Here is a 144,179-nt window from a genome sequence, read left to right as displayed (position 1 = left end):
AGGAAAACAAAGGGAAAGACAGTGATTTCACAGACATACATATATATCCTTAACTAATTTACAGCTTATTTACTAATGCACCCATCCTGTGAATTTGTAGCTACTGTGGCCAAGAATGTGTTTTTTCCCAGCATTTTCTTAGCTGTAATTCCTGCAAAGGGGGGTGTTAGACTAGATGACCCCTCGTGTCCCTTCCAGCTCTATAGTTCTATGATTCCTGTGTTTTACTACAGTAGGGCATCACAGAGAGAGACTATTTCCAAATAAAACAGCCATTAAGTTGTCAACCTTCACTTGGTCTATGTCTGCTCATTTTATCGTTTGGACCATTTCCCGTAGCCTTAGAACCCCGTCTCCCAAAAATGTAGTATGAACACTGACAACTGGGAAACACTGGCCTGCGAGCGCTCCAGTTGGAGAACAGCCTTTACCAAAGGTATCATGGGCTTTGAAGACACTCGAACTCAGGACGCAAGGGAGATACGTGCTAAGAGGAAGGCACGCTTGGCAAATCCACACCGTGATCAACTCCCGCCCGGAAACTAATGTCCCCACTGTGGAAGGACGTGTGGATCCAGAATTGGCCTCCACAGTCCCTTACGGACTCATCGTTAAAACCGTGTTTATGGAAGACAATCTTTTTTTAAAAAAATAAAAATTATTGAATGGTTTTATGTTACAAAAAAACAATACAGCCATACTACCACCAAATATAATTAAGAAATAAAAATTACATACATCGATATTTAGTTTGTTATTTGTTATTTACTGTCTTATTTCCTCCCAAACATTGCATACAACAACACACATATGTGCAGACACCCACACACCCACACCCGCACAGAAAATGATAATAATGAAAGTAAATTTCCCCCCCTTTTATATGGAAGACAATCTTACTCAGCTACGAGGGATCACCAAAGAAAAAAGAAGATTTTCATGCATTTTTAATTTAAAAAAACCAAAATCGAATTGCAGGTTAGAGTGAAAGGTGACAGAACAGACTTACCGAGTGAGCAAAAGTGCCATTGGACAGGAAACGGACGGCTTCATCCATGCCTCGTTTTCCAAGGTGCTCCTCCAAGTTCTACCAATTGTGTCTTTCCTCCAGGGAGTTGAGACGAAGCCCAATGGCCTGCAGGAGAGCCATATGATTCAAGCTGACCTTCTCCTGACACCTCAGCTTGGCTAGGACCACACATCTCACTTGCAAAAGGCAGCACATTGGTGCCAGGAGCAATCAGGGAAGATGCATGCGAGTGGATTATTTTTTAAAAAATATATCACCACTGCAGGTCGCTGACAGTTATGATTATACATTTCATCATTAGGCCATCACAGGTCTGCAGAGATTTCTTAGCCATGTAGATTGGAAAACCGAGAGATGTAATTTCAGGGCATGTTGACACCATCCATTTAAACCAGGCTAGCTCTGAATCAAATCCTAGGATGATGATGATGATGATGATGATGATGATTAATAATAATAATAATAATAATAATAATAATAAATTTATACCCTGCCCATCTGGCTGGGTTTCCCAGCCACTCTGGGCAGCTCCCAACAGAATATTAAAAACGCGATAAAACATATAACATTAAAAACTTCCCTAAACAGGGCTGCCTTCAGACGTCTTCTAAAAGTCAGGTAGTTGTTTATTTCCTCGACATCTGATGGGAGGACGTTCCACAGGGCGGGCGCCACCACCGAGAAGGACCTCTGCCTGGTTCCATGTAACCTCACTTCTCGTAGGGAGGGAACCGCCAGAAGGCCCTCAGAGCTGGACCTCAGAGGCTGAACGATGGGGGTGGAGACCCAAGAGAGCTTAGGTTGCAGCAAAAAGTCTCTGGATTAAACTCAGAATGTTATGTCTGAGTCAGGGACCTCACCCCAACACCATCATTTCAGAAATAGGCTGGGGGAAAACAAGGTTATGCTCATATGCCCCCGTTTTAATATGTCCAGGTTGGTGGCTCTTCACTGCCTCCTGCTGGAGAAAATTGCATATTTTATCTATGTGCTTCCTTTTAATGGCATCTACGTTGGAAACCACCACTGCTTACTGTGGGAGAGATTGCCATGGTTCACTAGAGCAAGACGGTTTGAGCACATTACACCGATCCTGGTCCGACTGCACTGGCTACCAGTTAGTTTCCAGGCCCAATTCAAAGTGCTGGTTTTGATCTACAAAGCCTTAAATGGCTCAGGACCGCAATGCCTCAAGGACTACCTCTTCCCATATGAACCTACCCAGACCCTGAGATCATCTTCTGAGGCCCTCCTTCATGTGCCACCTCCTCGAGAGGTCTGGAGGGTGGCAACAAGGGAACGGGGCCTTCTCTGCAGTGGCTCCCCATTTGCAGAATGCTCTCCCCAGGGACGTTCGCCTGGTGCGTTCATTACATACCTTTAGGCGCCAGGCAAAAGCATCCCTTTTTGACCAGGCCTTTGGTTGAGCTTATTGACATCCAATACCCTTTTAGAAAGTGGCTTTTTTTGGAGGGGCAGGTGTTTATTGAGTTACTTCTTTTTGGTTTGATTTTATATTTTGTGGTCCTGTTGTGAACCACCCTGAGACCTCCTGGTATAGGGCAGTGTATAAGTTGAATAAACAAGAGCAACAACAACAACAATGCACTGCATGGATAAATACTTCTTTTGCAGTGGCGTGTGGTGAAATTTTTCATAGGAGCACAGTTAGGGCCAGATGCGCCAGCTTGTGAAGGTGATTGGTGGGGGAAGGTGTGTCCCAACGCTGCGTGTGAGCATCCAGAGCTTTGGTAAGGTGGTGCCAGGCATTAATACTTTAACACTTTTGAATTATGGTGCTGGAGGAGACACTTGAGAGTCCCATGGACTGCAAGAAGATCAAACCTCTCCATTCTGAAGGAAATCAGCCCTGAGTGCTCACTGGAAGGACAGATCCTGAAGCTGACGCTCCAATACTTTGGCCACCTCCTGAGAAGAGAAGACTCCGTGGAAAAGACCCTGATGTTGGGAAAGATGGAGGGCACAAGGAGAAGGGGACAACAGAGGACGAGATGGTGGGACAGTGTTCTCGAAGCTACCAGCATGAGTTTGACCAAACTGCGGGAAGCAGTGGAAGACAGGAGGGCCTGGCGTGCTCTGGTCCAGCGGGTCACAAAGAGGTGGACATGACTAAATGACTAAACAACAACAACTCTAATTTACCAGGGGCATTTAGAAGACTAGCCTAGTGCCCCTCGTCCACTGACTTCACGACATTGGAGCAAACCTTTGAGGAATAAGGAATGGTGGTGGGGTCTGTGTGTGTGATCATTGGTTTGAAAATTGCAGGGCTGTTCCAAGAACGCTTGCTTGCTTGTTTACATACATTGGTACCTCTGGTTGCGAACGGGATCCGTTCCAGAGCCCCATTCACAACCTGAACGGAACGTACCCCGTGTCTGCACATCTGCACATGCGTGGGCCGTGAGTCACTGCTTCTGCGCATGTGTGTGACATCATTTTGCATGTCTGCGCATGTGCGTGCGGCAAAACCCATAAGTAACCCTTTCCGGTACAGTGGTACCTCGGGTTACATACGCTTCAGGTTACATATGCTTCAGGTTACAAACTCCGCTAACCCAGAAAAAGTGCTTCAGGTTAAGAACTTTATTTCAGGATAAGAACAGAAATCGTGCTCCAGCGGCACAGCGGCAGCAGGAGGCCCCACTAGCTAAAGTGGTGCTTCAGGTTAAGAACTATTTCAGGTTAAGAATGGACCTCCGGAACAAATTAAGTACTTAACCCGAGGTATTACTGTACTTCCGGGTCACCGTGGGATGCAACCTGAAAAGACGTAACCCGCAGCGTTCACAACATGAGGTATGACTGTATCAGCATTTCCAAAGGACTGGATATTTAAAATCTCTAAGTGGTGTACAAGAATACAAGGAGTAAAACAGAGATGAAAACAGGACCCTGGTTGTAGTAACCTCTGGGGCTTCCCTCCTCCGCTTCCAGGCTAGATATGATTCCACGCTATGAGCTAACACCACGTCAGTATAACCTCTCTGGTTTCAAGAGTCTTAGCGGGAGAATAAATTTCATCCTCTCCCCCACCGTAAGAGTAACCAGAGCAGGGCTCCCAATACATCACGGCACCCTGATGTCTTGACCCCTCAACTCTCTTCCACGCTGAATGGATTTGTCCTCGCGGCAGAAACATTCGCTACGTTCCAAAATCCCGGAGCGCAAAAGGCAGGTCAGTTTTTTGTGCTAGCTGCACATGTTCAGTTTCAGCTGAGCCCAGCTAACAATGGATTAGTTAATTAAGTTATGCGAGAGCAGGATCTCACCCCACCTCATCCTCCCCCAAATGCCCCAGGATCGGCCACTTTCAAATTCTACCATCTGCATTGTTTCAAACACAGAAGAAAGTCCAGGTTAGGGATTCAAAGACTTTGAAGTCCTGTTATTGCCTTCCAAGACGCATTGGCCACGGGATTCAATATGTTGTGAATCTCGGTTTTGCATGTTTCTAGTCCAGTGTGTGCATTGTGCCTCTAGCTAGAAAAAGCGTCTCACTTTTTTTGCAATAATATTTTATTCTTTTTTGTTATTCATTTGTTACTCAACAATTATATTCCAGTTTGACAAAACTAGTGACTTCCCACTCACCCAAATGTTTATAACTCAAATTACATACAATTGTGTTTTAATTTGTGTTTTAATTTCACCCTCTCTAACACTTTGATATATCCTGCTGTTTTCTTACACTTTAAAGCCCACTGTGAACTTTGCATATGGGAAATAACTTTTTCATATAGACTAGACAGGGTTTTCAGCCTTTTTTAAAAGATTCTAAATTTGTACAGTGGTACGTTGGGTTACAGATGCTTCAAGTCAGATAGTCCTTTATTTCCTTGACATTGGATGGGAGGGCGTTCCACAGGGCGGGTGCCACCACCGAGAAGGCCCTCTGCCTGGTTCCCTGTAACTTCGCTTCTCGCAGGGAGGGAACTGCCAGAAGGCCCTCGGAGCTGGACCTCAGTATCTGGGCAAAACAATGGGCTGGAGGGAAACCCAGCCAGATAGGTGGGGTATTATTATTATTATTATTATTATTATTATTATTATTATTATTATATTACATTGGCCAAACCAGTTTCCAAAATATATACCATATCTAGGCAAGAAAGAGGCATTACCAGAGTTCAAGCCAGGAAGAAACATACAAGGAGGCTGCAAAGCAGGGCATAAGGAGATCAGGTCATGGCTTGGGAAGGTTCCCGGGGGCCAAATAAAGAGTCACAGAGGGCCACATCTGGCCTGATATGCCCTGTCCCTGATTTAGGACATCCAAGTTCCACATTAACCTAGGAAGCTGCCTTCAACGTGTCTCCTCTGCCCCCTTTCTTTAAATATCTAGGTCCGTTTCAAAGTGAATCAAACAATCGCCATTTCTGCAGCAAACCCCGTGACCTACAAAGCCGCCCCCCTGAGCTTTGTGCCATTTCGTCCCCTCCTCTCCCCCATAACCACCTCCAGCCCTTCCGAGCGAGCGCGGAAATTCTGGCAGCAAAACCCATCCGTCAAATTGGCAACATGGAGAGGAAACGACCCCTGACCCCAGCTTAAAATGAGCCTAGATGAGTCTCCGAAGGAGGAGGGGGGGGGGACCCAGCAGGCTGCGCAAACCCTGCTCCCCCCCCCCAAATCTTCCTAGCCACCCCCACCCCACCCCATCCCGCTGGCCCAAAAATGTAATGAATAAAAAGCCAACAGTTGGTTGCCATTACTGGTGATTAGGATAAGCTGTTTTAAAATATGAAGTGGGGGAATTTATCTCTATTTCCTAGGACAGACCAGATGAAGACAGCACAGCCCGATCTCGGTTTTCAATCATTTTTCTTTGTCAGATATTCATCTTGCTTGGCTAAAGACCCCAACTTAGACCCAGGGCTGGTGCAGTCTTAGGAGGAGGCATTGATTGGTTATCTGCTGTGGTTAAGATGGCGCAGGATGTCATAGAATCATACAATTGTCCAGTTGAAAGGGGATGCAAGGGTCATCTAGCCCAACCCCATGCAATGCTTGAACCCATGACCCTGCGATTAGGAGTCACATGCTCTATTCCCTGAACAGCAATTTGCTGGGGTGGGAGGGGGGGGAGTGCTGGATTTACGTATAAGCTAAACAAGCTATAGTTTAGGGCTCTACTCTCCTGGGGGCCCCAAAAAATTTTAAAGGAAAAAAAACCCTGGATGTACATTTCCAAAATATAAGATAAAAAACAAATAAAATAAAACCTACATACAGCGACAGTGTTTTGTGTTGTGTAGGCTGCTGTGATATAAGTCATGGGCCCCGCCTGCTAGCCTGCTCCCTAAAATATCACTGGTTTGCTCCTTCCTATATATCTGGCTGGGTCTTCCCAGCCACTCTGGGCGGCTTCCAACAAAATATTAAAATACAATAATTCATCAAATATTAAAAGCTTCCCTAAACAGGGCTGCCTCCAGATGCCTTCTAAAAGTCAGATAGTCCTTTATTTCCTTGACATCTGGTGGGAGGGCATTCCGCAGGGTGGGCACCACCACCAAGAAGGCCCTCTGCCTGGTTCCCTGTAACCTCACTTATTGCAGTGAGGGAACCGCCAGAAGGCCATCGGAGCTGGACCTCAGTGTCTGGGCTGGATGATGGGGGTGGAGATGCTCCTTCAGGTCTACTGGGCAGAGACAGTTTAGGGCTTTCAAGGCCAGCATCAACACTGTTGCAGCAATTGGGGACCACTCCTCCTCCATCAATCTATGTACCTTTTCCTGATGGGCTGCCCCCACATAGCCAGAGACTGCATCTGCGTGGAAGCGGCCATAATTCTCACCTGGTTCTGGGAGACAGTGGTGTGGGATGTGTAAGCAGCCAGCCCTTCCTTTGCCTGGCTAGCCTCTTCCTCCATCTCTGAAGCTCCCCCTGCCTCTAATTCTTGCCTTCAGGCTGATAAAAAGGTAAAGGGACCCCTGACCTTTAGGTCCATTCATGAACGACTCTTGGGTTCCAGCGCTCATCTCGCTTTACTGGCCGAGGGAGCCGGCGTACATGTGGCCAGCATTACTAAGCCGCTTCTGGCGAACCAGAGCAGCGCATGGAAACACCGTTTACCTTCCCGCCAGAGTGGTACCTATTTATCTACTTGCACTTTGACGTGCTTTCGAACTGCTAGGTTGGCATGAGCTGGGACTGAGCAACAGGAGCTCACCCCGTCGCGGGGATTTGAACCGCCGACCTTCTGATCGGCAATTCCTAGGCTCTGTGGTTTAACCCACAGTGCCACCCATGTACAAGCCCCCCAAAACTACTGCCCCCTCTCCCGAGTTAAATCCTGGCCCCCTTTACCCCAGTATACCCTCATCAGCTTCCCGCAAGTCAATGGCATTTTGTAATTTATTTTGAGTCGCCTCTCACGAGAGGGGAAAAGTGCCTAATAAATTAACATAACAAATGCTAATAAGAGCAATTAATCTCGTTGGAAACCATTTAAAGTTACGTTACTGTCTGCTCAACTCATCTCTTCGAATGCTGGAGGGGTAATCAAATTTCTCTGGCTCGGGTCGTAAATCATTAGAAAAAATTAATTACACATGCTTGTTTATTTATTTAAACATTTGCATAAATATCAGGTGCCTGAGGTTTCTTTAAAAATATATATATATTCATTTTGATTTTGATTCTCCTTGGAGGGCATCACAGCGGGGTCCATAATTCAACATTACCCGCATGCAATATGGTTTAAACCAGACACTGAAATATGGGTTTGCTCCTGCGTCTATTCAAGTCAATGGAATATTTGCTCAGGGCCTGAAGGAAATAGACGAAAGTTCCAAATATTAACTTGCCTTTTCCTCCCGGGGAATCTCTTTCTGATTCTTAAAACAACAAACAATGCGCAAACCGGTGCAGAGAGCGATGGGATGAGGGAATACAGCATGCCAGAACTCCGCCATAAATTTCAGGAGTTCATAAAGTAAGGCAGTGAAGGAGAGAGAAAGAGGAGACTTCGAAAGAGAATGATCCCCTCTCTTTCTTCATGGCCATCTGGTGATCTGTTTTTGTCCTGGTCGTGGCTTGGCAGAAATATCCCACCCGGGACAAGGAAGGTCACGACCAGACAAGAAGGAAATATAATTTCTTCCTTCCCTGAAGTCCAAAGTGGGGGACAGTTGAAAGGTAAACTCATCCGCCGGTGAGCTACTGCTATTTCCCCGCTAGCCAAGGAAAGCATGTCATGAACATAAAGAGACCTTACCAAAGCTTATGGCTTCAACAGAATGCAGATCTTCCTTCCCTCTGACACATAAGAAGAGCCTGCTGGATTGGGACCATGGCCAATCCCAACCAGATGCCTTTGGGAAACCCGCAAGTGAGATTTGAGCACAAGAGAACTCACAAGAAAGCCAGTGTGGTGTAGTGGTTAAGAGCAGTGGACTCGTAATCTGGTGAACTGGGTTCGCTTCCCCGCTCCTCCACATGCAGCTGCTGGGTGACCTTGGGCCAGTCACACTTCTCTGAAGTTTCTCAGCCCCACTCACCTCACAGAGTGTTTGTTGTGGGGGAGGAAGGGAAAGGAGGATGTTAGCCGCATTGAGACCCCTAAGGGTAGTGATAAAGCGGGATATCAAATCCAAACTCCTCCTCTTCCTCCTCCTCCTCCCTCCTCCTTGCTCTTCTTCTTCTGTGGTTTCCAGAGACTGGGATTCAGAAGCACAGTTCTGGGAATGATCCTCATGCACCCGACACCTGTGCACAGAAGGGATTTTGACAGATGGGCAGGACAACCCACCTGTCAATCAGTGGCAGAGCTTCAAGCTCCTGCGGGGGAGGGTGGTGGTGAAGAGCAGGAGGGGCGTGGCTGACACCTGTCCTGGGTGTGTGGCAGATATCCCAGGGGCGTGGCATGCTGCCCGCAGGGGCGTGGAACACGTCCTGAGGTTGTGGTGCACCACCTGTGGGGACCTAGCACTCAGCGCAGGGTGGGGGGCAGCTGTGATGGCACCCCACCGGGATCGTGCTGCCAGGGCGGCACGCTTGCCCCGCACCTCTGTTCCTCTGCCAGTGCTGTCAATTCGTGCCCTGCCCATTTTCTGCAGCTGGTCCACTGAGCCAATAAAGTTCATCACCCCCCTACCCAAACCAGTGCTTTGAAATTGCAATAAAGAAGATTCTGGCTCAACACCAGGAGGAACCTTCTGAAGGCAAGATCTGTTTGACAGTAGAACTGTCTCCCTTGGAAGATAGTGAACTCCCCTTCCTTGGAGGTTTTTAAGTAGTGGCTGGATGCTTTAGCTGTGATTCCTGGGCAGGATCCCTTCCAACTCTGTTTCTACAATTCTAGGAGACAGATGAGAGAGAGGGAAAGATCAGTTTTCACCGTCGTCAAGACCATGGAAGTACCTTGTTCTCAGCCTCTCTTGGGCTGAGCACACCTGATTTACAACAGCAATCCCGCAGGCTGATGGACCTCAAGATCTGGCAGCCTCAGGAAATCTATGCAGACACGCTGCAAATAATGTCGAGCCCATGTTCGTAGAGCAGAACTGATGCTCAGATTTATTAGCCAATCAATTTCTTGGAAAGAGAAGCGGAGGAAAGGAATGGTGCGGGAGGAGGGGTTTAGAGAGAAAGAATGACAATGAGTTATTTGAAAATATTTCATGAAGACAAGCTGGCCCAGAAGTGTCTGGCGGATAGCTAGGAGAGGGTTGGTTTTTGTTTTGGGTTTTTTTTTGGGGGGGGGGGAGTTTGCACTGAATTGGCAGTTGCAGTCCCAGGTGGTTGGATATACCCGCTTGCGGAATGAATAACAGGCCAACCATCCAACTATGAGTCAGGTTTCGCTCGCAAGAGCAAAAGTTGGAAGTTCTCCAAAGACTTATTGTGGAGAAGCTGGGCGTCTTCTAAAGGCCCCAGGCTATGTTCATCACCATGCATGGGGTGAAGGACTCTGTATTTAACAGAGATAATTGGAATTAAAGAGGCAATTAGTCCACTTCATTGACTAATTACATCACAGCGCTGTCAGGCAAAGAAGGTCCAGAGTGAAGAATTAACTCTTTATTTTCAAAAGTACACTTACAAGTTAGGAAAAGGCATGTCCACCAGTCCTATGTTTCTCAACTGTTGTTGTTGTTTAGTCGTTTATTCGTGTCCGACTCCTCATGACCCCATGGACCAGAGCACGGCAGGCACTCCTGTCCTCCACCACCTCCCACAGTTTGGTCAAACTCATGCTGGTAGCTTCGAAAACACTGCCCAACCATCTCGTTCTCTGTCATCCCCTTCTCCTTGTGCCCTCCATCTTTCCCAACATCAGGGTCTTTTCCAGGGAGTCTTCTCTTCTCATGAGGTGGCCAAAGTATTGGAGTCTCAGCTTCAGGATCTGTTCTTCCAGTGAGCACTCAGGGCTGATTTCCTTCAGAATGGATAGGTTTGATCTTCTTGCAGTCCATGGGATTCTCAAGAGTCTCCTCAGCCTTCTTTATGGTCCAGCTCTCAATTCCATGTTTCTCAACTAGGTAGAAGTAAAAGGTAAGGTAAAGGACCCCAATGGCCTAATCCAGTAGGGCTGTTATATGCCATGCCAGAAGTTACAAGGTTGAGCAAGGACCTAAGCCAAGGTCACCCTGGTTCAAACCCTAAACACCGCACTGGCTCTCCAATTAGTATTATCTCCCGCTTGGACTATCGCAATGTGCTCTATGTGGGGCTACCTTTGAAGGTGACCCAGAAACTACAACTAATCCAGAATGTGGCAGCTAGACTGGTGACTGGGAGTGGCTGCTGAGACCACATAACACCGGTCCTGAAAGACCTACATTGGCTCCACATACGTTTCCCGAGTACAATTCAAAGTGTTGGTGCTGACCTTGAAAGCCCTAAATCACCTCTGCCCTGTATACCTGAAGGAGCTTCTCCATCACCATTGTTAAGCCCAGACACTGTGGGTTGTTGTGGAGATTAGCTGAGGTGGGGCAGAACCATGTATGTCACCTTGAGCTCCTTGGAGAAACAGGTGGGATATGAATGCAATCAATAAGGGAATGCATAAATGAATAGGGCCATGGAATCATCACCTGCACCAGAAAAAAGCCCCTTTTGGTGGACTGATGGTTGTTGTGAGATTCTGCAACAAGCCCTAAACGGCCTCAGCCTGAAGGAGCGTCTCCACCCCCATCGTTCAGCCCGGACACTGAGGTCCAGCTCCAAGGGCCTTCTGGCGGTTACCTCACTGCGAGAAATGAGGTTACAGGGAACCAGGCAGGGGGCCTTCTAGGTGGTGGTGGCCTCCCTGTGGAACGCCCTCCCATCAGATGTCAAGGAAATAAACAACTATCTGATTTATAGAAGACATCCGAAGGCAGCCCTGTTTAGGGAAGCTTTTAATATTTGATTATTGTATTTTAATATTTTAATTATTGTATTTTAATATTTTAATTCTTGTATTTTAATATTTTGCTTTAAGCCGCCCAGAGTGGCTGGGGAAACCCAGCCAGATGGGCTGGGTATAAATAAATTATTATTATTATTATTATTATTATTATTATTATTATTATTATTATTGCTTTGGCACACATCAGCACCTTTATATGCTGAATGGGCAAGTATATGTTGCGCCCAGTTCTGGGCAGGGGCTGTTGAGAGTCTTCCGCCAGCCTTATCCTCTTATTCACCCCAAGAGCATATAAACAAATCAAGAAGTTGACAGGAGTTCGGGAAGGTTGCTCTCCCAGGATAACGGATGCTGTAAACAAGCGCCTTCGTGGTGGCTTAATCCCCTCTAGCACCAGCTATGTTAATCTACTCAGGGGTTTGATAAATGGCTCCGCTGCTGAAAGTAACACAAGACACGTGAGATCCCGAGCTGTGGAAATGTTCGCAGCTCTCCTGGCTGTGGAAATGGGATTGCTGCAAAAGATTAGGAGCTCTCGCAGCAGGAGGAAATTGTTGTTGTTCTTCTTGTTGTTGTTTCCTACCTGCCCTCCAGAAGACAGGAGTGCCTGGCGTGCTCTGGTCCATGGGGTCACAAAGAGTCGGACACGACTAAACGATTAAACAACAACCTGCCCTTCACCATAAGGTAGTAAAGGTAAAGGGACCCCTGACCATTAGGTCCAGTCGTGGCCGACACTGGGGTTGCGGCACTCATCTCGCTTTATTGGCCGAGGGAGCCGGCATACAGCTTCCGGGTCATGTGGCCAGCATGACTACTCCTCCTCCATCAATTTATGTACCTTTTCCTGTTGGGCTGCCCCCACATAGCCAGAGACTGCATCTGCGTGGAAGCAGCCATAATTCTCTCCTGGTTCTGGGAGACAGTGGTGTGGGATGTGTAAGCAGCCAGCCCTTCCTTTGCCTGGCTAGCCTCTTCCTCCATCTCTGAAGCTCCCCCTGCCTCTAATTCTTGCCTTCAAGCTGATAAAAAGGTAAAGGGACCCCTGACCTTTAGGTCCATTCACGAACGACTCTGGGGTTGTGGTGCTCATCTCGCTTTATTGGCCGAGGGAGCCGGCATACAGCTTCCGGGTCATGTGGAAGCATGACTAAGCCACTTCTGGCTAACCAGAGCAGCGCACGGAAACGCCGTTTACCTTCCCGCCAGAGCGGTACCTATTTATCTACTTGCACTTTGATGTGCTTTCGAACTGCTAGGTTGGCAGGAGCAAAGACCGAGGAAAGGGAGCTCACCCCGTCACAGGGATTCGAACCACCGACCTTCTGATTGGCAAGTCCTAGGCTCTGTGGTTTAACCCACAGCGCCACCCGTGTCCCTTCACCATAAGGTACCAAAGCAGATTTGGATTGGCATTTTGCTGTCTCAAGAGACAATGGAGTCTGCCTCCGGGGGTGAAGTCAAAGCATTGCGTTTGCAACACTGGAGTGACCTTGCTGGGGTGCAAGACTAGGCAGTACGTATGGAGGTCCTGTTTAGCCCAGACAACAAGACTCCCCTCTCAGACTCATTGATGTGGCCCAAAAGAAAGCAGAGCAAGATGTTTGGCACCAGCTTGGCTGCAGGAGTTGCCTGAACAAAAAGGTGCCATACAACGGTCTTAAGGACTTCACTCTGGATTTGCGTAGGGTTGACTTCTGAGCCTTTTCTTCTCCCGAAGAAGTCCCACAAGGCAGTGGAGGTTTACGATCAGAGTTTTCCTTCTCCTAGATTAGGGTTGCCAGACGTCCCCGGTTTCTGGGGACAGTCCCCGGATTTGCAAATATGTCCCCGGACAAATTCCGTCCCCAGAATGTCCCCAGATTTGTAAATCTGTCTCCGGGAAATGTGGCAGCGGCAGTCTCAGCAGCCCGGAGCCAGCCCGGTAGCGCAGTTGGCTCTGGCTGGCTTCAGGAGCTGCTCGCTGCTGCCACTGCTGCCGAAGGGGAACCGGGGACGTCCGGTGGTACAGATCTCCTGCCCTCTTCTCTCTCTTTTTTGACAGACAGGGGGAGGCTTGGGAGGCTCAGGCAGGCAGGCGTTGACCGATTTTTAAAAAAACTCTGCACATTTATGTTTCACAGGGTGTGAAAGAAGGTCTTTGCACCTTTATACAATATGCATGTGTGCTTGGGCCCAGGGTTTTTGCCTCACCATCCCCACTACTGACTCTCTGTGGCTACTTTAAAAAAGTAGTGTCCCTGGATTCATTGAAGAAAAAAAGTGGTAACCATATCCTAGATGGACAAGCCCCATCTGCCCCTCACATCTCTCTACAGCGGGTGCAGTGTTAAGTTGTGGGTAAACATATTAGACAACACAGCGATTCTTCAGACAGCTCTTGTTTATTCACAGGCCAGAACAGAACTGAACTGAAGGGTTATATAGATTATAGAGCTCAACTACAAAGCAACAGTAACAACTTTCTGTAACTATCCAATCACTGAACATCACTTTCAATTCCTTATTTGCATATGCGGACCTGAGTGAAAACTATCTACAGTATCCCCCTGCTGGCCCAGGGTGAGAACTTCAGTACATAACATGCAGAAACTGCCTTCTTGACCAATGAACCCACTATTGGTCTCGTCTGCTCAATCTGCCAGAGCCTGTCTTCACATACAGAGGAAGTCCCTAACTCACCAAGGGTGTGAGACCCATCGGGTACCTTCACCTGGTGTGATGGCCTGGGATTTGGATTTGGATGCTGAACCTGAGGAATCCCAGCTTGCACAGGATTCCCCGCCTCCAGAGGCAGCTGAGCCGGGGCTGGGGCTTGAGCCTGAAGGGTCCTCACCTGTGCTGGATCCTCAGGTGCAGGCACCAACTGAGTCTGCTCTGGCTCCGGAGGTGATGGAGGACCCATTGCCTGCAGGTGCTCCTCTCCCAGCCCTGTCAGGGGAAGCTGAGGTTGCCTCTGGGTCCGGGAACCCTCCAGCCTCTCCTGAGCTGCAGAGGCTCAGGGCAGAGAGGCGGAGGGAACTAAGTTCCCGCAGGAGGAGTGCTTGCCTCCAGGCCAGGAGAGGCGAGTCACCTGAGGATCGGGGCCGCCCTGTGCCTCGGGGAAGATAAAAGCCAGCCAGCCTCAGTCCCAAGTGGCAGGTGCAACTTCATGGGTTGTTAGTTCCTGCCTGAACCCTGTCCTGCTATCCTGCCTGAGCTCCTGGCCTCACCTGACTCCCTGCCCTGCATCCAGCTTCAACTTCTTCGAACTACCTCTATACTGTACCTTTGACCTTGGACTGGACTGGGACCTCACCTCTTGGTTAGCCCACAGGACCAGCACACCTGGTTTAGCCAGCCAGTTGAAGCCATTCCTGGGATTGTGGCTGCTGTCACACACTGACAGCTTCTAGGAGCCGCAGGTAAGAGCTGAGTGCATGTTGGGCACCAAAGCTGGACAAAGCTGGAACATGATGCATCTCCCACCAGGAGCTCTTCTGGCATTTTTTTAATGCTCTACTTTTCGGGATGCAGGTGGTGCTGCGGGTTAAACCACAGAGCCTAGGACTTGCTGATCAGAAGGTCAGCGGTTCGAATCCCTGCGATGGGGTGAGCTCCCGTTGCTCGGTCCCTGCTCCTGCCAACCTAGCAGTTTGAAAGCACGTCAAAGTGCAAGTAGATAAATAGGTACCACTCCAGTGGGAAGGTAAACAGCATTTCCGTGCGCTGCTCTGGTTCGCCAGAAGCAGCTTAGTCATGCTGGCCACATGACCTGGAAGCTGTACGCCGGCTCCCTCAGCCAGTAAAGAGAGACGAGTGCCGCAACCCCAGAGTCGGTCACAACTGGACCTAACGGTCAAGGGTCCCTTTCCCTTTACAATGCTCTACTTTGCTTGCCATTTGTCCTCGTGAACTTGTTGCATATTGTGTAGGCCTCCTCTCCCCCACCCCCTATTGTCTCCTCCTTCCACCTCTATTCTTTTTTTGGCAAATCATTTTTCCCAGCCTTTTTTTTTTAAAAAAAGAAAAGATAGATTAAAAATAAAATAAACCCAGCTTCATGCCAGGCATCTTAAAACCATTTGGAAACTCACATCCTCTTCTGCAATCCATTATCTGAAATTCCCATGTGCTCTCCATCATCGGAGACGGCCAGATTGATAATGCGGTATTCAGCGGGAGGCCCCAGATGGGGCGAGAGATTAGAAATAGGATTACAGCATTCCTAATGTCCAGCCGTTTCCCGCTTTCGTTGCTAACCTGGTGAGGGTCAGGGAGACCTGCTAGCAGAGAGAGCGTAGATTGAGAAGACAGATAAAAATCACACTTAGTCCCGATGTTAAAGAGGTTCATATCCAATCACACATAGATGAACTATGGAACTCATTGACACTGGAGCCAGTGGTGGCCACCAACCTGGGTGGCTTGAAAAGAGAACTGGGCAAATTTATGGAGGAAAGGACTATTGATGGCTACCAGGCATTATGGCTCTGCTCAGCTTCCATGGCTGGACTCAGCAATATTTATGGAGACCAGCTGCTGGTAAATTCAAGAGGGGAGAGTAGCTCTTGTGCTCAAATGGGTTTCCCATAGGGGCACCTGAGTCCTGAATGCTGGACTAGAAGGGCCATTGGCCTGATCCAGCAGCCTCTTCTGGTGTTCTTACATCATCCTATGTCTCTATCAAGGTAAAGGTAAAGGGACCCCTGACCATTAGGTCCAGACGTGGCTGACTCTGGGGTTGCGGCACTCATCTCGCTTTACTGGCCGAGGGAGCCGGCGTACAGCTTCCAGGTCATGTGGCCAGCATGACTAAGCCACTTCTGGCGAACCAGAGCAGCACACAGAAATGCCGTTTACCTTCCCGCCGGAGTGGTACCTATTTATCTACTTGCACTTTGATGTGCTTTCAAACTGCTAGGTTGGCAGGAGCAGGGACCGAGCAATGGGAGCTCACCCCATTGCAGGAATTCGAACCACTGACCTTCTGATCGGCAAGTCCTAGGCTCTGTGGTTTAACCCACAGCACCACCCACTTCCCTCTTCTGTCTCTATCAAAGAAGGCCCTAATTCTGCATATACCACAATTCATTGAGTGGTTAGGAGACCCCCCCTTCCCCTCACAGAGTAAAACCCCTTTGAAGAGAGGTTGACTGTTAAGCCACGCTGGGGATTGTAGCACTGTGAGGGGAACTGCAGGTTTCCTGACAACTCTCAGCACCCTTGGCAAACTACAGCTCCCATAAGTCACTGGGGGAAGACATAGCCATTTAAAGAGGTATCATAACACTTAAGAGACGCGGATGGCTCTGTGGTCTAAACCACCAAGACTCTTGGGCTTGCCGATCGGAAGGCTAGCGGTCTGAATCCCCGTGACGGGGTGAGCTCCTATTGCTCTGTCCTAACTGCTGCCAACCTAGCAGTTCGAAAGCACACCAGCACAAGTAGATAAATAGGTACCGCTGTGGCAGGAAGGTAAACGGTGTTTCTGTGCGCTCTGGCACTGGTCACGGTCCTCTGTGGGCCAGTAGCGGTTTCGTCATGCTGGCCACCCGACCTGGAAAGGTGTCTGAAAGCGAGATGAGCACTGCAACCCCATAGTCTCCTTGGACTGGACATAACCGTCCAGGTGTCCTTTGCCTTTACCTTTTTTTACCATAACACTTTAAACGTATGGTGCAAATGTGACCATTGCTCTACATTGTGTCATTTCCCGTAGAATGCTGAGGTGGTTCCATGGACTTGAGATGGCAGGTAGGTGGGGGAATCCCATGTGGAGCAGTTCTCTGTTAAGTAAAAGCTTCGTGCCAGAAAACGGACACACACTGCAAGGAATGGTATGTTAGGTTCAGGTTTTGTTTTCATTAGAGAGAGATGTGAAAAACGACATGGTGAACATTTAAAAATGGTAACCCCTCTCTGTCCCCCATGACTGCAGTGGTGAAGTCCACTCTACCACCCTAGGATTCTACTACCTCATTTGTCCATTGCATTGGGGGGGGGGGGAGTCCTTGGCTCAGAATCTAGATTTGCCCCATTTCCCCCCACCTAGTGGCTGCGATCCTAGCCTTCCAGGTTAGTGCTCTTGCCTGTTGGACGGCCAAACCCTCTCCACAATCAGGCCGCCCTTGGCTACCATGACAATGGAGCCAACAAACATTCGGCCCCGAAACTGGCACGGAACTTAGGAAGCGAAAGAAACCTGAAACCTGGCCTGGAATCCATAAGTCGTAAACACCCCCTTATGCAGGTCGGCAGGGAGAACACGTGGGACCCCCGGCTGCGGTTCCTGCTCACTGTCTCGACTCTGACAGCTGGGAAATTGATGCGCCCGACATGAGGCAACCTTGGCCGCTGCCCGTTCCCCAAAGTGAATTATCAAAAGCCCAGATAAGTTCTCAAAAAAAGGCTGCTCTCTCATATGCATCCGTTTAGGATCAGTGCTCTGGCAGCAAGGCAGGTAAACTTGAAAACCCAGAAAGTGGATGCCACGTTCCTGCACAATCTCAAGGGAGCTCAATTTCATCCTTCCAAGAGAGCCAGCATCCTTTGGCATGAATGGCCACTGGCCCCATCACCTCCTGGCAAATAGAAGGGGAAGAAATGGAGGCAGGGAGAGATTTTACTTTCTTGGGCTCCATGATCACTGCAGATGGTGACAGCAGTCACGAAATTAAAAGACGCCTGCTTCTTGGGAGAAAACCAATGACAAACCTAGACAGCATCTTAAAAAGCAGAGACATCATCTTGCCAACAAAGGTCCGTATAGTTAAAACTATGGTTTTCCCAGTAGTGATGTATGGAAGTGAGAGCTGGACCATAAAGAAGGCTGATCATCGAAGAATGGATGCTTTTGAATTCTGGTGCTGGAGGAGACTCTTGAGAGTCCCATGAACTGCAAGAAGATCAAACCGATCCACTGGAAGGACAGATCCTGAATCTGAGGCTCCAATACTTTGGCCACCTCATGAGAAGAGAAGACTCCCTGGAAAAGACCCTCATGCTGGGAAAGATGGAGGGCACAAGGAGAAGGGGACGACAGAGGACGAGATGGTGGGACAGTGTTCTCGAAGCTACCAGCATGAGTTTGAACAAACTGCGGGAGGCAGTGGAAGACAGGAGTGCCTGGCGTGCTCTGGTCCATGGGGTCACGAAGAGTCGGACACGACTAAATGACTAAACAACATTTATACCCCGCCCATCTGGCTGAGTTTCCCCAGCCACTCTGGGTGGCTCCCAATCAAGTGTTAAAAACAATACAGCATTAAATATTAAAAACTTCCCTAAACAGGGCTGCCGTCAGATGTCTTTTAAAAACAGGATAGCTGCTTATTTCCTTGACATCTGATGGGAGGGCGTTCCACAGGGCTGGCGCCACCACCAAGAAGGCCCTTTGTCTGGTTCCCTGTAACTTCACTCCTTGTAATGAGGGAACTGCCAGAAGTCCCTCAGAGTTGGACCTCAGTGTGTGGGCAGAACGATGGGAGTGGAGATGCTCCTTCAGGTCTACTGGGCCGAAGCTGTTTAGGGCTTTCAAGGTCAGCACCAACACCTTGAATTGTGCTCAGAAACGTACTGGGGGCCAATGCAGATCACTCAGGACCGGTGTTATATGGTCTTGGGGGCCACTCCCTGTCACCAGTCTAGCTGCCGCAATCTGGATTAATTGCAGTTTCCGGGTCACCTTCAAAGGTAGAGCACATTGCAGTAGTCCAAGCGAGAGATAACTAGAGCATGCACCACTCTGGCGGGACAGTCCGTGGGCTTTCATCATTTTATTTTCTATAGCTGAAATTCTCTTAATAAAATATTATTTTTTTTAAAAAAGCAGAGGTTGGATGGCCATCTGTCACGGGTGCTTTAGTTTAGATTCCTGGATTAGCCGATCCTTGGGGTCCCTTATAACTCTCCAATTCCATGATTCTGTGGCCTGCGACTCCCATCTGCTGCAGCAAGAATGGCCAATGGCTAAAGATGATAAGAGCTACAGTTCAGTGACATGGACAGCCATGGATTCCCCATGCCTGTTGTATACAGGGAAGTTTCCAATCAGAGCTGCAGCACATTGAGCTCTTGAACTCAGGACCTGCTTGCAGGCATCCCAGTAATGCATCGGTTGTCCACTGTGAGAACAGGATTCTTGGACAGATGGCTTAATCCTGCAGGGCAGTTCTTATGCATTTCCATTTAAACAACGACTTCTGCTGAGAACTCCCTTGAGCTGCAGAACTCCAGGTTGTCGATTCCTTTGCAACCGCAGATCTGCAGAGCTGCAGTCGGTCGGATGGGAAACGATTTCTTCCCCAGACAAAGCCAATTTAAATGTATATGAATTGGCAATTTGCAGGAGGATGAGAAATTGCTAAGGCATGGGAACTGGGTCTTTAGGGAGAGAGGAATCTCGGCTAAATGGGTTCCATCCCTACCACTGTAAGCAAAAAAAATGAAGCCCCCCCTCTTTTTTGCATTTAAGTGCCCTGTTAAGTCACCGGCTTGACAGATACTAATCGTTTTAATAACTGATGACCCCTTACGCAGCTGTCTGAGCTATGCCTGAGCTTCAACATGTCACAGGTTTCCTAGGGCCCTTGATCTAAGATCCGCTCATTGGGAAAGTCTTTCTGACAGACTAAATATTAGCAGATCTTTCTTGCACCAGCAATGAGTCTCATTCCAGGCTCTGATACACTGCTGTCCTGTTGGCACAATCTCCTGATCGCCGCCCCAGCTGAAGAGAAGTCGCTGCATTTGGAAATTATTTGGAATTGATGAGTATCCGTGTGTGTGTGTGGTCAAAATGGAGAAGGATGTAAAATTAAGTTTGGATGCGTTGTTGAGGAACCACGTCTGACTGATGGGCCCATTCTTTAGCTCCCCATCCCCCTGCGGGCTGCCCACCTGTCAATCACCAGACATCACAATTACATCTCTTCTGGAGGAAGAGAGGGGAACCTGTCCTGTTGTATATCAGGGGGCATTGTGTGGAGAAAGTCTCCTCCTTTAAATTCCTGGGAGTTTACCTTAGCGAGGACCTCACTTGGAAAATTAACATAACTCAGGTGGTCAGGAAGGCCCAACAGACTCCATTTCCTCAGGGTCTTGTGAAAGAATACAGTGGTACCTCGGGTTAAGTACTTAATTCGTTCTGGAGGTCCGTTCTTAACCTGAATCACCACTTTAGCTAATGGGGCCTCCCACTGCCACCGCGTTGCCGGAGCATGATTTCTGTTCTTATCCCGAAGCAAAGTTCTTAACCCGAAGTACTATTTCTGGGTGAGCTGAGTCTGGGTGAGCTGAAGCGGCTGTAACCTGAAGCGTATGTAACCTGAGGTACCACTGTAATGTTAAACAACAACTGATGAACTCCTTTTACCGGTCCACAATAGAAAGTGTCCTTTCATATTGTATAACAGTGTGGTATGCTGGTTTGGCAGCTGTGGACAGAAAGTCTCTACTGAGGGTGGTGAATACAGCACATGATATCATGGACTGTCCCCTGAGCCCGCTAGATGACAACGCAAGGGATTGTTGTCTTAGGAGAGCGAGAAAAATTCTCAGGGATGATTCACAACCCAGCCAGCACCTCTTTAATTTTCTACCCTCGGGCAGGAGATATAAACGTATAATCAGCTGTGCCAACAGGCTAAAAAATAGCTTCTGTCCGTGGGATGTTAGGCTGTTGAACGGAAAATAACATAGTGAAATTGACTTGCGAGGTGGAGTTATTCGATAAGAGATTGAGTGTTTTTTTGGTGGGGAGAGGCTCGTATAATTTCATTGTACACAGGTTGTACAATGACAATAGAGGTATTATTATTATTATTATTATTATTATTATTATTATTATTATTATTATTATTAGGTGACCCTTTTTCATGGGCACAGTTTGAAATCAGCTCTGTGGGCAAATGACCAGCCTGCAAAGCAGCTTTCTGAGCACTGCAGAAGACCCAAAAACTCTGTCTCCAAGTGAATTGTAGGTGGCGGGAGGTCGATCACTGGGAGTTCTTGAACCTAAAAATAAGACATAAGAACATAAGAAGAGCCTGATGGATCAGGTCAATGGCCAATCTAGTCCAGCATCAGATGTCAAGGAAATAACCAACTATCTGGCTTTTAGAAGACATCCGAAGGCAGTCCTGTTTAGGGAAGCTTTTAATATTTGATGAATTATTGTATTTTAATCTTTAGTTGGGAGCCACCCAGAGTGGCTGGGGAACCCCGACCAGATGGGTGGGGTATATATTATTATTATTATTATTATTATTATTATTATTATTATTATTGCTTTGGCACACATCAGCACCTTTATATGCTGAATGGGCAAGTATATGTTGTGCCAAGTTCTGGGCAGGGGCTGTTGAGAGTCTTCCGCCAGCCTTATCCTCTTATTCACCCCAAGAGCATATAAACAAATCAAGAAGTTGACAGGAGTTTGGGAAGGTTGCTCTCCCAGGATAACGGATGCTGTAAACAAGCGCCTTCGTGGTGGCTTAATCCCCTCTAGCACTAGCTATGTTAATCTACTCAGGGGTTGATGATATTATTATTATTATTATTATTATTATTATTATTATTATTATTATCAGATTTAGTTTCCAGTTTCCCACAGGCATCTGCCTGGCCACTGTGACAACAGGATGCTGGACAAAGTAGGCCTTTGGCCTGATCCAGCAAGCTGTTTGTATGTTCTTACGTTCTGATGCTGAATTCTGAGCTTGGATATCTGCAGTCAGGCATAAGTTTGGCTTGACAAAGAGCAGAGTCCTACATCCGACAGCTCCTTTAATGAGCATCCTTGTGACACGAATCAGCACAAACAGGCGCACACATGCACACCCCACTCTTGCGCAAGTCTGTGGAGGTGAAGGGGCATGATACAAGTATTTCTCCAGACTCTGGGGCTCTCAGGTGTGCATCTGTGGCCAAGAATGGGATGCAGCTGCCGCTTCCGGGATTTCATGACCGACAAGTGGTCTGTTGACATCAAAGCAGCTTCTGGGAACAGGTGGTGATGAACCACAATTGTGCATTGTTGGGAGCACAACTGCGGCCGTAACCACTTTCTCTCCCACTCATGAGATACCTGTTTTATTTAGTTTAAGGATTTGAAATCTACAGCAGCAGCAAGCCAGCCGGTGCAAGAACCAATATCATATAATGGAAGTATTGTAATTATCATCATCAGATTTATAATGATTATTATTTAGCCTGGGGAAGAGAAGGCTGAGAGAAGGTATGACAGCCATCTTCAAATATCTAAAGGGCTGTGACATGGAAGACAGTGCAAGTTTGTTTTCTCCTGCTCTGGAGGGTAGGACTCGAACCAGTGACTTCAAGGGACAAGAAAGAAGATTTCGACTAAAGATCAGGAATAAATTTCTTCCTTTTTTTGAAATTTATTCACTTTTCTTAAACACACATTACATACAAAAAAGAAAAAACAAAGGAAAAAACCACACAAACTAATCTTACATTGGATATTTCTAGATTTAAGATAGTTATTACAGTTATTACAGTATACATCTCTTTTTTTGAATATTTTATTAGTTGAATATAACAACAACATATAATCAAATACAAGCAATCAAATGCACTTCTCCCCTAACCCCCACCCCCCAAAAAACAGCCCCAAATACGTCCATGTAACTACGTTAGTAATATAATCAAATAAAAAATTATTTCTACAGTTGCTGGTTTACAAAATATTATTACAGTATACATAATCAAATTATCAAACCTCTAGAATAAATTTGTATTAAATAAAAGAAACAAAGAGAGAGAGAGGAAAAGAAAAAGGGGGGAAAGAAAAAGAAAAACACATGACAAATTTTTTTTGAAAATTTACAAGACTAAAGATACCTATTGAACAAAAAGCATTATTTAGTTAATTCGAACCAGGAAGAACTTTCTGACAGTTAGAACTGTTTGACAGTGGAATGGACTCCCTCAGCAGGTGGCGAACTCTCCTTCCTTGGAGGTTTTTAAGCAGAGGTTGGGTGGCCATCTGCTATGGATGCTTTGGTTGAGATTCCTGCATTGTGGGGTGGTTGGACTAGATGACCCTAGGTGTCCCTTCCAACTCCACAGTTCTATGACGCTATGATTTTGTGAAAAATCTCTAAGCGGTGTACTGTACAATAAAAAGAACAGACAATATCATTCAAACAATACAGGAGGCGGTCCTTAAGATAGCCTGATCCCAACCAGCGGATTCTTCCCACTCATGAGGAACATCCAAGAAATTCCAAGGAGGACAAAGGAAAAGGAAGAAAGAATTTTGCAAAAAGAGAGAGAGAGAGAGAGAGAGAGAGAGAGAGAGAGAGAGAGAGGGAGGGAGGGGGGGAGAGAGAGAGAGAGAGAGAGAGAGAGAGAGAGAGAGAGAGAGAGAGAGATTTGCATCTTTCCAGTTAAAATTACAGTAGTCACGAAATTAAAAGACGCCTTCTTCTTGGGAGAAAAGCGATGACAAACCTAGACAGCATCTTAAAAAGCAGAGACATCACCTTGCCGACAAAGGTCCGTATAGTCAAAGCTATGGTTTTCCCAGTAGTGTTGTATGGAAGTGAGAGCTGGACCATCAAGAAGGCTGATCGCCGAAGAATGGATGCTTTTGAATTATGGTGCTGGAGGAGACTCTTGAGAGTCCCATGGACTGCAAGAAGATCAAACCTCTCCATTCTGAAGGAAATGAGCCCTGAGTGCTCACTGGAAGGACAGATCCTGAAGCTGAGGCTCCAAGACTTTGGCCACCGCATGAGAAGAGAAGACTCCCTGGAAAAGACCCTGATGTTGGGGAAGATGGAGGGCACAAGGAGAAGGGGATGACAGAGGACAAGATGGTGGGACAGTGTTCTTGAAGCTACCAGCATGAGTTTGAACAAAGTGCGAGAGGCAGTGGAAGACAGGGGTGCCTGGCGTGCTCTGGTCCAGGGGGTCACGAAGAGTAGGACAGGACTAAACGACTAAACAACAAAAACAACATAATGTTATTTGAGCATATAAATGGCTCCTTTCCCACCCTTTATTGACTTGTGTACATTACACATCATCTGCTGCTTGGGCCTGGTAACCTCAATGGATGCAACGCCTTCTACATTGGACTGAACATCTCACTGCACACAGCTCATCCCCGTCCTTCTGCGCTGTTTTGATTTGGTCACAAACCGCACTACATCTTTTTCTAATATTATCCCGACGGAGGCCTTTGTTCCCGGAGCCGGGCCATAATATTGCAAATATTTAGTCTCCAGCTCTTGCCAGGTATAGCTTTATTAGTTTTGCTGCATGCGTCGGATCATGGTTTGGATTATTACACAATCAATTCCTGAACAATAAGACATTCCCATCCACTATTGAGTGTTTCCATATTTCCACCGTCCCCTGCAAATTCCTGAGTCCAATAGCAGAAAAATAAAATAATAATTAGCCGTGGCTCTTTGGCCTGCAGACGTCACCTCCCTGGTGGAAGAATGCCCCCGTAGCATCTGGGATCCAATCTTCCAAGCCAAAATTCAATAATTCGTTGGTTACCTTTGACAATATTTCTTTACGGCCGTTTCCTTCAACACCCGTCAATATTTGCATTCTAAAGATGGCCAGGCCCTGGCTTCCAGGTTTTGCATCTTGGACGCATGCCCTGGGCCTAACGGGAAAGCCAGCCTTAAGACTGCAAGACCAAATAATTCCCTTCGCTTGTGCAAGGATTTCCCTTCTGGTTACTTGGCTGGGTTTGTGACTTCTGGACCGCCCGGATCTTTCATTAAAAATGCCTCTTCTCTTACGAAAGGTTGAAGTTGTGCTGGGTAAGTTGGAAGGAACCTCCTGAGAAGAACCACACAAGTGAAAACCCAGCCATTTGTACTTAAGAAACAAGGAGAGGCGTAGCAAAACAAAGGAAAATATGATCCATCTTACAAGAGGGTTGAGAAACTCAGCTGAGGTCACTGTGTGGAACCAGAATGTGGCAGATAGACTGGAGACTGGGAGCGGCCGCCGAGACCGTATAACACCGGTCCTGAAAGACCTACATTAGCTCCCAGTACGTTTCCGAGCACAATTCAAAGTCTTGGTGGTGACCTTGAAAGCCCTAAATGGCCTTGGTTCAGTAGACCTGAAGGAGCGTCTCCACCCCCATCATTCTGCCCACACACCAAGGTCCAGCTCCAAGGGCCTTCTGGCAGTTCCCTCCGTGTGAGAAGCAAAGCTACAGGGAACCAGGGCCTTCTCGGTAGTGGTGCCCGCCCTGTGGAATGCCCTTCCACCAGATGTCAAGGAGATACACAACTATCTGACTTTTAGAATACATCTGAAGGCAGCCCTGTTTAGGGAAGTTTTTAATGTTTGATGTTTTATCATGTTTTTAATATTGTGTTGGTAGCCACCCAGAGTGGCTTGGGAAACCCAGCCAAATGGACGGATATATAAGCTAGCAAGCAAGCAAGCAAGAAAACAACAAACAAACAAATTTCTTCTTCTTCTTCTTCTTCTTCTTCTTCTTCTTCTTCTTCTTCTTCTTCTTCTTCTTCTTCTTCTTCTTCTCTTCCTCCTCCTCCTCGTCTTCTTCCTCCTCCTCCCTGAGACTCTAAAATTAGGAATTGGGATTGTGGAGTTGTGCTGCTATGGGGTGATGCCTCTTAATTTAGGGGAGGAGTTAGTGGGAAGAGGTGGAGCCTAGAGGATAGGCATCTTGTAGTCACTACAAGAATAGACAATATCAAGCCAGATCAGAGACGGGGAGCCTAAGGCCTCCCTGGCCTCTCAACTCTTGCTTGAGAGTCTGTCTGGCCTGTCTACCTTGCTGGGGTTCTGTTTGCCATTGTTTGACTCTGGCGTTAAGTGGCCTTTAGTGCAGTGTTTCCCAACCTTGTGCCTCCAGCTGTTTTTGGACTACAATTCCCATCATCCCTTGCCACTGGTCTTGCTAGTCAGGGATGATGGGAGTTGTAGTTCGAAAACAGCTGGAGGCACAAGGTTGGGAAACACTGCAGTTTAGTGAGCCCAGATTGTAAAATCCCCTTTGAGCCTTGCAAACAGCTGTTAAGATGTGTTCCTGAAGAGATTGACTGTCCCATCTGGAAATGCCTGTGGCTTCTTAATGGCGGCAAGGCAGGTTTTGGCCAAACTGAAATTGAACAGCAACTGGGAAATCCCTCTGGATCTGCCAAACTAGGTGCGAAATCTGCCACGCTCGTAGTTTGCCCGTCGTGTTTGGATTCTGTCAGCCAGGAGGTTGCATGCTCAGAATTAAGTACCAGGGTGCCTCTGAGCACATTGTGGAGTTGCAATAAGTTATGGTCAGAACCGGAAGCATAAGTCCTTTCACACAAAAACCTGCTCCTGTTATTTCCTCCAAACAACCAAATTTAAGAAGGGGGAAGATATTTAGTTAGCATTGTTGCTGGACAGCTGGGAATCTGAAACTCTTCATCATCTATTGCCAGTCACCCAGTGATGACACTGGGAGATCCCATCTGCCTTCAGCTCATGCTCAGTGTGTAGATAATGAAATCCCAGATGGTGGTGAGGTCAGATTCTTGCATTCACAACACTGAAGTGACATCCCTGAGGGTGCAAGCCTGGGCACTTTGCCTGGAGGTCCTGTGCTGCCCATGTTGGAAATTCAAGCCCTTCTCATGAGAAGCTGGCAGCAGTCCCAGGCTCCCGGCTTGATTCCCTGTTGACCTCCCTGACTGCATTCCCCAGCAGACGCAGGCAAGGTCTCGATCGGCGATTCTTCTCAAACGTGAGAAGAACACACCCCTCTTTCCTGCCTCCCCCCAGGCAGGGGAAAGAGGTAGACAGAAACGTATTTACATGCTTTTATTTCTGTCTTTGCAGCGTTACAAAAAACATGACTGCTCTCTTCAAATTCCAGCAGTGTTGTTACAAGAACTTCCTGTACATCCTGTACAGCTCGTATTACACTCTGAGGTAATTCCGGTGCTGCGCACTGTGAAATGACTGCCCCTCTGTTCCCACAGCAGTCCCAACATTCCCATCATGTTTACACTTCAAGCTAGGACTTTGCAGCTGCATTGCTTCATTATCGTAACAGCCCATATGATAAAACCCTCCTCTTGGCCTCACCGATGTGGTCCAAAGGAAAGCAGAGCAAGACGTTTGGCACCAGCTTGCCTGCAGGAATTGCTGGAAGGAGGCGTACAAGGGACCATCCAATCATCTTAGGGGTCCCACCTAAGATTTGTATGGGGTTTACTCCTTGGCCTTTTCTTCTCCTGAAGATGTCCCACAAGGTAAGTACTGTAAGTAGACAACTATAGGATTATTCTCCATGAATTTGTCTAATCTTCTTTTACACTCACCCCAGTTGGTGGTCATCACTATATCTTGCAGGAGTTCATTCCATAATTTAAGTAGGCCCTCAGCAGCAAAGATCTTTTGTTTCTCATGAATATGCCAGAGTTCATCCTGCACTCGAGTAGGACCCTGGTAGAGACACATGCCCGACTGGCATGTTCCCTCCCTCCTGGTCGATCGTTCAGGAGCTTCAAAAGCTTTCTTCAGCCAAACATCACAGCGACCGATGCCAACAAACATCGGAACACTTAGGGATCCACAGAGTTGTGCATCATGTGTGTGACAGACCTCAGGAACTCAGCATTTTGGCTAATCTACTTTATTTACATATAGACACACACGGAGCACTGCAACATGGCTCCCTCCCTCTCTAGCATCAGACAGCAAAGAGAAAAAGAACAAAGGACAATCGCCCCACTTCACGGAACACAGTAACGCAAACATCCTGTCTCTGTTACTTCCCACTTTGTGGAGTCAAAACATACACCATCATGTGATAAGACAACAATCCCATGACTGCAATCATGGAGCAGGAATTCTAACAGTCTATGAGTTGTCGTGTCAAGTTCTCCTCTCCATCTATTTTCTTCATACCAGGCATTGACTCTTAACCTCCGCCCTCCCTAAAATCTACTCTGCAGAAAGAAGAGAAACGGGAGTGGTGAGGGTGCAAAAAAAAAGTGCAAGAGTGTTGCACTTCCTTGTTCCTCTACCGCTGTTTTGGCAATTGGATCTCCAAAAAAGCACTTGGAGAATTTAAATGTGTGGCCCCAAGGAAAGCAGAGCAAGATGTTTTGCACCAGCTGGGATGCAGGAGTTGACAGAAGGCGGCGTACAAGGTGCCATCCAACCACCCGAATTTGTGTATGTTAGGATATAGTTCTATTACACCTTAAGAACAGGCATGTGGAGTTGTCGTATGTCACGTCTGTTTACTTCCAGCACAGTCTGCTGGGAACTTCCGTTGTATATAGCTTTTGCCTATGCTGGGAAGCAGACATGTTTTTCCTTTGTCCTGCTGCTGAATAAATGCTTGTAAATATACTTACAATGTCTCTGTCCTCCACTTCCGTTGTGAAAAGTTATTCATTCTGCTGATAAGAGTATGCTCAGCTTCTGAAGGCTTCTGAGGCTTGAGTCGCAGTTTTGATGCTTTTCCGAGAACCAGAGTTCGCCCATCTGCCTATTGCCCCCGTCTCCCCAGACACATCCCAACATATGATCGTTACTCCTTTTCTTCTCCCGAAGTTGTCCCACTGGGCACCGCAGGTTTAGGACCAGAGTTTTCCATCTCCAAGATGGACTCCCTTCCCAGGTTGATGAGCCCTATCTGCTTCTTCACACAGTGCAAAGTTAAGCTATGGAACTCACTCCCACGGTGATGGCCACCAATTCAGATGGCTTTAAAAGCAGATTAGACAAATTAATGGAGAAGAGGGCTCTTGCTGGCTACTTATTGACTATGTTCAACCTCAACTGCTGGAGGCATTATGCCTCTGAATCCCAGCTGCTGGGAATCATGGGAGTGTGACCCTTGCGGTAAGATCCTGCTTGCAAGCTTGTCAGAAGAGACATCCGGTTGGTCCCTGTGAGAACAGGATGCTGGACTCAATGGACCACTGGCCTGACAGAGCCATTCTTATCTTCTTATCAGCTGGACTCCGTCACTCACTGGCAACCAGTAGCACATGGTCCCATAAGATGTAAAAATGTAAAGGTAAAGGACCCCTGTATGGTTAAGTCCAGTCAAAGGGGACTATAGGGCTGTGGCACTCATCTCGCTTTCAGGCCAAGGAGCCGGCGTTTGTCTGCAGACAACTTTCCGGGTCATGTGCCCAGCAGGACTAAACCACTTCTGGTGCAACAGAACACCGTGATGGAAACCAGAGTGCACAAAAATGCCATTTATCTTCCCGCCACAGCAGTAAAGGCAAAGGGACCCCTGACCATTAGGTCCAGTCGTGGCCGACTCTGGGGTTGCGGCGCTCATCTTGCTTTATTGGCCAAGGGAGCTGGCGTACAGCTTCCTGGTCATGTGGCCAGCATGACAAAGCCCCTTCTGGCGAACCAGAGCAGTGCACAGAAACGCCGTTTACCTTCCCGCCAGAGCGATACCTATTTATCTACTTGCACTGGCTTGCTTTCGAACTGCTAGGTTGGCAGGAGCAGGGACAGAGCAACGGGAGCTCACCCCGTTGGGCAGATTTGAACCACCAACCTTCTGATCGCCAAGCCCAAGTGGCTCAGTGGTTTAGACCACAGCACCACCCACATCCCTTTTAAGATGACTACAGCAGTGATCTATCTGCCCAACCCAGTGAGCAGAAGCAGGATTGTACCCTTACCGATGCTTATGGGTTGTTAAAGGCTGTTTCCAAAGGAAGCCCCGTGTAGAATGCATTGCATTAATCATTGCTAGCTCCGATGTGGTTCAAGGAGAAGAGCAGATTTCTCCATAAAATATCCCTTCCAAGCCTGACAAGACATCACATCCTAAGGCGAAGTTACACTAAGCAGACGCAGCCCATTAAGGAGGGGAACCCGAATATGCACTTACTCCTGTCAGGGCAAATCCTAGTTGAAAACCTTGGTCCTTTAAGAAATAGCCGTGAGAAGATGTTTGCTCTTTAGCTCTATTACGCTAATCTATTCCCTTGTCAGTCCCAGCGACGCAGGGATGATAAATATGGGATCTCCTCAGCTCAGACTCCTGGCGTGTTGCCTATCGTGGGCTGAGGAGCTGCGTAGCAATCTCATCACGAAAGCCACCTGCTTCCGAATGTCATCGCAGCAGAGCTGCACTGGCAGCGGAGGAGCTCACTAGCTCATCTTTCTGTTCAAGCTTTCTGGCTTGGAAAAAGGAGCACGTCTAGGATTGGGGGGATCTCCTTGCTAAGGGACATAGGAGCCAAGTCTTAGGGGCCCAGGTCCCTTCAGTCCCCTCCATAAAATATTTGAGGGGGCTAGGATGGAAGGTGAAGAGATGTGTGGGTGTGGTTTTTGAATGTAGACAACTGCTCAAGGGGATGAGGCACACTCGTTGCTCCACCCACTTTTCCCTTTGGCTCCACCCACTACTGGCCTGTGGCCCCTGGAAAATTGCCTGCAAGGGAATGTGGCCCTGGCTCTCATTCTCCAGTCCTGTCCTGTAGCTTTTGCTGGCCTGGATGTTTAAGAGAAATACTTGCTGCACACAGAGAAGAAGCATGTCAGGGAGAAGGCTTCTTATTCCTCTTCTGTGAAAATTCACTTATCCCCATGTAGAGAATCATGCCCAAACCTTGCTATACGCTCTGCAGATTCACTTATCCAAACAGCTGGCTTCTTTGTTTATTTGTGCTCCGCTGATCTGTGGCAGCCATTTGCGGAGAGAGTGGGTAGCGAGATCAAATCTAGACATTTTGCCCTTAGTCTCTCTCTTTTGCTGATTGGCTGAAGACATTTCGGGAAGAACCCATGGAGAGAGGGAGGAGAGAGATCGGACAAATCCCACATTAGAAATATTTCCATACGAAATGATGGAAATCGTGGACTCGTTATGCGAACACTCATCTGACGAAACGTTTCCAGGGAATGCATTGTGTTTGGTAAGTAGGACTTGCACACAAAAGTACAAGATCTCAGACTATCGAAAGACTGGAAGGAAATGTAAGATACCAGTGAAGGCGCCCGGTGGGTGCCACAACATAAGAGCCCTCTCTTTTTCCATCATTCTTTGAGTCTTCCTCAGAGGGGGGAACCTGGAGAAGGGTCTCAGGTGTTCTAAGACAGCCTTTCTCAACCTGTGGGTCCCCAGATGTTGTTGAAGTACAACTCCCATCACCCCTAGTTAGCAAGGGATGATGGGAGTTGTAGTCCAACAACATCTGGGGACCCACAGGTTGAAAACTGCTGATCTAAGAGTTCCAGGAGATCTTGGGAGTCCTGAGATGTAAAGGGCTTTAAAGATCAAAACCAGCATTTTGACTTGGAAGCCTAGAGGCAGCCAGTGTAGCTGGAACAATACTGGTGTTATAAGATCTGTTCGCCTCCAACCTGTCAACAGTCAGCCAGCCACATTCTGCACTAATAGAAGCTTCCAAGCCGTGTTCAAAGGGAACCCCATGTAAAGAGCATTGCAATGGCCCGGTCTTGAGGTTACCAGGGCATACATCTGTGTAACCCAATTTTCCATCTGACCTGCTCATTTTCTGTTGCACAAAACAAGATCCTCTGTCTGAAAACATGGATTATAAATATGATTTAATAATATCATGCATTTGTATTTTAAAAGTCATTTATGTTTTTAAAATCATTGCATACACTTACTAGGTATCCTTGGTTACGAATACGTTCTCAAGCAGCCAGCCAAATTACGTGACCTGAAAGCAATGCATAAGCTTGAAGGTTGCCTTGGAATTTTGCTTTCCTATAGTTAATGGGCTCCAGTTTTTCAATAAATGTGTTTGGTGCACATCCTTCAGTAGTTATTGAATTATATAGCAAGTTTTGTCAACTTGCTATATTCCCACATTTTTCTATACCATTGCGTCAGCTGGTTTGTCCATTTTCCATTTTCTTGCTAGGACTACTCTACTTCTCTCCCTTCAACTCATCACTTTGCGGTTGGCTGCTGAAAGTGTTCCCTTTGCCTGAATGTTGTGCTGAATCATGGATTTTTAAGAGGTGACTTCTTCTTCTTCTTTTGAAAAGTTTTTGTTGTTAAAATAATTCATTAATACACATATATTACAAACATACAAACATACATTTCATACAATCCTTAAAAGTGTTCAAACATACCTACACTCAATCCCACAGATAATTCCTTTTCCCATCACCATCCACCACCCCTCACCCCACCTTTGTGTTAGACTTCCAATCTACTCAATTGCAATTTCTATCCACTTCTGTTACTTTCTTTCACATACCTTTAACCTAATTTCATACTTCTTTTTCTATTACCCTTTGTTATCCATCTTATTTAGTATTTCAGTATTTGAAACGGAACTTGTTTATTCTAATAGGAGTTCTGATTTTTCGATATGGTTTTGCAAGTATCTTTTAAACACCTTCCAGTCCCTGTCTGCCTTCTCTTTTGAGATCCTTCCAATTTCTCCCATTGTTTTGGATATATTGTAGTATTCCAATAATTTGGCAAGCCACTCTCTAATAGAAGAGGTGACTTCTATTCCCACCTCCTGCCAATGTAGTTGGCAAAAAAAATGAGAGGCACAAATACAAGATGGGTGACACCTGGCTTGAGAGCAGTACATGTGAAAAGGATCTAGGAGTCTTGGTTGACCACAAACTTGACATGAGCCAACAGTGTGACGCGGCAGCTAAAAAAGCCAATGCAATTCTGGGCTGCATCAATAGGAGTATAGCATCTAAATCAAGGGAAGTAATAGTGCCACTGTATTCTGCTCTGGTCAGACCTCACCTGGAGTACTGTGTCCAGTTCTGGGCACCACAGTTCAAGAAGGACACTGACAAACTGGAATGTGTCCAGATGAGGGCAACCAAAATGGTCAAAGGCCTGGAAACAATGCCTTATGAGGAACGGCTAAGGGAGCTGGGCATGTTTAGCCTGGAGAAGAGAAGGTTAAGGGGTGATATGATAGCCATGTTCAAATATATAAAAGGATGTCACATAGAGGAGGGAGAAAGGTTGTTTTCTGCTGCTCCAGAGAAGCGGACACGGAGCAATGGTTCCAAACTACAAGAAAGAAGATTCCACCTAAACATTAGGAAGAACTTCCTGACAGTAAGAGCTGTTCGACAGTGGAATTTGCTGCCAAGGAGTGTGGTGGAGTCTCCTTCTTTGGAGGTCTTTAAGCAGAGGCTTGACAACCTTATGTCAGGAGTGCTCTGATGGTGTTTCCTGCTTGGCAGGGGCTTGGACTCGAGGGCCCTTGTGGTCTCTTCCAACTCTATGATTCTAGGATTCTAGTACCTCTACTGTTATTGCACCCTTGATAGGTCACGGGGAGAAGAATCATAGTTTCCAGGATCCTCCAGCTGTCCAGAGGAGGCTGTGAAATCTCTAGATCAGTGTCTGAATGCAGTGGTGAACTGGACGAGAGCCAATGAACTGTGTCTGAATCCTAGGAAGATGGAGAATCTTTGGGCGTGTGGTTCCCATGTTAGGAAAACTGGCGGGTTACCTGTTCTGGATGGGGCTGCAGTGTCTCTGAAGGAGCAAGTGCATATTTTGGAAGTATTCCTGGATACATCTTTGTCACTAGAGGCCCAGATGTCCTCTGTGGGGGGCTGTCAGGGACTGGCTGGATGCAGAGGACCTCCAAGAGGAGGAAGAGGGAACCCCCCAGAGGAGGAAGGCTCGGAGCTAGGGGATTGGTGGTGGGACTATACAAAAAAACACACCCTGTACATAAATAGTCTCTTAATCCTCTCCAGGTTGTTGTTGTTGTTTGTTGTTTAGTCGTTTAGTCGTGTCCGACTCTTTGTGACCCCATGGACCAGAGAACGCCAGGCACTCCTGTCTTCCACTGCCTCCCGCAGTTTGGTCAGACTCATGTTTGTAGCTTCGAGAACACTATCCAACCATCTCGTCCTCTGTCCTCCCCTTCTCCTTGCGCCCTCCATCTTTCCCAACATCAGGGTCTTTTCCAGGGAGTCTTCTCTTCTCATGAGGTGGCCAAAGTATTGGATCCCTTCATAGATCACTGCCTTGCCATGGCGAAGGGGCTTGAATAACTCAGAGAAGCTATGAGCTATGCCGTGCAGGGCCACCCAAGATGGACAGGTCATAGTGGAGAGTTTTGACCAAACGTAATCCACCTGGAGCAGGAACCGGCAAGCCACTCCAGTATCCCTGCCAAGAAAACTCCATGGACAAAGGCCTCTCCAGGTTAAAGGGACTCAACTCCTTCAGCCTTTCCTTGGAGAGCTTGCCCCCAGGTCCTTCACCATCCATGCTACATTCCAGTTTTGTCAATAGCCTTGTTAAAGCATGGTGCTCAGAACGGAACAAAGGACTCCAGGTGAGGTCTGAGCAAAGCAGAAGAGAGCAGAACCATTTGCTTCTTGTCATCTGGCCACTGTAACTTCTGAGGATGCAACCTCGAGTTGCACTGACCTCTTCAGATGCTGCGTCGCTTTGCCAAATCACGCTTAGCCTGCAGTCTACCAACCCCCCCGAGATCCTTTTCACAGCTGTCAAGCCATCTTGCATTTGTGCGTCTGACTTAATGCAGAACTTTCTCTTTATCTCTGTTGAAATGCATTCATTTCTTCCTTGGTTTTTTGGCCCAGTTCTCCATCCTGTCAAGATAAACTTAGATCTTGTTTCTGTCTCTGAAGGTATTAACCACCCCTCCCCAGTTGGGTGTCATTTGCAAATCTTTCCTCTGCTTCATTGTCCAAGTCATTTATAAAGATGTTAAGCAAGACTGCACCCCAACTGTCACGCCTGTCCCACTGACGAGGCAAGGCTGTTGATGAGACCTCTTTGGGGTGCAAGTCCACCCACCACTTGCCAATCCACCGCCGAAGAGTATTATCATCTTGCAAACATTTTTTCCAGCTTGCCAAGAAGAATATCATGGGGGAACCTTGTCAGATGCCTTCAAGATGAATTCAAGATGTTCAATGTCCACATATAGAGGAGAGCCAGAGCTTACTGCAGAGATGAAAGGGAGACAACAACATGCTTTAGAATGGAGAACTCCAGATGCAAAGTCGTGAGAGATATGCTTCTGCCCATTCAATCATACGGTTGCTGGCAGACACTGTGACAGCCATCCTTGAGGATCAGAGATATGTGCTTTAAAAAGAGGGGCATTCCTTACTTTTGAGGTGGACTTGGAGCAAGATAGGCTGACCACTCCCCTGAAAAAAAGATGGCCTGGCCTGATATCTCAGGTTGGTCACTGAGGTAATCTACAGGAGTATCATCTGTTGTCCTCTGAGTTGGTGAGACTCATTTGGCATCAATGCAAAATAGAACTTTTCATTTCATTCCGGCCCTCTGGAATGCTCTGCCAACAGAAATCCCACAGGTGCCTTCTGTTTCAATCGTTCAACATCTGCAGAAAACATTTGCCCTCTGCCAGGCACTTAAGGATATATCTTTCAATAACAATAATAATATTATAATAATTTATTATTTATACCCCGCCCATCTGGCCAGGTTTCCCCAGCCACTCTGGGCGGCTCCCAATAGAATATTAAAAACATGATAAAACGTCAAACGTTAAAAACTTCCCTGAACAGGGCTGCCTTCAGGTGTCTTCTAAAAGTCAATTAGTTGCCTATTTCCTTGACATCTGATGGGAAGGAGTTCCACAGGGCAGGTGCCACTACCGAGAAGGCCCTCTGCCTGGTTCCCTGCAACCTCACTTTTTGCAATGAGGGAACTGCCAGAAGGCCCTCGAAGCTGGATAGGGGTGGAGATGCTCCTTCATGTCTACTAGGGCCGAGGCCGTTCAGGGCTTTCAAGGTCAGCACCAACACCTTGAATTGTGCTCAGAAACTTACTGGGAGCCAGTGGAGGTCTTTCAGGACTGGTGTTATGTGGTCTCGGTGGCCACTCCCATAACAATTAGCTGTTGGCCAGGACCAGCCCTAGACATCTTGGTACCTGAGGCAAACCAGAAAATGCAGCCTCCTCCCCACCAGGGAAGAAGGAGGGAGTGAACATCTATATCGGGGTCAAGGGTGGGAGAAGAAGAAGAAGAAGAAGAAGAAGAAGAAGAAGAAGAAGAAGAAGAAGAAGAAGAAGAAGAAGAAGAAGAGTTTGGATTTGATATCCTGCTTTATCACTACCCTAAGGAGTCTCAAAGCGGCTAACATTCTCCTTTCCCTTCCTCCCCCACAACAAACACTCTGTGAGGTGAGTGGGGCTGAGAGACTTCAGAGAAGTGTGACCGGCCCAAGGTCACCCAGCAGCTGCATGTGGAGGAGCGGAGACGCGAACCTGGTTCCCCAGATTACGAGTCTACCGCTCTTAACCACTACACCACACTGGCTGCTGTAGAGGTAGCTTCAGGCGTGCTGCTGCTGCTGAGAAGATGGTAGTTCCAACATCCAAGAAGCGTGCCACAGCTTTCACTGCCACCATGGTGGCAGCAGCAGCAGCAGATAATGCATTCCTTTGAGGCTGGATCTGCTGCCCCTCATGGATTTTGCCACCTGAGGTGATAGTCTCACTGCAGTTGACCTGTGATTTTGCCTTTTTTTTGGTATCTATTATATCGTTGTGGGATGGGGGTGGTCAGTCTAGAAGATGCCATGAGTCTCTTCCAATTCTTGAGGTCCCGTACCTAGTGAGGGTTGGAATCTAGCAGAGTTTGCTGAACTAGTCAGGCAAGTTTCTTTGTGAGATAATGACCTTAGCTGGCCTCTCAAGTGTCCTCATCAGCATCCCAAAAGAATGAGCTCCATTGCAAGATCTGCAACTAAGAGATGGTGCCCTCCAGGATAATGGGCGGACCTTTCCTGTGGTTGAGTCTCCTTCTTTGGAGGTCTTTAAGCAGAGGCTTGACAACCATATGTCAGGAGTGCTCTGATGGTGTTTCCTGCTTGGCAGGGGGTTGGACTTGATGGCCCTTGTGGTCTCTTCCAACTCTATGATTCTATGATTCTATGATTCCTCACTCGCCTCCTCTCTCTAACACCTCCAACGGGTTTTCTGCTCACTGGCCAGCATAGAACTCACTCCTACGGGAGGCAGTGATTGTCACCAAAGCCACTTCCACCCTTCGGAGGAGGTGGAGTTGCGGGCTTCAAGCACACGATTGGGGGGATTCCCAGCCGCATCACCTCCTGGCCAACCAATCGGCTGGCTCTGGGGGTGTGGCCTGCCTTATTTGAAGCAGGACACAGCCGGGGATCAGGGGACGCAGGTGGCGCTGTGGGTTAAAGCCTCAGCGCCTAGGACTTGCCGATCGAAAGGTCGGTGGTTCGAATCCCTGCGGCGGGGTGCGCTCCCGCTGCTCGGTCCCAGCGCCTGCCAACCTAGCAGTTCGAAAGCACCTCCGGGTGCAAGTAGATAAATAGGGACCGCTTACCGGCGGGAAGGTAAACGGCGTTTCCGTGTGCGGCTCTGGCTCGCCAGAGCAGCGATGTCACGCTGGCCACGTGACCCGGAAGTGTCTCTGGACAGCGCTGGCCCCTGGCCTCTTGAGTGAGATGGGCGCACAACCCCAGAGTCTGTCAAGACTGGCCCGTACGGGCAGGGGTACCTTTACCTTTACCTTACAGCCGGGGATCTCCCTCTTGGCTGCTTACCAGCTGTGGCCTGGTAGGAATTTTTCCACTTGGCAAATTGGCACCAGCCACTTGGTTTTCACCTACCTCGTAGCAAATCGTCACAACTTTCTTGGTATTGGCGGTTAGGCATTGGTATTGTTCTGTAGATGGAAGAAGGGAGGTTACGCCATCACCTGCCCTTCATATTGAAGGGTAGTCTTGTAAACGATTCTGGGAGACGTGGCCCTGTCCGAAGCCTAAGGTGGTGAGGGCCTAAGGCACCCCCCCCCCCGAGGGGTGACCCTGGGGGAGTTCCTAGTTAATGTGCATCAGCAGGACTCCCCCTACCGGTGGTTAACCCTTCCCGGACTTCTAGCAGTCAGATATAGTCAGCCAGGGCCAATGCCTAAGCCAATACTGCTCATCACCTGTAACCAATAAAAGTTGTGGCCTTATTTAGCCCATTAACCTTAATAATTGTGTCATGTGTCTTTATATCCAGTTGTGTCATGTGTCTTTAGTTTGAACCCGGTTCACCAGATTACGAGGCTACCACTGTTAACCACTACACCACACTAATGGAGGAGCAGGCTAGCAATTCTTCTGAAGACCATTTGCTGGAAACCACAGGGGGGGGGGGAGAGTTGCTCGTGTGCTCAGATACTGCTTGCTAGTTTACCACAGGTACTGTATCTGCTTGGCCATTGTGGTAACAGGAGGCTGGACTTAGAGGGGCCACCGGCTGATCCAGCAGCCTCTTCTTTTCTTATGTTCTTAATTGATACCCGAGGAAGTGGCCTCCATCCACCCCCCCAAAGCTCTCTGATATTGTGCAATTTGTCTGGGTGTCAGTTCTGGGTGAGAGCCAGTGTGGTGTAGTGGTTAAGAGCGGTAGTCTCGTATTCTGGGGAACCGGGTTCACGTCTCTGCTCCTCCACATGCAGCTGCTGGGTGATCTTGGGCCAGTCACACTTCTCTGAAGTCTCCCAGCCCCACTCACCTCACAGAGTGTTTGTTGTGGGGGAGGAAGGGAAAGGAAAATGTTAGCCGCTTTGAGACTCCTTAAAGGGAGTGGAAGGCGGGATATCAAATCCAAACTCTTCTTCTTCTTCTTCTGCAAAAAATTTTGCTCCTGGTTCACAATCCACAACCCTGAGCCGCATTCTCCAGTTCTTCCTTTTCCCCGAGGACTCAGCAAGGACACGCAACTGAAGAAGGCAGGAAATAAACTGTGTGAAGTAGCCTGTGGAGGATGGAAGACTTGAGAGGGAAGACGGAAGGGGTGCGTCGAGAGATAAAGGGATGTACGAGAGATTAAAACCTTTTCTGGTTTCTGTTCTTTCAGCTGACAGTCAGGAAGCTGGAGATCTCACAGCCTTCTGGAAGATTATCCCATGGGAAGCAGCTGGAGACTCCACCGCTTTGAATGTTTCGGAGACAGCCCATCTTGGCTTAAGGGTGGAAGAGAATTACCTCACAAGGTGGGATGGAGACAGAAACGCTCTGTTTTCACGCATTTCAAGGTCCCTCCAGATGGTCTCCCACCCCCAGGCGACTGATGGGATGACTAGTTACAAAAACAAGTTCTCAGCTGTGATGGCAGGAGCAACGGTACTGCAGGCACACCACTGTTGTGTGAACCACATCCTCGCCAACGACACCAGGCTATTGCAGTGCACTAGGGACGCCGGTGGCGCTGTGGGTTAAACCACAGAGCCTAGGGCTTTCTGATCAGAAGGTCGGTGGTTCGAATCCCCGCGACGGGGTGAGCTCCCGTTGCTCGGTCCCTGCCCCTGCCAACCTAGCAGTTCGAAAGCACCTCAAAGTGCAAATAGATAAATAGGTACCACTCCGGTGGGAAGGTAAACGGCGTTTCCGTGCGCTGCTCTGGTTCGCCAGAAGCAATTTAGTCATGCTGGCTGCATGACCTGGAAGCTGTATCCCGGCTCACTCGGCCAATAAAGCGAGATAAGCGCTGCAACCCCAGAGTCCTCCGCTACTGGACCTAATGGTCAGGGCTCCCTTTACCTTTTACAGTGGTGCCTCGCAAGACGAAAAGAATCCGTTCTGCAATTCTCTTCGTATAACGGTTTTTTCGTCTTGCGAAGCAAGCCCATTGACAGCTTAGCGGATTAGCGCTATTAGTGGTCTAGCAGCTTTTAGCGATCAGCTGTTAAGCGGCTTATCAGCGGATCAGCTGTTAAGCGGCTTAGCTCCTTAGGAAAAGGGGGGGGGAGCGGGGGAAAACCGCAGGGACTCACAAAATTTTTTCGACTTGCGAAGCAACCCCATAGGGAAATTCGTTTTGCGAAGCACCTCCAAAACGGAAAACCCTTTCGCCTAGCGGGTTTTCCGTCTTGCGAGGCGTTCGTCTTGCGGGGCACCACTGTACTGCAACGCACTGGGTTGGGCTAAATTCCGAACAGAATCAGGCTGATTCAGGGAGATGGTGGAGACAGCCTCAGATCGCTCTGGGCTGGGGTGCACCAACCGAAGCAATCTGGGGCTTTTGGAAAGCAGGAGAGGCAAGCAGCCTCTGCAAAGAGCAGCATGAGGCTCTTTGCAAAAGGGCTTTTAAACAGCCCTGCACTTTGCTTTGGCTACATGCCAGGAACAGTCAACTGAAGACACCTAAAGGCAGTCCTGTTTAGGGAAGCTTTTAATGTTTGACAGACTATTGTATTTTAATCTTTTGTTGGAAGCCACCCAGAGTGGCTGGGGAAACCCAGCCAGTTGGATGGGGTATAAATAATAAATTATTATTATTATTATTATTATTATTATTATTATTATTATTATTTCTCCGCTGGCTGCATTGGTCTCTTTCTATGACATGTTTTACTTATCACATCTATATCCCACCTTTCCCTCAAAGGAGATAAAGGTGACATACATGGTTTTGTTCCTCCTCAGCTAATCCACACAACAACCCTGTGAGGCTGAAGTAAGTAAGTAAATTTTTATTTATACCCCGCCCTCCCTGTCGAAGACTGGGCTCAGGGACATAGCTGTCAACTTTTCCCTTTTTTAAAGGGAAATTCCCTTATTCCGAATAGGATTCATCACAAGAAAAGGGAGAAGTTGACAGCTATGCTCAGGGTGGCTAACATCAGATGTCAAATACATTAAAAAACAGAATCAAACAATTGATTAAAATACAGCTTTAAAATTAGAATCAGGATAAAATTAAATGACTACCCATGAGAGGCCGTAACAGGCCCAAATGAGCTTCATGGCGGAGTGGGGATTCAAACCCTGGTCTCCCAGGTCCTAGTCTGATACTCTAACCACTATACCACACTGGCTCTCAGGTTCCCTGCTGGATTGAATCCTCCACTCAGCAGGTCAGCAGCTCACTGAGGGGAATGCACTAGCAAAAGAGACCCCTGGAGTGAGCAAAGGGTTCAGTCCTGCTCAGTGTGGCTTGTGTGCATGTTCCCCTGCTGAGAAGAAGCACCTCCAGCCAAATAGCACCATGGGGCTGTTTAAGCCTTGTTGAAATAAACCCTGGTCCAACTTCCGCGCTGCAAAGGAGGTGGTGTTGTGGGCTTCACGCCCCTCCCGTGCGATTGAGGGAATCCCCAGCTGCGTCACCTCCTGGTCAGCCAATCGGCTGGCTTGGGGGCGTGGCCTGCCCTATTTAACGCAGGCGCGGCCGGGGATCTCCCTCTTTTACCACCTACAGCTGCTCCTGTTTCCCACCTTCCCATCCTATTTTCGTCCTTGCTATGAACCTCAGTTGGTCGCCGTTGAGGGGCCTGATAGGAATTTTTTCCACTTGGCAAATTGGCACCAGCCACTTGGTTTTCCCCTACCTTTTAGCAAATCGTCACAACTTTCTTGGTATTGGCGGTTAGGCATTGGTATTGGCCTGATGGAAGAGGGGAGGTAGCGCCATCACCTGCCCTGCATATTGAAGGGTAGTCCGGTAAAGGATTCCGGGGGGTGTGGCCCTGTCCAAAGCCTGGGGAGGTGAGGGCCTAAGGCATGCCCCCTAGTGGTGACCCCGGGGGGAGTTCCTAGTTGATGTGCATCAGCAGGTCTCCCCCTACTGGTGGTTAACCCTTCCCGGACTTCAAGCGGACAGGCTGAAGTCGGATATAGTCAGTTAGGACCAATGCCTAAGCCAATACCGCTCATCACCTGTAACCAATAAAGTTGTGGCCTTATTTAGCCCATTGTTGTTGTTGTTTAGTCATTTATTCATGTCCGACTCTTCGTGACCCCATGGACCAGAGAACGCCAGGTACTCCTGTCTTCCACTGCCTCCCACAGTTTGGTCAAACTCATGCTGGTAGCTTTGAGAACACTGTCCCACCATCTCGTCCTCTGTCATCCCCTTTTCCTTGTGCCCTCCATCTTTCCCAACATCAGGGTCTTTCCCAGGGAGGCTTCTCTTCTCATGAGGTTGCCAAAGTCTTGGAGCCTCAGCTTCAGGATCTGTCCTTCCAGTGAGCACTCAGGGCTGATTTCCTTCAGAATGGATCGGTTTGATCTTCTTGCAGTCCATGGGACTCTCAAGAGTCTCCTCCAGCACCAGAATTCAAAAGCATCAATTCTTCGGCGATCAGCCTTCTTTATGGTCCAGTTCTCACTTCCATACATAACTGCTGGGAAAAACATAGCTTTAATTATACGGACCTTTGTTGGCAAGGTGATGTCTCTGCTTTTTAAGATGCTGTCTAGGTTTGTCATCGCTTTTCTCCCAAGATGCAGGCATCTTTTAATTTTGTGACTGCTGTCACCATCCGCAGTGATCATGGAGCCCAAGAAATTAAAATCTCTCAGTGCCTCCATTTCTTCCCCTTCTATTTGCCAGGAGGTGATGGGCCCAGTGGCCATGATCTTTGTTTTTTTGATGTTGAGCGTCAGGCCATATTTTGCGCTCTCCTCTTTCACCCTCATTAGCCCATTAATCTTAATAATTGTGTCATGTGTCTTTATTTCCACTGGGGGAGGGGGCGGGAACTCGGCACACTATACAGGAATTGCAACTAAAGAATCCCTGACAGATCGCCATCCAACCTCAAACTCCACCTCCTTGGTGTGACTTACTTGCTCCTGTCCCATTTGCAGGGAAAAATGGAATCGCAGGCAGCCAGCATTATTATTATTATTTATTATTATTATTAAAGATAATCTTTATTGATTTTATGATTACCGTATTTTTTGCTCTATAAGACTCACTTTTTCCCTCCTAAAAAGTAAGGGGAAACGTGTGTGCGTCTTATGGGGCGAATCCAGACTGTGCAGCTATCCCAGAAGCCAGAACAGCAAGAGGGATTGCTGCTTTCACTGCGCAGCGATCCCTCTTGCTGTTCTGGCTTCTGAGATTCAGAATAATTTTTTTCTTGTTTTCCCCCTCCAAAAACTAGGTGCGTCTTGTGGTCTGGTGCGTCTTATAGAGCGAAAAATACGGTACATACTATACATATACACATTACTTTACATTTACATTTACTCCTAAGAGTTGACTTCCTCCTTCCTTCTTCTGGCTTTTTTATGTCGTCTCTAAGTTTTTCACATTGTCTTTATCGATTTTGTATATTGTTGTTCTTTGTTCAACTTTATCCATACAGTGTCTATTTGCATATAGTGTTGCAGGAACCCACGCCCCCAATCATTCAATTTGTACAAACACGACACATACACACACTCACACACGACATATGCAACGTTTCTGTTATAAATTCATAGTAAATCAACCATACATCGGATTTACACCGTTCCACTTTTATTTTGCTCCATGAAGGAAGGACTATCAAAGGGAGATAGTTTGATACAGGACGGCCATAATCCCTTAACCGTACCAACACGTACTCAGGAGCCCTGCCCACTTGGCATGGCAACCTTGATGGTCTTCTGTCTGGGACCATCAAGGACACAACGGACTTGCATATGAGAGTGGATTCAACACTGACTTGAACAAAGGACAATGATCAGATCTTCCCTCTGGGGGCAGGAAACTGCCAACTCCCCTTTGTCCTCTGGAAATGACTCATGGGGAGGAAAGAGGAGGAACCAGCCAGGTGACAAGATACTCAGCTTACTTCCACAACCCCTCCCTCAACCCCTCCTTTTTGTGATGTGTCAATGATGTAGTCATGATGTAGTTGTGATGTAGTTCTGGGGGTGTAGCTTGGGGAATTAGTCGCTAATAAAAGTTGGGGTCTTCTTTTGTTCAGGACTTCCATCTTGCTTCATCTTGTTGTTGGTGGGAGTCCTGGTTGGACTCCCACCCACCCACGCCAGTGTGGTGTAGTGGTTAAGAGCGATAGTCTCGTAATCTGGGGAACCGGATTCGCTTCCCCGATCCTCCACATGCAGCTGCTGGGTGACCTTGGGCCAGTCACACTTCTCTGAAGTCTCTCAGCCCCACTCACCTCACAGAGTGTTTGTTGTGGGGGAGGAAGGGAAAGGAGAATGTTAGCCGCTTTGAGACTCCTTAAAGGGAGTGAAAGGCGGGATATCAAATCCAAACTACTCCTCCTCCTCCTCTTCTTCTTCTTCTTCTTCTTCTTCTTCTTCTTCTTGGTGTCTTTGTCTTTTTGTCCAAGGAAGCCCTCGGATTCCTCCGTTAACAATAGACACTGTATTATTATTATTAATCAAACTTATATTACATCCTTCATCCGCAGGGCAGTTTACAGTAATTTTGCTCCAGGCAAAAATCCCCTTCTCGTGCTGTTTGCAACATTTGGGGAAGCTATCCTCTGTCCCTGGCCATCCTTGCACGTTCCGTACAGAAGAGGTTGGGGAGGCCGTGTCCCAGGGAGCGGTGCATGCAACCTGCGAGAAGGAGAGAGGGCAGGTTTCTCTTCCCCGGCACACCAGCCACATGGCTTCCACAGCAAGACACTTGGAGTGGTTCTGCCTTCAGGGGTCTGTTTTCTAGCAGGAAACAAGGCAGATCCCTCCGGGACCCGTTTATCACTTTCCTGACAAAGCCATTGTTAATTGCATTCAGATTGCAGTTTTCCTCGCCCAAACCCTCTTCTCTCTCTCTTTCCCCCCAAACTCCCAAATGTGTAGCTTCATGGGAAACAATGTCTGTTGCGTTGTGTGTGTGTGTGTGTGTGTGTGTGTGTGTGTGTAAAGGCACTTTCCTCTTTTGCCTGTGCAACAACACACACACACACACCCAGAATAAAACCCCACAAAGGGGCAGCTGGGAGTTTTCTCAAACGGACATCATTATTACCACAGATGAGGCGAGGCATCCAAAGGATATTAGACAGCCTGGAAAGAGGCCAAAACACAAGGAAGGGGGCTTTTTCTTCCTTTTTCTCCCCCCTCCTTTTTCTTTCTCCTTCTGTGATGGAACTCCTATTTGGGGACTTCCCTGGCTTTTTTCTGGCCCACATAGGACCAGTCTGGAGAGTTGGCCTTGGTGAAAATTTGACATTTTCATCCCCCCCAAAAGTTTTTGATTCGAGTTCCGACTGAAATGAGGCTGCATTTTAATGTTGTATTTTAATCTTGTTAAGTTGTGGGTGAACATATCAGACGACACAGCAATTCTTCAGACAGCTCTTGTTTATTCACAGGCCAGAACAGAACTGAACTGAAGGGTTCAGCCAGCCTGCTTATATAGAGCTCCACTACAATGCAACTGTAACAACTTTCTGTAACTATCCAATCACTGAACGGTCACTTTCAATCCCTTATTTGCATATGTGGATGTGTGTGAAAACTACAGTATCCCCCTGCTGGCCCAGGGTGAGAACTTCAGTGCATAACAAATCTTGTTTTTAAGTTGTATTTCAATCAATTGTTTATATATTACCTGGTGTTAGCCGCCCTGAGCTCAGTCTTGGATGGGGAGGGTGGGGTATAAATAAAATTTAATAATAATAATTTTTCTCAGCCCAACGGCCACATAACTTTCTAGGCAATCTTCAGGGGGCGGGGCCACATCCCATGGCTGGGCGGAGCCCGAAGCAAAAGTGGGTGGAGCAATGAGTGAAGTTCACCTACTCAAACCATCTCTCCCTCGTCTTCATCCATGCAGGCATGAAGGATTATCCGAGTTCAGGGGTACATTCTAGAGGGGCGAAAAGAGGAGATTGAAAAGCAGGGCCAGGATGGGGTTTAACCTGGGGGAGTCCCAGGGGCCAGATAAAGAGGGCTGAAGGGCCGCATGCAAGCCCCCAGGGCCAAGGTGCCCCATTGCTGCTGTAGCAGGTCATGCAAGATGGTCCATATCAGCAAACAGTTCTAAGAGCTGAAAAGGGAAGTGACAAAGGAATGGAAGAACAGCCTGCTAGATCAGGCCAATGGTCTAATAATAATAATAATATTTTATTTATATCCCCCCTCCCCAGCCAAAGCTGGGCTCAGAGCGGCTAACAACAATAAAAGTAACACAGCATTCTAAAATCAATTCGTTCTAAAATCAATTCAAAATCAAATGAATGGCAACCATTGGGCTAGAGTTCTGTGAGGATTACAGAAGGAGGGGGTCAGGCTGTGCCCTGGTCAAAGGCCTGGTGGAACAGCTCCGTCTTGCAGGCCCTGCAGAAAGATGTCAAGTCCCGCAGGGCCCTAGTCTCTTGTGACAGAGCGTTCCACCAGATCGGGGCCACAGCCGAAAAAACCCAGACTCTGGTTGAGGCCAGCCTAACCTCCCTGTGGCCTGGGACCTTCAAGATGTTTTTGTTTGAAGACCATAAGGTCCTCCGTGGGACATACCCGGAGAGGCGGTTCCGTAGGTATGAGGGTCCTAGGCCATATAGGGCCTTAAAGGTTAAAACCAGCACCTTAAACCTGATCCTGTACTCCACCGGGAGCCAGTGCAGCTAGTATAGCACCGGGTGAATATGATCTTGCAGTGAGGACCCCGTAAGGAGTCTCGCCACAGCATTCTGCACCCGCAGATGTTTCTGGGTCAGTCTCAAGGGCAGCCCCACGTAGAGCGAGTTACAATAATAAAGCCTGGAGGTGACCGTCGTGTGGATCACAGTGATTAGGTCAGTGCGAGAGAGGTAAGGAGCCAACTTACCTGTCTGGTCCATCATCCTGCTCACACAGTGGCCAACCAGATACTCCAAAGCAGGCCCATGAACAGGATCCAAGAACACGCTCCCCTCCTATGGTTTCGAGCAAATGGTATTTGGTAGACTTATCGCCTCCTGCTGTGGAGGCGGAGAATAGCCATCATGGCTAAAAGCCATCTCTAGTCTTCTCCATGCATTTGCCCAACCTTCTTTTAAAGCCATCCAAGGTGGTGGCCCTCACTGCCTCCTGTGGCAGTGAGTTCCATAGTTTAACCTTGCACTGCGTGAAGAAGGACTTTCTTTTGAAACAGCTTCCTATGTCCTTCTGTTGATGTCCTTCATATACAGGCTAGAAGAGAACCTCAATGAAGGGCTCTCTAGTGCACCCACCAATATACTGTGGTACCTCGGGTTACAGACGCTTCAGGTTACAGACTCCGCTAACCCACAAGTTAGCGGGTTAAGAACTTTGCTTCAGGATGAGAACAGAAATCGCCCTGCGGCGGCGCAGTGGCAGTGGGAGGCCCCATTAGCTAAAGTGATAGCTCAGGTTATGAAGAGTTTCAGGTTAAGAATGGACCTCCACAATGAATTAAGAATTAACCTAATACCATTGTATTAGGTTCCTATGTGGTTGGGACCTGAAAGACATACTGGACAACAGTGTTCCAATGTGCAACAGGAGGTTGAGAGCAGCCATTTAAATTCCCCACAATGCCTTGGGGAGAAGCTACTTCGTGGATGTGGTAGGAAATTGGCATGGGGACTGTGAGACCTAGATGTTGGGCATTTCTTGGTGGTCGGGAAATTCAAGCCAGCATCCATGGTGGGTTTCGCCACTGCCCTGGGACTCCCAGTATCTACCAGAGAGTGCTTTTCTATGGGACTGGCAGAAATGACCGGCAGAATCCGAGACCAGGGAAAAGAGTCGGCGGAAGAAGATTGGAAGAAATTCAAAGATTATCTTCAGAAATATTGCAAAATTAAGGAATGCTAGAATGATGTTGGATAGAAGTTAAGCGGTTTCCAGCTGTAATGTTTTAAGAGATATGAAAAATAAGATTTTGAAATAAGCAAAATTAATGGTGAGAACTAATAATTTGCTGAGTTAATAATTTGAACTGGAATATAAGGAAGGGAGGTATGAGGAGGTCTGGAAAATAAGTTAAAAGAAAATAAGTAAATGGAAATTTTATGTGTTTTTATTTTTTCTGTTTTTGTACTTTATGTATTTTTGTTGTTTTTTCTTTTTGTTTTACGATATATTTCTTCTGGAAAAGTTTAATAAATATTTATTTTTTAAAAAATACCAGAGTGCTTTTCACTGGTGCAGGTGATGATCATGTGACCCTGCATTCCGTTTATATTCAGTCTCTCCCCCCCCCCCCCGTTTTATTCTCACAACAACCCTGTGAGGTAGGTTAGGCTGAGAGGCAGTGACGGGCCCCAAGGTCACCCAGTGAGCTTCATAACTGAGTGGGGATTCGAACCCTGGCCTCCCAGCTCCTAGCCTGGCACTCTAGCCACTATGCCACACTGCCCCAATGGCATCTGAGACGCAAGTTGTCAGCGTCTGCCTAGGAAAAGCATTGCTTCAGGCTAATAAGCATTCTCAAGATTTGTGTGCAATTCCAGCCTTTATTTCATACCATTGTTAAGCTTGCTTATAATATATATATATATATATATAATATAATATTTATATATAAAGTAGAATAGGGGAAGGGGAAAGCATCGGATATATTTTCATAAATATTTCTGTATGTTCCGCATACAAAACAAAATATGTACATCTGTGAAAGATAGTGGTTCTGTGCTGGGATTAATCCTGGGAGGAACGTGCAGCCTGTCCCAGTGTTTTCAGCGAGGTCTGCCAATAAGGGACAACGTCAGTGTCTGGAATTCATGCATATCCATCTGTGGGGGTCTCAAGACTCTTCGTCGGTAGCTAGCACACACACACAAACATGCACCCCCCCCCCCAGAACCAACTGCAGTGAGACTCAGGGTACCAGTGATAATTCTTTACAGTGGTGCCCCGCAAGACGAATGCCTCACAAGACGGAAAACCCGCTAGACGAAAGCGTTTTCCGTTTTGGAGGTGCTTCACAAAACGGATTTCCTATGGGCTTGCTTCGCAAGACGAAAATGTCTTGCGAGTTCCTGCGGGTTTTTTCCCCTTCCCCCCTTTCCCCCAAGCCGTTAAGCCACTTAACAGCTGATCCGCTAAGCCGCTTATCAGCTGATCCACTAAGGCTAAGCCGCTAATAGCGCTAATCCGCTAAGCTGCTAATGGGCTTGCTTTGGAAGATGAAAAAACCGCAAGACGAAGAGACTCGCGGAACGAATTCTTTTCATCTTGTGACCGACTCTGGGGTTGCGGCGCTCATCTCGCTTAACAGGCAGAGAGAGCCGGTGTACAGCTTCCAGGTCATGTGGCCAGCATGACGAAGCCGCTTCTGGCGAACCAGAGCAGCGCACGGAAATGCCGTTTACCTTCCCGCTGGAATGGTACCTATTTATCTACTTGCACTTTGACGTGCTTTCTAGCTGCTAGGTTGGCAGGAGCTGGGACAGAGCAACGGGAGCTCACCCCGTCGTGGGGATTCGAACCGCAGACCTTCTGATCAGCAAGTCCTAGGCTCTGTGGTTTAACCCATAGCACCACCCGTGTCCCTGAGACTAATAGATAGTCAGGGATGAATATTCTTCGCGGTTTCCTGCCAAATTCCCAAGCTATACCCTTCCCCTTCCCAAACTCTTCCTTCCCCTCTCTCGCATGAAGCAGCCACGAGAAACCAGCTCCCACCATGTAAGGTTTAAAATCCAAAGCCATCCTTGTAAATCTGAAGAAACCATAAGTAAAGAACCGTTTTTTCCTTTACCAACGAGACTTCTCTGTGTTTTATGAACTTTTTTAAGCCATGCAAGTGATGTGTGAATGAGACAGATTGAGGGACTGGCTAGATCCAGCTTCCAAGCTTCGAACTCGGCTATACAGTGGTACCGCAGGAGTCGAACAGAATCCATTCCGGAAGTCTGTCCGACTCCCGAAACAGTCCGAGCAGCCAATCGGAAGCTGGGGAAGTCGCGTCGGACGTTTGGGTTCCAAAGAACTTTCGCAAACCAGAACACTCACTTCCGGGTTTGTGGCATCCGTGAGCCAAAACGTTCAACTCCCAAGGCGTTCGGCTTCCAAGGTACGACTGTACAGTGGTACCTCGGGTTACATACACTTCAGGTTACATACGCTTCAGGTTACAGACTCCGCTAACCCAGAAATAGTGCTTCAGGTTAAGAACTTTGCTTCAGGATAAGAACAGAAATCGTGCTCCGGCGGCGCGACGGCAGCAGGAGACCCCATTAGCTAAGGTGGCGCTTCAGGCTAAGAACTGTTTCAGGTTAAGAACGGACCTCCAGAACGAATTAAGTACTTAACCTGAGATACCACTGTATAACTATATATATATATTTTAAAAAACAACCACCACAAAATCTGCCATGTGGTTTTCCTCAACGCATCACTTGCCGTGGTTATTTTAGGTCTCATCTGTGCTACACACTTACAGCAGTGCCATGCCACGATTCCCTGCTTAGGAATAATAACAGCTTAACTTTGGGTACCAATCCAAGATTATGCACATTCCCAGCCATATCTTGCCACCATGAGTGGGACGCATGAGATTGTCCTTTGCCGCCGAAGCTCTCTTTCAAGGTGGATCGATGCAAGGATCAGTAGCTGGCAGGTCTGGGGCCAGGGCATAAGGAAGAGCCCTACTGGATTGGCAAGAAATCTCAGCATCCTGATCCCGGGAGTGGTCCACCGGGTGCATCCCAGAATCCCACAAAGACAACAGTTGCCATCCCTGACCCTGTATTCCCAGCAACTGGTATTTCGAGAAAGACTGCTCTTCAACCTGGAGGCTCCACTGACTTTTCACGGCTGACAGGGGTGAAGCCAGGCCTGGCGTCGGCACCCAGCATGCTCAGGCAATTGCCAGGGCAACCCCAAAGTGCCCATTGGTGCTGATGTTGGTTGCTGGCATCGTTTTCTTTTGTTTGGTTTTCTTTTGCACGACAAGCGTGCCGTGATGCCAAGGTGGCAGCTGCTCGCCCCTTTCAGGACTTAGAAGCATTCTAGAGAAAAGAAGGCAGCGTGCAGCTACAGCCTCAAGGGGGCGCTCTGCTTTGCAGTGTGCCCGCTGTCCTCAGAAAAATATCAAAGCCCAAGAGTCTCTTCCCCACTGCCACCTCATAAGCTTCCTTGGGGAGACCCCCAGTTTGCAATGGGGATCCCCCAGAGGACACCCTGTCCAGGGCTCCCAGAAACCTGATGCCAACTCTGGGGGGAGGCTACCCACCAACTGCCCAGCCCCAAATCTAAAGCTGGGGGAGGTAGTGGTTGCTGCAAGTGTAGGACTTTGAGCACTTCCAGATGGCCTGCTTATTGAGCATGCATCTTGATTTGCCTGCAGGGAGGTTAGGCAACCAGCAAGAGCTCTTCCCCATCACTTTCCTTCCAGCAACAGTCCCCAAGACTGCTAATTTGGTTCCAATTGTGCAACCTGTCTTTGCTGGTCTGCAAGTGAATCCTACCCACAAAACTAAGACAGCCTGGAGGTGCCCCAAGTCTCTCCCGTGTTGTTCTTGATGTTTGTGCCCTCCCCCCCTGCCAATTCAGATGCATGGCTTACCGCCTCCTTCTGGACATGCTCTGCAAGCGCAGGAGCCTCTGAGCAAGGTATACAAGAGAGAACTGAAGAGAAAGTGAGAAACATTGTGAAATTCACAACAGCGAGAGCTCACTTTTGAGGAACGGGGCTCGATCCTTGCCTACTCCTTTCTGCAGCGACCATGTGTCAAAAGCAGGGTTTCCCAAACTTGGGTCTCCAGCTGTTTTTGGACTACAACTCCCATCATCCCTAGTAGCAGGACCAGCGGTCAGGGATGATGGGAGTTGTAGTCCAAAAACAGCTGAAGACCCAAGTTTCCTGGTCAAAAGCAATCGCTCACACGAGGCACAGTCACTCAACCCTAGAAGGATGGGGAAAACAGGGGCAAAATACTGTGGGGATCTTTGACGGCACTCCCATCCAAAAAAAGAATGATGTTGTGAAAAGGGAACCAGTAGAGAGAGAGGGAGAGAGGGAGAGCCTCTGCAGTAAAACACTGTAGAATTTCCTTTGTCCGCTATCAAATGTCATGTTACATTACAACAGAGAAACAAAGGCTCTCCTGTATTGACTTCCATGTGTTTTCATCCCATTCCTGGCAACCCGCTTCCCATTCCCCCAGCCCACAGCACACACAGAAGGCACTCAGCGGCCACGTATTGAACAATAACAAGGAGGCCGGTTGTCCACTATATAAGAACCGAGTTTGGTCTTTGTGGTTGTTTTGGCAAGGCAGATCCAAGCGCCAACACCTGTTTGCCAGCTTAAGCCACGCCGTCCTCCACGGATTGCGAAAGATGCTTCCCCAAAGGTGACAATTTATGAAACGTCTGGTCATTCCAGCGTTGCGATGGCTTTCCAACAGTCTTGTGGGTTTCTTGTTTTAAAAAGCAAGGCAAACATCGTCCAGGGTTCGGAAAGCTTTTCTCCTGTCCGAAAAGCGCCGGGGAGGAGGGTGGGGGATGTGGCACAGATGTCTCAAGTCTGTGGGCCCAGAGGGGAGCCGAGTGCCGCAAGAAGGGGGCCTCACTTGCAAACGTATCTCTCGACAGTCCTCTCGCACTTTTTGCAGGTGACGTAGCAGCACCAGTGGTACTTGCAGTGGCAGCGCTCCACCACTTTGTCCATGTAGGGGTTGTAGCCGCGGCCGCAGCACATAAGGTCACAGCTGTCGCTGCCGTTGGAGGTCTTGTTGCATTGCCTGCAAGACAGAAAACGTCATGAGCTGGGGATGCCAAAGGCTGGAGGGTGGGGAAGGATGCCTGAGGAACTCAGCTGCGAAGCCCATCAAGCTCCTTGTGGGACTGGGAGCTGGAAGGGAACCAATATATCATCAGCTTGGAAGCGGCCAAAAGCATCTCCGCCTGGGAAGACTTTTCCCTTTCGGGGAAAGGGCTGAAGCTCAGCCGTAGAGCATCTGTTTCGCATGCAGAAGAGCCCAAGTCCAATCCTCGCCATCTCTCCATGGAGGGCTGGGAATATCCCCTGATTGGAACCTCGGACAGCCTCTTCCAAGAAGGACCAATAGTCCAATTTAGCTGAAAGGGACGTCCTACGTTTCTATCCTCAAACGCAATGCATGGTCTCCCCCTGACATTGCAGGAAGAGGAGACAGGACACAAACAGAGACACGTCTGCTGAAATTGCAGCATTTGCACAAGTTACAGCATCCCACTTTTCCGGGCACTGAATTTGGATCAGGACACTCTTGTTGTGGGTGCTCACGCCTCCAAACTGGAAGGGGCTGATGCACACCTTCCAACATTTCTCTAATGAAAATAGGGACATGCAATCCATACCCTCTAACATTTCTCTGATGAAAATAGGGACACCCTATTCCGTATCCTCCAACATTTCTCTGATGAAAATAGGGACACCCTATTCCATACCCTCCCACGTTTCTCTGATGAAAATAGGGACACCCTATTCCGTACCCTCAACATTTCTCTAATGAAAATAGGGACATTCTGTTCCATACCCCCTAACATTTCTCTGATGAAAATAGGGACATCCTATTCCATACCCTCCAACGTTTCTCTGATGAAAATAGGGACATCCTATTCCATATCCTCCAACAGTTCTCTGATGAAAATAGGGACATTCTGTTCCATGACCTCTAACATTTCTCTGATGAAAATAGGGGCACCCTATTCCATACCCTCCAACATTTCTCTAATGAAAATAGGGACATGCAATCCATACCCTCTAACATTTCTCTGATGAAAATAGGGACATTCTATTCCATACCCTCCCACGTTTCTCTGATGAAAATAGGGACATCCTATTCCGTACCCTCCAACGTTTCTCTGATGCAAATAGGGACATCCTATTCCATATCCTCCAACATTTCTCTAATGAAAATAGGGACATCCTATTCCATATCCTCCAACATTTCTCTGATGAAAATAGGGACATTCTGTTCCATGACCTCTAACATTTCTCTGATGAAAATAGGGGCACCCTATTCCATACCCTCCAACATTTCTCTAATGAAAATAGGGACATGAAATTCATACCTTCTAACATTTCTCTGATGAAAACAGGAACATCCTAAGGAAAAGCAGGACATTCCTGGATCAAATCAGAAACTGGGACAGCTAATATAAATCTAGGGCTGCCCCTGCAAAATAGGGACACTTGGAGGGTCTGCTGATGGAATCACCAGAACAAGGATACTGCTTTGAAAGGAAGGGGGAGGCAGTTTTCACTGTGTTCCTATAATCTTTCAGGGGACATGTGAAGAGGGGTGAAAACACTTGTCTCCTTTGAACTGCCACATTAAAGGAAGCCATCCCAGCAGGGCAATCCTTGCAACGCAGCTGCGGGAGTTGTTTTTCTTTCTGCTCAAAGGAGTGATGTTCTTTTCTTAATACTGGGGTGGAGGGAATCCCCCCTCAAAACGCTGCCTTTTGTTGTGACCACACGAATATAAGAATGTGCTTTATGCCAGATCAGACTCTTCGTCTATTGAGCTCAGTGCTGTCTACTCCAGGGGTGAGAAATGTAATTCCCCGCCCAATTTTGGGGGACAGCTCACATGAGCCCCACACAGCTTTGTCTAGGATCAGGGATGATGGGGTTTTTAGTTAGTGACGGGCACATTCTGTCAGTTTTCCGTTTATCTCAGCTTCTTACTTTGCCGGCCTTAAGTTCAGTTCTTCACACTGCCAAATCAGTTCCCCCCCTTTTCTTAAAAAGGTCCTCATGCAAATTCATCAGCATTCCTGTGTGTATTTCTCCTCATACACACAATTTTTGTTTGCAAAGCAATTTCCCCTAATGCAAAGCTGCAGCAGCCTCATATCTGGTGTTGCTTGGGGATTCTAATAAACTCCAAAATCAGTGCGGTTCTGAAAGGTTCTGCCCGCCATGTTGATTCAAAATGGCACCTAACTGTATTCAAACATAGACAAAAACCTGCTCCCTGACCTCAGGAACCACCATGCAACATTTGGTGACGATAATGTGGTGTTAGATTGTCCTTTAAATGTGAACCCAATCAGAATTCTCTACAAAAAATGGGTATCGGCTACTCCTGGTCTAGTCTCATCTGGCTGGGTTTCCCCAGCCACTCGGGGTGGCTTTCAACAGAACATTAGAAACAGAATAAAACTTCAAATATTAAAAAGTTCCCTAAACATGGTTCCCTTCAGATGTCTTCTAAAAGTCGGATACAGTGGTACCTCAGGTTAAGAACTTAATTTGTTCTGGAGGTCCGGTCTTAACCTGAAACTGTTCTTAACCTGAGGTACCACTTTAGCTAATGGGGCCTTCAGCTGCTGCCATGCAATTTCTGTTCTCATCCTGAAGCAAAGTTCTTAACCCGAGGTACTATTTCTGGGTTAGCGGAGTCTGTAACCTGAAGCGTATGTAACCCAAGGTACCACTGTATTTCCTTGACATCTGATGGGAGGGCGTTCTATAGGGAGGGTGCCACCATTGAGAAGGCCCTCTGCCTGGTTCCCTGTAACCTCATTTCTCACAGAGAGGGAACTGCCAGAAGGCCCTCGGAGCTGGACCTCTGAGTATGAGCAGAATGATGGGGGTGGAGACGCTCCTTCAGGTATACTAGGCCGAAGCAAAGAATTTTTTGGCAAGCCCTAAATCTCATTCCTCCAGCAACCCCCCCCCCCAAATACCACACAAAGGCCATGCATCGCCCCCTCTTAACCGTGGTCCAAACTTCACAGCAGCGCCATTCTGGGCTCAGTTTCTGGTTGCAGCTGCACAGTGCCAACTGCCAATAAACACAAGGTCCAATGGATGTGGAAAAGCTGTGATTTCTCTCTCTCTCTCTCTCTCTTTACAAATGGCTTCAACGTCTCTTCCAAAACAGCCTGGCGTGCTCCGTCGCTTTGGACGCGGCCGTAATTCAACATGAGATCTGGTTGGCGAGAAGCAGGGGAGGGAAAGCGAGTTGGTGGTGGAGCTGAGGACTGCTGGACCCTACGCCGTGGACCATCGGTTAATGGATGGAAATGAATCCGAAGAGATTTATATGAAATTCCTCATGAGGTAATGCTTATGAGAAGTTATGGGATTAATGAAGTGCTGAGATCTCATTCTCGGCCTGTCCTTTTATTTATTTCTGACTCAGCCTGGCCTCCTGTTTGTTATTTCAGATTTGAGTTCCTATCCAGGTTTAACTCTCCCTCCCCTTTCCTGGCTCTCTTAAGCCGGCCGTTCTCATCACCCACTTCTTTTTTCTTCCAGGGGTATGGGGTGGGCTAAGGGGGGTGGGGAGAAGAGATGCGTGCAAATATTTACAGATCTCTGGAAGGCTCGGCGTGGCTCGTTCGTTGTAGAACGTCCCCCCGAGAGCCAAAAACCCACAATTTGCGGCCACATGCTGCATGTTTGTCTAGTGCTGGACCGAAGGCGTCACTCGAAAGACACCCCTGCGAGCCAGGATGGCCGCCGACAGCAAACCTCAGCGCAATCCCTCCTACACAAATTAGCCGAGAAGACAAATATTTGGAGCAAAGGTTCACAAGCTAAAAACAGGCATGGAGGAGGAGCTGGAGGGTTTGGGAGGAACTCTCGTGACTGTAAACCCCCTGGATTGCCAGAAAATCATCAGCAGGGAAGGGTGTGATTTGTAGGAGAGAAGCGTGGGGTGAAAGGTGTGAGAGGATTAGACAAATTCATGGAGGTCATCACAACTATGTTCTTCTTCCACTGCTAGAGGCCCTATGCCTCTGAATAGCAGTTGTTCAGGAACACAAGTGTTCTTGAGCTCAGGTCCTACTTGAAGGCATCAGGTTGGCCAACAGGATGCTAGACTAGTTGGCCTGATCCAACAGACTCATCTTCTGTTCTTCTCATGTTTAGACTAGGACCACGGCCCTGAATCTGCAGATGTTAAGACACACAGCATCTTAAAAAGCAGAGACATCACCTTGCCGACAAAGGTCCGTATAGTTAAAGCTCTGGTTTTCCCAGTAGTGATGTATGGAAGTGAGAGGTGGACCATAAAGAAGGCTGATCGCCAAAGAATGGATGCTTTTGAATTATGGTGCTGGAGGAGACTCTTGAGAGTCCCATGGACTGCAAGAAGATCAACCTGATCCATTCTTAGGGAAATCAGCCCTGAGAGCTCACTGAAAGGACAGATCCTGAAGCTGAGGCTCCAAGACTTTGGCCACCTCATGAGAAGAGAAGACTCCCTGGAAAAGACCCTGATGCTGGAAAAGATGGAGGGCACAAGGAGAAGGGGACGACAGAGGACGAGATGGTTGGACAGTGTTTTCGAAGCTACCAGCATGAGTTTGACCAAACTGCGGGAAGCAGTGGAAGACAGGAGTGCCTGTCGTGCTCTGGTCCAGGGGGTCACAAAGAGTAGGACACGACTAAATGACTAAACAACAACAACAACACACCACACTCCTTCTGCCATTGCCCTCATGCCCTACATTGATGGGCTTCCCAGAAAAGACATCTCTTCTGCAGTAGAAAACAGCATGGTGGACCTTTAGCCTGGCTGGCAGATGCAATCTTCTGATATCTGTGCTCCAGATAAGAATCCGTCTCTCCCTTCACCACCCTGCAAACTCTTCTGCTTTGTTCAGAACTTGTTTCCTCCCCCTTTCCTTTCTTGTCTTCGACTTATCTGGGCAGCAAAGATCACATCATGCCAAAGAACAAAGGAACGTAGATGAATACCGTGTGCTGAATTCAACTATTTTCCCATTTACGCCAGTGTAGTTTATTCTGATTGGCAGGGGCATCCCAATGGCTGTTTGAAAAGAACTCCCAAGCATCCGCTACCAGAGATTCCTGCTTTTTTTTAGATTACCTGCTCTGGGATCCCACAGCTAATTCTCCCCTGGTCTCCCCGCTGGCCCAAATAGGACTAATTTAGCCAGCTAACTCTGGTGATCATCTAATGTTTATTGGATGGATTTTTCCCTTAAATTGATTTTTGAATTTATTGTTATTCCCATTTTATACTGTATTTTATGCTGTTTTTTGTTGCATCAATTAAGTGTTTTAAATTTGTCGTTAGCCGCCCTGAGCCCGGTTTTCTGAATTGGGAAGAAGAAGAGTTTGGATTTGATATCCCGCTTTATCACTACCCGAAGGAGTCTCAAAGTGGTTAACATTCTCCTTTCCCTTCCTCCCCCACAACAAACACTCTGTGAGGTGAGTGGGGCTGAGAGACTTCAACGAAGTGTGACTGACCCAAGGTCTCCCAGCAGCTGCATGTGGAGGAGCGGAGACACGAACCCGGTTCCCCAGATAACGAGTTCACCGCTCTTAACCACTATACCACACCACATAATAATTTTTTATTATTATTATTATTATTATTATTATTATTATTATTATTATTAGTCTGCAAATATCACACAACCAATTAATGTTTCTACAGTTTGCCTTCTGTTAAAATGCACGGCCTGTAGCATATAAGGAGATGAATGAAGCAGGTTTTAGTGGAAGCAAAACTGTAGCAGAACAGAAAGTGCAGATTGCAATGAACATACAGTGGTGCCCCGCAAAACGAATGCCTCGCAAGACGGAAAACTTGCTAGACGAAAGAGTTTTCCGTTTTGGAGGTGCTTCGCAAAACGAATTTCCTATGGGCTTGCTTCGCGAGACGAAAATGTCTTGCGAGTTCCTGTGGGTTTTTTTCCCTCCCCCCCCCTTTTTCTAAGCCGCTAAGCCGCTTATCTGCTAAGCCGCTAAGCCGCTAAAAGCCGCTAATAGTGCTAATAGCGCTAATCCGCTAATCCGTCAATGGGCTTGCCTCGCAAGACGAAAAAACCGCTAGACGAAGAGACTCGCAGAACGGATTCTTTTCATCTTGCGAGGCACCACTGTAGGGCAATATGAAAATCACGACCTCCTTACATCCCTGGCCTTGGCGCTTCCCCATAGCTGTTCCACAAACCAAACCAGAGCTCACTAATCTAAAAGGGATGGGGGAAAGTTAAGCATTTGACTTTCCAAGTATAATTGCTCATTTCATAGAGAATTGAATCAACTGATTTATTTATTTATTTTTTGGAAACCTAAGTTGTTTCAGAGATATTCCTGCTTTGTCTGTCACTCTTTCCCCTATTCTCCATTTCCCTTTCCATTAACTGCTTCCTAGTCTGGTATCATTTACCGTTTATTTCAAAACTGTTGGTGAGTGTTTTAGGAAGAAGGTGGGAGGCTGGTGTTAGGAAACTCGAAGGGCCTCATTTAAAAGATAAGGTTAAACAGGGTTTTCCTTACAAGGAAGTTCCATCCCCAAAGCTGAACAGAAACCATCTTTTCTCCCCGGTTCAGCACATGCTTGTTACTGGAGCTCATAAATTGGCGGAGCTGTTTTGCAAACCGGTTCCTGTCAAGATTTATCTTCCTCTCCAGGTTGGATTTCTTTTGCTTAGCAAAACCACAGCAGAGATAATCATGAGGGAAAATCTATCTACGCAATAGCGCTGGCCCATTGGAAACGCAATTCTCAAGATGCAGAGTTGCGCACCAATTCTGTGCAGTTTAAAGCTATTGGTTGCAGAGAGCCAGTGTGGTGTAGTGCTTAAGAGCGATAGTCTCGTAATCCGGGGAACTGGGTTCGCTTCCCCGCTCCTCCACATGCAGCTGCTGGGTGACCTTGGGCCAGTCACACTTCTCTGAAGTCTCTCAGCCCCACTCACCTCACAGAGTGTTTGTTGTGGGGGAGGAAGGGAAAGGAGAATGTTAGCCACTTTGAGACTCCTTAAAGGGAGTGAAAGCCGGGATATCAAATCCAAAGTCCTCTTCTTCTTCTTCCCATCTAGGCCTTGTGCAACTTGGCCGTTTGCGGAATCTGGGAGGGTTCTGGGAGAATCCAAGAGGGCAGGGCGCATTAGCAGGAACGCCAACTCCAGATTCAAGCTACGAATGCTCCCTAAAGCTTGGGTGTGTTTAGATTTCAGGACTTTGGTTCAGGACCGTTTCCAGTTTCAACATTTTTGTTGTTGTTGAAAAAGAGGAAGGAAAGAAAGAGCCTAAACAAAAACAGGCTTTCTTTTTCCAACATGGCCCCAGGATAACTAAGAACGAGTCCCAGGTTTCCACTTAAAGCTTTCTAAGCACCACCGTGCCCTAATTTGGGTGGGTGGGGTGAGTGTTTTGCATAGACCAGTTCCAGCAATTTGACTCCCCCCAGGCATTCACCCGAAGGGGAAGGATGCTAATTGGGGGATGATCGTTAGGTCAAAATGGAAACATCCTCTTCAGTTAACCAATGCATCCACCTGCTGGCGTGAAATTGTTCCCTGCGGCGCATGATGCAACTGTATGCATAATGTCATAGACAATGGAACATACTCCCTAATTATCCCCATCATCCTGTTAAGTGATCAAAACACAATTGACGGGACGCGAGAGAAGTTTCCCACCTTCGCTTTTGCTTCTTTTTCCACACGTTCATCTTCTCCCACCTGCGAGTCCCTCCTTCTTTCCAGTTGCCCCTTACAAGACCATTGGGGGAAACAATGGATTCAGCAGAGATTTTGGGTTTCTAAATCACATGAAGGTACCAAGTCAGAGCATTGTTTCAGATTGCCTTACCTTGCTTTGCCGGCAACTCTCTTTTGGAACACAGGTGCAAGGGACTGACCTTGGAACTTGTAGCACGCAAGGTGGGTTATTTATTTGCTATTTATTACAGCGTGATCACAGGGACGGGGGTGGCGCAGTGGGTTAAACCACAGAGCCTAGGACTTGCTGATCAGAAGGTTGGTGGTTCGAATCCCCGTGACGGGGTGAGCTCCCGTTGTTCGGTCCCTGCTCCTGCCAACCTAGCAGTTCAAAAGCATGTCAAAGTGCAAGTAGATAAATAGGTACCACTCTGGCGGGAAGGTAAACGGCGTTTCCATGCACTGCTCTGGTTCACCAGAAGTGGCTTAGTCCTGCTGGCCACATGATCCAGAAGCTGTACGCCGGCTCCCTCGGCCAATAAAGTGAGATGAGCGCCACAACCCCAGAGTCAGTCACGACTGGATCTAATGGTCAGGGGTCCCTTTACCTTTTCTTTTACAGCATGATCACATCTGATGCACGTTCAGCTCATGCAGTTTCAGCGACATGCGGTTGACGCCTGCCAAACTGCGGGAGGCAGTGGAAGACAGGAGTGCCTGGGTATGCTGAGTAAAATCCCACAAGTTAGCTCAGCTGATTAGAGCGTGGTGCTAATAACTTCCAGGTCATGGGTTTTATCCTCATATAGGCCACCTACATAGTCCTGCATCGCAGGGGACTAGACGATTCTCAGGGGCAGGCCTGGATTTAGGTTTGATGAGGCTCTAAGCTACTGAAGGTAATGGGGCCCTTTATATGTCCAGCTATCCTTTGTCAACAACAAATTGTCACTGTTTTTTGTGTTGAATATATGCTACATGGTGAGAGCTGGACCATAAAGAAGGCTGATCGCCGAAGAATGGATGCTTTTGAATTCTAGTGCTGGAGGAGACTCTTGAGAGTCCCATGGACTGCAAGAAGATCAAACCTATCCATTCTTAAGGAAATCAGCACTGAGTGCTCACTGGAAGGACAGATCTTGAAGCTGAGGCTCCAATACTTTGGCCACCTCATGAGAAGAGAAGACTCCCTGGAAAAGACCCTGATGTTGGGAAAGATGGAGGGCACAAGGAGAAGGGGACGAAAGAGAACGAGATGGTTGGACAGTGTTCTCGAAGCTACCAGCATGAGTTTGACCAAACTGCGGGAGGTGGTGGAGGACAGGAGTGCCTGGCGTGCTCTGGTCCAAGGGGTCACGAAGAGTCGGACATGACTAAACGACTAAACAACAACAATTTATGGACCTAATAGGTATCTAAAGCCATTTGCACATGTTGCCATGCAACCCGTCCATGCAGAATGTAGACACCCTATATAAAGAAATGAGCAAAACAATGATATTTTAGGGAGCAGGCTAGCAGTTGAGGCCCATGACTTACATCATAGGAGCCTGCACAACACAAAGTACTGTTGCTGTATGTAGGTTTTATTTCATTTGTTTTTTATCTTATATTTTGGAAATGTACATCTAGTTTTCCCCCTTTAAATTTTGGGGGGCCCAAGAGAGTGGGGCCCTAAGCTATACCTTGTTTAGCTTATACGTAAATCTGGCACTGCTCAAGGACCTTCAATCTAAACAATTCCTATGATTCTATGAAATTCAAGTAAGGCAGAGAGCTTGTTGGACTTCCTGAGGCTTCACTCCGCACTCTTCCCCATTCTTAGTAATGCTTTATTTTACTTCATAAATTTATTTCGAATTACATGGAGGGCACCAGAATCTTTGCACCACTTGAGGCCTCTCAAGGCCTTAATTCAGCCCTGGGCAGGGAGCTTAGATGATGATGCTTATTTGTTCTGATGTGTTTGGAGGGACACTAGATCCCACACGCCCCAATGCATTTCCACCGCACTTTTTTCTGCTGGGGGGACCAGGTTTGTTGCACAAGACCACCCTATAAAATACAACAGGGCAATTTATCCAGATGTGATGGAATCCCACCCGAAAACAGCGATAGTCTGGAAGCCCTACACTTCTATACGGGACAGACTACAGGCGCTTATTTGTTGAGCTTTGCTTCCAGAAGTACAAAGCCACCAATTCTGTAAACCGCAAACAGCTGGGAACACCAGAGATTGGATATGTGGGTTCCTATTTCTATGAGTGAGTGAGGGAAGCTTAAATATGCTAGTAAAAGCATTGGACAGATAGCTTATCAGCTCTTCCTGTGCATGTTAAGCATCTGAGCTGCTCCAGACAATAAGGTCTGCATTATGCATTCCTGGAAAGTCCATCCCAGATATGGAACTCATAACATGGTTCTGGAGAAAACAAAGTTATCTTTTTTTGCCTCCATACATTTTTGTTTCTTTTCTAAAGGGGCTTTTAATAAAGGGAGAGCAGCAATGATAGAATCAACTACTACTGGCTACTTGCAATATTACTGTAATGGTTCTAGGGGTTGCTCGTGCGTAAATCGCCACACCTGGCTGGGTTACCTGGGTGAACTCTTTCTGTCCGGGCAGCCACTCACCCGTGGCTGTCTCAATCGCTGGCAGAATCCATCAGTGGGCGTTTCTTGAGCTTCTTCCAGCAAAGAAGCTCTTTGACGCCTAGTCTCCGCCTAATCTCCCTGCACAGAAGCCTTCTGCGCAGGGAGGGTGTGGGCAGCGGAGGACCCGTGCTCTCCCCGCTGGTCTCCGGCGAGGAGTCATGGAGCCACCTCGCCAATTCCCCCATCTGCCCCCCTTCTCCACTGGTGCTACGCTGATTTCCTTCCCCAGAAGATGGGCTGCTTCTCTCCCTCCCGGGACGCTCTCCGGAATCCCTCTGGAGCCCTCCCTCTCCCTCTGGCTCCGATGGCAGTTCCCTGACAATTACAAAGCATATAACTAGATGCATGCAAGCAGTGGGTTGCCTTGTTCTGCACAGATAGCTGCCTTAAACTAAGTCAGACCATTGGTCCATTTGACTCAGTATTGGCCACACAGGCTGGCAGCAGCTTTCCAGGATTTCAGGCAAGGGACACCCCAAGCCACATCTGAGGACTGAACTGGGCACCTCCTGTGTACAAAGCATATATTCCACCGCTAAGCTACAGCAAACATTCTCTTGGATGTGTGTTATGTAGAGATCTCAGTTTGGGCAATCAACTTCCAACCTCCAGGGGTTTCCTGGTTATAAAAGGGGAAGTCATAGAGAAATTCAGAGAAGTTTTCAAATCGGAAGACAGGTGAACTAATGCCAGTGTACTGGAAGAAGCAAAGACTACCTGTGTTGAAGCAATGATACTTTAACATCAACTTTGCTGGACTGGTCATGTTGTGCGGATGCCTGATGATCGTCTTCTAAAGCAACTACTCTATTCCGAACTTAAAATTTGAAAGCGGAATGCTGGTGGTCAACAAAAGAGGTTTAAAGACCGTCTCAAGGCAAATCTAAAAAATGTAGTATAAACACCGACAGCTGGACAACACTGGCCTGCGAACGCTCCAGTTGGAGAACAGCCTTTACCAAAGGTGTCATGGGCTTTGAAGACACTTGAATTCAGGACGCAAGGGGTAAACGTGCTAAGAGGAAGGAACGCTTGGCAAATCCACACTGTGATGAACTCCCACCCAGAAACCAATGTCCCCAGTGTGGAAGGATGTGTGGATCCAGAACTCGCCTCCACAGTCACTTACGGACTCATAGTTAAAACCATGTTCATGGAAGACAATCTTACTTGGCTATGAGGGATTGCGGAAGAAGAAGAAGAAGAAGAAGAAGAAGAAGAAGAAGAAGAAGAAGAAGAAGAGCTCAGAAGCCTCCAGATGACTGTAGCAACTGCTGTCAGGATTTAGAGCTATAGGTGGCCCACCCTTTCAGCATCACAACTCCTGTTTGCAGTGTGTTTGGTTTTGCACGACAGTAAAGGAATTAATCTGCTGGTGTGAATGAGTAACTCCCATTCTGATGCCACTACAGTCACCCAGAGCCTTTTGAATGTGTGGCGGCTGGCTCAAAGTCGAATGTGTGAACTGGTGGGCAGTTTATGAGCTTCTTGTGTACTGCTCCACTTGTGTTCTTGTAGGTTTCATACAAGCAGGAATTGTGGACAATGTTAATCAGAAATCATTTCATGCATAGTGCTGGACGCACAGCTCCAAGTTCCATTAAATATGGCAGCGCTTCCCTATAATTAGGACAGAGATGGAGAAACTCAGGCTCAATGCGGCCCTTCAATCTCTCTGTCTGGCCCTCAAGACTCTCCCCAAGCCACATCCTCTCATGCCTCTACTTTGATTCCTTCCTAAGTAAGTTTGCCTGGTTTGTTGAACGCTGTTTGCTTATCTGGCTGGAGGGCAGGGAGATCAATCTTATTGTACAGAGGTAAAATTTACATTCATGGCTCCGCCCACTTTTGCCACTGGCACATGGCTCCCAGAAGGCAATGCGGCTCTCACATTAAGAAAAGTTCTTCACCCCTGGCTTAGGTAAAAAGGGTAAAAGGTAAAGGACCCCGCATGGTTAAGTCCAGTCAATGGTGACTATGGGGTTGCGGCGCTCATCTCGCTCTCAGGCCGAGGGAGCCAGCGTTTGTTCACAGGCAGCTTTCCGGGTCATGTGGCCAGCAGAACTAAACCGCTTCTGGTGCAACGGGACACCGTGACGGAAACCAGAGTGCACGGAAATGCCATTTACCTTCCTGCCGGAGTGGTACCTATTTATCTACTTGCACTGGTGTGCTTTCGAACTGCTAGGTTGGCAGGAGCTGCGACAGAGCAATGGGAGCTCACTCTGTCATGGGGATTCGAACCGCCGACCTTCTGATCTGCAAGCCCAAGAGGCTCAATGGTTTAGACCACAGCGCCACCCACCTCGCTGGCTTAACCCTTTCCGCACTCACTGCTTCTCCCAGGCAGTTACTTCCCCTGGATCCTTTTCTCTGAGATGGAGCAACATGCTTGGGAATCCAGGAACAGGGAAAGGAGGCTGCAGGTAGCAGCATCCTCCAGCAGTTGATATGGTGGTAGACTACCCCTGAGCCTGGAGGTTCCATTGGACCACGACTAATAGGCATTGATAGACTTCTGTTGCGCAACCCACAGCCCAGATACACCTAAGAGAATCCAATTCATAGCAGCACCGCCTGAAGTCCCTTCTTGAGTACATAAATTCATTAATAACTCCAGTTGATCCACTAATGTTCTCAGAGGAGGGGGAAGCGGGAAGGAGGGGAAAGAGAAGCTGGTCCTGGCGACATCGCCTTTCCGACACCTCTGGTTTGCTGATCCCTGCTCCAACTTGAAAGGGAAAGTGTCGTTTCTTCTTCCTCTGCCAGTCCAGAGCGAGCGAGTGTGAACGGACGAAATGGGAACGCGTTATTGCTGGGGGAGGCCGGTGGGCAGGCAGAAGGATGCACACCTTCTGAGAAAGCGCTTTCGGCCCAACGGATCGGTTTTAAAAGGCAGCAAGTGGTGGGATCTTCCAAACGTGGAAGCTCAAACAGCGTATAATATTATAGATGCCTCCGGGGCCTTATAAAGCTATTTGGAAGAGGTCCATATGAACATTACACTTCTTTATGTGTGGGAAGTGTGAACTATATTTTATATATTTTCACACACCCACACACACAGAGATTCCATAACGCCTTTGGCTCCTGCATGAAAAGTCTCTGCTCCCTTATATGACCATAGGAAACTGCCTGAAATGGAGCGAGACTTTTGGTCCATTGAGCTCAGGCTTGCCTACACTGACTGGCAGAGGCTCTCCGGGGTTTCAGACTGGGGACATTCCAAGCCTGGAGATGCCAGTGGAGACTGATCCGGAGACCTTCTACATGCAGCGCAGATGCTCTCGCACTGAGCTACAGCCCCAGTTTGTCAGGACTAGAGTCTGGCATAGGTCATCACCTGGTACACAGGTTGAGACCCTCCCTGTCCGAAGACTGTCTTGCCAGAGTGGTGCATGCTCTGGTTATCTCCTGCTTGGACTACTGCAATGCACTCTACGTGGGGCTACCTTTGAAGGTGACGCAGAAACTACAACTAATCCAGAATGCGGCAGGTAGACTGGTGACTGGGAGCGGCCGCTGAGACCACATAAAGCTGGTCTTGAAAGACCTACATTGACTCCCAGTACGTTTCTGAGCACAATTCAAAGTGTTGGTGCTGACCTTGAAAGCCCTAAATGGCCTCATCCCAGTAGAACTGAAGGAGCATCTCCATCCCCATCATTCAGCCTGGACACTGAGGTCCAGCTCTGAGGGCCTTCTGGCGATTCCCTCACTGTGAGAAGTGAGGTTGCAGGAAACCAGGCAGAGGGCCTTCTTGGTGGTGTCACCCTCCCTCCCATCAGATGTCAAGGAAATAAACAACTATCTGACTTTTAGAAGACATCTGAAGGCAGCCCTATTTAGGGAAATTTCTAATGTTTGATGTTTTATCGTGTTTTTCATATTCTGTTCGTAGCTGCCCAGAGTGGCTGGGGAAACCCAGTCAGGTGGACGGGGTATAAATAATAAATTATCATCATCATCAACAGAACAGTAACTCCCAAAAAATTAAAGGAATATGTCGAGCAAAGATTTTCAGAGCAAAGAGCAGCCGCTGTTTAACTGAGAACAGCAATATTGCCTGGCTGACTGAAGGCAAGACGGCAAGAACGAGGAGGGAAGGAAGGGGGAAAAGCAGATGATTATTAAAAATGTGGTTGTGTCCAACTGGACAATTCTGAAAGGCAGAAATTCAATGCTTTGAGTGGGAATTCAACCAGGATACGGCTTTAAAAACAAATAAACGTGTGCCGAGGGATCTTGGATAACCTCACTGTACAAATCCAAAGCACTTTGGATGTCAACGGTGTTGGGTCATCTCCAGGCCAGTTGGAGGGCTGATTTTTGGGTTCTCCAATCCCCAAACACAAGCCCTTTTGTTTTGCCATGGACACGGGTCATTTGTCTGACAATGGATCTTCCAGATGGAAAAGAGGATACCAAGACAAGACTGTACAGCTGAGGAATGAGGGCAGTAACATGGAGATGGTGGAAACAGCCTTAGATAGAATCAGATCCTTGGCTTGTCTAGCTTAGCATAGGTCTATCTAGATACAGTTCCCAGGAATCTTTGGGGGAAGCCATGACTGTAAAAGTGGTATAGCAGTGCTTTAAACTGTAAGGTGTGGCCTCGGTCTCGGCCACAGAGCCTGATTCAGCATGGAAAAATAGGAAATCACCTTACACAATGTCATACTATTTATTCAACTAGCCAAGCATGGTCTACTCTGACTGGCAGTGGCTCCTGGGATCTCAGGTATCATGGCCTTGAGCTCAGAGGAGGAGGAAACAGAGCCTGAAGCAGTGTTACCTGTTCCACACCTTACCAATAGCTCAGGTAGCATGGCAAGTGGGAGATCACAATGTCGAAGAAGTGACTGCATGTAGGCCAGAAGGTTGGTTCTTAAGAGCCCTAATATTTCGGGTAATGGGGTGGAGCCTAGGAAGCAGAGTCTCATAAGGACCTCAGCTGACCTCCAGCCTTGGTCAGAGCAACGTGGCTCACTGGGAACTATCCGTGGTACTGAAACTACTGGGCAGCAGGTGCTGAAACCTGTGGGTACCCGGTGCACAACTTTGGACTGATCCAGCTTCTGTTCTTCTGGACGCACATACAGACCAGACACTCAACACCCACACGGTTGGACAGGCAGGTGCCCACGCTCACTCACATCTGTTCAGATCCCCCACACTTCTGCCAATCAGCAGAGAAGTGAGAGGGGGTTCTCCCCATCACAGTGCTGCAATTGGATAGGGAAAGCAGGAGAAGGGAAGACCTCTTCATACTTTTAAAAGCCATTTCATGAAAGTCTTGTCAAACAGAAAGGAGCCCTCCTTCCCTGAGCTCCAAGACTTTCTTCCAAAGGCACAACGGAAGAAAGGGTCCTTTCTAGCAGTAAGAAGTGGTTCCTTGCTTGAGGACCTATAGCTGTTTTGGACACCCAAGCATACCCCAAACCACTAACAAGAACCCCATGGATGAAGAACAAGCAGAAAATATGTTACTATTGTTATTTTAAGAAGACTAAAACTTTTTTTAAAGAAACACTTGGGGACTGGATGCCACCTGCAGACTGCTGATTCTAAGGATGTGCAATACATTTCCGAATGAGTCAGACTCCATTGAGTCCCGGCTCCGAAGCCCAATGGATTTGCAAAACACAGACCCTTGAATCAACTACTGGCCTGCAGGGTTTTCTGGGCACTGACACCAAGTCTTGTTTCCTGAGTATTTACCGCAGAAAGAAGATTTTAACGACTTAGGCTTAGTGGCGGTGATTTGGAGGGAACTACTAAGTTAACCACAGAGCCTAGGACTTGCCGATCAGAAGGTCGGCGGTTCGAATCCCTGCGACGGGCTGAGCTCCCGTTGCTCAGTCCCTGCTCCTGCCCACCTAGCAGTTCGAAAGCACGTCAAAGTGCGAGTAGATAAATAAATAAATAGGTAGCGCTCCGGCAGGAAGGTAAACAGCGTTTCCGTGCGCTGCTCTGGTTCGCCAGAAGCGGCTTAGTCATGCTGGCCACATGACCCGGAAGCTGTACGCCGGCTCCCTCGGCCAATAAAGTGAGATGAGCGCCGCAGCCCCAGAGTGGGCCACGACTGGACCTAATGGTCAGGGGTACCCTTTACCCTTTACTAAGCGAGAGGAGGATGAAGAAGAGGTTCCACCTGGAGAGCATTTACCTGTCCTGAGTCCCGTGCGATCCCACTTTCTCGTTCTTCATGCAGAAATCAGGCGAGCTTTGCAAATAAACCAGCTCCGTCTCCTTTACCGGGCGGATGTCAAGATCCTTGGGGACTAGATGCTTGCGGGTGCCCATAGGCCGATGCACCACCTTTGTAGCTGAAAGGTATTTGTTTTTTAAATCCAGGGCAATGTCTCTCAGTTCCTGAAGGCCCCTCCAGCAGGTCTTGATTGAGCAGGAACCAGATACTCCGTGGCATTTGCATTTCATCTCCAGAGAAGCTTTCAGGGCCTGTAGAAAGAGCAGCACAGGGATTTTGAAGTGACTTTTCCCTCCCTTTTGCTCAAATGCTCACCATCATCCCCCAACTGTCGCCGCCCCTCCCAGGGAAACGCTGAAAGGAGTAAGTGCCCTCACTGTGTTACAATCAAGGCTGTGTGTCTTGGGCACGTGAATGAAGCTCATTTGTATATACTGTATTTTTTGCTCTATAAGACTCACTTTTTCCCTCCTAAAAAGTAAGGGGAAGTGTGTGTGTGCGTCTTATGGAGCGAATGCAGGCTGCGCAGCTATCCCAGAAGCCAGAACAGCAAGAGGGATCGCTGCTTTAGCTGCGCAGCGATCCCTCTTGCTGTTCTGACTTCTGGGATTCAGAATTTTTTTTCTTGTTTTCCTCCTCCAAAAACTAGGTCCGTCTTATGGTCCGCTGCGTCTTATAGAGCGAAAAATACGGGGATTTGCATAGGTCTGGGGAAGCATTTCAATTCCGCCCTTGTTTATCTCTCTTTGCCCCTGGACTCCACCTCCCTGCCCCGCTCCACCCTCTGCCGTCTTGGCCCACTGCCACAATTTAGATTGTAAGCTCACAGGGGCAAGGACCCACCATGTTTTGCTTACGCTACTCTGTTACACCATGAAACAATTCACCCTGCTTTTGCTCATCGTGGAAAGGAATACACAGAAATGCATCTCTGAGTTGTGGTGGAAGATGTGGCTCAAACAAACCCCTTTACAACTGGAGTTATTTCTTTCTTTTTTAATAATAATAATAATAATAAAAACAGAAATGGAATTCAGAGGCATGTAAAGGTAAACTCTGGATGGTTTAATCCAGTCAAAGGCAACTATGGGTTTGTGGCGCTCATTTATTTGTCCACAGACAGCTTTCCGGGTCATGTGGCCAGCATGACTAAACTGCTTCTGGTGCAACAGAACACCGTGATGGAAACCAGAGCACACGGAAATTCCATTTTCCTTCTCGCTGCAGCGGTACCTATTTATCTACTTGCACTGGCGTGCTTTCAAACTGCTGGGTTGGCAGAAGCTGGGACAGGGCACCACCGAGATTCGAACCGCCAACCTTCTGATTGGCAAGCCGAAGAGGCTCAGTGGTTTAGACCACAGCGCCACCCGCGTCCCACTCAACCAATGGGCAAAATCCCTGGAAAGTTTGGTTGCAGTTTTGAATGGGCTTCTGCACTTTTAGAATTCATGTGCAGAAATCTTCTACTTTTAGATTCACTTCTCCACCTGTTTTTGTCCATGCAGCTGCCTCTGAAAGTGAGCAGCCAACCACACCAGCTGGTTGCAGGAGGATAGTTGGCTTAGCAAGCAAGCAAGTGCTACACAGCCTCCGTTTGCAAGCCTAAACATCTCCATTCAGGAGTAAAAGTCCTATTGATTTGGGTTAGGGTAGGCAAACTCAGCCAGGCATTTGTGCTTGCTGAGCAAGGACAGTGGGAGCCAATCCAAAACAGAAAGCTTAGTGGAAACTGGAAAAAAGAATAAATGACAAGCCATAACATGGATATGCAAGGCAATATCTGAAACATTAATGGGCACAGAGCAGAGAATGGATGGACTCTCCCAGAAACGCCAAAGGGTTAGAGTTTGGATTTGATATCCCGCTTTATCACTACCCGAAGGAGTCTCAAAGCGGCTAACAACCTCCTTTCCCTTCCTCCCCCACAACAAACACTCTGTGAGGTGAGTGGGGCTGAGAGACTTCAGAGAAGTGTGACTGGCCCAAGGTCACCCAGCAGCTGCATGTGGAGGAGCAGAGACGCGAACCCGGTTCCCCAGATTACGTCACTACAGCTCTTAACCACTACACCACACTGCCTCTCACCACACTGGTTGGGACTCAATGAGACCATCAAGCTGACTAGCACTGGCTCTCCGGGGTCTCAAACAGGGGTCTTTACCAGACCTACCTGAAGATGGCAAGGATTGAACCTGATGCCTCAACCACAGGCGTGCAGGGTAAAGATTTGGGGAAAGGGCCTTCTCGGTGGAAGCCAGAGAACTCGCCAATATCTCCCTCCAGGAACTCTGCCATGAGTGACCGCAGGAGAAAACATACTGGTGCAATGAGTCTCCTGCCCAGTTTCCCACAGTCTGCCAGCTGAGGAGTGCACCTCCATTCGCTTCTCGGCAGGGTGATGGCCCAGCCAAAAGCTCTCCCTTTGTACACAGGTTCAGCCCAATTGCTGGTTGAATCTGTACCAACCCTTTTGTTAACCCCGGACGGCGATTGCATAATGAGAACATCTCTTTTCGGAATTGGTTACCTGTCTCCCTACTTCACTGTTGTGCAGATGCATCAGCTTATTGGCTTGTGATCCTGATTTTTTCATCTTCATGGGAGCATCTGAAAATTTGGACCCCATGACAAGACCATAGTTGAGGTTGTCAGCACATCCTCCCCAGCGATACCCAGGTCCAGGTGTCTCACCTGGGATGGGACCACAGGAGCAGCCAGGGAGGTCCCCGGTGGTGCAGGCTCTGGCGATGGTGTGGCTGATGGCTGCGGCGGAGAGGGCGTACACAAAGGCCGACTCCCTCGTGCCTGTGGAGACAGAAAGGTCGATAGGAATACATTTCCACTGGATTTTCAGTCGGGTAGAAAACAAACGGGGGAGGGAAACATGGTTCAATGAATAGGAAATCTCGGAAGCTCTCGTGATAATCAGGCTGTCAACCTCTGAAGGTCGCTGCTTCTCATCTAGCAAGTACTACTAGGTGCCAAAAACACCTGCCAGGAACCACCCAAATCTGTAAAATGTCCAATATTAAATAAAATACCCAATACAATCAGACCTTGGGTTGAATGTGCTTCAGGTTGAGCACTTTCGGGTTGTGCTCCGAGGCAAGCTGGAAGTAACGGAGTGTGTTACTTCCGGGTTTCGCTGCTCGCGCATGCGCAGACGCTCAAAATGATGCCACATGCATGTGCGGAAGTGGCAAAACGCGACCCATGTATGCACGGACGTGCCGTTGTGTCTTACGTTCTATTCAGGATGTGAAGAGGGCTCTGGAATGGATCCCGTTCGCATCCCGAGGTACAGAAATCACAGATATCACGGGATGCCAAATGCAGGCACTGAATATTCACTCAAAATAGAGCCAGAATACTCACATATTCTTATTTTCTATATTATTATTATTATTATTATTATTATTATACCGCCCTATACCTGCAAGTCTCAAGGCCATTTTGGGAACTCATTGCAGCTCGATAGCAAACTATACGCAATCAAGGTATAGTTGAAGGGACCTTGAGGATCATCTAGTTCAACTCCTTGCAATGCAGGAATATGCAGCTGTCCCTCATGGAAATCCAACCTGTAACCTTGGCGTTATCAGCACTAAGCTCTGACCAGCAGAGCTATTCATCTAACTAAGAGATGAGAGAACCAGCCCTATCATTAGGCAGAGTGAGGTCATTGCCTCAGGTGGCAGACACAGGAGGGCAGGCCCCTCCAAACTGTTCCTCCACCTGTGCCCCCTGGCGATTCCCCTCTGCTGGAGGGCATAAAGAAGCGTGCCGCGGGCCTGTTAAATGGAGTAAAGGGGACCCCTGGCCCTTAGGTCCAGTCGTGGCCAACTCTGGGGTTGCGGCGCTCATCTCGCTTTATTGGCCGAGGGAGCCGGCGTACAGCTTCCGGGTCATGTGGCCAGCATGACTAAGCTGCTTCTGGCGAACCAGAGCAGCGCACGGAAACACCGTTTACCTTCCTGCCAGAGTGGTACCTATTTATCTAATTGCACTTTGACGTGCTTTCGAACTGCTAGGTTGGCAGGAGCAGGGACTGAGCAACGGGAGCTCACCCCGTCACGGGGATTCGAAACGCCAACCTTCTGATCAGCAAGTCCTAGGCTCTGTGGTTTAACTCATAGCGGCACCTTACCTCTCTCCAAATCCAGGAGGTAGTTGGGCGCCAGCTCGATGGAGGAGCAATTCCACCGCATGTCGGAGAATGTTTTGCGGCATGTCTTGATCACCTCCCGCGCAGCCTGGATGATGGTTTGCATCAGCTCCAGGTTGCTCCGACACAGCTGGACTTGCGAAACCACCAGCCCTTCCAGCTGCTTGCAGTGCTGCGTCTGGTTCAGGGCTAGAACCGAGGGAGTCTTGAACAAAGCTCTGGGAAGGCGAAGAAAGAAACACACCCGGCCGTCACCATTAGCAATTTTGGCAATCCTCAAAGGTCTCAGAGAAGGAGACTTGGCGCTCCTAGAACCCTGACAGGCGTCCCCATTCGATCCGGCTTTAATGAATTTTATAACCAAACACACAGCATCTCGCGGTTGACGGAAACCAGTTCCCAGCTTGCAGCACACTTCCCCGTTCGAACATCCCTATCTGAAAACATCCTAAGTAGTTTGCGCAGTCGTACGGCTGGACTGAAGAGAACCATCTCTTTTTTTAAAAAAATGATATTTATTAAAGTTTCCATTTATACACATAAACACACACAAACATACAAACATACACAAACAAAAAACAGGTATAATTTCAGTCCTTTTTTTCTTAAACCTTATTTCCCCGACCTCCTCACACCTCCCCCTTCTGTATTATAATTTCATTATTATCCGCTCAACAAGTTCTTATCTTATTTCTCAACCTTAACTTAATAGTTTGATTAAATCATGCTGTTATTTTCCTTTTCTTCTTTCTTTCGTTCCTCAATTTATTTTTAGAACCTTATATCTATTTAATTTAAAAAACCCAATTTTAACTTAATCTTAAACCTTTTTCCTAAAGTCGACCCAAATTTCCCTTCCACGATTTTCCCACATTCCATAAAAATTGCAAAAGATAAACATATAAACAAGATCTAAACAGATTGAAGTGAACCATCTCATTCTGTGTCTGTTCTCAGAAGCAGCTCCCCATTGCCAGAGATCTCACGTCCCCACTGGGCACAGATCTTTGATTGATTTGCCGTCAATGTCCTTGAGTCTCATGCCCACTATTTAATCTTATCAACAGAGGTGATCCCCATGACTTTCCCAACGATGTTGTGATGCTAAGGTAAAGGTGAAGAACCCCTGGACAGTTAAGTCCCATTCGACTATGGGGTGCAGCACTCATCTCGCTTTTCAGGCTGAGGGAGCTGGCCCTCGTATCTATGGGACCGCCTCTCCTGGTCTGCCCCACAGAGGTCCTTAAGGTCTATGAATAACCATAGTTTAGAGGTCCCAGGCCCTAAGGAAGTCAGACTATCCTCCACCAAGGCTAGGGCCTTCTCAGTGATGGCTCCAACCTGGTGGAATGCTCTGTCCCATGAGACTGGGGCCCTCCAGGATTTAACTCCCTTCCATCAGGCCTGTAAGACAGAGCTATTCCACCTGACCTTTAATTTGAATTCAGCCTGATCTTTTATTTCCCTTCCCTTCCCTCCCTCTCCCCTTTTATGAAGATCACCCGCTCTGAGACCCCACAGCTAATTCTCCCCTGGCATCCTCGCTGGCCCAAGTAGGACCAATTCAGCCAGCTAGCACTGGGGATTATCTAATTGATTTTTTATTTTTGAATTTTATTGTTATTCATGTTTTTATACTGTATTTTATGCTGCCTTTATAATTAAGTGTTTTAAATTTGTTGTTAGCTGCCCTGAGCCCAGTTTTTGAACCGGGAAGGGCGGGGTATAAATAAAATTTTATTTATTTATTATTATTATTATTATTATTATTATTATTATTATTTGTCCACAGATAGCTTTCTGGGTCATGTGGCCAGCAGGACTAAACTGCTTCTGGCACACGTGACACTGTGACAAGTGCCAGAGTGCATGGAAACAGCATTTACCTTCCCACCACAGCGGTACCTATTTATCTACTTGCACTAGTGTGCTTTTGAGCTGCTAGGTTGGCAGGAGCTGGGACAGAGCAACGGGAGCCCACTCTGTCACACTGATTTGAATGGCTGGCTTTCCGATCGGCAAGCCCAAGAGGCTCAGTGGTTTAGACCACAGCGCTACCAACATCTCCACATTGTGACACTATGCCCGATGATATGGGATGGTCTTACAGATGCTTATACGTTACAGGTAACTACTGGTGTCAGCCCAAGAAATTTTGCTGCCTGAGGCAAGGTATAGTGATTATATATAGTGGCCTTCGGAGATCAGGGTTCAAATCCCCACTTGGCCCTGAGGTTCTCTGGGTGACATAGGGCCGGTCATCACCACTCAGCCTAACAACCTCATAGGGCTGTTGTGAGTATTAGCTGATGTGGGGCAGAACCATGAATGTCACCTTGAGCGCTTTGGAGAAACAGGTGGGATAGAAATGTAGTCAATAAGGAAATGCATAAATGAACAGGGCCATGGAATCATCACCTGCACCAGCAAAAAGCCCCTTTTGGTGGAATGATGGTTGTTCTGAGATTCCACAACAAGCCCTAAACAGCTGCAGCGGTGGAGGAAGATTGGAAGAAATTTAAAGTATATCTTAAGGATTGTTATAAAATTGAGGAGTGCTAAAATGTCAAGGGGAAGGAAGATGCAGAATTACAGCTGAAACTATTTGATGACTTAAGGTGGAATTGAGAAAGATAATAAGTTTTAACTTAATTGGTAAAAAGGGTTGCTGAAAAATTGTAAAACAAGGATGCAAGAAGGGTGAGGTACGGGGAAGTCCGAGAAAGGAGGGTTAAGAAAATGAGGTTAAGAAATGATATTTTGTGTATCTGTTTGATCTTATCGATGGTTATATGATGTTGCTGTTTTATTTTAAAAATTGGAAAATCAATAAAAATTATTTTTAAAAAAATAAACAGCTGCAGCCCCGTATACCTGAAGGAGCGTCTCCACCCCCATCGTTCAGCCCGGACACTGAGGTCCAGCTCTGAAGGCCTTCTGGTGGTTCCCTCCCTGTGAGAAATGAGGTTAAAGGGAACCAGGCAGAGGGCCTTCTCAGTAGTGGCACCTGCCCTGTGGAAAACCCCCCCATCGGATTTCAAGGAAATAAGCAGCTATCTGACTTTTAGAAGATATCTGAAGGCAGCCCTGTTTAGGGAAGTTTTTAATGACTGATGTTTGAATGTGTTGGAAGCTGCCCAGAGTGGCTGGGGAAACCCAGTCAGATGGGCAGGGTATAAGTAATAAATTGTTGTTGTTGTTGTTGTTGTTTGAACCCTGGATTTCCTGGCACCAGACTTCACTGCTAACCCACACAGCTGTCGGGAGATTCAGTCATTCTCTCATAAGGTACAGGTAAAGGGACCCCTGACCATTAGGTCCAGTCGTGACTGACTCTGGGGTTGCGGCACTCATCTCGCTTTATTGGCTGAGGGAGCCGGCGTACAGCTTCCGGGTCATGTGGCCAGCATGACTAAGCCACTTCTGGTGAACCAGAGCAGCACACGTAAATGGCGTTTACCTTCCCGCCAGAGCACTTTGACGTGCTTTCAAACTGCTAGGTTGGCAGGAGCAGGGACTGAGCAACGGGAGCTCACCCTGTCATGGGGATTTGAACCGCCGACCTTCTGATCAGCAAGTCCTAGGCTCTGTGGTTTAACCCACAGCGCCACCCGCGTCCCTCATTCACTCACACATTACTCTTAAAAGCTGCACTGCTTTTGAGTGAAAGTGGAGGCACGATGCCTAGACAATAATAAGAAAATGGGAAGGGTTGCTAGAGAGACAGGTAAAAACTCCCTTCGTGGAGCACAAAAGGCCCACAGTTGACCATGTTGCGGCCGAGAAGACGGTGTTTTGTCTCCATGTTGCAGCTGGAAATCTGAGGGGTAAAAGGAAGGGAAGCAGACATTTTGGAAAGAATTGTATCCCAGCCACCCAGCCAGGTCAGGCTGAAACACAAAGAGCTACTTCCCATGCAGCTTTTATCATCTAGCTGGCACGGCCGTAAAGCGTTCTCCTTTTGCTCATAAAAAGTCTTTAACGGCTCACAGCTGGAGAATGACCCTCTCGGCCGTTCAGTGACGGCCATGGCTCAAAAGGAAGGTCCACCTCTGGCTGCGCTAACATGACACTTGCGCCTCGCCTCGGTTTCTCCGTGTGCCATCTTGAGACCCTGAGGTGAATATCCTTTGGTCGCTAATGGACACGTTTTATGGGTGTGATTTATTCCCTGCCACCGGCAAATGGCTACTTCGCCAACTCTCTTAAAGACCTGGATTAGAGGCGGGCTTGGAACCAGATGCTTTGATCAGGGGAACCCTTATCCGGAGCCGTCTCTGAGGAGTTTGAACCCGTGCCATGTGAGGCTTTTACCTCAGCAAGGGGCTTAGCCATTAGTCACCCCCCGCCCCTTCAAAGCCTTCTCCGGCTCTGAACTTTGAAAGTTTGGTTTGGCGAATGGGGCAGCGGAGACTGCCAGATCTGACTGAAAAGCAAGGGGAAAGGAAATGCGCATGTAAGGAAGGGGAAGGGGACTTTGATGCCCACAAAGCTGCTGACAGGATGTAGCCTGGGCCTATATTTTCATGCTTTTTTTTGTTTTTAAACTGTTTTAACTGTTTAGCTGTTTCTAATTTATCTGTAATCCTCCTTGAGTCCCTGTCAGGAGGGGAGCCAGGATAACAACAAGAAGAAGCAGTATTTTTAATACCGCTTTTCAATACTAATTTTACAGAGCCGTTTACAGCATAAGAACATGATAATGTGACTATTTAAGCCAATAAAAGAAAACGACAGGAAGGGCTGATTAAAAATTAGGTTCAGTCAGGTAGACGTTTATCAGAAAGCTGCCTCAAAAGCTAGACAAATCGGGTCCTCCCTTAAAGAGGGCATGTGTTGCGGTGAGACCTGGCAACCTAACCCTGTGTTGTGGGTGGGTACGTTTGGATAGCCACAACACCCGATTAGTAGGTCCCTCGAAGCTGGGTACAATCAGGCCAATGGGACGCAGTCCAGACGGTTCGAGGGACCTATTTATGCCTATGGACGTGACCCAGAGCTTCCTCTTTCGGCGCGTGCATTCAGAACACCCGCCCACCTCTCCCTACTTTTAGGGCTTCGCGCTTGACCTTGCTATGCTGTCGTGTGTCATCTGTCGTTGGGACAGGGGCACGGCTGGAATTTCCCCCACTCGGCTGATTGGCTATTGCCATTTGGATTTCGCCTGCCACGTAGCAAATCATCACAACTTGTAAGGTTCAGGGGATAGGGATGGGAGAGTGCTCTCACCATCCCTATGTGAAGGGTATTCCATTAAAGAAATCCAGGGACTCGATGGTTTGGTCAAGCCCTGAGAGGGGGTTGTGCCCATGCCTGAGTCCAGGGGGGCATTTGGGTGGCGGAGATAGCCTGTTCCTGGCTTTCCGCTTATCCAGGTGTTCACCCTTGGCTGACCTATGCTGGTGCCCTGGGTCAGCGCTACCTGCAACAGTGCAGGGAGCTAGTCGAACCAGAGCCTATGCAACCAATCACTTTCTGTAATCAATAAAGTTGTGGCCTAAATTCTGCCAAAAACCAAAATTTGAGTCTTGTCTGAATTTATTTAAGGGGGAGGTTTAAAGGTCTAAACACACAAAACTTATCCATTTTCATCAGCTTTTGGTATGGGCTGAGGAGTGAACCTCGGGGGGAGGGAGAGAGGTTCCACATTTGGGGCGTGAGTGCTGAGAAGTGGGTCAGGGTCACCAATGGGGCACTCGTGGGCTTGCATGCATCTGTAGAGACCTGGGTTGATGTCAGCAGTGTCCCGTCTGAGACTAGACTTTATTTCACCCGGGTCAAAGACTCAGTTTGGCAAACACACCCCAATGCACATTTGCGTACACACACCCACACCCACACAGACTGGGAACTTCAATGGCGCCCCTCTGGAGGCTTGTCCTGGGGGGGTGGTGTGGCTAGCCTCCACATAGCTATGGACCTGCCCTCTCCCCCTTCCGAAATTAACGTAAGAACATAAGAGGAACCTGCTGATTCAGGCCATTGGCCCATCTAATCCAGAATCCTGTTCTCACAGTGGCCAACCAGATGCCCCAATAGGAAACCCTCAAGCAGAACTTGAACCCAAGATCCCTCTCCCCTTCTGTGTTTATCCAGACCCTCCAAGTGTCCCTATTTTCCAGGGACGTCGCTGATTTAGAGAAGCCGTCCCGGTTTCTGATTTGATCCCCTAATGTCCCACTTTTCCTTAAGATGTCCCTATTTTCATTGGAAAAATGTTGGAGGGTGTGGACTTAACCGACCCCCGAGCCACCTGTGTGGGATGTGAAACACAAGAGCAGTCAAGTAAAACATTCCTAGAGTGAACATGTTTACACATGGGGAGGAATGTTTGTCCAGCCAGCAGGTAAACTTCCTGTTTCCTTCTTGGCAGGGACAGACTTCCTCTGCATGTGACTAGAGGTGGGCTTGGCCTCACCTGTGCAGCTAATGACAAAAGCACAGGGTAGGGCAGCCATCTCTCTATCTATGACTACTTTCATCGAAGAAGCAACATCTGCATAGCCAAAGATGCTCTCTTCCAGCCAAGAGAGGACAAAGGGACTGTCTCCTTATGAGATAGTGTCCAGATGTATGTTACTTTTCTAAGCTAAGTCTGTCTTCTGGGATCCGATTGTGAACAGAATGTGAGTGAGTAAACTCTTTTTATACTTTTATAGAAGACTGTGTCGTGTCTTATCTTTTATGAGGGAAAAAGGGGGAAATACCAGACAGTTATTATAGAGCCTTTGGTGAGCCTGAGCAAACGCATCCGCTGCAAGTTTAAAAAGGGGAATGTTACTCTGCTAAATTGTGAACTTGTTAACACAAGTTGGAAAGGCTATAATCAATATATCCTCTCCTGCATCCCTGAACATTCCCACAATCTGAAGGCAATCCTGTATAGGAAAGGTTTTCTTTTAATGTTTTATTATTGTTTTATATATGTTGGGAGTTGCTGGGGCAACCCAGTGAGGTGTATGGGGTATAAACGGTAAAATATCATTATGGAATGTGACTTCCCTATTTTCATTGGAGAAATGTTGGAGGGTATGGGTTTCCGGCTGTTCTGACCCAAAAAAAATCAGCTCAGGTGTGTGTGTGGGTAGAAGAAAGGGCAGATCATTCAATCAGGTAGGCAGAAATGTTCTAGCTCTGTGTTGAATTCCTCCCTAAATTGTGTGTTTGTTTGCCACATGGACAAATGTACGATAGACCATGTCCTGGTCTGGAGAAAGAAAAAACATTTGTGCAGAACAGCATACTACAAATGGTGGCATTTAACACTCTCAAACATTCTGTGAAAAGAGCTTATAAACTGGCAACTGTTTTCATCAGCGAAACGCGTTAAAGAGCACTTGGTTATAACTTTTGTGCGTTAAAACTTTAATAGGACGGTGAATTCCGGTAGAGTAAGGGAGGATTTGTGAGATGACGGGAAGAGAGACATCTCAAAATGTGGAATCAAAGAGAGGAATTTGGTTAACTCTTAGGCGGGGCTGTTTCTCATAGAGCCAGTCACACTCTAAAGAGCCGACCGTGACGGATAAATATAGTTTCTGATCGTCTTTCACGTTTGAACCTCTTGCATTAAAGCTTCGTAATTGGAAACATCTCTGTGGGTGAATCAGGAGAGAGGCAGAAAAATTACGAGTGTTCTGGCTGGCATTTCTTAGAACACAACACGGCGTTTGGTGGAACTCAACACAGAAACGGCCAATCTGCCTTATGCCTTGGCACTGCAGCCTGGATATTGTTTTCAACTTCTCCCGCCTCTGAAGTACCCGGTTCTGTTTTCAAGTTGTGCTGACACATTAGGAAACCCTCCACTGTTATATTTCTGGGATATTAAGTTTGTGCAGATATGGGGCCAGAGAATCAAAATGGAGAGGTGGGAACTGAACATATCAAGGGCAGAATTTCCTTATAGTGGCCAGGTTGTTCTGATGCTCGATATCTTTTAGACGTTGACCAATTAGACTGTTTGCTTTAGTGGGGCGCATAGTGAGTAGGTGTTGTGGGGACAGGCCACAAGAGTGAAGTTTTTGATAAGATGGTTTTAAGCCAGGCACTTTTATGGGAGTCTTGAAGTACTAGGGATAGTAAACCGGGGGGGATCTGAGTTTATTTCTGGTTTTGTGCATCATCATGGCTAGCAGTCTCAGTGGCTGTGTCTTGACTCCCAGTGTCTGGGGTGTATGTCTTTGAACATCAGTTGGTGGGAATCAAATATGGGGAGAAAGCCGTTGCACTCAGATCCTGTTTGTAGGAGGAGTTTGGATTTGATATCCCGCTTTATCACTACCCAAAGGAGTCCCAAAGTGGCTAACATTCTCCTTTCCCTTCCTCCCCCACAACAAACACTCTGTGGTGAGTGAGGCTGAGAGACTTCAAAGAAGTGTGACTAGTCCAAGGTCACCCAGCAGCTGCAGGTGGAGGAGCGGAGCCGCGAACCCGGTTCCCCAGATTACGAGTCTATCGCTCTTAATCACTACACCACACTGGCTCTCTGTTTGTAGGCTTAAGAACAAAAGAAGAGCCCGCTGGATCAGGCCAATGGTCAATCTAGTCCAGAATCCTGTTCTCACAGTAGCCAACCAGGTACAAAGCAGGTATTACACTGCTAAGTTACAGCAACCATTATCTTGGATATGTGTTATGTAGAGATCTCAGTTTGGGCAATCAACTTCCAACCTCCAGGGGTTTCCTGGTTATAAAAGGGGAAGTCATAGAGAAATTCAGAGAAGTTTTCAAATCGGAAGAGAAGCAAACTAATACCAGTGTACTGGAAGAAGCAAAGCTCACCCATGTTGAAGCAATGATTTGCACGCAAAGCAGATGTTCTGCCACTGAGCTATTGCCCTTCCCTGACCTGGGCTTGTGGGCTTGTACCGAGGGCCGGATTTAGCTTTCTTGAGGCCCTAAGCCACTGAAGGTAATGGGGCCCTTTATATGTCCAGCTGTCCCTTGACAACAACAAATTGCCACTGTTTTTTGTGTTGAATAAATGCTAGATGATAATTTATGGACCTACCGTATTTTTCGCTCTATAGGACACACTTTTTCCCCTCCAAAAACTAAGGGGAAATGTGTGTGTGAATGCAGGCTCCTTGGCTTCAGCGATAGCAGCGCGAAGCCTCCGCCCACGCTCCGGAGGCTTCGTGTTGCTTTCACTGAAGCCCCTGGAGCGCAGCGTGAACTCCCACTGCGCTCCGGGGGCTTCAGGCAGCTATCCGCAAGTCTTCGGACAGCAGTAGGAGTTCCCGCTGAGCTCCGAAGGCTTGCGGATAGCCGCCTGAAGAGCAAGAGGGGTCAGTGCACACCGATCCCTCTTGCTCTCCAGGCTTCGCTTCGCTGGAGAGGCGCTGCACAGTTTTCCCTCTCTGCACAGCGCCCCTTCAGTGAAGGGGGAGGAGAAATGGAAGGGGCTCCATTTCTCCTACCACTTCGCTGGAGGGGCACTGAGCAGAGAGGGGGAGAATTCCCCCCCCCCCCGTTCTTCCCCTCCTATGGTCCGGTGCGTCCCATAGAGCGAAAAATACAGTAATAGGTATATCAAGCCCTTTGCACATAACAGTCCATGCAGAATCTAGGCACCCTATATATAGAAAGGAGCAAACCAGTGATGTTTTAGGGAGCAGGCTAGCAGGCGGGGCCCATGACTTACATCACAGGAGCCTACACAACACAAAACACTGTTGCTGTATGTAGGTTTTATTTTATTTGTTTTTTATCTTATATTTTGAAAATGTACATCCAGTTTTTCCCCTCTATTTTTTTTAGGGGCCCCCAAGAGAGTAGGGCCCTAAGCTACAGCTTGTTTAGCTTATACGTAAATCCATCACTGCTTGTACCCTCCTATTAGGTGAAATTTCCTGAGCTACAGTTCTCCCTGCCTGAGATCTTGAACAGAGCTGTTTTTTTTCCCTCCTCTTTCTAAAAAAAAAAAGTTATTACCACTCTTCAGCCCTTCCCCTGATAATATAAACAAGCGTCAAATCCGATTTATACCGAGTTGATGAGGCTTTCAAATAGTGTTAGGGATACTGTCAGAAAAGCGTAAGCCTGATTGCCACAGACTCCCAGTCCAGGCGCATATTGCGGGGTTTGTCGGCTTACGTAATTAGCTTGGGCAGGCTGAACACATTCACTCAGAAGCAGGAATAAGGTATAGCAGGTAACATGGTACAAGAAGACCCTCTCCAGCTCTTTGAGTCTCTAATCCTCTGGAGAGAATTTTCCTGACTCTAGAAAACTTGAGGCTCCGGTTGCATAAATAAGCGCTGAACTACATACTATGGAATAGTGCCACTGTATTCTGCTCTGGTCAGACCTCACCTGGAGTACTGTGTCCAGTTCTGGGCACCACAACTCAAGAAGGACACTGACAAACTGGAACGGGTCCAGAGGAGGGCAACCAAAATGGTCAAAGGCCTGGAAACGATGCCTTATGAGGAACGGCTAAGGGAGCTGGGCATGTTTAGCCTGGAGAAGAGGAGGTTAAGGGGTGATATGATAGCCATGTTCAAATATATAAAAGGATGTCACATAGAGGAGGGAGAAAGGTTGTTTTCTGCTGCTCCAGAGAAGCGGACACGGAGCAATGGTTCCAAACTACAAGAAAGAAGATTCCACCTAAACATTAGGAAGAACTTCCTGACAGTAAGAGCTGTTCGACAGTGGAATTTGCTGCCAAGGAGTGTGGTGGAGTCTCCTTCTTTGGAGGTCTTTAAGCAGAGGCTTGACAACCATATGTCAGGAGTGCTCTGATGGTGTCTCCTGCTTGGCAGGGGCTTGGACTCGAGGGCCCTTGTGGTCTCTTCCAACTCTAGGATTCTATGATTCTATGATTCCAACCTTTCCAGGGACAGTGAAGCAGCAGCATTGGCCAGGTCAAAGATTTGTAGGCCCCCAAATGTCTAGCAAAGGGGACAGAGTGGCTTCCTGACTCTTAAGCCTGATGCTGACCCTCCAGGGACAGTCCCCGAATTTACAGAAGCCGTCCCAGTTTCTGATTTGATCCCAGAATGTCCCACTTTTCCTTAGGATATCCCTATTTTCATCAGAGAAATGTTGGACGGTATGGAGTTATGCGACACCCCCCCCCTCGAGCCAATAACTATACAACCTTTAGAAGATGTTTGAAGGCAGCTCTGTCTAGCGAGGTTGTTTAATGCCAGAGTGGTGCATGCTCTAGTTATCTCCCGCTTGGACTACTGCAATGCGCTCTACGTGGGGCTACCTTTGAAGGTGACTCGGAACCTGCAATTAATCCAGAATGCAGCAGCTAGACTGGTGACTGGGAGCAGCCGCTGGGACCACATAACACCGGTCTTGAAAGACCTACATTGGCTCCCAGTATGTTTCTGAGCACAATTCAAAGTGTTGGTGCTGACCTTTAAAGCCCTAAACGGCCTCGGTCCAGTATACCTTAAGGAGCGTCTCCACCCCCATCATCCAGCCCGGACACTGAGATCCAGCGCTGAGGACCTTCTGGCGGTTCCCTCCCTGTGAGAAGTGAGTTTACAGGGAACCAGGCAGAGGGCCTTCTCGGTGGTGGCACCCGCCCTGTGGAACGCCCTCCCACCAGATGTCAAGACAATAAACAACTATTTTACTTTTAAAAGACAACTGAAGGTGGCCCTGTTTAGGGAAGTTTTTAATGCCTGATGCTGTATTGTTTTTAATATTCAGTTGGAAGCTGCCCAGAGTGGCTGCAGAAACCCAGCCAGATGGGCAGGGAATAAATAATAAATTATATTATTATTATTATTATTATTATTATTATTATTATTATATAATATATTATTATGTATGTTGGAAGCCACCCAGAGTGGCTAGCGCTAGCCCAGTCAGATGTGATTAAAATAAAATAAAATAAAATAAAATAAAATAAAATAAAGGGATATTGTACCTGCCCTTCGCCATAAGGTCCCAAGGCAGGTTAAAACAATAGAACATGCAATTATTCATGTGTGCGTTTTTAAAAACAAATTAAATCATTACCATTCTAAAACAGAATGGTATAAATTGGGTATAAGCCCAAAAGGTGGGTCCTACAAAACCTTAACTGCCAAAGGCCAAGGCAAAGAGATGGAACTTCAGGATAGGGCAGAAGCTGTACTATGAGGATGCTAGAAGAAGCTCTGTAGGGTGGGAGACCCCACAGTTCATGGGGCTGCCACCGAGAAAGCTCCGTCCCGGGCTGCCATTCCCTGCACTTTTGAGAGTGGTAGAACTATCAAGAGAACTCCTTTGGCAGAGCTTAGCGCCCAAGAAGGTTGGTAAGAGTGGAGATGGTCTTTCAGATATTTTGTGCCTGAGTTATTAGAGCTTTAAGAGACTCAAGACCATGGATAGGCAAACTAAGGCCTGGGGGCCGAATCCGGCCCAATCGCCTTCTAAATCCAGCCTGCGGACAGTCCGGGAATTGGTGTGTTTTAAGGTGTCATTTTATTTAAAATGCATCTCTGGGTTATTTGCAGGGCATAGGAATTTGTTCATTCCCCCCCAAAAAAAACCTATAGTCTGCCCCCCCCAAGGCCTGAGGGGCAGTGGACCAGCCCCCTGCTGAAAAAGTTTGCTGACCCCTGCTCAAGACAGTAGGTCCTAAGAGAGGTGAGCTGCAAGGTAGAGGCTCAAAGGCACTTAGTTCGACAACAGCCTTTCTTGGAGCACGTTGCTCACTGGGATCTCTCCATGGTGCTGAAATAACCAACCAGCCTTGCTCCATTGGATCCTGCATGGAACCAAAACAGGATGGCTGTGATAATGCTCCATCATGTATATAATCATAATCATCTTGTTTACATCTTGCAAAACTAATACATACTAGCCTTGAATTATGGTGCTGGAGGAGACTCTTGAGAGTCCCATGGACTGCAAGAAGATCAAACCTATCCATTCTGAAGGAAATCAGCCCTGAGTGCTCACTGGAAGGACAGATCCTGAAGCTGCAGCTCCAAGACTTTGGCCACCTCATGAGAAGAGAAGACTCCCTGGAAAAGACCCTGATGTTGGGAAAGATGGAGGGCACAAGGAGAAGGGGATGACAGAGGACGAGATGGTTGGACAGTGTTCTCGAAGCTACCAGCATGAGTTTGACCAAACTGCGGGAGGCAGTGGAAGACAGGAGTGCCTGGCGTGCTCTGGTCCAGGGGGTCACGAAGAGTCAGACACGACTAAACGACTAAACAACAACAGCCTAGAAATTCCTCTCATTTTGGAATGATTGAACTGGATGAAGATGATTTAATTCAATTTCCAAGCATTTTGAAACAAATGCATTGAGGAATGAAAGGGAATGATTTTCCTTATTTCCACTTATCATAGGAACATACAAAGAGTCTGTTGGAGAAGGCTAATTCCCCATCTAGTCCAGCAACCAGATACCCATTATGATGCATGGGGGGGGGGTGAGGGTAAATAGAAGTGGAACACACACACACCCTGGTCCCTCAAGAATGTCCCAGGATGATGTAACCTCTGGGACATTCTGGTTTTTAAACTGGTAGCTACCAGAAAGAGCTGCCAAAGGAGGGGAAGGACACACAGGGAAACAATTGCAAGCTAACAAAACAAATCTAAGTGCGACAACTGAATAATGAAACAAATGTGATTGTAACAAAGACAAACAAAAGAAGAATTGGAGAACAAAACAAGTGCGGCAATGAAATTAAAAACTTCTTGTTTTGCATCCCTAACGCCTGACATGCTAACTATCCACAGGCAGAGTATTTCATCGACTTCCAACATTTCACAGGCCAAATCAGGAACACACACTTGTCGTCATGCCTTAGAGCTTACAGCCAAAGGTCATTGCCCAAACTCGACACACACACACACACACAGAGAGAGAGAGAGAGAGAGAGAGAGAGAGAGAGATAGAGAGAGGTACACATGCACCACAATTCATGTGTCAGTAACCTCATGATTAGACTACTGCAATGTGCTGGTAGTTGAGTAGTACACCTGGTCATTTGACATCACACTTCTGCTAAGGCCGGGATGTCCAGCAGGTTGATCGGGATCGAGTGGCCCGGACCTCCGGAACGAATTAAGTACTTAACCCGAGGTACCACTGTATTTCTCTCAACAACATGACTTTCCTCCCTCCCTTACAAAAGCTTAATAAGTTTGACTTGAACCCCCCCCCCAAATGAAACTTTCCTCCCTTAAAAAAGCCCTCAAAAGGGGTAGACCACTGCCAGTTTTTCACAGTGGTACCTTGGGTTAAGTACCTAATTCATTCCGGAGGTCCGTTCTTAACCTGAAACTGTTCTTAACCTGAAGCACCACTTTAGCTAATGGGGCCACCCGCTGCCGCCGCGCTGCCAGAGCGCAATTTCTGTTCTTATCCTGAAGCAAAGTTCTTAACCCAAGGTAATATTTCTGGGTTAGCGGAGTCTGTAACCTGAAGTCTATGTAACCTGAGGTACCACTGTATTCTGTGAATAGATCGTAGTCTCTTGGGAATTGGACATCCCTGTACCAAGGGAACTGCACAAGCAACCAATGAGCTATCAGGCTATGTTCAAGGTTTTGTTGTAACCTATGAGGCTCAGCAGGGACACGAGTGGTGCTTTGGGTTAAACCACAGAGCCTAGGACTTGCCAATCAGAAGGTCAGCGGTTCGAATCCCTGCGACAGGGTGAGCTCCCGTTGCTCGGTCCCTGCTCCTGCCAACCTTGCAGTTCGAAAGCATGTCAAAGTGCAAGTAGATAAATAGGTACCACTCCGGTGGGGAGGTAAACGGCGTTTCTGTGCGCTGCTCTGGTTTGCCAGAAGCGGCTTAGTCATGCTGGCCACATGACCCAGAAGCTGTATGCCGGCTCCCTCGGCCAATAAAGTGAGATGAGCGCCGCAACCCCAGAGTCGGCCATGACTGGACCTAATGGTCAGGGGTCCCTTTACCTTTACTTATGAGGCTCAGCACCAGGTTGCCGGAAGGATCACCTGAATATACCTGGAACATCTGGGGAAATGACACCACACCTTACAGAGTGTCTCAAGGAGATGACCCCCAAATTGGCCTTTTCCACCATGGCCCCTGCACTCTGGAAAGTCGTTCCCTTTGCCACTAAGGAAGCATCAGCCATCAGCTGCTTCAGATGTTCTGTAAAGGCACTTCCAATGAATGCCTTGCCCTCAAGGGGGAGGCTGCCTGTCGCCTCTCTGCCTGAAGAACTCTTAGCCTCTATTTCAGACTATTTCAGTCTATTTCTGCCTGAAGAACTCTTAGTTCTGTATTGGATTGCAGCTTTTGTGGCTTTCCTTGCAGAGGGAGGCTGCCGGTCGCCTCTCTGCATGAAAACCTCTTAGCGCTGTGCTGTATTGCAGCTTTTGTCTTCTGGGCGCAGCTTTCCCAGGGCAACCATTTTGCGTGGGGAGAGAAAAAGAAATGCCTGGGAAGCAATTGCCAGCTCCCCCAGGAGCCCGGCATTCAGAGAAGCCAAAAAGACTGTGGCTTAGCCAACCCAAACCGAAATGTGCGAACAAGGTCTGAGTCAACAATATGTGTCGCCCCGCTCTCCCTCTCGCCTTGGCACGCGGCTGAGCTTTTTCAGCAGGAAAATATCAGAAGAGCAGCCAGCCTTTAACAAACAACGACGATGTTTGCCCGCTGGACGAGAAAGAAAGGGAAGCAGTTGGATGCCCTCGCCTTGTCGACTCGCAAAGGGAACACACAGAGCAAGACAATCATCTTTACACAATGAGCCAGCGCTGCAGGCTTCCCACCCCATTACTCAGGAGTAAGCTCACCGGAGGCAGCAGAGCTTCAGAGCAGCGACCCAGAGACTGCAGGCTAAACAAGTCAAATATAAAATATTACGTGCCGCCGAATGAGGCTCAGCCAACTCCTCTCTGGGCATTGGCAGGCATTGCTTTGTTGAATTCAAATAGGAAACCCGCCTTGAAGTTCATGCCAGCTGCGAGAGTTTGGCTCGGCGAGAGCACAGGGAGGCCAGCATGTTTGGGGACATTTGTCAGCTTTTGTTTGGTGCGGTCAGCCCCAAAGGCCGTGTGAAGCTGCCTCCCACCGGGTCAGATCATTAGCCCATCTGTGCAAGGTCTCAGAGAGATCTGCAACCTGGGATCCCTGATTGTTTGGAACCCCCATATCCAGGGATCCTGGTCAGGGAATTATTTTCAGTGTTTGATGCTGTATCATTTTTTGTTGGGAGCTGCCTAGAGTGGCTGGGGAAACCCAGTCAGATGGGCAACATATATTATGATTATTATTATTATTATTATTATTATTATTATTATTATTATTACAATGGTACCTCTATCTGCAGACAGGATCTGTTCCGGGGTGCCGTTTGCACCCTGAAAAGTCCACAACTAGAGCGGCGCTTCTGCGCAAGCGCGGAGCATGATAGAGTGCTTCTGCGCATGTGCAAAGTGTGCAGAACGCACTGCATGTGTGCACTGCAAAACCCGGAATTATACACTTCCAGGTTTGCCGCATTCACAACCAGAAAAGCTGCAACATGAAGCAAACGCAACAAGAGGTATGATTGTATTATTATTATTATTATTATTATTATTATTATTATTATTATTATTGAATGTGCAAAGTTTTCCTAAAGTAAGTGAGATTAGTGGTTCATCGAGGCCAGTTTTTGCTTTCTCAGACTGGCAAACGTTCTCCAAGGCCTCAGGAAGTGTGAGAGGCCTTTCTGAGCAATGCTAGCTGAGATTCCTGGCTGCAGTGTTGTCTCTCAATGAGTGAGATTCCTGTTCCACCCGCATATCAAAAGGGAGTGTGGTGTAATGGTTAGAGCTTCAGACTAGGACCTGGGAAACCAGGGGTTGAATGCCAGCTTAGCCTTATGAAGTTCACTTGGGCTAGTCCCTGCTTCCTAATCTGACCTCCCTCACAGGGTTGTTGTATGGGGGCGGAGAACCACGAACACCACCTTGAGATCACTGAAGGAAAAAATGGCATATAAAAGCAACAGATCCATAAACCAATAAAAAATCGTCAGGACACCACTGCCCAAAATACCATGGGCATTATTCTTAAAAATAAGACCATGGCCACAACAGAAATCTGCTGGTAGGAGATATGTATTTTTCACCTTTTTTCCTTTAAATTTTGCCTTGCTTGGTACCAATTAATTTTTTCTTTAATAAGGATACCCTTCGTGTCCATACTGCCAGCAACTCCCCCTGGTGGACATCTTTAAAAAGCCATTTCCCAACTCCTCATAATCTATTTCTTCCACATACCCAGCGCACGTTACAGAACTGGGGGCCTGATCCTAGGCGTGCAAATTCCAGCTCCCGGGAGCTGGGACAGAGCAATGGGAGCTCACCCCATCGCGGGGATTCGAACCGCCGACGTTCTGATCGGCAAGTCCTAGGCTCTGTGGTTTAACCCTTCTTCCTAATGTAACATTTCTTCCTAATGTAACCCTAATGTCTCAACAAATGAAACTGACCTATGGAAAATGTAACTTGAAAAAAGAGACATTGTGCATACCTTTGTAAACCAAGAAAACTTTAATAAAATATTTTTTTAAAAAATAATAATAATTATGGCTATTGTTATTACCATGGTTCTTTAGACTGAGAGGTGATGCGATAGCTATCTTCAGATACTGGAAGGGAACAAACACAGACAATCATAGAATTGTAGAGGTGGAAGGGACCCCAAAGGCCATCTAGTCCAACCCTCTGCAATGCAGGAATCTCAGCTAAAGTATCCATGACAGATGGCCATCCAACCTCTGCTTAAAAACTTCAAATGAATGAGAATCCACCACCTCTAGTGGGAGTCTGTTCCACTGTCTAACAGCTCTTACTGTCAGAAAGTTATTCCTGATGTTTAGTCGGAATCTCCTATGTTGTAACTTGAAGCCATGGGTTCGAGTCCTGCCTTCCAGAGCAGGAGAAAACAAGCTTGCTCCCTCTTCCATGTGACAGCCCTTGAGATCAATATCTCAATGGCTATCCTATCTACTCTCAGACTCCTCTTTTCCAAGCTCTTTTCTAAGCTAAACATCCCCGGCTCCTTCAACCATTCCTCATCAGGTTTGGTTTCCGGACCCTTGGCCATCTTAAGACTCCCTCAAGAGCTTCTGGGCTCTCCTTCCTTGAAGGTTTTCAGACAGAAGTTGGACGGCCATCTGTCATGGGTTCCTTAGTTTAGATGCCTGCATTTCAGGGGGTCAGACTAGAAGACCCAACTCTACAATTTTGGGGTTCAACTTCCTACACGCTGCTTTGAGGATGAATACAGAGAAACTAGGACTAGGACGAAGAAGAAGAAGAAGAAGAAGAAGAAGAAGAAGAAGAAGAAGAAGAAGAAGAGTTTGGATTTGATATCCTGCCTTTCACTCCCCTTCAGGAGTCTCAAAGCGGCTAACATTCTCCTTTCTCTTCCTCCCCCACAACAAACACTCTGTGAGGTGAGTGGGGCTGAGAGACTTCAAGGAAGTGTGACTGGCCCAAGGTCACCCAGCAGCTGCATGTGGAGGAGCAGAGACGCAAACCCGGTTCCCCAGATTACGTGACTACCACTCTTAACCACTACACCACACTGCCACTACACTCACTGCTGGAAGGAGGGAGAAATGGAAAATCTGGAGTGAGGAAGAGAAATGAAATGGAGCCGCTGGAATCTTGAACAGCTGCACTCCACATGCCAACATTTTGGCTGCGTACAACGCCAAACTGTTAAATCACCATTCGAAGCACATGACTCCTGTGCCCTGCTAGAATCCTGGGAGCTGTAGTTTAACCAACAAAGAGCCACTATCCCCAGCACCCTTAAGCAAGCTACAGTTCCCAATATTATTTTGGGAGGGAGTTCCGTTCTTTCAATGGGCTCTAAACGTCTGGATGAGCTGAAGAGCCCCACATGCAGGTGCTATGATGTCTGATCTCACAACGAATTTCGCTCTTTCCATTTTAACGCAGCAGACACTCAAAAAGGCATGTGGCAGCTGTTTCCATCTGGCTAGGGAGCATGATCCCGCCATGTGGCAGCCATGTGTGCTGGAGGAGACTCTTGAGAGTCCCATGGACTGCAAGAAGATCAAACCCCTCCATTCTGAAGGAAATCAGCCCAGAGTGCTCACTGGAAGGACAGATCCTGAAGCTGAGGCTCCAAGACTTTGGCCACCTCATGAGAAGAGAAGACTCCCTGGAAAAGACCCTGATGTTGGGAAAGATGGAGGGCACAAGGAGAAGGGGACGACAGAGGACGAGATGGTTGGACAGTGTTCTCGAAGCTACCAGCATGAGTTTGACCAAACTGCAGGAGGCAGTGGAAGACAGGAGTGCCTGGCGTGCTCTGGTCCAGGGGGTCACAAAGAGGCGGACACGACTAAACGACTAAACAACAACCAGTTACGAGCAAGACGTGCCTCCCCTTTCCAAGCCAAGCCAGTGATTTAACTCTCAGCGATCCCAGGGAAAGGGATGGCCTGGAATATTAGAATTGCAGAGTTGGAAGGGGCCTCAAGGGTCATCTAGTCCAACCCCCCGCAATGCAGGAATCTTTTGCCCACCGTGGGGCTCAAACCAAAGTCCCTAAGATTCAGAGTCTGATTCTCTACCAACTGAGCTATCCCCACCCACCCAGACTACTCTACAGCAAATTTCAACACATTTTTAAAAGACATTAAATGGCCTCGGTCCAGTATATCTGAAGGAGCATCTCCACCCCTATCATTCTGCCCAGACACTGAGGTTCAGTTCCGAAGACCTTCTGGCGGTTCCCTCACTGCGAGAAGCCAAGTTACAGGGAACCAGGCACAGGGCCTTCTTGGTAGTGGCGCCCGCCCTGTGGAACACCCTCCCACCAGATGTCAAAGAGAAAAATAACTACCAAACTTTTAGAAGACATCTGGAGACAGCCCTGTTTAGGGTAGCTTTTAATGTTTAACAGACCACTGTATTTTAATACTTTGTTGGAAGCCGCCCAGCGTGGCTGGAGAGACCCAGCCAGATGGGTAGGGTATAAATAAATTAATTATTATTATTATTATTATTATTGGGTGGTGACCCAGCTAAGATAGGGATGGGAGCTTCCATCCTAGGGTTCAAGAGCAGCCTGCCCATGCTGTCTATCCAGCCTCTGAGACTCTTTCTCAGGCCAGCTTGAAGCTCCACTGGTGACCTTTTCAGTCCAAGTCTGGTTCAGAGATTTAAAAAAAAAAAAAGGAGTCTGTGGCACCCGGTTAGTAGATTGAACAGGAACACAGGCCATTTGGTGCCTTCTCCACTAGGGTGAAATGCATTGCATTTCTATTTAATTTATGGTTATTAATCCTACATTTGTGTCTATATACATACATTACCATGTGTAAATCTTATGCAAATGGGTGTCCTCTTTTCTGCATAACTCATCACACTAGGAGAAACTCACAGGCAGGGCCGGATTGAGGTTTGATGAAGCCCTAAGCTACTGAAGGTAATGGGGCCCTTTATATGTCCAGCTGTCCTTTGTCAACAACAAATTGTCACTGTTTTTTTGTGTTGCATATATGCTAGATGGTAATTTATGGACCTAATAGGTATCTCAAGCCATTTGCACATAACAAAATATGTATTTTATCAAAGTAACTGTTGAAAAGTCCCTGCAGAATGTAGGCACCCTATATATATATAAAGGATATATACCAGTGATATTTGAGGGAGCAGGCTAGCAGGCGGGGCCCATGACTTACATCCTAGGAGCCTACACAACACAAAACACTCTTGCTGTATGTAGGTTTTATTTTATTTGTTTTTTTATATATTTTGGAAATGTACGGTACATCCAGTTTTTTTCTTTAATTTTTTTGGCGGGCCCCAAGAGAGTGGGGCCCTAAGCTATAGCTTGTTTAGTTTATACAGTGGTGCCTCGCAAGATGAAAAGAATCCGTTCCGTGAGTCTCTTCGTCATACGGTTTTTTCGTCTTGCGAAGCAAGCCCATTAGCGGCTTAGCGGCTCAGCGGCTCAGCTGTTAAGCGGCTTAGCGGATCAGCTGTTAAGCGGCTTAGCAGATCAGCTGTTAAGCGGCTTAGCGGATCAGCTGTTAAGCGGCTTAGCGGATCAGCTGTTAAGCGGCTTAGCGGATCAGCTGTTAAGCGGCTTAGCGGATCAGCTGTTAAGCGGCTTAGTGGATCATCTGATAAGCGGCTTAGGGGCTAGGGGAAAGGAGGGGAAGGGGAAAAAAACCCGCAGGAACTCGCAAGACATTTTCGTCTTGTGAAGCAAGCCCATAGGAAATTCGTTTTGCGAAGCACCTCCAAAACGGAAAACCCTTTCGTCTAGCGGGTTTTCCGTCTTGCGAGGCATTCGTCTTGCGGGGCACCACTGTACATAAATCCGGCACTGATCACAGGCTAGAGTTGAGTCAACCAAAATCAGCTATCAGAGGAATCAAGGAACAACTTGGAACGAAATGGCGTGAGCTTTAGCTAAAGTCATGGTGTAAACTGTTGGGCTGACTTGAGTGATATTTCTTGACGTTCCCTGGCAAACAGAAAAGTCTGTCTTTCAAAATCTGACCAGTTTCCCTTAGCCAAAAGCGGTTGGGAGAGAAAGCTGTACATTACACACATCCACACAAACACCATCCATGTAGGTGGTATGTTTAAAGAGATTGTGTGCAATAAATATGGGTGAATGGTAGATTGGTGATTTTCAGAAGATCAGCAAGGCGGCTTGACTCACAATTGTTTAACAACAGCAACAACAAAACAATTTTTTTCCTACATAAATTGGGCTGAAGAACTGCTACCTAGGCTCAGATGTCTGCGTTGAAAAGACCATGAGTTCAGTTCTGGTACTGTAAATAAATCTATGGGCTTTCATTCTGTCTGTTGTTTGAACCTAGCTCTGGTTGGTAGATATTGGGGTTCCAGTAAGAAACCAAGTTAAAATTGCGCACATTCCCCCAACTATTTTCACCGTTGGGGCAGATACATGAATAAACAAGGATAATGCTTCCCTCAGGCCTAGTTGGACCTTGGGTTTTCTGCCTCCACTGTGACACGTGGTTTAAAGTACGTGGCAAAATTGCAAAATTGTCACACAATGCCTGGGCAGATTTTAAAAAATAATAATTAAAGACAACACTTACAACCACTTGATTCCGTTGCAGGTCCCATTCTGCAGAACAAAAGCCAGGAGAAAGGCCACCAAAAATTGCCGTGTCATCTTTGCCCGGTTCTACCTCTCTCTTTTCGCCACGAAATCTCTTCAGGAAAAAATAAAAGTGGCTTTTGGGAGAAGAAAAAAACCCTCCTTTGTGGGGGAGGGAGGAGAGAGGAATTCCTCAAAACACCAACCTGAAATTGAGGAGGGGGAGAAGAAAACAAAAACGGGTTAACACCGCGCCTTTTTACATCTGTACCGAAAGAGAAATCACACTGCAAAGGAGTGGTTTGTGAATCGCGAACGAAATTCGGGTTCCCGCCACCACGGAGTCCCCCTGTTCTTGACAGGCAGATTGGATGGCTTGAATTACAGCAAAGGCACTCAAGTCCTATTGCATGGTTTTGGTTAACTCTGCATATGGCAGATTTTCATTCTTTATCCCTCCCCATTTATATATATATGTATGGCTAAGAAGAGGAAGGGGGGGGGAGAGAAATGTATGGACATCAAATCTCCACCCTCCCTGGAGGTTTTAATCTTCATCCTTTTTTCATTTGCAAATATATTAAAAGTTGAAGTGGAGGGAAAGAGCCCTTTTTTTTAAGGAGACGAATTACAGGAACGGATGTCTGCTAATGGAGATGCCCTCTCCCTTTGCAGATGTTGGAGGCTGCCTGGAGTGCCTGTGAGGGATCCTTGAAGCTGCCTTCTGCCTCTTGATTTCCTTCACACCTCATTAGGTGGAGTATCTCACTTCTCCCACATACTCAAACACCTGGACCCCAAGGAACAACCGCAGCTGGGAATAAGCACACAATTGCAAACAGCCTCTCCGCAGGATGATCAGGCAGGGCTTTGCAGGAGGTGTGTGTGTGTGTGTGGAAGGGATAATAATAGCCCAGGATTTAAATGCATTTATTGAATCCTTCTCTTCACTCAATGACCTCAGAAGAGCACACATGAAATGCATCAAGGCAGGGGGAAAATTGCACCAGTTTTCCTGATTAGAACGCTAGCATTTCTGTCCTGCTTCCTAGCATTCCTTTCACACCTGCGTTATGGAACGGAGGCTTCTGGACCAATATACAGTCATACCTCATGTTACGTTTGCTTCATGATACATTTTTTAAAGGTTGCGTCCCGCGGCAAACCAGAAGTACCGGAAAGGGTTACTTCCGGGTTTCGGCACTCGCGCATGCGCAGAAGCGCAAAATGACGTCACACGCATGCACAGAAGCGGCGAATCGCGACCCGCGCAGATGCACCGCTGCAGGTTGAGTTCTTTTCATGTTGCGAACAGGCTCCGGAACGGATCCTGTTCACAACCAGAGGTACCACTGTACTGGCATGTTGTGCTAAATCTCATGCACACCAGTGGGTTACAGCAACAGACATTACTGGACAATGTTGCTACTCCCCCCCTTCTACACATGCACACTTCTGTTTCCAGATTATTCCTCCATGAAAATGGCGGGTATTAACTGTCTGCTTTCATACTGCTAGAGGGATGCAGGTTGCGCTGTGGGTTAAACCACAGAGCCTAGGGCTTGCCGATCAGAAGGTTGACGGTTCGAGTCCCCGTGATGGGGTGAGCTCCCGTTGCTCGGTCCCTGCTCCTGCCAACCTAGCAGCTCAAAAGCACGTCAAAGTCCAAGTAGATAAATAGGTACCACTCTGGCGGGAAGGTAAACGGCGTTTCTGTGTGCTGCTCTGGTTCGCCAGAAGCAGCTTAGTCATGCTGGCCACACGACCCGGAAGGTGTACGCCAGCTCCCTCGGCCAGTAAAGCGAGATGAGTGCCGCAACCCCAGAGTCGTCCGCAACTCTACCAACCTTATTGTTTGTGCTTGTGAAATATGGACCACTTATAAACAGCATCTCCAACTTCTCGAAAGATTCCATCAACAGTGTCTCCAATAATTTTTACACATCACTTGGGAAGACAGCCAAACTAATGCCAGTGGCCTGGAACAGGCAAAGATCACCAGTGTTGGAGCAAAGATTCTTCAACATCAACTTCATTGGACTGGTCATGTTGTGAGGATTCCTGATTATTGTCTTCCAAAGCAACTACTCTATTCCGAACTTAAAAATGGAAAGCGTATTCTGGTGGTCAGCAAAAGAGGTTTAAAGACTGTCTCAAGGCAAATCTTTAAAAATGTAGTATAAACACCAACAACTGGGAAACACTGGCCTGCGCGTGATCCAGTTGGAGAACAGCCTTTCCCAAAGATGTCATGGGCTTTGAAAACACTCGAACTCAGGATGCAAGGGAGAAACACGCTAAGAGGAAGGCACGCTTGGCAAATCCTCACCATGATCAGCTCCTGCCCGGAAACCTATGTCCCCACTGTGGAAGGACATGTGGATCCAGAACTGGCCTCCACAGTCACTTACGGACTCACTGTTAAAACCGCGTTCATGGAAGACAATCTTACTCGGCTACGAGGGATCGCCAAAGAAGAAGAGACATGTTTTTTAACTGATGGATGCGTAATTGGTTACTTGACTGTGTTTTCAGCAGCCCTCCACTCCCATAAGAGGAAGACATAAATAACGATAAATAATCTCCAAGCAAGGACTGCAGCCTTACTTAGAAATAAGTTTGGACTGTGGTCAATAAGATTTCCTTCCCGTTGAAAGCGATTCAAGATGGATCAGGCTGTGCTTCTTAGAATCATAGAATGGTGGAGTTGGAAGGGGCAGTGAGGATCATCTAGTCCAACTCCCTGTTTATCTTAAGGCTGTACTATGGAAAAGAATGTAGCAAGGTGAGTTACATTGAGATGGACCAATAGTCTAGGTAGCTCAGTATTGTCTACATTGTCTGGGATTGACCCTGAGACCTTCTCTTACAGAGTCTGCTTTGCTACTGAGTTACAGCCCTTACTTCCATTAGATAGAATTAGGTGGGCGGGGGGAAAGAGAGGGAATTTTTCTCAAATACAGTGGTGCCTCGCAAGACGAAAAGAATCCGTTCCGCGGTTCTCTTCGTCTAGCGGTTTTTTCGTCTTGCGAAGCAAGCCCATTGACAGCTTAGCGGATTAGCGCTACAGCTGTCAAGCGGCTCCTAGCGATCAGCTGTTAAGCGGCTTATCAGCGGATCAGCTGTTAAGCGGCTTAGCGGCTTAGGAAAAGGGGGGGAAAGCGGGGGAAACCGCGGGGACTCGCAAGATTTTTTCGTCTTGCGAAGCAACCCCATAGGGAAATTCGTTTTGCGAAGCGCCTCCAAAACGGAAAACCCTTTTGTGTAGCGGGTGTTCCGTCTTGCGAGGCATTCGTCTTGCGGGGTACCACTGTATACGGCTAGGCTGCGAAGGTACAACTATGTGTGATTTCTTTGCGCCCAGTTGCCTGAGTGAGGGGCAGCCTTCAGAGCCTGCCAACTGCCTGAGGATTCCAGGAGCTATCACCACCTCTTTTCAATGACGTGATTCTGCTGTTGTGAAATGTGGCCTGCATGGCAAGGAATGGCTCAGGCCTTGCTAGGTCTCTGCAGTGAATAGTGTAGCGGTTAGAGTGTCGGTCTAGGAGACCCGGGTTCAAAGCCCACTTGGGCATAAAGCTGTTGTTACGACTGCTGTCTTTCACATGTCTGCTGTGATAAATAAAGGGTGACGTAGCAGCAAAGAGACGGAGCTGCGAATCAATCCATGTATCTGTTTGCTGCATTTTTAGGCCGCCCAACTGAAGAGGAAAAAAAATCCTGGGTGGTTTACAAGTTAAAACCGTCAGGCGTATGAGTAAAGCTATAAAACCATGAAACCGCAAAGCCCGTGCAGACTACAGCAATCAAGAGAGAGTGCAATTGCTGTAGCAAATCAACAAATATTTGGTTTCAAAGCTTGCCTCCGCTGTGAACATGCTGGGTAGCTTTGAGCAGACCTCAAGATTCCTATCTGCAATATGGGAAATAATGCAAATGACCGATTTATACAGTATATATGAACCAGCCTTATCGTTGTGATTATAAGGAAGAAGCAGCAGCAGCAGCAGCTGGAACATGTGTAGAGGAGGTTGACCAAGGTGATCAAGGGCCAGGAAACCAGCTCTGATTATGGGATGCGAAACACAAGAGCAGTCAAGTACAACATTCCTAGAGTGAACATGTTTACACATGGGGAGGAATGTTTGTCCAGCCAGCAGGTAAACTTCCTGTTTCCTTCTTGGCAGGGACAGACTTCCTCTGCATGTGACTAGAGGTGGGCGTGGCCTCACCTGTGCAGGTAACGACAAAAGCACAGGGCAGGGCAGCCATCTCTCTATGACTACTTTCGTCGAAGAAGCAACATCTGCTTAGCCAAAGATGCTCTCTTCCAGCCAAGAGAGGACAAAGGGACTGTCTCCTTATGAGATAGTGTCCAGATGTATGTTACTTTTCTAAGCTAAGTCTGTCTTCTGGGATCCGATTGTGAACAGAATGTGAGTGAGTAAACTCTTTTTATACTTTTATAGAAGACTGTGTCGTGCCTTATCTTTTAAGAGGGAATAAGGGGGAAATACCAGAACAGTTATTATAGAGGCTTTAGTGAGCCTGATCGAATGTATCTGCTATGAGTTTAAAAAGGGGAATGTTGTTCTGCTAAATTGTGGAACTTGTTAACACAAGTTGGAAAGGCTATAATCAAACAATATATCCTCTCCTGCATCCCTGAACATTCCCACACTGATGAGGAACTGTTGAGGCAGTTGTGTATGTTTAGCCTGGAGAAGAGAAGACCGAGAGGTGATAGAATTGCCAACATCTGAAGAGTTGTTGCTTGGAAGATGGAGCAAGCTTTCCTTCTGCTGCTCCGGAGGGCAAGACCCGAACCAATGGATTCCAATGGCAAGAAATGAGGTTCCGACTAAACATCAGGAAGAACTTTCTGACAGTAAGAGCTGTTCGACAGTGGAATTGTCTCCCTCGGGAGGTTGTGGACTTTCCTTCCTTGGGGGCTTTGAAGCAGAGGTTAGATATCTACCTGTCATGTATGATCTTGTTGAGATTCCTTCATTGCAGGGGGTTGGACTAGATGACCCTAGGGTCCCTCCCAGCTCTGCAATTCTTTGATCCTAACAACACGATAATGTGGGTAAAGCATAAGATGCACTCTAAATATTGTTAGAAATGTGATCAAACCCACTCTGTCTCTCACACACCCTTTCACACACACTTTCCATTTTTAAGTTTGGAATAGCGTAGTTGCTTTGAAAGACGATAATCAGGCTAGATAACTATTTGACTGAATAATTTCCATGATACAGGAGACTTCAAAAAACCACTAAAAGTGTTGGAATCTACAGGAGCCTCAGTGAACAGATGCATCTTACATACCCTCCAACATTTCTCTTGCGTATATAAAGGTAAAGGTAAAGGGACCCCTGACCATTAGGTCCAATCGTGGCCGACTCTGGGGTTCCGGCGCTCATCTCACTTTACTGGTCGAAGGAGCCGGCGTACAGCTTCCGGGTCATGTGGCCAGCAGGACTAAGCCGCTTCTGGCGAACCAGAGCAACGCACAGAAACACCGTTTACCTTCCCGCTGGCGTGGTACCTATTTATTTACTTGCACTTTGATGTGCTTTCGAACTGCTAGGTTGGCAGGAGCAGGAGCTCACACCATTGCAGGGATTCAAACCGCCGACCTTCCGATTGGCAAGCCCTAGTGTATATAGGTGTATATAGGGGCGTCCTATTCCATATCCTCCAACATTTCTCTGATGAATATAGGGATGTCCTAAGGAAAAGCAGGACATTCTACATCCAGGATCAAATCAGAAACCAGGACGGCTTCTGTAAATTCAGGACTGTCCCTGGAAAATAGGGACACCTGGAGGTCTCCTAGTCACAAGGGCTATGTTCTGCCTCCACTGTCTGAATGTGCATTCCTGCTGGGGAGAGTTGCTGTTGCTGTCTAGTTCTGCTTGCAGCCTTCCCATAATAGGCAGCTGGTTGGCCACTGGTAAGCGTAGGAAGCTGGACTAGATGGGTCTTCGGCCTGATCCAGCCAAGCTGCTCTTATGCTCTTACACACCCTATTTTTTATGAGTGCGTTTGAACCACCTGGGAGGGTCAGTGGGGATCAATCTCTGAGCATGACTCTGGAGGAGAGAGCTATGCGCTGCTGTGTGTGTTAGAAAGTTTTCGTCCAGGGAGTCCCACCGGCCTTGGAATCTACTCTCTCCAAACGCCGTTCCTGGAAAAGTGCCATTATAAAGAGCAGACTTGTCTTGGCAGACTACCTCTTCTAACTTCTTTTTTTTAAAAAAAATCCCCAATCACTGCAAGCAGAGATAAGTTCAGTCCATTGCTGGCCATTTTTATCCCAGTTTCTGCCTCTGCTGCCACTGGAGTGTTTCAAATGCTTTTTATCTGTGCCCCAAAGAAGCCCCACTTGAAAACTTCACTCCTTAAAGCATTCACTGCACTGCTTGAAATGGGCTATTTTGGAGCCTCTATCTCTCTGATGGATTTGGGCTTCTTAACAACGCAGGCTCCTGTTGCTGCTGTTTCCTAAAGCAGCAGTTTGCGATATTCCAGAGGTGAAACTCAAAAGCCCAATTTGCAGAGCGCAGATCCTGAGAAAAACCAGCAGTAACGTGCCAACATTGCACTGTTTTCTCGAAATAATTCAACAAAACGAACAGGATCTGCTGCTATGCATTCCTTCTCAATTATCTCTATCATTAACTGCTGAATAATGGGCCAATAACAATGAAATCAATTGGCCTTAGTTTAGTCTTTGGGACTAAAATGGGCTGAATTTGTGTTTTTATTCCATTGGGTAATGGCTTTTATTCCTGATGGCTCTGCCTGATGACTCATTCAAAGTCTATTCTCTCCTTAAATGCTATTTGTTTAGTTGTTTAGTCGTGTCGGACTCTTTGTGACCCCATGGACCAAAGCACGCCAGGCACTCCTGTCTTCCAGTGCCTCCTGCTGTTTGGTCAGACTCATGCTGGTAGCTTCAAGAACACTGTCCAACCATCTCGTCCTCTGTCGTCCCCTTCTCCTTGTGCCCTCCATCTTTCCCAACATCAGGGTCTTTTCCAAGGAGTCTTCTCTTCTCATGAGGTGGCCAAAGTCTTGGAGCCTCAGCTTCAGGATCTGTCCTTCCAGTGAGCACTCAGGGCTGATTTCCTTCAGAATGGATCAGTTTGATCTTCTTGCAGTCTATGGGACTCTCAAGAGTCTCCTCCAGCACCAGAATTCAAAAGCATCCATTCTTCGGCGATCAGCCTTCTTTATGGTCCAGCTCTCACTTCCATACATCACTACTGGGAAAACCATAGCTTTAACTATACAAACCTTTGTCAGCAAGATGATGTCCTTTATTAAATGGCTCAATACAGTTGCCTGCATTTTTTCCCCAAGCAAGCATCAACATTTCTTTCTCCCTGCACACCAACATTTGCCACTGCCCACAAATCTGTCCATTTCCTCTTTTTAAAGCCAACAGCAGCCAAAGAAGAAGCTATCTTTCTCTACAAACTCACACAGATGTGTTTAAAAGGGGGGTTGGGGGACAACTCAGCCAAAGACAAACAGGGTCAGGTTAGTAGCAGCAGATAACAAGCCACTTGTTCCTGCCTTGACTTGTGACCTGACTTTTCACCTTTGTAAACAACACATCCGACTTCACAGCCCCATCCCTCATCCTTTCCTCCTCTTAGAAATTCCTCTTCAGGTTACACCTTTAGCTCCCTGTGACCTCAGGGTATGCAAAAGGAGCTTGCTAAATATGTGACACATTTTTCTCCACCTGTTGATGTTTTGATCCTCAGAATCTCTATTATGGCAGAAATTCTGGTCTTCTAAAAAAAAATAAAAATTGACAACATGCCACCCCATAAAATAAAGTTTTCTGGTGCCTTACAATAAAGAAGAAAAAGTCCAATTTACAGTGGTACCTCGGGTTACAGATGCTTCAGATTACAGACGCTTCAGGTTACAGACTCCGCTAACCCAGAAATAGTACCTGCGGGATGTCTCTGCTTTTTAAGATGCTGTCTAGGTTTGTCATCGCTTTTTTCCCAAGATGCAGGCATCTTTTAATTTCGTGACTGCTGTCACCATCTGCAGTGATCATGGAGCCCAAGAAAGTGAAATCTCTCACTGCCTCCATTTCTTCCCCTTCTATTTGCCAGGAGGTGATGGGACAAGTGGCCATGATCTTCGGGGGTTTTTTATGTTGAGCTTCAGACCATATTTTGCGCTCTCCTCTTTCACCCTCATTAAAAGGTTCTTTAATTCCTCCTCACTTTCTGCCATCAAAGTTGTGTCATCTGCATATCCGAGGTTGTTGATATTTTTCCGGCAATCTTAATTCCGGCTTGGGTTTCATCTGACCTAGATGACACCCTAGGATATCCTAAACAGCATGGGATCACCACAACACCCAAAGGACAGCCTGAAGAAATCACACCCAAATTTTTGCACGGTGGTTCTGAAGATCAAGCAGCAGGTTTTCATCTACCTTTGGCTACAACTGGGTGTCTTTTTGAATCAAAATGCCAGGCTGGACCCTTCAAACCTGCACTGATTATGACCCATGGATTTCAAAGCTGCACTGATTTCAACCACCCATTTCAAAGCTGAACTGATTTTAATCACTGATTTCACAATTGTACTGATTTTCCCCCATTTTGAATTCATGAAAAATGCCAATTACAAGGCTGCTGGCTGTTTATATTTAAGGAGGGAAGTTCAAAGCTTTGCTTTTTAACCAGATATTGAAGATATTTTGGCCACTGTGTTATCTTGCTACTGTTTCCTATTGGCTGCTACATCCATATATCAACATTTTTTCACAAAAACGTATACTGCTCTGATCTCCTAAGGGAGGAAAAGCGGGATATAAATGATGTTAAACTAATGGATTGTTTTAAAGAAAACATTCCTTTAATCAACTCTCGTGTCATGCCTCCCTAAATGTTATGTAAGACAAGGGAAGAAAGAGAGAGACGGGGATTATATTTTCAGCCGCAAGATGACATTACTCTTGTTAACATCTAGTTCCAAGTCATTGAAAGTTTGCAGGATGGAGCTCTGCCAGGACCAGATGTTTTGGAGTTCAGGAGAAATCCTGTCCGTGGCACTTTGCCTTCAACAAAATGTAGGAATTTGGGGGCAATTTACACAATCGGCAACTCCCTCCCCCCCCCTCTCTCTCTCTATATATACGGGAAAGCACGTCTTGAACTACCAATTCAGGCTACAAAAGGAGGGCAGGTTGCATGTCTGGCTACCCCCTCGCGACAAAACCATTTGAAGCACATGAATAAATAGCTTAGAATCATAGCATTGTAGAGTCGGAAGGAACACTGAGGGTCATCTACTCCAACCCCCTGCAATACAGCTGTCCCATACAGGGATCAAACTTGCAACCTTGTCCTTATCAGCACCATGCTCTAACCGACTGAACTATTTCCTCAGCTTATCAAGAGAGAAGACGAAACCAAACTTTCCTCCCTGACATGCTATGTTTCCCATTGCATGGAGTTGTGCTCCCGTTCTCCACAAAGGGAAAACAGCTCAATTTAGACATGGTGGTTAATTTCAGCGAGTCTACTCTGAGTAAAAACTTAGTTGAAGACCACCCAGAATATACAGTGGTACCTCGTGTTAAGAACTTAATTCGTTCCGGAGGTCCGTTCTTAACCTGAAACTGCTCTTAACCTGAAGCACCACTTTAGCTAAATGGGGCCTCCTGCCGCCGCTGCGTGATTTCTGTTCTCATCCTGAAGCAAAGTTCTTAACCCGAGGTACTATTTCTAGGTTAGCGGAGTCTGTAACCTGAAGCGTCTGTAACCCGAGGTACCACTGCATATTGAAGGCTTAAGCATTCAGCTACTTTACATAAAGGGACGCGGGTGGCACTGTGGGTTAAACCACAGAGCCTAGGACTTGCTGATCAGAAGGTCAGCGGTTTGAATCCCCGTGACGGGGTGAGCTCCCGTTGCTCAGTCCCAGCTCCTGCCCACCTAGCAGTTCGAAAGCACGTCAAAGTGCAAGTAGATAAATAGGTACCACTCCGACGGGAAGGTAAACGACGTTTCTGTGCGCTGCTCTGGTTCGCCAGAAGTGGCTTAGTCCTGCTGGCCACATGACCCAGAAGCTGTACGCCGGCTCCCTCGGCCAGTAAAGCGAGATGAGCACTGCAACCCCAGAGTTGTCCACGACTGGACCTAATGGTCAGGGGCCCCTTTACCTTTAGGAACATGCAAACTGCGTTAAAGCACTGGTCATAGAATCATAGAGTTGGAAGAGACCACAAGGGCCATCGAGTCCAACCCCCACTGGTCCATTAGCCCATTATTGTCAACAATGCTGGCATCAGTTCCCTGGGGTCTCAGGCAGAGAGTGTCTCCCCCTGCCCATTAGTGATTGAACCCGCAGTCCTCTGCACATGCAGCACTGAGCTACAGCCCTGCCCATTGAAAACCCAATTTTCTTTTTCATGCAGCGTAAGAACATCAAACGCTTTTAGGAAGCCCCTGGGCACCTATGAGATCAACACCTCACCTGCCTCCCCGCACCCAGCACCTAGTATTCAAAGGCAAAATATATTCAGCCACACCCCAGTTTGAATTAGAGGACAGCCACCCAGGACCAGAAAAGCTTGTTTTGTGAGCCTGATCCTACCTTTGAAAAACCAACCGGCTCTCTTTGAGTGCAGTCAGAAAGCAGCTAAAGACCTGCCTGAAGGCGCGTGGGGCTACCATCTTTCTGAACCTAATAAGCAGGTCTAGGTCAGCTCTCTGAGAACCACACGTAGGACACATACATAAAAGGCAGAATACAAATGTAAGAGGTGGGAGCCAGAGTCAGTGGCGTAGCGTGGGGGGTGCAGGGGGGGCCGGCCGCACCGGGTGCAACATCTGGGGGTTAGGGTTAGGGGGCACAAATCCTTGGCTAGGGGGCGCAAATCCACGGGTTGGGGGCACAAATTACTTGCCTTGCCCCGGGTGCTGACAACCCAAGCTATGCCACTGGCCAGAGTCACAAACCTTGATGAAGATTCATTTATGGCCTGTTAGGCCGACGGAGGTTTGTTGTTGTAGGTTTCTATGGAAAGTATTTTTGTGTTCTTGCACTGTAAAACACACCCTGTGTTCCTCCGATGAAGGACAGTGTGGAAATTTAAAATATAAGCAAGCAGAATGCGCTTTGCAAAATTCACAACAGGGACGCGCCTGCCAGCAATTATATCTGGCTCATCCTGACCACAGGTTTGGATTTGCAAATCCAGACTCCTGTGAAATCACATCAGTGGAGTGGTTGGGGGGGAGAGGCAAAGAAAGAAAGCAAAGATTTTCCAACACCAAAAAGTCTGCACCCATAACGTTTTGTCTTTACTAGGTGAATTGCCGTCTGCCTGGGACGCAGTAAAATAGATCATGTTGTCACCCCATAGAAGTCCACACTCCTACAGCATCTCCTGTTTCCCCCCAGTTCTCAGCGCACCCCCTTTTTCATCTAAAGGGTCCCCACAACCTTCAAAAGCTTGCTGGCTCAGTCAAACCTCCTGAATCGGGCCTATCATCAGTTTTTAACAACGGCAACAAAATGAACCTGCCTTTCAGTGGCATAGCGTGGGTTGTCAGCACCTGGGGCAAGGCAAGTAATTTGTGCCCCCTAACTTGTGGATTTGCGCCCCCTAACCCATGGATTTGCGCCCCCTAACCCCCAGATGTTGTGCCTGGTGCGGCCGTCCCCCCTGCCCCCCACGCTACGCCACTGCTGCCTTTCCAGCTGTTTTAGGGACAAGGAACACCTGCCTTCTGCTTGCGGATGTTTGCAAGAGCCACTGTGAGCTTTCGTAAAAATGTGAGGCATATATTAAACTAATAATAATAATTGATCATTATATTAATTGGCATTTTAAATGATTTTTTCCCCTAATGCTTTTACTCATGTTGCTATAGTTTTGCATGCTGCGCAGCACCTTTCTGTACTCATATAAAAGTATGGATTAAAAATGTTTCGATAAATAAGCAAAGGAGAGTGCTGTTACAATCCTGGGTATATTTAACAGGGAGGGAGTTCAGCTGAGTTCAGTGCAGCTTACAAACCAAAAAAGTATCCCTAGATCATGGGTGGGCCCCCACTGTCAGCTATCAACCAAGCTGGCAGCCCAAGTCCATGCATGTTTACTCATGAGTAGGACCCATTTTATTAGCAGCCCCCCTACCTTTCAATGAACAGCTTTGCAGCTCAACCTCTGCATATGATTGCTCAGAATTAATTCCCACTGAGTTCAATGGAATATTGTCCAACAAGTGCGTTTAGGCATATAAAATCCTATGCACATTTACACCAGGAAGTCCCGTTGGGTGCAACGGGGCTTACTACTTCTGAGTAGAAATGCTCCGTTTTAAATGTCAGCAAGCTTGCCTCCTGACTGCCAACAGCTCCTTTTCCCGTTTTTAGCTCCCAGAATATTATCTAGGGTTGTCACCAGCGGAATTCGCAATGAGAGCAGGAATTATGTAGAGCTCAAAGGGTCTTACGCAACAGGCATTCTTGATGGCTTGCGCTCCAAGTTTCTAGCCCTCGTGATAACGCGAGGAGGGCGAATCCAATTAAAATGCATTCCCTCGACAAAGTGACGTACATTGTGGCGCAAAGGCAGAATAAATGTTGGCAGCGTTATATTAAAAGAGGAAGAGGGCCTTCTTGAATTCTGGTTCTGTGTTCGGAAATAGGAACGTGACTATTCTTCTATATTTCATGCAATCCGGAATCAGAGGTTACACTTGAAAGAAGGGCGTTTGTTTATTAGAGTCGCAGGTGTGTGTTACAGCGGGTCACACGCGGACCCCTCTCTGTCTGTCTGCACGTCCGGATAACCCGCATCTAGAGATAGTTTCCCAGCATATAGATAACGAGAGCAGCAGTTTCTTTCTCCAGAGAGCAGTCCGGCAAGCCACGGCGCATCTGCTTCCATAACCACATCGCGTCGCATTTCCTGCTCTCTCGAGTCTCTCTCTCTCTCTCTTTTTTTTTTTTTTTACAAAAACGCTGACTTCTTTTAAAAATAAGAGGGCTTTACAAGCAGGCTCAGCAACCCTTTTAAACGCGGGGGTTTTGCAGCAGCGCAACGCGCCTCTTGGCCGAAGTACCAAACGCTTGCGATTTCTGCTCACGCGCCGCCGCTCCAGGTTTGGAAACCCTGACTTTTTGCTATCCCTGTTTTGCAAAACTGGCCAACTCTCGCCAATCAAGGGGTGTGTGAAACAGGCAAAGCTGTGGCTGTTTAAAATAAATTTTTAAAAGGTGTGTGTGTGTGTGTGTGTGTGTACACACTTCAACAAACAGCTTCCACGGACTTGCATTTCCACCGTCCGAAACAGCGCAGCGCCGTCTTGAAACGGACAACACAGCGCCGCTTAAGCGTAATTGGGGTATCTGGGCGCATCAACTTTCAATCATTGAATAAATCCCAGACTTTCCGAGCAAGCCGGATCTAGTCGATCTCCTCACCCTCTCAGATCATTCAGCCAGGAATTACTAGGACCGCTCCTCTCCCCAACCCAAACCAAGCCTCAAAGGATCGCAGCGTTTACTAGTAAAAAAAAAAAAAAAACAGCAACAGAAAGTCCCTCGCTTCTCCTTACCTTTTGGCAGCGGTGGGGCGGGGGAAATCTTCTTCCTTGTCCCTTCTCCAAAATCGTCTTCCAAAAACTGGGGTGGGGAAGGAAGGGATTCGAGGTGGGAGACCTCTTCAACAGCCCCGCTTCTCCTCTGCAACGAACATCAAATGTTTCCTAGGCAGAGAGGACGCCTCGGTTTTGCAGATGTTAGCAGTCCAAGATACGGTTTCCAAACACGGTTCCCGAGCGCAGGAAGCTCAGCCGGAGGGAAAATAGATGTTAAACTGAAAAACACACAGCTAGGACGGGCGAGGGATTTGGAGAGAGAGAAAGAGACGGCTGGGAAGTTGGAGCGGAGGAGCAAATCGGGAAGGAGGGAAAAAATGATTGCAAAAAATAATAATAATGCAAGAGAGGCTCTGAGAAGATGTTGCAAAGTGCGCGTCTTTTCTCTCTCTGTGTGTGTGTGTGTGTGTGGCTCCTGAGTCGCAGGCGATCGCCCCTTCTTCCTAAACCCCCGTCCAGCTCCACAGCTGCAAAAGTCCTTTATGGCTCTTCTCCGGCTGGCGGAACCTGCTTTTATGCGCTCCTCGGGGCTTTGATGTGAGTGGTGATGTCAGCCCGTATTAGCATAACAAAAACGTGCGGGATTTACTGCCTTGGAGAGAGAGAGAAAAAAATACAGGACAAATAAAACGTGTTTGATCTGTTCAGCGGGGAGTTGACAAAAAAAGAGAGGGGGGAGTATATATTTGCCCAGGATTCCCCCCCACACACATACACACACAACACTGTCCCTCTGCAGGCCCCCCTGCAGCAAAACTCCTCTCGCGTTTCCCCCTTCCGTGCGCAGAAATAAACGCCAGAGGGCAGGCGGGTGAGCGTGGAAAGAAGCCGCAGGTTGTTGCGCGCAGGCTTAAGCGCCACGGCAGACGGATCCCAGGAGCCTTTCCTCATAAGAACCCAGCTCTCCTGGGTCAAGCCGGAAGGGGTCCATTCTAGTCCCTTATCTGGCAGCACCGGATTGGTACTACTGGCTTCCTCCACAGGGAGCCAAGCTGATGATGCACAAAATAGTGAACTTCAGAGCATGTGCAGGATGCAAGGTGAGACAAGGGGTGCTTTAACAAACTCTGTTCCCGAAGGAATCATCGTTCTGCCCGGACACTGAGGTCCAGCTCTGAGGGCCTTCTGGCGGTTCCCTCACTACGAGAAGCCAAGTTACAGGGAAACAGGCAGAGGGCCTTCTCGGTGGTGGCAACCGCCCTGTGGAACGCCCTCCCACCAGATGTCAAAGAGAAAAACAACTACCAGACTTTTACAAGACATCTGAAGGCAGCCCTGTGTAGGGAAGCTTTTAATGTTTGGTGCATTGCTGTATTTTAATATTTTGTTGGAAGCCGCCCAGAGTGGCTGGGAAAGCCCAGCCAGATGGGCGGGGTAGAAATTTTATTTATTTATTTATTTATTTATTTATTTATTTATTTATTCATTCATTCATTCCCAGTCCATCTGACTGGGTTGCCCCAGCCACTCTCGGTGGCTGCCAACATATATAAAATAATTAGACATTACAAAGCTTCCCTATACAGTGGTACCTCGGGTTACAGACACTTCAGGTTACAGACTCCGCTAACCCAGAAATAGTACCTCGGGTTAAGAACTTTGCTTCAGGATGAGAACAGAAATTGTGCTCTGGCAGCGCGGCAGCAGCGGGAGGCCCCCATTACCTAAAGTGGTGCTTCAGGTTAAGAATGGACCTCCGGAACAAATTAAGTTCTTAACCCGAGGTACCACTGTACAGGGCTGCCTTCAGATGTCTTCTAAAGGTTGCATAGTTACTCATCTCCTTGACACCTGATGGGAGGGCATTCTACAAGGAGGGCACCACTACCAAGAAGGCCCTCCTGTCTGGTTCCCCGTAACCTCACTACTCGCAGGGAGGGAACTGCCAGAAGGCCCTCAGAGGAGGATCTCAGAGTCTGGGCTGAGCGATGGAGATGGAGACTCTCCTTCAGGTCTACAGGGCCAAGGCCGTTTAGGGCTTTCAAGGTTAGCACCAACACTTTGAATTATGTTTGGAAACGTACTAATGAGACTCTTAAATTCAGGGTACTGGATTCGAGCCCCATGTTGGGCAAAAGGTTCCCGCATCGCAGGGGGGAGGAGTAGATGACCCCCGTGGTCTCCACAATGTGATGATTGCAAAAATAGGAAATATTGCGGAGGCACCAAATTTTGCCCTTGCTCAGGGCACCAGGTTACCGAAGTCTGCCCCTGCATTACGGTCTGGCAGTGGATATTCTGATGCCCCAAAGAGGAGGCAAGAAGCAGGACCTGGGTGCAGCAGTGCTCTTCCCATTTGTGAATTCAGTGACAAACCTAGACAGCATCTTAAAAAGCAGAGACATCACCTTGCCAACAAAGGTCCGTATAGTTAAAGCTATGGTTTTCCCAGTAGTGATGTATGGAAGTGAGAGCTGGACCATAAAGAAGGCTGGTCGCCAAAGAATTGATGCTTTTGAATTCTGGTGCTGGAGGAGACTCTGGAGAGTCCCATGGACTGCAAGAAGATCAAACCGATCCATTCTGAAGGAAATCAGCCCTGAGTGCTCACTGGAAGGACAGGTCGTTAAGCTGAGTCTCCAAGACTTTGGCCACCTCATGAGAAGAGAAGACTCCCTGGAAAAGACCCTGATGTTGGGAAAGATGGAGGGCACAAGGAGAAGGGGACGACAGAGGACGAGATGGTTGGACAGTGTTCTCGAAGCTACCAGCATGAGTTTGACCAAACTGCAGGAGGCGGTGGAAGACAGGAGTGCCTGGCGTGCTCTGGTCCAGGGGTCACGAAGAGTCAGACACGACTAAACGATTAAGCAACAACAACAAGCAACTGGAATTCAGGTGCAATGTTGTCTCCCACAGTGGAAGTATCAGGGCCGGCCCACCCATGAGGCTAAGTGAGGTGACTACCTCAGGTGGCAATGTCCACAGAGCAGCAGATCCAGCCTCCAATGAATGCAAAACCTGCGGCTGCCACCATTTACGGTAACCTTACTCTTTGCTTTCACCCTGCTCAGACTGAAGAGCTTTCCATCTGTTCGATATATGAGTTCTACTCCAGTGGGGAGTTTCCCTTAGGCAAAGTGTAGGATCATGGCAATGAAAATAATGAATAGAGTTGGGGCAATAACACAACCCTGTTTAACACCTGATCCCACTGCGAACGGTTCACTTTAAGAGCCATTGTTATCTGCAATTGTTTCTGTCATATTATCATGGAGGAGCCGAAGGATATTCACAAATTTATCTGGGCAGCCAATTTTCAGAAGGACAGTCCACAGGGTGTTACGATTTACAGTGTCAAAAGCCTTAGTCAGGTCAATAAACGCCATATACAGGGGTTTGGTTTTGCTCTCTGCGTTTTTCTTGAAGCTGTCGAGCGGTGAAAATCATCTCCGCTGTCTCCCTAGAAGGCCGGAAACCATTTTAAGATTCAGGAAGGGTCACCTCAGATATTGTTAAGAGATGGTTTGCAAAGATCCTTGCAAGAATTTTTCCTGCTGCAGCTCATAGAGAGATGTCTCGATAGTTTCCGCAATCAGTTCTGTCACCTTTTATAAAGAGAACGTGTGGATCCAAAATTGGCCTCCACTGTCACTTACGGACTGACTGTGAAAACCGTGTTTATGGAAGACAATCTTACTCGGCTATGAGTGATTGCCAAAGGAGAAGAAGGTGGTTGGCCACTGTGAAATTTGCCATTGGCATTGCCATTGGCACTGTGAAATTTGCCAGCAAGCATTTCTTACATTCCAAAGTCAAAAGGAAACACAACTTTTAATAACTCACCTTTGGTTCCCTCTTGACGGAACATGCCCAAAAGCAAACAGATTAACAAATAATAAACAGGTGTGTGCCCTGAACTTCCAGCCTCACCAGTTAAAGTTTGCCTTGCACGATTCCACTCCGGCCCTAGGAAAAAGAAACACCGTGCGTAATAAATTAAACGTTTCTGTTTGCAAAAGCAGCAGCAGGATATAAAATAACAACGCCGCAGCCTGCCCAAGGATTTAAGATGTGCAAACTTTTAAATGGGTTATTCTCCCTTCTCCCCGCCCCCTTTCACCCAGCAAATGGCTTCGGCATCCATATTTTCTGCTCCATAGGAAATCTTCATGCTAGAATTGTCCTGAACACGATTCCAGGGGATGGCTAATGATTACCAAGAAAAATAAGCAAGTTAACCTTTCAGCCGGAACTCTTTCATGTTACTTTTCCAAAGGCTGGCTGCTATTGACTGATTCCACGGGCTGATTTCATAAGTAAACCCGAGCAATATTAATATTTTTTAGGCGGAGTTTTTCTTTTGCTGAATGTATCCTCCCATCTGATAAAGAGGATGAAAGGGCAGAGGTAAAATGCCAGAGGAAGTGTGTGGAAGATTGGGAAGTTGCGGGTGCACACACACACAAACCCTGTTAAGTATTACAGCTAAGCCTTAAGATTATATCGGCCAGATTCATTGGAGGCAAAGAATCCTTTGCCTTATTGATTGAAGCTGGAAGCACTCCTAGAGCTATAACCAGGGTGGAGAACCTTGCACCTGCAGGCAAAATATTGCTCTCCAGTCCTATTTGGCTCCTCCTGAGCCATGCCTCTTCTCCCCAGGCCAGCCCCCTCTCTGGCCCTGTTTTGCACCCTTTTGGGCTGGCTAAAATCTATCCTTCACAGAGCTGGAAGGGCCCCTCATGATCATCTAGTCCAACCCCCTTGCAACACAGGAATATGCAGCTGTCCCATACGGGGATCAAACCTGCAACCTTTGCGTTATCAGCGCCATGCTCTAACAGACTGAGCTATCCAGGCCCTTGAACTGTGATACATTGGCACCTTGGTTCTCGAACTGAATCCGTTCCGGAAGTCCGTTCCAAAACCAAAGCATTCCAAAACCAAAGCACGCTTTTCCATAGAAAGTAATGCAAAACCAATTAATCCCTTCCACACTTTTAAAAGCAACCCCTAAAACAGCAATTTGACATGGATTTTACTATCTAACGAGACCATTGATCCATAAAATGAAAGCAATAAACAATGTACAGTGGTACCTCTGGTTACGTACTTAATTCGTTCCGGAGGTCCGTTCTTAACCTGAAACTGTTCTAAACCTGAAGCACCACTTTAGCTAATGGAGCCTCCTGCTGCCGCCGCACGATTTCTGTTCTGATCCTGAAGCAAAGTTCTTAACCCGAGGTAATATTTCTGGGTTAGCGGAGTCTGTAACCTGATGCGTATGTAACCCGAGGTACCACTGTACTGCAGTCACACAATCGTCAATCAGTAGCTGAACTGGGTTCCACACAGTCACAATTTTTTTAAAAAAAAGAGCCGCAAAAACAGAAACGCAAAATAAATAGCAAAAACAGACAGACCTCAGTGTAATACTCCAAATGGAAGTGTGGAACTCAAATCGGAAGCATAACACTCAAAATGGAACAGATTCGGCTTCTGAAAAAAGTTCACAAACCGGAACATTTCCTTCTGAGTTTGCAGTGTTTGGGTTCCACGTTGTTTGAATACCAAGGCTTTTGAGAACCAAGGTACCACTGTACTGCTTCTGGCTTGCCTAGGTTGAGGATGGAGAGCCAGGTGTGGTTTAAGTGCTCTTGGACTCGGCTCCTGCTTGCAAGTTTTCCACAGGCATCTGGTTGGCCACTGTGAGAACGGGATGCTGGACAAGATGGGCCATTGGCCTGATCCAGCAGTCTCTCCCTATGTCCTTAGCTGATGATGTGGACATGGTCCTTGCAACAATCTGGCCAACCACTTGTCTTCTTGACCCTTGACTCTCTTAGTTTATAATGCTTGGTCAGGAGGGGTGCAGCATCTTAAAAAGCAGAGACATCACCTTGCCAACAAGGGTCCGTCTAGTTAAAGCTCTGGTTTTCCCAGTAGTGATGTATGGAAGTGAGAGCTGGACCATAAAGAAGGCTGATCGCCAAAGAATTGATGCTTTTGAATTCTGGTGCTGGAGGAGACTCTGGAGAGTCCCAGGGACTGCAAGAAGATCAAACCTCTCCATTCTGAAGGAAATCAGCCCTGAGTGCTCACTGGAAGGACAGATCCTGAAGCTGAGGCTCCAAGACTTTGGCCACCTCATGAGAAGAGAAGACTCCCTGGAAAAGACCCTGATGTTGGGAAAGATGGAGGGCACAAGGAGAAGGGGACGACAGAGGACGAGATGGCTGGACAGTGTTCTCAAAGCAACGAGCATGAGTTTGACCAAACTGTGGGAGGCAGTGGGAGACAGGAGTGCCTGGCGTGCTCTGGTCCAGGTGGTCATGAAGAGTCGGACACGACTAAACAACTAAACAACAACAACAGGAGGGGTGATCAAATGGGTTCAAGTTGCTGGGTTTGGTGTATGAAGCCCTATATGGAATGGGACCAAGATACCCGAAAGACCATCTCTCCCAAGGGGCCAACACCCTTGGGCCCTGGGGGCCTCAGCACCCAAAAAAATTCCCCATGAAGGGGCATGGCCCAGGCACCACAAATTGTTGGTGCCTGGGCCATGCACTCTGCATAGCACCCAGGGACCCAGAAACCCATGGTCACAGGGCCAAGCTGGAATTCTGGGTCTCACATACCTGATAACTGTGCCCCGCAGGGTTAGGTCTCTTGAAGATATCATCTTATCAGAAAGTCTGCTCTGCACAGCACAGAAAGTAGGCCTTTAGCTTATTACTGTATTTTAATATTTTGTTGAAAGCCACCCAGAATGGCTGGGGAAGCCCAGCCAGATGGGCGGGGTATAAATAAATCATCATCATCATCATTATCATCATCATTATTTACCTTGGTGGGACTAAAATGGCAACATCGCTGACATCTTTTTGTTGCCTGGTGAAGACTTTGCTCTTCCAACAAGACTTTTCAGTGGAGATCTTTCCCTGCCTTCAAAAACAGCAACAAAGAACTGAACGCATTCCTATACAGCGACTTCCTGCTTCTCGCCTACAATTGCAATTGTGTTTTAAGCATTTTATTTTTGAAAAAAAATATGGTTTCATTATTTGTCAACTTGTTCTTTACTGCCCTGGGCTCCTTTTGGAGGAAGGGCATGATGTAATTTTAAATGTCACATTGGATGACAAAAATCTTGTTAAACAGGCAAACAGTTTGACCTGCACCCTGCGTCCCTATTCTCGGAAGGTAGCAAAGTCTCTGAAACAATGTGGGTTGGGTATATTTTGCGGGGCTCACAGGCCCATTTAATTTATTCCTCATGGCCCCATTGCGGTTACCCTTGCGGCACACCATTTACGAATCAGCGTCTTAAGGCATCAAGATGTTTGGTTTTCCTCAAGCTTTCGGAAAACCCTTCTCCCCGTTCTCTCCCCTCCCCTCTTTTCCACGGAAAGGTGCATCTGTATCTTCTTAGTTGGATAATTCAGATGTTTACAGGAAGGCCTACACAATCTAATTAAATTTCATTGCAAGTAAACAGAAACACCAGCCCAAACATTCAAATTGAAGTCAGATTGCAAGACAGACTCCATTCCATCTCTCTCTCTCTCTTGGAAAAGGGGGAGATAAAGTGCTGGAGGGGGAAATTTCTTAAAGAGTATGTAAGAACATAAAATGAGCCTGTTGAACCAGGCCAAAGGAGCATCTAACCGAGCATCCTGTTCTTGCAGTGGACGGCCAGGTGCCTGTCGGAAGCCCACAAGCTGGACATTTGCACAACTGCAGTCTCGCCTCCTGCAGTTTTTGGCAGGTGGTACAGTGGTACCTCAAGGGACACGGGTGGCACTGTGGGTTAAACCACAGAGCCTAGGGCTTGCCGATCAGAAGGTCGGCGGTTCGAATCCCTGCAACGGGGTGAGCTCCCGTTGCTCTGTCCCTGCTCCTGCCAACCTAGCAGTTCGAAAGCACGTCAAAGTGCAAGTAGATAAATAGGTACCGCTCTGGCGGGAAGGTAAACGGTGTTTCCGTGAGCTGCTCTGGTTCACCAGAAGCGGTTTAGTCATGCTGGCCACATGACCTGGAAGCTGTACGTTGGCTCCCTCGGCCAATAAAGCGAGACAAGCGCTGCAACCCCAGAGTCGGTCACAACTGGACCTAATGGTCAGGGGAACCCTTTACCTTTACCTTTTACAGTGGTACCTCGGGTTACAGACGCTTCAGGTTACAGACTCCGCTAACCCAGAAATAGCACCATGGGTTAAGAACTTTGCTTCAGGATGAGAACAGAAATCGTGTTCCAGCGGCGCGGCAGCAGCAGGAGGCCCCCATTACCTAAAGTGGTACTTCAGGTTAAGAACAGTTTCAGGTTAAGAACAGACCTCTGGAACAAATTAAGTTCTTAACCACAGGTACCACTGTTTTTAGAAGCACACTGGGGAACATAGCCATAGCAGCGAGTAGCCATCAATAGCTTTCTCATCAATTAATTTGTCTCATTGTATTTTAAAGTAAAAAAAATATAAAGGTAAGGGACCCGTGGATGGTTAAGTCCAGTCAAAGGCGACTATGGGGTTGCGACGCCCAAGTTGGGATTTAGAGCACCCAACGTCTTGCAGGAGCAAATTCCATCATACCATACCCGCCAGCATTTCTCCGGTGAAAATAGGAATGTCCTATTCCTTTGTTGTTGTTGCTGTTGCTGTTATCATTATCATTTTACTATTTATACTCCAGCCATCTGTCTGGGGTGCCCTAGCCACTCTGGGTGTCTTCCAACAAATATGAAAACATAACAGAACATTTTTATTTATTTATTTAAAAACCTCCCTATACAAGATTGCCTTCCGATGGCTTGGGGGTCAGATAACTCCGTACCTTTCAACATTTCTACAATGAAAATTGGGACATCCTAAGGAAAAGCAGGACATTCTGGGAATCAAATCAGAAACCAGGATGCCTTATGTAAATCTGGGACCGTCCTTGGAAAATAGGGACACTTGGAGGGTCTGTCACCCTGCATGGTGAAGTTTTCCCTATTGTCTGTCCTGAATCTGCCAACATTCATTGGGACATGAGACTATCCTGCTGGATGAAACTAATGGCCCATCCAGGTCCGCATCCTGTTCTCACAGCGGCCAATCAGGTGCAGGGCCTGAGGACAAAAGCAACTCTCCCCTCCTGTCGTTTCAAGCCACAGTCCCACCTACGATTCCCAAAAACTGGTACTCACGTCAAAGGTGGCTTTTCACACGTAATGTGTCATCTGCATGGAGCCCTATGTGCTGTGCGCCATGAATGGTGCATACTAGCCATAAGCGCAACCTTGCCTATCCTAAATGGCAACTCCTCCTTGCCCCTGAACATTTTTAGCAGCCCGCTTCCTCGAACAAGCAAAGCTTAGCTCAGAAGCCACGACAGATACTTCAGCTTCCCATTTCCATGCTTCTTAGTGTGGAAATAGATTTGTGGGAGCCCTGACTCTTCTTTTGAACCCTTCCCTCAACCCTGTAGCTCTCTAGATGTCCTTGAACCACAGCTACCACCAGTCCTGACCATTGTTCATACTCGTGAGGGCTGATGGCAGCAGAAGAGGTGCCAGGGAGGCCATGGCCCTGGGTGCACCATTTTTGAGCCGGCACGAACCACTTGCCCTCAGGCAGACATACCTTGTGTGGCCTGGCCTGGTGCTCCTCTCTGCCCAGACAGCCAGTTTCCACCCTGGGCAGGTGGGCAGGTGGCTCAGCGTAGCCCTCCTTTGCTCCAGGGGGGGTAGGGTCACTCTGGCAGCATCAGCAGCATCAAAGGCAAGGGCTAGGCTGGTGCCCCCTCCCACTTGATGTAGAAGAAGCAGCAGCATGCCTGCCCCGGGTACCAGCAACCAATGCTACACCACTGGATGGAAGTTAGATTCCAGCAGTATCCTGGAGGGCTGCAGGTTCCCCGTTCCTGTCTAATCCTCACGTTCTCCCAGCAGAAACATATAAAAATCATCTTATAAACTTTGCATTGTGGATTTGAACAGAAAAAGGAGAAGGCTTGAAATGACTAAGGCATGGTTATGTTTGTCAGGGCTACACCCTTGTTTTTGCAGTTAGCAGTGTTTATTTTACCCGCTTTCCATGTGATCTTATTCTCCCAGGTTTGGAAATATGCAATTGTTCTCTTGCACAAATCCACTTTCACTTACTCTGTCTCTCGCTCTCTCTCTTCCGAGGCACCTGGGAGTAGAACAGGGTGTCGATCCAAATCTTTGTCTGAGCGAAAAAGAATTCATTGGAAGCCGGCGCGGGAATGAATGACAAGCCAGACATTCTCGGAGCAACATGTGGGAGAAAGCATCTTTGAAGGAAGTTTGAAGGGGGAGGGATGTGTTCGGGGTGTGTGTGTCAGAATCAAACAATTCTTTTTATCACACTGAGCCAAAAACACAGATCTGCCAAAGAAGTGATGGGAGAGGAGGAGGAGGAGGAGGAGGAGGAGAAAAAACGGCTGAAGTTCTGGAAGAAGGCCACCGCAGCATCTTGCAATCAAGCCAAGAAGACGTTTGGCTGTAAACGATGCATGATCCATTTTGCAAAAACTCTTGGAGTTTTTCAGAGCGCGGAGAGATGGGAGGAAGAATCCTGGAGAGAAATGGAGCGCTGGGGGGGGGGGGGCAGAGGAAGGTGGTCTCACAGAGGCTGGAAATTATTTTCATTCTTTGAGAGACAATAGAAGAAATCCTAGATTTTCCCTGCCTGGAGTTTTCCATACACTGTGAAATCCCTTTAGATCCCTGCAGTTGGCTTCCGTTCTGTCCTTTTCTGTATCCTTCGCAAACTCTTCATCCTTTGCATGTAATCGTGCTGTTCCGTAGGCTCACAGCAAAGGGGAATGACGTTCGTTCTTTGAGAAACAACAGAAATTTTCCTACCTGGAGTTTTCCATGCACTGCAAAAAATAAATTTTTTAAAATCCCTTTAAATCCCTGCAATTGGGGTCCATTCTCTGCCTTTCCATATCCATCACAGACTTTTCATCCTTAGAACATAATTCCTAAATCCTGTCCTGGTAGCCAGAGAGATCCTTGGCTGTAGAAGTTGCTCTTTCAGTTGTTCCACTCTCAAGCCAAAACCAGACATTTGAGGCTTATCCTTGGACTAGGGAAATATGTAGGAATTAGCCTTATATACCGGGTCAAACTCATTTGGCCAACTAACCCAGTATTGTCAGCTCAGACTGGCAGCACCTCTCCAGAGACTCTAGCAGAGGTATCTCCCATCACCTGTTTCTGAATCGTTTTAGCTGGAGGTGCGAATGCACTTCTCCGAGCAAGTAATGTGTGCAAAAATGCACGCACCAGGGCAAATTGTGCCTAAAACTGCGTATGTTGGTGAACATGACATACAAAAGCGCACACATTCTCCTCTACCCCTCTAACCCCCCCCCAACCTATCAGCAGATGACTGCAATGCATAGCTCAACACACATCTCTTCTGAGCTAGCTCTGTTGGGAATGGCTGTCGTAAAAAATAAAAACCAATCTCCTCTCTCTCTCTCTCTTTCCCTGACTCTTTTTGGTATGTTATGGAGTCCCCAGAGCATCCTTAAAAGCTTGAAGGGCATTGCTCAGAAAATGAACATTAGGAGGAGAAGAGGTCTGGAGCGAAGGCTGCTTGGCAGATTAATGCATGCTTAAGTATTACAAGAGGGTGAGGGTCTGTCGCCACATTATCTTCAGAGTCGGTATCAAAACCTCCCAGGGCCAGCCATAAAATTTGGGGAGTTGCCGGATGGGCCAGACCATTGTTCCACATGGCTCAGTACTGACTCCTATTTAAAATCATTTTTATTTAAAGACTTCAGGTCTCCTCCATAGAGAAGACACATCAGCAGGGAGAAAAGTATTATAATAAAATAATTGTTCAGATCAACCACATTTGTTTGAAAGCTGTTGGTGGGGGCTGGCGATGCTCATGGATATTAACGCAAGTCAGTGTTTTATAAACTTGGGTCTCCAGCTGTTGTTAGACTACAGCTATCATCATCCCTGACAGCCGGTCCTACTGGCGGGGAATGATGGGAGTTGTAGTCCAAAAACAGCTGGAGACCCAAGTTGAGAAACACTAACTTTAAGTCATAGAACCGTAAGACCCTCCCTGTCCACACACAGTTTCACCAAAGTGGTGCATGCTCTAGTTATCTCCCATTTGGACTACTGCAATGCTCTCTGTTAGGGTGTGAAACCTAAGACGCTGGCAAGTTAGCAATGTCATGTGACTTTAAGTAGTCAAGCTCGTTAAGTTATTAAGTTGCTCATTATATAAAGAGTGTTTGTTTTCTCTGCCTGTGGGGCATGAAGCAAAAATGTCTGAAAGCTCCGGAGGTGTTTCTGTTATCTTTCTGCAATAAACCTGTCTTTGGAAAGACAGGCTTCCCTGTGTCGTTATTTTTTTGCTGCTGAGACTCTGAAGCTTGTACTGCAACAAGAATCTGTGCACTGGACTTAATTAATACTCTGCAAAGAGAACTGTTGCTGGTTGCGCAGCGGAAGCGTTTACTGGACCAGTACACAGACTCTCTTACTCTCTGTGTGAGGCTACCTTTGGAGGAGACCTGGAAACTACAACTAATCCAGAATGCGGCAGCTAGACTGGTGACTGGGAGCGGCCGCTGAGACCATATAATACTGGTCCTGAAAGACCTACATTAGCTCCCAGTACGTTTCCGAGCACAATTCAAAGTGTTGGTGCTGACCTTTAAAGCCCTAAACGGCCTCGGTCCAGTATACCTGAAGGAGCGTCTCCACCCCATCGTTCAGACTGGACACTGAGGTCCAGCTCTGAGGGCCTTCTGGCGGTTCCCTCCCTGTGAGAAGTGAGGTTACAGAGAACCAGGCAGAGGGCCTTCACGGTGGTGGCGCCCACCCTGTAGAACGCCCTCCCATCAGATGTCAAGGAAAATAACAACTATCTGACTTTTAGAGGACATCTGAAGGCAGCCCTGCTTAGGAAAGCTTTTGAAGTTTGTTGTTTTATTGTGTTTTTAATATTCTGTTGGGGGCCGCCCAGAGTGGTTGGAGAAACCCAGCCAGATGGCCGGGGTATAAATAATAAGTTGTTGTTGTTGTTAGGTTCAAAGTCCCTCTATGATTCTATAATCTCTTGCTATTGCAGTCACAATCACAACATCCATGCTCGTTTGAACCAGATCTGTGCCCAGATTCAGTCAGCACATTGCAATTTGGGGGACATTTATATAATAATAATAATAATTTATACCCGCCCATCTGGCTGGGCTTCCCCAGCCACTCTGGGCAGCTTCCAACAGAAGATTAAAAATACATTAAAACATCAGTCATTAAAAACTTCCCTAAACAGGGCTGCCTTCATATGCCTTCTAAAAGTCAGATATTGTTTATTTCCTTGAAATCTGGTGGGAGGGCGTTCCACAGGGAGGACGCCACCACCGAGAAGGCCCTCTGCCTGGTTCCCTGTAACTTGGCTTCTCGCAGGGAGGGAACCGCCAGAAGGCCCTCAGTGTCCGGGCAGAACGATGGGGGTGGAGACGCTCCTTCAGATATACTCTCCAAAATGTGTACACACTTAAGTTGGCGCCATTGTGTAGCCAGTTGCTACAGCCAATCGTCTCTTCACTTTGCTGTAGCCACCAGGGAGAAATGAGGCATCAGACATCCGAATCATTTGCTGATATTAGGAGATGCTGTACAGCCACTTGTCAGTGATGGTGAGGTTGCAGAACTCCCGCATCGCAGATCTTGCACTGAGCTGGAGGTTGTTGTAGACAACCTCTAAAGACCCTCCCAACCCCATGATTCTATAATCTCTTGCTATTGCCATCACCAGTAATGTGCATGCCTGTGCGGACCAGCTCAATGTCTGGATTCAGTCAACGCGTTGCCACAAAGGGAGTGTTTATATCCTAAGAGATCTGCACTTAATCAAGTTGGCACCGTCATGCAGCCAGCCGCGGCAGACAACAGTCTCTTCACTAGGGATAGAGGGGAAATCTGATTCTGTTTGCATTTAAAGACTTTCCAAAACAACGCAAGAAGCGAAATGCAGACACCCTTCAAAATTCACACTTTCCTGACTTGGGCAACCAGCCTACCCACGTTTGCAAAATGCATGCCACTGTATTCTGCTCTGGTCAGACCTCACCTGGAGTACTGTGTCCAGTTCTGGGCACCACAGTTCAAGAAGGACACTGACAAACTGGAACGTGTCCAGAGGAGGGCAACCAAAATGGTCAAAGGCCTGGAAACGATGCCTTATGAGGAACGGCTAAGGGAGCTGGGCATGTTTAGCCTGGAGAAGAGGAGGTTAAGGGGTGATATGATAGCCATGTTCAAATATATAAAAGGATGTCACATAGAGGAGGGAGAAAGGTTGTTTTCTGCTGCTCCAGAGAAGCGGACACGGAGCAATGGATCCAAACTACAAGAAAGAAGATTCCACCTAAACATTAGGAAGAACTTCCTGACAGTAAGAGCTGTTCGACAGTGGAATTTGCTGCCAAAGAGTGTGGTGGAGTCTCCTTCTTTGGAGGTCTTTAAGCAGAGGCTTGACAACCATATGTCAGAAGTGCTCTGATGGTGTTTCCTGCTTGGCAGGGGGTTGGACTCGATGGCCCTTGTGGTCTCTTCCAACTCTATGATTCTATGATTCTATGATTCTATATATTAGGTGAAACTGTGCATAAAAATTAATGTATTAGTAAAAATAACATAGAAAGATGCAATCTATTGGGGAAAGTGTGCAAAAATGTGTACATTAATCAAAACAACATACAGCAATGCATTCATTAGGAGGAAATTGCACCAAAAGGCTGGTGAATTTTCATGAGCATGAAAAAACAACATGCTTTTCAAATTGCTGCAGAAATCTGCAGAAAAATGGAGGGGGACAGATCAAACTGAATGAACTGAAATGAGATAATTATTCCATTCCTAGTCATTACAGTCGTACCTTGGCTGATGAACAGAATGCATTCTGGGAGTCCATTCGACAACCAAGGTGCGGCTTCTGATTGGCTGCAGGAGATTCCTGCACTCAATAGGAAGCCATGGAAGCTGCGCCGGATGTTCGGCTTCCGAAAAACGTTCGAAAACAGGAATACTCAGTTCTGGTTTTCGATCGGGAGCTGAAACGTTCAGCAACTAAGCCATTCGGCAACCAAGGTATGGCTGTATTTCACTGTGGTGATGATGGCGAAATGAGGCCTCAGATGTCTGAATCCTTCCTCTGATTCTCTGCTAAGAATTGGTTGTCTAGTTGTAAAGGCTGAACTTCCTTTTGCTTCAGAGATCATGCCGCTTCTGCGATCACTGGCTACAGACCGGGCCGTCTTAACCATAGCCGCCATGGGTGCGGGGCACCCGGGCGCTGGGCTCTTAGGGGCACCAGGCCCAGAGTCCGGGGCCCAAGAATTGAGTCCAGGGAAGATCCCGCCGGTTGATCAGAGCACCGCAGTGGACTCTTCTACTGCGGGCGGCTCTGCGCCACGAGGCTCCATCCTCCTGCATGCCTGGGATTGGCGTAGAGCCGTGGAGAAGCCTGCCCAGTTGGCGATGGAAATGCCTTGGGCTCGCTTGTTGTGCTGGGCTCCTTGTTGTTGTTTAGTCATTTAGTCGTGTCCGACTCTTCGTGACCCCCTGGACCAGAACACGCCAGGCACTCCTGTCTTCCGCTGCCTCCTGCAGTTTTTTTTTTTTAAAAAACATTTTTTTATTGCTTTTTTTAAAAGTACAGAAATACAGAAAAAAGAATAAAGAGCAGTTATAAGAAAGAGAGATATAAATAACAAATTTCCATATTCTTTTTCCATCTAACCTATAGGACTTCCCCACATCCTCCGAGCCCTGCGTTCTCTGTCTTATAAAGCATCAGCAATTTGTTAACTTATTTCAAAACTTATTGTAACTTCCATTTTATCATGTTCCCTATTTTCAATTTTACTGTCGCTCAATTCTTATATGTTTTATATTAAACACAATAAAGTTATTTCATTATTTTACCTCTGAATTCTTGTGTCTTAATTTTCATTCCAATAACTTACATTTGCTGAAGCTAGAATTTCCTGAAAGGTGCATTTTTTTTTTTTAACATTCATACAGCTTATAGTGTTTTTTCAAATAGTCCTTAAACTTTTCCCAATCCTCCTCAGTTGTTTCTTCTCCCGCGTCTCGGATTCTGCCAGTCATTTCAGCCAGTTCCATATAGTCCATCAACTGCGATTGCCATTCCTCCAGCGTGGGTAAATCTTGTGTCTTCCAGTATTTTGCAATCAGGATCCTTGCTGCTGTGGTAGCATACATAAAAAAGGTTCTGTCCTTCTTAAGCACTCTCTGGTCCACCATGCCCAGAAGGAAGGCCTCTGGTTTTTTAGGTAAGGTAAATCTCAATACCTTTTTTAGTTCATTATGGATCATTTCCCAGAAGGCCTTCACTTTCGGGCAGGTCCACCAGAGATGAAAGAATGTCCCTTCCGCCTCTCCACATTTCCAACATTTGTTGTCAGACAGATGATATGTCTTGGCTAACTTGACTGGGGTCATGTACCACCGGTATACCATTTTCATAATATTTTCCTTCAAGGCAGTACATGCCGTGAATTTCAAACCGGTGTTCCATAACCTTTCCCAGTCTGCAAACATAATGTTATGCCCCACATCCTGAGCCCATTTTATCATAGCGGATTTGACTGTCTCATCCTGTGTATTCCACTTAAGCAGCAAGTCGTCCCCTTCTCCTTGTGCCCTCCATCATTCTCAACATCAGGGTCTTTTCCAGCGTGTCTTCTCTTCTCATGAGGTGGCCAAAGTCTTGGAGCCTCAGCTTCAGGATCTGTCCTTCCAGTGAGCACTCAGGGCTGATTTCCTTCAGAATGGAGAGGTTTGATCTTCTTGCAGTCCATGGGACTCTCAAGAGTCTCCTCCAGCACCAGAATTCAAAAGCTGGGCTCCGTACTTTCCCTGCTTTAAAGTGAGTTTCCTGAGATAAGCGTGGTTTCAGCTCCGTAAAAAAAGGTTGACAACTCCAGGGAAACTTTCGACAACTTTGGGTTTGCCCCCCTAAAAAAAGGTTGACAGCTCTGGGCAAGCTGGGGGGGGGGCGCCAGGCGAATCTTTGCACCCCGGTCCACATATGCTTAAGACGGCCCTGGCTACAGACCTCCTCCAGGTAATTTGGTGACAAAGTGGGGTTTGCAGAATTTTACAGACCAGTTTGAGGCCAAGAACTCAGAACAGGAATGCCCTGCCCCTTTCCTCTGAGCTCTGTGAAGCTCGTGCTGTAGGTTTTTTTTTAAAAAAGAGAGTAAATTTCACAGACGACATGAAGCTAATAGCAAAGCCAGCTCTTTCATGCTCAGCAATCTCTGCTAAAAGAGTACCAAGGGGATGGTGTTTATGCCTTTCGGTGATATCATTGCAACTTTTGCTCAGTTTACAAATAAAAAGGGAAGGGAATTCATGCGTATGAACCCTTGCTTCTCTCCAAAACTGCCAGTGTTGGGAAATCGACCTGGGATCGTAGAATCCAGATGTCTATCCTTCCCCAGTTATACCTTGCATGAAGTTATTTCCCCTCTAACTCCCTCACCCTCGGCCTCATTGCACCAACTCAGCCCGGTCTGCACTGCGACAAACAGAGAGCTTTTGATGAAGTGATACCCAAAACATGTGTGTATGTGGGGTGAGGTGGGGAGAACCACAGAAAACCACACCATTTGAATCAGATGGTTAAAAAAAGAATTTGGCTGCCCCCGGCTCGCTTGAGAACCTAATGGGGAGCTAACAGGCAGACGTGGTTTAGGAAAGTCCCGGTTTCCTTTTAATACTGGTAGAGCAGAGTTCCCCAACCTGGTACCCCCAAGATAGTTTTTTATTATTTATTTATTTTCCCCATGCTTATTAGATACTAAAAAAGAGGGGACAATACTGGAAAGGGGGGTACAACTTAAGAGGGGAGGGGAAAGGAAAGAAAATAAAAATTACACAATCTGTTATTAAGATAAAAATTATGACAAAAACTTGTAAAATATGCAGGGATTTATGATCTGTCAAAAGGGACACGGGTGGCGCTGTGGGTTAAACCACAGAGCCCAGGACTTGCCGATCAGAAGGTCGGCGGTTTGAATCCCCACGACGGGGTGAGCTCCCGTTGCTCGGTCCCTGCTCCTGCCCACCTAGCAGTTCGAAAGCATGTCAAAGTGCAAGTAGATAAACAGGTACCACTCCGGCGGGAAGCTAAATGGTGTTTCTGTGCGCTGCTCTGGTTCGCCAGAAGCGGCTTAGTCATGCTGGCCACATGACCCAGAAGCTGTACGCTGACTCCCCTGGCCAATAAAGCGAGATGAGCGCCACAACCCCAGAGTCGGTCACGACTGGACCTAATGGTCAGGGGTCCCTTTACCTTTCAATATGTAAAATGAACCATGGAACGAGAAGAAGGGAAGTCATTGGTATTATAAGGAGGTTAAAATGAGTATTTTAAATTGTTATGATTCCATGAAGGATGTTGGTTCCTGCAGCATGCAGTTAATCGTGGAAGGAGACCAGTTCCAGAACGGCAAAGTCCCATCCCCAGAACCAGTCATTCTCCAGGGTCTCCTTTTCCGAAGGGCGTTTTACAAGTTGAGACGGACTCAAGGCTCAAAGACACAGACCAGCTAGAAAGTCAGATTAAGGAAAAACAAACTTTTGCATCAGAGGAGAATAAAACCTTAAGGCACAGATCAAGGGTGAATGAAAACCAGAGTTGTCCAACTACTGAGGAAAGACAGAAGCTATGAATACACAGCCAAACATTCCTCACACTTAAAATTATTGGTGATTACAGCACCGTCTCCTCCAACAGCTCTCCTCTGAATTTATCCTGTATCCTGGTCAGCCTGTTGGAGGCAATCACTTTCAGGCTTAGAGGCTCAGCCTTGGTGACAGCTGACAGCTCCTCACTGTTTTTGGCAAATATTCTAGCTGAGCGCAAAATGCTTTGCTGCATGTTTGTTTAGTTTTGTACTGGAGACTTAAGAGTCAGGAAAGGGCAACCAAAACTATCAAGCGGGTAAGGAAAAGGGTGCCGCATTCGGGACTTTTTAGTTTGGAGAAAGGGGAACCAGATCTCTAGAGCTGAATCGGAGCAAAAGTCAATGAGGTTTTCTCCAGATTCATGTTTTCTCCAGTTTAGCAGCAAAGAGCAGGTTTTCCGAGGGATGGTGGCAGGGAAAAAGGCTAAACTGTTCTATTATTATTATTATTATTATTATTATTATTATTATTATTAAAATATATTTATTTTATTAAAATAATTCAACATTGATACATACATATTACGAATATACAAACAAACATACATTTCATACAGTCCTTAAAAATATTCATACATACCCACACTCAATCCCACACATACTTCCTTTTCCCACCACCACCCCTCACCCCACCCTTGTCTTAGACTTCCAATCTACTCAATTGCAATTTCTTTCCACTTCTATTACTTTCTTTCACACACTTTTAAACCAACTTTCTATTTCTTTTTCTGTTACACATTGTTATCCATCTTATTTAGTATTTCACTATTTATAACAGAACTTGTTTATTCTAATAGGAGTTCTGATTTTTCAATATGATTTTACAAATATCCTTTACACACCTTCCAGTCCCTGTCTATCTTCTCTTTTGGGATCCTTTCAATTTCTCCCATTGTTTTGGAGATATTATAATACTCCAATAATTTGGCAAGCCACTCTATTTTTGTTGGTATTATACCACTTTTCCAATTTTTCGCAATCAATAGCCTTGCGGCTACTGTTGCATATAAATATATGTCTTGTCCTCTTCCTTTAGACTTCCTGGCACTATTCCCAATAGAAAACCTTCTGATGTTTGGAAAAGGCTAAACTGTTCAAGCCCATGCCTCGAAAGTCCTAAGAGATGACATGATAGAATTTTGTAAAATGATGCATTGAATGGAGAAAGTGGAGAGAGGGAGGAAAACCTTTCTAACTCTGTTATTCATGGACATCCAAATGAAGCTGAATGTTGGAAGATTCGGGACAGATAAAAGAAAATACTCCTTTATGAAGAGCACAGTTTAACTGTGGAACTCACTCCCACTAGAGGCAGTGATGTGGCAGCACTTTTTTGGGTTATTTCTCGCTTGGACTACTGCAATGCACTCTATGTGGGGCTACCTTTGAAGATGACCTGGAAACTACAACTAATCCAGAATGCGGCAGCTAGACTGGTGACTGGGAGCAGCCACTGAGACAATATAACACTAGTCCTGGAAGATCTTCATTGGCTCCCAGTACATTTCTGAGCACAATTCAAGGCATTGGTGCTGACCTTTAAATCCCTAAACAGCCTCAGCCCAGTATACCTGAAGGAGCATCTCCATCCCCATCATTCAGCCTGGACACTGAGGTCCAGCTCCGAGGGCCTTCTGGCGGTTCCCTCACTGCAAGAAGCCAAGTTACAGGGAACAAGCAGAGGGCCTTCTCGGTAGTGGCACCCGCCCTGTAGAACGCCCTCCCACCAGATGTCAAAGAGAAGAACAACTGCCAGACTTTCAGAAGACATCTGAAGGCAGCCCTGTTTAGGGAAGCTTTTAATGTTTGATGCATTACTGTATTTTAATATTTTGTTGGAAACCGCCCAGAGTGGCTGGGGAATAAATAATAAATAATTATTATTTTATTATTATATTTTGCCTGTCCTGAATTTTTTCCAGTGTTTCATTGGATGTCCACTAGGAAGAAAAACGTCCCAGGATGTTGAACAAGATGACATCCTAGGACAACCTCCCAATTCTATGAATGGAGGGTCTGAATCAGCTGTAGCTGAGCTAACCAAGCCAGTAATATGCATCCCATTCATGGTGCAGTTACAGAATCTGTCTCTTAGTTGGCCTGCAAGTTCCTCACCAACAGAGACAGACAAGAAGCACACTGCTAGACTAGACCAAAGCCAAAATTAACCCACCATCCTCTTTCTCAGAGTGGCCAGCCAGGTGTCAAAGGAAAGCCCAGAAGACATGAGCACAACAGCTCTCTCCCATTTAATCCAGAGGCAATCTTTCTCGGATATTGTATATAATATATAAACATCACGATTAGTCGCTGTTGCTAGTAGCCTTATCCTCCGTGAGTTTGTCAGATTCCATTTTAAAGCCATCAGAGATTATGGCCATTACCATACAGCAAACGGCCTTATTCTGCTTCATCTGTATTCCAGTACCATTCCAGGAAAATATTCTACCTCCTGTTGGACACCGATTTTAGGTTACCCACAAGGTCTCTCTTTCTGCCCCAGCAGCAATGAAAATCTGGGCAAGAGTTATTAAGGAGACTGCAGTTGACTGCTCTGGGAATGCTCTTATTTAACCATGATATATTTTAATAACTAATGTTTTTATCTGTATTAAATTTTACCCTTTCAATATCTAATTTCTATACATATTACAGGTGATCTATGAAGGGATGCGGGTGGCACTGCGGTCTAAGCCACTGAGCCTCTTGGGCTTGTCAGTTGGAAGGTCAGCAGTTCAAACCCCTCGACGGGGTGAGCTCCCGTTGCTCGGTCCCTGCTCCTCCCAACCTAGCAGTTCAAAAGCACAGCAATGCAAGTAAATAAGTAGGTACCGCTGCAGCGGGAAGGTAAATGATGTTTTCGTGCGCTCTGGTTTCCGTCACGGTGTCCCATTGCGCCAGAAGTGGTTCAGTCATGCTGGCCACATGACCCAAAAAGCTGTCTGCGGACAAACGCCGGCTCCCTCGGCCTGAAAAATGAGATGAGCACTGCACCGTATTTTAAAGATGTAGGTTTCATGTATGAGTCTAGCCAGCAGCGTGGTTTGATGCTGTATTTTATACCGTTGGGTTTTGTACTGTACTTATTTGTCTTATATGCTTCTTCTTCTTCTTTGGCGATCACTTGTAGCCAAGTAAGATTGTCTTCCATAAACACAGTTTAACAGTGGGTCTGTAAGTGACTGTGGAGGCCAATTCTGGATCCACACGTCCTTCCACAGTAGGTTTCTAGGCAGGAGTTGATCACGGTGAGGGTTTGCAAAGCGTGCCTTCCTCTTAGCACATTACTCCCTTGCATCCTGAGTTCGAGTGTCTTCAAAGCCCATGACACTTTTGGTAAAGGCTGTTCTCCAACTGGGGCGCTCGCAAGCCAGTGTTTCCCAGTTGTCTGTGTTTATTCTACATTTTTAAAGATTTGCCTTGAACCTCTTCTGTAGACCACCAGCATTACGCTTTCCATTTTTAAGTTCAGAATGGAGTAGTTGCTTTGGAAGACAATAATCAGGCATCCACACAACATGACCAGTCCAACGAAGTTGATGTTGAAGAATCGTCGCTTCAACACTGGTGATCTTTGCTTCATCCAGTACACTGATATTAGTTTGCCTGTCTTCCCAAGAATTTTTTGGAGACACCGTTGATGGAATCTTTCAAGGAGTCAGAGACGGCGTTTATAAGTGGTCCATGTTTCACAAGCATACAGTAGGTTGGTAGTATAATAGCTTTGTAAACAAGCATTTTGGTTTCCCTACGAATGTCCCGGTCCTCAAACACTCTGCATTTCAATCGGGAGAAAGCCGCATTCGCAGAGCTCAGGCGATGCTGGATTTTGGCATCAACGTCTTATATGCAAATGACCTTTGGCTCAAGCATTAATAAACAACATCAACTACATCTACATCGAATTTATTCTGAACCAGACAATCAGTCCATTTAGATCAGCATAGCCTACACTGATGGGCAACGAGTCTCCAGGATTTCGGACAGCAATCTCTCCCATCCCTACGTGGAAATGCCATGGGCAATTGAACCTGAGGCCTTCTGCCTGCATCTTGTGGTCGTGAATCCCATCACCACACGACGAAGTATTGACTCTGAGATACCATCTTGCTTCCCTTTGCAGCGGTGTGTCTTTGCCAAGGGTGTTTTTTTGGCTAAGCCGTCCCTGAATATGCTTTGAATTCAATCCGCCACCGCCGCTGAGCTCACCAAACAGGAGTGCAGAAAGCTATAAAGAAATGGTTGGAATTCAGGTTTCTGATATGCTATCTTTCATGTCACATCTGCAGATCTCTGTCATCCTGATGCAGAAACCCTGCCAAATCATAAGCTTTCGTCCTATCTCCGTTTTTTTTACAGAAGAAATAATTCAGTTTCAAATGCTGAGGAAGCTAGAGCGCGTTAGTTCTGGGTTTCGCCGCTCGTGCATGTGCAGACGGTCAAAATGACATCATGGGCATGCGCAGAAGCATCGAAACATGACCTGCGGATGTGCAGACACGCTGTTGCGTCTTACATTCTGTTCAGGATGTGAATGGGGCTCCAGAACGGATCTCGTTCGCATCCCGAGGTACCACTGTACCTAAAAGGTGACAATAACAAAAATTATGAAACTATAGAACAGGCAGCACATGAAAAATGCAAAGCTTTCTGCTTCCCCAAGCACAGCAGAAAAGAGGTGAGGGGGGAATTCTGGCTTCACAGAAGGAGGAAATCCCATAATTCAGGGGCCATTGCTGGAAAAACTGCTCCTAGGAACATTCAGGCCACATTAAAGCGGCATTTCTGAAACCTGGGACTGTAGATTTGCAACTGGAAAGATGGCCAGCCGATAAATAACCAGTGTCTATAACCCTCCCCGTGCGTCGTGTTTGAGCATATGATATAATACGCACACAATAGAACGCTCTGACAGCGGAGTGAAATATTTGGTCCCCGGGGAGCTGGAGCCTCTTGTAAATTACCTGGGACGCCGTCTGATAATATTTTGCTTTGTTATTTCATCAAGTGCCTGAGGAGCGTTTGCGAGCGACCGCTCTTGGCCTTCCTGCGTATTGCCACAGGTGTTAATCATTTGGCCCCCATACTGTTTTCTGGGAGCAATGGCCAAATAAAATGCTAAAACAAGGAAAAGAAAACATGCGAGTTGCTTTCGTTTCCCCCTACGCCCCCGGCTCCAGCGCCCCAGGCAAGAAATTTGCCACAGGGGCCCAATTCAGACACAACCATCTCAGTCCAATAAATGATGGTTTATTAGACAGCGGACGGGCCCCATGTTCTTCCTCCTTGACCTTCCTTTCCTCAATTTGGCCACAAACACACCATACATTTAAAGCTACTATAATGCCATTTTAAGCAGCCTTGGCTTTCCCTCAAATAATTCTGGGAGTTGTAGTTTAAGGTGCTGAGAGGAGGCTACAGTTCCCAGAGCTGTTTAACAGTCAATCCCTCTTCAAGGGGAACTCTGGGACATTGCTGTCAACGTTTCCCCTTTTTGAAGGGAAATTCCCTTATTTCGAATAGGATTCCTCGCAAGAAAAGGGAAAAGTTGACAGCTATGCTCTGGGAACTGTAGTTTTGTGAGGAGAATGAACATGACTTGGTAAAAGACAATATAAATAATAAAACTACACACACATACACACACCTCTATTCTAATTATACCCTAATCTTTGGTGACATTATTACATTTATTTTTCACTTTTTACATGAAAGTCCCTCAGAGCGCTTTGCAACGTGAGAACAGAGATAATGAGAAACATTAATTTCAAAAGGAGGGATGCTGATAACATCTTGGCTGAGGCAGAGTTGCAGGCACGTTTTGTTTTTTAATCTAAGCCGCCCTGTTTTTCAGCTAGAATTTATTTCATTTCAACAAAAGGGGTTCTGGGCTGTTAGAAACACCTCTCGAATCCCCGCCGTGATATAAAGGATCTTGAGTTTGAGCAAGCCAGACTGTAACCTTGCCCCATAACCCCGAGCGACAATAGACTTCCTGATGCCGAGGAACAGCAAACAGGAATTTGTGTGGAAAGGACGTGTCAACTGCACAATTTAGTTAGCATAGCAAACAGAGTGCTTGGGCCTTTTAAACAGGTGTGGCAAGGGCTGCCACATCCTGTCCCCCAAAGCCATACGTTTAATGTGCGAAAAGCAGGTCTGGAGTCTGAGAATGCGCATTGCTCAGCTTAGGTGCGATTTTTCCCAGACTTCCCGAGAGGAAGGGGCTGTTGTTGTTGTTGTTGTTTAAAATATATCCATAAAAGTTACAGCTAAAAAGTATTCTAACTCTGGAAGGGGGAAGTCTGGATCCACTGCTAAGATCTCTAGGTGATTTACGGTAGATCAGCAAGGATTCCTGATTCCCAAGTGTCGTGCAATAGCAGTGACATGACGGACAGAGCCATACCCTCCAACATTTCTTTGATGACAATAGGGACGTCCCATTCCATAATGATAATGTTAATATTTATTCCTCACATATCTAACCGGGTTTCCCCAGCCACTCTGGGCAGCTTCCAACTTATATAAAAACATCATAAAACATTAAACTTTTTTTTTAAAAAAAACCACCTCCCTATAAAGGAGTGCCACTGGTCCCATCACCTCCTGGCAAATAGAAGGGGAAGAAATGGAAGCAGTGAGAGATTTTACTTTCTTGGGCTCCATGATCACTGCAGATGGTGACAGCAGTCACGAAATTAAATGACGAATGCTTCTTGGGTGAAAAGCAATGACAAACCTAGACAGGCTTCTCGCAGTGAGGGAACCGCCAGAAGGCCCTTGGCGCTGGACCTTAGTGTCCGGGCAGAAGGATGGAGGTGGAGACGCTCCTTCAGGTATAAATGACTGAGGTCTTTTAGGGCTTTCAAGGTCAGCACCAACACTCTGAATTGTGCTCAGAAACATACTGGGAGCCAGTGTAGGTCTTTCAAGACCGGTGTTATGTGGTCTCGGCAGCCGCTCTCAGTCACCAGTCTAGCTGCCGCATTCTGGATTCATTGTTGTTTCCGGGTCACCTTCAAAGGTAGCCCCATGTAGAGCGCATTGCAGTAATCCAAGCAGGAGATAACTAGAGCATGCACCACTCTGGCGAGACGATGTGCAGGCAGGTAGGGTCTCAGCTTGCGTACCAGGTGGAGTTGGTAGACAGCCGCCCTGGACACAGAACTGACCTGCGCCTCCATGGACAGCTGTGAGTCCAAAATGACTCCCAGGCTGTGCACCTGGTCCTTCATAGGTTACCCTATTCAGGACCAGGGAGTCCTCCACGCCAGCCCGCCCCGTCCCCCCAAAACAGTACTTCTGTCTTCCCAGGATTCAACCTCAATCTGTGGGAGTTGTAGGCCCAAACATCTGGAAGGTGCTTAGCTGAGAACAGCTGGACTTATGGCTGGCATACATCTGGCTCTTCCCAGATAATGTCCAGAAATGGGGCTCTTAATGGCGTCTGAATCGGCAAAATGTACAGGAAAACACAGTCGTATGGAGTGATTTTTTTAAAAAAAATGCCTTCGAAAGCTCAACAACTTTGGTAAGATGGTAAGCCTAGCTGGACTAGCATATCAAGAAGGCTACTGAAATATACTTGGAGTCGAGAGTGGATTTCATGCTCTTTATTCAGCTCATAGTGGTGAGGAGGAATGAAAGTCCCCCCAGAATGTCTGCTTTATATACATTATTTACACAATGGGCCCCGCGTGATTGGCTCATTCCGGGATTCTCCTGTAGGCCAATCAGATTGCGGATTCACTTCCGCCTGGAGCTGGATTGGGTGGCTCCTGTGGACCAATCAGACTGCTGCATTCTGGACTCTATTGTTCTAGGACCAATCAGACTGCTGAATTCTTAATCCTATTGTTCTAGGACCAATCAGACTGCTGCATTCTGAATCCTATTGTTCTAGGACCAATTAGGCTGCTGCCTTTTGGATCCTATTCAACTCAGTACATAACACCTACATTGGACCCCTTCTCTCACACATGCTAGTGAAATCCAGGCTTCACCAAACTGGTGCCCTCCAGATGTTTTCGAGTCCCATCAGCTTCAGCCAGCACAGCTGCACGAGGCCGTAGAAGACCATCCCTCTTTCTTAAATTGCCTTGCAATTTAAATATTAATCTAATAAGTATATTTTTTAAAGCCTCCCCCCCCCCCTTTAAAGTAACAAGCAGGTGATTAACTTCAGATGTACCTGTCAGGATGGTTCACAGACACAAACAGACAAAGGAAGCTGTTAATCCCCTTTCCCATCATAAAAATGCAACAATGAGCATATCTTGCCGAAAGACATAGTCCCCCCCCCCCCTCTTTCCTCCATGTGCGCTCCAGCTTTCTTCCTTCCATTTGCAAGAAGTGTGCCTGAGCTTTGCACTCGGAAAGCTAATGCGTTTTTAGAGCCAGTGAAACTTTGGCACCTTGTTCAAACAAGTGCTGGGAAAAAAGGGAAAAGTCTGTTGATCTCCTGCAAGTCCCCCCCTCTCTCTTTCTCTCTCTATTCCCCCCCCCATGACATTTTCATTTCTTTCAGTGCTAATGGGGGGGTTTAAAAGGAGGTGGGGGAGACAGGCAGATGGAATCTAGCAAGGAAAGTTACATTCCACAGGAACGGCGTAATACCCCCCCCCCCCCCCAGGATTACGCTTTTATGATTCACCACCTCAGATTTTTATTTTTATTTTTTAGCTTTAAAAGAGACAAACTGCCAATAGAGCTTAGGGAACAGGTGAAGGAACAGGAGATGCACAAGGGGTAACCTAGGGACAACCCAGCATCTAAAGCAGGGGTCAGCGAGCACTTTTTCAGCAGGGGGCCGGTCCACTGTCCCTCAGACCTTGGGGGGGGGGGGGCTGGACTATATTGGGGGGAGGAATGAATGAATTACTATGCCCCACAAATAACCCAGAGATGCATTTTAAATAAAAGCACACATTCTACTCATGTAAAAATAACAGGCAGGCCCCACAAATAACCCAGAGATGCATTTTAAATAAAAGGACACATTCTATACACTGATTCCCGGACCGTCCATGGGCCGGATTTAGAAGGCAATTGGGTCGGATCCGGCCCCCGGGCCTTAGGTTGCCTACCCATGACCTTTTTTTAAAAAAATAATCTTTATTAATTTAAATTACACACATATACAAAGAATTTACAATCTCATGCTACAAAAAGAAAATTAAAGAAAAACAATTAGGAAAAAAGAATGAAGAAAATGCAGATTTACATGCATAAAAAAACTTTATCGTCCTAATTAATACTTAAATAAACACTCAAATAAAAAAGACTTCTGACAAAACGAGTCTTCCAGTCATTCTCATTGTACTGTTTATACTGCCTGTTTTTTCCGCACAGTTTTACATTCTTTAATATTGTTCCTGTCTACTCCGCAAACGTGCCTACCCGTGATCTAAAGTGATGTGTAAGAAAAAACACCAGCGAGGTGGCTCTATATCCAAGCCCTTCTTTGCTCCTGCAAAATGGGGAGAAAGTATAATTGAAGGTGTTTGCTGCCTCCAAAGTGCTGCATCTAGTGAGCACCCAATGCTATTACATGATCTGGGTCAGGAGAGGCTGTTGTGCAAGCTCTGGATCTGTGTCTTCATGCAGTGGTGGAATGGCCCATAAGCTGAGTATGAATCCGGGGGGACAGAGGCTCTGTGGATAGGTGGCTCCCATGTACACAAGACGGGCCATGGGCCTGATCTGGATAGGGTTGCGCACCCTCTGAAGAAGCAGGTGCATAGCTTGCGAGAACTTAGTTGGTTCATCTTTGTCTCTGGAGGCCCAATGGACTCTTGTGGCTTGTTGTTGTTTTTTAGTTGTGTCTGACTCTTTGTGACCCCATGGACCAGAGTACGCCAAGCACTTCTGTCTTCCACTACCTCCCGCAGTTTGGTCAAACTCATGTTCGTAGCTTCGAGAACACTGTCCAACCATCTCATCCTCTGTCATCCCCTTCTCCTTGTGTCCTCCATCTTTCACAACATCAGGGTCTTTTCCAGGGAGTCTTCTCTTCTCATGAGGTGGCCAAAGTCTTGGAGCCTCAGTTTCAGGATCTGTCCTTCCAGTGAGCACTCAGGGCTGATTTCCATCTGAATGGACCGGTTGGATCTTCTTGCAGTCCATGGGACTCTCAAAAGTCTCCTCCAGCACCATAATTCAAAAGCATCAATTCTTCGGCAATCAGCCTTCTTTATGGTCCAGCTCTCACTTCCATACATCACTACTGGGAAAACCATAGCTTTAACTATACGGACCTTTGTCGGCAAGGTGATGTCTCTGCTTTTTAAGATGTTGTCTAGGTTTGTCATTGCTTTTCGCCCAATAAGCAGGCGTCTTTTAATTTCGTGACTGGTGTCACCATCTGCAGTGATCTCCTGTGACTAGAAGTGTCTTTTTACCAGCTCCATCTGGTCTTCTTTTTCCCCTTTGGCGACCCCTCGTAGCTGAGTAAGATTGTCTTCCATAAACACGGTTTTTAAAAGTGAGTCCGTAAGTGACTGATTGTTATTGTTTTGTTATTGTTTTACCTATTTATTTGTGCTTTTACTTTGTATTTTTTAATATTACGAACCACCCTGAACTCTTGTGAGGAACGGTGGTATAATAATAATAATAATAATAATAATAATAATAATAATGTTTTGCATGGTCGTACGCTGCCCTGATGTTTTGCATGAGGGTGGTATACAAATGGGTGGGATATACCGGTAAATAAAAAATTATTATTATTATTATTATTATTATTATTATTATTATTATTATTAATTTGAAGTTTTTTTCTGAATTTTTGGAACACAGAAACTTTCATAGTGAGTCAGACCACTGGCCTATCTAAAGGTAAAGGACCCCTGGACAGTTAAGTCCAGCAAAGGCAACTATGGGGTTGCAGAACTCATCTCGCTTTCAGGCCAGCGTTTGTTCACAGACAGCTTTCCAGGTCATGTGTCCAGCAGGACTAAACCGCTAGTGGCGCATGGAAGACTGTGACGATTGCACAGAAACGCCCTTTACCTTCCCGCCAGAGCGGTACCTATTTATCTACTTGCACTGGCGTGCTTTCAGACTGCTAGATTGGCAGGAGCAGGGACAGAGCAATGGGAACTCACTCCGGGATTTGAACCGCTGACCTTCCGATCAGCAAGCCCAAGAGGCTCAGTGGTTTAGACCACAGCACCACCCCATCCTGGCCTATCTAACTCAGTATTGTCTCCACTGATTGGCAGCAGCTCTCCAGGGTTCCCGGCAGAGCATCTCTCCAAGCCCTCCCTTGAGCTTCCTGGGATGGAGCATGGGAATTTCTGCACGCAGATTCTATGCCGCAGGACTGCAGTGCTAAAACAAGGCTGTTTCGTATTGTATTTAGGCTGATTGATTGCACGCACCGCACTTTTATTGTATTCTATTAACGTGCATGAATGTTGCTCATTGCTTTGGGCCAGAAAGCGGTCTATGAATAAATCACACCGCACCATGTGGTCTCCTTGTGGAGAAGAAAAGAGAATTGAATCCAGGTCTAGAAGACCAAACCAGCCCTTTTCTCTTAGAGATGCTGCAAGAAAGTGGGGCTTTTTTGAGCTTCTAGCCGGCAAGAAGAACAGAGCAACCAACAGGCTGAGCATTTAGTGCCAAACTTGAGTGTCCCTGTTGCCCTGCTACCTTGTGGATGGAGATGGGAGAGCTGGAACATCTCCATGGCTAAAGAAATCATCTGTCCTTGGCACTGGCAACTGGCCCCTAGTGCTCAGGATCTAGCTGGTCGTTAAGTTTTGCAACTCAGATAAGGATTTATGCTCCAGGACAAGCTAGCCAGAGCCACCTTTGCATGGGTTCTCTCCGCTACCCCTCCCCATTTCCCTCCCTGCACGTGACTTGGCTGACTTGCTCGAGCCATCTGGATTGTTTTATTCTGCCATTCCTTAAATTGTTCTGGCATGTCTCACTTGGCAAGTCTTGGACCCTTCCGCCTCTTCTTCTCCTTCTTCTTCTTCTTCTTCTGGGTTAATCTTCATGTGAGTTAATGTGTGTGAGCGGATGTATGAGTCAACGCGTGCAAGGCGGCGGGTCGGCGGACGGATTCAGTCCTCCTCCAGGTCCACCGCTCCATGGCCCTGCCTCCCAGCAGCTGTGCCACGCACATCATGCATGCAAATCATATGCAAAGCGCACTGCCTTTTGCAATTCAAAAAAAATGCCAGCGAGCCACAACGCCATATCAGGTAATAGTTCCAAGGCCAGATCTAATATCCCATTCTCCCCGCCCCATTCTAGCTCTCAAGGATAAACCCTTCTATTCAAGAACAAGGTTGGCTTCTGAGATCCTAGCACAGGACCCCAGTTCGGCTGGGCCTGTCACTTGCACCAAATGGATTGCTTCGAAAGATAGATGGAGAAAAGAGAGAGGATCCGTTCCCAGGTGCCCTCTATTTATTTTACCTCTAAAATTTCCTGGAAATGCAAATCCTCCAAGCTCAACAGAGGTGACATCATCACCCAAACACACCCAGGTAATCCTCAAAGCATCCATTCCAGGGCGGTTTGCCGCTCAATACCCAAAAGGCCCAGTGTGCCGAAAACCATTTTTAAAGCATCTAATCCCTGGAAGTTCAAGTGGGGATTCCACATCCAGTGTTTTTCCCCCTCTCCCCAGCCCTTTTCATATTTGCTCAGATATCCAAAAATATCACTTTTGATCTGGCTTTAGTTTAAAGAGCAAACTCTTCCCGGAGGAGCCTTTTTGGCTCCTTTTCACATGTCTGGACCGTACGGACGTTTCGCTCTATCCCCCAAACGGCGCCCGGCTGCTGGGATCAATCAAAACGCTTTCCTCCCATCTGTAGGACCTGCGTTTTTCCCCCTGAGTCAGGAGACCACATAAGAGGTATAAATATTTATATGATACTATTTACTCAGGAAGTAGGAACATCACTAATTTGTTTGAAGGACCAAAGCCCAGTTCTCTGATTGCAGAGAAGGTCTGTGCTTCAAACCCCCCGTTTCTTTTTTTTTAAAAAAAAAGGAGAAGAAAAAGAATTACTTATTTCCAGACATTTGCACTCTCCCTCGCATCAGTGGGAAAAGGACTCATCTGTATTAATAGAACGATTTTATCTGCTCTCTCTCAGTGATTCTCCAGGATTTCAAGCAAGATGGGCACTCCCATCTCGGGAAATTCATGGAGGAGAGCTCTATCGATTGCTGCGAGCCATGACTACTATGTTCTGCCTCCACCGTTGGTGGAAACTGCAGGAGGGAGTGGGCTCTGAGGCTCAGATCCTGCTTCCCACAGGGATCTGGTTGGCCACTGTGAGAACAGGATGTTAGACTAGATGGGCCATCGGCCTGATCCAGCCACCTCTTCTTTTCTTCTTGTGCCAAGGATGGAGGCTTGGACCTTCTCAACACGCGAACCAGATGTTCTACCACTGAGCTATCGCCCTTGGCATTCGGCTTGTTTACAGGATCGTTTCCCAGACAACTGACCCTAACTCTGCAACCTCCGTACAACAAAGTGGCTTTCAAACTTTCTAACTCCAGGGGGCATTTTCCATGTTGACATTGGACAAGGATCCCCAGTACGTTTCTGAGCACAATTCAAAGTGTTGGTGCTGACCTTTAAAGCCCTAAACAGCCTCGGCCCAGTAGACCTGAAGGAGCGTCTCCACCCCCATCATTCTGCCCAGACACTGAGGTCCAGCTCTGAGGGCCTTCTGGCATTTTCCACATTGTGAGAAGTGAGGTTACAGGGAACTAGACAAAGGGCCTTCTCGGTGGTGGCGCCCACCCTGTGGAACGCCCTCCCATCAGATGTCAAGGAAATAAGCAGCTATCCTATTTTTAAAAGACATCTGAAGGCAGCCCTGTTTAGGGAAGTTTTTAATATTTAATATTGTTTTTAACACTCAATTGGGAGCTGCCCATAGTGGCTGGGGAAACTCAGCCAGATGGGCAGGGTATAACTTTATTTTTATTTTTATTTTTATTTTTATTTTTATTTTTATTTTTATTTTTATTTTTTCCAGAGTCCTTGCTGGAGAAGCTGGGAATACAGTGGCACCTCGGGATGCAAACAGCATCCGTTCCGGAGCCCCGTTCGCATCCTGAACAGAACGTAAGACGCGACACTGCATCTGCGCATGCGCGGCTTCGCGTTTTGCCGCTTCCGCGCATGTGTGTGACGTCATTTTGACCGTCTGCACATGCGCAAGCAGCAAAACCCGGAAGTAACGCGCTCCGTTACTTCCGGGTGTTGCTGCGGAGCACAACCCCGAAAGTGCTCAACCTGAAGCACATTCAACCCGAGGTATGACTGTATTGCAAAGGATAATGGTCTAGGGCAGGGGTCGGCAACCTGCGGCTCCGGAGCCGCATGCGGCTCTTTAACGCCTTTGCCGCGGCTCCGGCAAGCCTCGCGCCCCAAGCCTCGCGTGCCCGACGGGAGCTCCTGCCGGGCGCGCAAGGCATGCAGACACTCGCCCGAAGCACGGGGAGCCCTCCGGAGGGCTCCCTGTGCTTCGGGCGGCAGGCTGCCGCCCCAAGCCTCGCGCGCCCGACGGGAGCTCCTGCCGGGCGCGCAAGGCTTGCAGACACTCGCCCGAAGCACGGGGAGCCCTCCGGAGGGCTCCCTGTGCTTCGGGCGGCAGGCTGCCGCCCCAAGCCTCGCGCGCCCGACGGGAGCTCCTGCCGGGCGCGCAAGGCTTGCATACACTCGCCCGAAGCACGGGGAGCCCTCCGGAGGGCTCCCTGTGCTTCGGGCGGCAGCTGCCGCCCCAAGCCTCGCGCGCCCGACGGGAGCTCCTGCCGGGCGCGCAAGGCTTGCATACACTCGCCCGAAGCACGGGGAGCCCTCCGGAGGGCTCCCTGTGCTTCGGGCGGCAGCTGCCGCCCCAAGCCTCGCGCGCCCGACGGGAGCTCCTGCCGGGCGCGCAAGGCTTGCATACACTCGCCCGAAGCACGGGGAGCCCTCCGGAGGGCTCCCTGTGCTTCGGGCGGCAGCTGCCGCCCCAAGCCTCGCGCGCCCGACGGGAGCTCCTGCCGGGCGCGCAAGGCTTGCACACACTCGCCCGAAGCACGGGGAGCCCTCCGGAGGGCTCCCTGTGCTTCGGGCGGCAGGCTGCCGCCCCAAGCCTCGCGCGCCCGACGGGAGCTCCTGCCGGGCGCGCAAGGCTTGCATACACTCGCCCGAAGCACGGGGAGCCCTCCGGAGGGCTCCCTGTGCTTCGGGCGGCAGCTGCCGCCCCAAGCCTCGCGCGCCCGACGGGAGCTCCTGCCGGGCGCGCAAGGCTTGCATACACTCGCCCGAAGCACGGGGAGCCCTCCGGAGGGCTCCCTGTGCTTCGGGCGGCAGCTGCCGCCCCAAGCCTCGCGCGCCCGACGGGAGCTCCTGCCGGGCGCGCAAGGCTTGCAGACACTCGCCCGAAGCACGGGGAGCCCTCCGGAGGGCTCCCTGTGCTTCGGGTGGCAGGCTGCCGCCCCAAGCCTCGCGCGCCCGACGGGAGCTCCTGCCGGGCGCGCAAGGCTTGCAGACACTCGCCCGAAGCACGGGGAGCCCTCCGGAGGGCTCCCTGTGCTTCGGGCGGCAGGCTGCCGCCCCAAGCCTCGCGCGCCCGACGGGAGCTCCTGCCAGGCGCGCAAGGCTTGCAGACACTCGCCCGAAGCACGGGGAGCCCTCCGGAGGGCTCCCTGTGCTTCGGGCGGCAGGCTGCCGCCCCAAGCCTCGCGCGCCCGACGGGAGCTCCTGCCGGGCGCGCAAGGCTTGCAGACACTCGCCCGAAGCACGGGGAGCCCTCCGGAGGGCTCCCTGTGCTTCGGGCGGCAGGCTGCCGCCCCAAGCCTCGCGCGCCCGACGGGAGCTCCTGCCGGGCGCGCAAGGCTTGCACACACTCGCCCGAAGCACGGGGAGCCCTCCGGAGGGCTCCGCGTGCTTCGGGCGGCAGGCTGCCGCCCCAAGCCTCGCGCGCCCGACGGGAGCTCCTGCCGGGCGCGCAAGGCTTGCAGACACTCGCCCGAAGCACGGGGAGCCCTCCGGAGGGCTCCGCGTGCTTCGGGCGGCAGGCTGCCGCCCCAAGCCTCGCGCGCCCGACGGGAGCTCCTGCCGGGCGCGCAAGGCTTGCAGACACTCGCCTGAAGCACGGGGAGCCCTCCGGAGGGCTCCCTGTGCTTCGGGCAACAGGCTGCCGCCCCAAGCCTCGCGCGCCTGGCGGGAGCTCCCGCCAGGCGCGCAAGGCTTGCGGACACTCGCTGG

General features: G+C 47.5%; 1 protein-coding gene across 1 annotated transcript; it reads right to left on the bottom strand.

The window, feature by feature from the left end:
• Positions 1-51,866: 51,866 nt before the first annotated feature.
• On the bottom strand, positions 51,867-113,124 carry WNT11 (Wnt family member 11). The gene is made up of 7 exons (XM_083737163.1): positions 113,009-113,124; positions 109,181-109,814; positions 95,563-95,770; positions 73,484-73,719; positions 71,864-72,141; positions 69,292-69,584; positions 51,867-52,780 (listed from the first exon to the last, which is right to left on the bottom strand). The coding sequence occupies exons 3-7, from the start codon at positions 95,637-95,639 to the stop codon at positions 52,606-52,608; spliced, it is 1,059 nt and encodes a 352-aa protein (XP_083593289.1). The 5' UTR covers positions 95,640-95,770; positions 109,181-109,814; positions 113,009-113,124; the 3' UTR covers positions 51,867-52,605.
• Positions 113,125-144,179: the final 31,055 nt, after the last annotated feature.

Source organism: Podarcis gaigeae (assembly GCF_964106915.1).
Source record: "Podarcis gaigeae genome assembly, chromosome: 4".
Classification (NCBI taxonomy): Eukaryota; Metazoa; Chordata; class Lepidosauria; order Squamata; family Lacertidae; genus Podarcis; species Podarcis gaigeae.
This window is presented reverse-complemented; position numbering and strand designations above follow the sequence as displayed.

Excerpts from the sequence above, each read along its gene's own strand:
- WNT11 (XM_083737163.1), bottom strand. The coding sequence starts at position 95,639 with ATGACACGGCAATTTTTGGTGGCCTTTCTCCTGGCTTTTGTTCTGCAG. Across the intron at positions 73,720-95,562 it reads TGCAACGGAATCAAGTGGTT|AGCTTTGTTCAAGACTCCCT; the intron begins GTAAGTGTTGTC and ends TCGCCTTCCCAG. Across the intron at positions 52,781-69,291 it reads TCGCACGGGACTCAGGACAG|GCAATGCAACAAGACCTCCA; the intron begins GTAAATGCTCTC and ends TCTGTCTTGCAG.